Raw genomic sequence first — 144,179 nt, 5'->3', positions numbered from 1 at the left:
AGATCACTTTTTGAACAAACTCAGACAAGAAATAAACAGAAGGGTGATTTCAAAGTACACAACTCCTAATGCTTAGTGTGTCATTGCTTCACCTAACACACTGACAAACTTATGATGGGAAAATCCTACTAAGTGGCTCCCATCTACATTTCCACAGTATCAGCAAAGCACAGAAAGCATCCATTCCCTCGAGAAAGCATGGGAAAGCTCTATTTATAAGGAAACATGAAAAAACACCTTGAGTAAAGAAAACCAAAATAGTAACACTGAAGTAGAGCAACTTAGTAGTCTGCTTCTGTCTTATAACTAAACAACCTCAGCATGAAATGGTGGGATTCAGATGAACATGGTCTTTTCTGAATTAAAAATGGTATTTTCATAACTCTCTTATGAAAGTATGCAAAAAAAGAAATTTAAAAAACCCATAAAAAGGCCAACAAACAAGATTTCCCTTAGTCTTTGTCTGTCAAGTGACTGACTTCTGAATTGTTATACTATATTTTCATTTTATTCCATGAAGATGTTTTGAATGCTATATTAAAACTTTGTTCAAGACTTTTTTCAAAGGTGCAAGTTAAAGTGTGGTACTCTATTTTCCATGAATATCCATTTTATTTTAATATCTACAGCTATTTGTTTATATGCTATGTAGTCTATTGACACTGAACATAATGGTCTGTAGGAGAGGGTGTTTTGCCTTATATTTCTTATGACAGATTTTTTTTACTACTTTTCATCATTTAATAATGTGCTATGTTCCTAATAGTCTTTCTTCTACCAAAAAAGTGTCCATAAGCAATGTGTTATTATTTGGCCTATTGCCCAGTGTTCAAAAGTGTTCTCACTTGTATTAAAAATGTAGAAATCTGAATTAATTTAATAGGAATTGATTATGAGTCACTATAAGATTTTGAAAATCCCTACCTACCTAGCTAGCAATTTAGGAGCCTAATTTTAGACTCTGCCTCCTCTGGGCAGGGAGGATATAAAATGCTTGTAAAAATAGATTGTGTGGCAAAGAATGATGAAGAAGGCTCAGGTTTGTTGGGTGCTGAGATATGTGCAGAACACAGCTGACACTTTGCTACCAGGAGGTTCTTGATGAAGTTAATAAGCAAGTGGGCAAACAAGAATTTCAAGCATTACATTAGTAGCATATTAACCAACTTCTGCATTTTAGAAAAACTCGGTCTTAACTGAAGATGAAGAACAGTTTCCTTTTTTCATCAAAGAGAACATTCTCCCCTATTTGGCCCTTCAAAGATGAGCAAGAAAAAGATACTTTTTTTTCAATCTGAGACAATATTTCAGATCATAACCGTGGAGATATAAATACACTCCCAATCCCAAAGACACCAGGGGATTTACAGCTACAACCATTGCTTATAATGTGAGAAATGGAGATTTAAGATTTTGATGCAAGGCCAGAGTGGACACTTAAATTTGAATTTCTTATATCCCCAGTAAACTGCAAATGTGAGTAATAGGGGATTCCATTGTACATGCATTTTTTATGTATTAAAATAATTTCAAACACTTGATCAACAGAGACAAAAGAGAACATAAGAGTAAATTATCTCTGATGAAGGAATAATGGGAAATTATAATACACTATTTTCTGTACATATACAAAAATGCTTGTGGGCTCCAAAACAATGCCTATTTACCCATCTGAATATGAAATTTGGAGTTAGACCTAATGAAAACTAAGCACAGATCCAAAATATGAACCTGCTGGGGCATGTGCATTGCATTGACAGAAATGTGAGTTGAATGTTATATTCAAACTTGTATTATATGTTTCACTTGGAACTATATTTTACACAGCTATATATCTATAAAAATAAGATGTTTTCAAATATTTTTATAAAGCTTTTATTGCTGTGATATAATTTTTGTAACCTGCACCATGTCTTTATTATCTTGAGCAGGGGAGCTATAAAAGTGCTGGGTTTAAAATCAATTTATTCTCAAGCCATCTTCCACTAGCAATTGCAACCTTGCTCACTGCTACCTTCAGTTTGGTGCTTGCATTTCTATAGGAGTTCCTGCAAAATGTACTTTTTCCCCCTATTCTCAATTACAGGTTACAGAAAGAAAACTGTGCTGACGAACTGACACTGGAGAGACCTTTCAGCAAGTTATCCAGAAGGGGTCAGCTTTGTCTCTGAAGTACTCTGAAGTAGAAATGTATTGTACATTCCTCTACTATGACAATAACTGAGAATACAGCTGCTGGGTATGAAATCCATGATCTTTCCTGATATTAGCCTTCACAGTGCTCAAAATGTGGTGTGTTGAAAGCCTTTTGTAATGAAGCGGCAGCCGGAAGTGGAAGAAACAGGAACAGCAGTGTGGAGGAGCTTATGAAACTTCCCAGAAAGGGAGCCTCACAGATGCTTAGATAAAATAGAATTTTACATGGTATTCTACCCAGATGGTATCTACAACACTTCAGTGATAACAGGCAGGAAGATCCCAGACATCCCTGCCATACACAGAGAAAATGCTTCATTTCACAGCAGCAATGTCATTCCCTGCGGAGGGCGGAGCTTTCCACCCACTGTGGTACTTGTGCAATTGGTTGAGGTGATATGTAAAGAAAAGTCTACATTTGGCAATTCATCCAGCTACAATTTCCCAATCACATTTTAAGAAACACAAGAAAGTTTGTGGCAGAAAAATAAAACAATATCTCAGTTTTAAAATTTAGCTTGCAAACGTGCTTTAGGCTAAAATTTGAAGCAGGATCCTCAATCCCAAGGGTCACTGACCTTTTCACTAGGATAATAAATATTCTGTAACAAACTCCTCTTTCTCGCTGCTCCCTCTCATTCCATTTCAAACCTGAGATAACTTCCTGACAATATTTTTGACAAAAGTTACAACTCTGTTCTTTCTCTCTTTTGTTTAGAATGCCTCCACATAATACTAGTTCTGCTTTGAGCCACAGAGTTGAGCTCACATGTAAGCATTTTGTTGACAGAGACATAATAAGCAGTTTAGAAGAATTTGTTTAAGGAGGAAGGTACACATTTAATTTTCATACTCAAATACTATGCTTCTTAAAAAGTCATCCCAAAGATTTCAGGTTGTCTCCAGAATAGCAAATAACCTTCCTAAACTAGTAAAAAGTATCAACTTTGTCTTTGTTGTGAAAGGCAAAGTGAGATATAAACAGAAAAGGCATGGCAGATGAAATTGGATCCATTTCCTATGGAGTTCTCTACCTTCCTGTTGGGGAGATTAGTTTATTTTTTAGGATTAACATTTTTCCAAATCCACTAAGATAATAACAGAATATTAAAATGCAGGACGTTACCCCATCAAAATGTTAAGCATCTTGCAAAAGGTTGTAAGAAATGGTGATGATAATTAATTCTTACCTGTAGAGTGTAGCACAAAGCTCTACTGATATTCAACAGTGTGAGTAAATTTCAAGTCATTGTTCCTGAGAATGAGTTCCCCACAGCCAGATGTTTACTTTGTTCTTTCAGATCTTAAGTGCCCTTGGGAAAAAAAATTCTGACACCAAAATATTCAAGACAGTTTTTGCAGCTCAGATTTGTTTCTGTTTTCTAGATATTCCAAATTCTATTACTATTATTATATACTTTTATAGCAAAAAACATAACAAAAAAACACAGACTAAGCCCCACAAATTAGAATGCTAATTGGCTTTAACATTATACAAATTAATTACTTTAAAAAATCACTGTGTTTAATGGACTTTACATGAAGAATTAAGTAAAACAGTTGTCTGATCCTTACATGTACTTGGCAGTGCTAACGGAACCTACACATTCTCACCTTCTTCCTCCCCTTAATAAATTTCTCTAGAAAGAGAAATGAACACAGAGAGGCCTGAAAAGAAATTCCATGAAAGCAATTAAAATTGAGGTTTTCTCAAAAACTCTTATTGTATTTTTATGTTTGGTGAAGAATGGTGGAAAGACAAGTAAGAATAAAATGTGGACTGTATCACTGTGGACACTGCCCAAAGAGACAGAAATATCAGTGACTACATAGAAAACAATGAGGAGAGGAAGCAAATTATGTCTCAAATGCGAAGTTTTTGTTTGACTTGTTCTCTTTCATTTATGAGGGGGGAAAAAAAGCAACTTATCAGATGTAAAATGACAAAACTCTAAACGTGATAACTTCCAAAGGACCCGGTGAATTCAGGAGTGCCCTTACAAAAGAGGACTCTGTAAGTACCATGAAGAAAGCACCAGGCATGAACTTCTGACCAGTTCCAACTTTTAAAATAATTAACTGCCTTCGCTTGCAATGCCCTAGCAACCTCACAGCCCATCACAATGCATCCTTTTAACTGCACTGCAGAAAACCATCTCTCTTCTATCTGAATGCAAAGATACAAAGGATAAAATCAACCTACATAATATGGGCAGAATCTTTAATTACACAAAGAGAGAAAAATATTCAGGGAAGGCTCATTGATCCTGAAAATGTAATACTGCCATTCAGAATTACCCCTTTCAGCTGACAAGTTTACCTCCCATAGTAAGTAACACAGAGAAATGTCACAACCAGTGTTCTTACAGGTCCCATTTGTGGGGATCATAAGGTCAGTATACAGAGTCTGGATTCTCTCATTATCTCTTAACCATCTAATGCCTAATATTTTCTGAATGCGTTCTTGCCCTGCAGGCCTTTTTCTTGTTCTTTCTAATGACTGATTTTATCATGGGGCAAGGGCAGGTGTTTCCAAAAAAATACATGTAGGGAACCTCCTTGACCAAACAGGGGAAACTACTGGAGTGTGTCATGCTTCTTCTCTGCCCAAGACCACTTCCTTTCTTCCAAAGCTCAAAAGACAGTCTCTGTGTATGCCCAGGACATACTGTAACTATACATATTCAACAGCATAAAAATAAGCAAAAATAGACTATGATGACTAATAGTTAAATATCTAAAGGTATTCTCACAATCACATTCTCTCTTCTTCAATTTTTTCAAGTTCTTCTATGTAGATAACTTCTTGAAATTCCACATCTTTGTGTATTTTAACACTTTTCTCCCCATCCAGGATCAGATACTCATCTGCCCTTGAGATTAAATATATCAAACTTTTTTTCAAAAATTGTTGAAATGGCAAAAGTTTACCAACATAATATTCCTGATTGAATTACAGTCTGTACAAAACTCATGGTGCAAGCTAATAGCCACAGAGGATCATGCAACTTAAATGTGTGTAAAACTTACCATTTTATTCTGTATTTCTAAATTATAAAGCTTAATCACAATAAAATAAGTGGCTGAGCAGGAAGACTAAAGTAATTTCTCAGTTCAGCTATTTTTGTTTAGATACGTAATTCAGTCATTTTTGACAGCTGGCTGGCAACCTCCACATCTTAAAGCAAGATCTGAGCTCTGAGATTATTCTAATGACTACAACCTCCCAGTCCCACCAAACACACTTCCAATATACTCATGAGTAGGTCCCCTCCAGTAGCAGTAAAAGCCTATATTCTCTAAAGTGAAATGCTGGTCATGCTTTTCATGTCCTACATCCTCACCAGTGCCCTTACCAGGACGGGGCTGAGTTAAGGAAACCAACTCAAGGTTTAGTGCCTCAAGAGGATGAAAACATGGATGACAGTACTTAAAGAAAATCTCATTAAAGTGGAAAACTTCTATATACAACCATAAACATAATAACAATTAGATACCTATACATGCTACGCCTGTTGCCATGAGCTAAGGTTTTAAAAATGTGGAGAAGTCTACAGAGACAGCAGCAATTTTAGTGAAGTCTGTGCAGAAAAAAAAAAAAGTGTTTTTTTGCTCTGGCGGAGATTTTTTTTGTTCCTATTTTGTTGTCCTGGTTCATTCCAAAAGAAAATTTCTTCTTGCTCTTTGAATGCAGAGAAACAAAACGGAACAGATTAACAAGGTGCTGTGCTGGTACTGATGCCTCTTGCTGGTATCTTTTGTCACAAAAGTATTTTCAGAAAGCAGAATCTGACAAGTCATCAACATTAGTCTCTTTCCCTCTAACAGTATTTCCACAGATTAATTAACTCAAATGTCATTCTCTTATAGCTGCGTGCACTCTACAGAAGAGTACTTGGTAGCTGCTGTGTGTTTTGGATCAAACAAAGCTCTGCAGGGATACAGTCATAACTCCTGTAAATTACTAATTGCACTGGAATGTTACAAAATGACTTTTCAGATATATTCTGGGAAAAGTCTTAGCCCAAATGCATTTTCAGAGGAAAAGATTCACCATGGCCCTTTCTTCACCATTAGAACCAATCTGTTGTTGCATTTCTACACGTATTTTGAGAACAAAAGATGTAACTTACCTTCTAGTAGACATGGGACCTTTACTTGGGCTGTTGCACCTCAGAGTTTATTCCAGAACATTCGTACCTAGTGTTCATAGCTTATTTAGCAGCATGGTGGTCCATTGCACCCTTGAGGGGAAAGAGCACTCAAGTGTCGTATATGCTCGTGGTCAAATGAAAACAGAAAAGTCATAGGGTCCCAAAAAAAAAAAAAGTATGGGATTTTATTAGTAAATTATACACTTGGCATGGCAATCGGTATGGTAGTCCCTTATCTCCTAGTGTAAGCCCAAGCAGCAGTTTTTGGATAAAGGGGTAGGGTGAGAGGCAGAGGAGGGGAGAGAGAGAGCTGGATTAAAGAGAGAGACAGAGAAAGAAAGGGAAATTATCAGTCTTGTCTCTAGCATCAATCAAGCTGGCAGGGTGCCCAGAATCCTGGAGAGCATTCATGAGGGTACCTTTGCATAGATAAGTTTTCCCTGCCCTGGAGATAATTCTCTCACTTTCTATGCAAATTAATTATCATGCGCAGTCTGTTCTTCTATGGCTCAGAGAGCTTTGGGAGTCTTTGGTGGCCTTGAACCCACCCCTACAGCCTGTATTTGCTTCTCAGCCTCATTCCTACACCTGTGCTATACTGTGCTGTGCTCATCTCCAGGAGCCAGAACAAGTGTGTGTCCCCCAGACAAGTGCTACCCGACCTTCAGGAGTCCTCCCTTCTCCAGCCACACCCTCTTCTTTCTCACAGCCTGTTCTGACCAGCAATCCTTGGCTGGCTCCAAGGCTACCTGGCTGTAGGTGTTTGAGACATACACATCAGCCGCTTTATCTTCTAGGCTTCCACACATGGGGAGTTGTTATGAATAACTCCTGCTTGTCTGTTGACGTGCTTCATGCAAGCAGCATATGCACACACGTCCCATTGGGCAGTCTTGCAGGTTCAGTTCTGACACCAACTCTCAAAAATCAGACCCAAAAATTATTCTCTACATTCAAAATATCTGAAAGACATTCAGTAACTTATACAGAATTTGCTTTTTACTCTGTTCGGGCAAATCCTCCTGTACTTTCAAAAACATAAATATGTCTTCATGATCAGGCAATAAAGCCAAGCAGAAATAACGTGGCCATGCTGGCCAGGATGAACCTAAAGTGCCAGAGAAAGGTTCACCAGGCTCAAGTGCTGCAAGTGTCTTCATGCAAACTTTTGTTGCCCTTTCCTGACTTTGGTAAATGTGAGTCTTTCTTTGCCCTCATCAATGGATCTGTGCTCCTTAATGTCCATCCTCAGTGACAAAAGATCACAGCCATTCTTTCAAAGGCTTTCCCTTTTTTTCCTGTTTTCCTTTCCATTCCTAAAGTCCAGGAAAAGTGTGTATTCTAATTGTCTCCTTCTAAACAATATAACGATTCCTCCTTTGCAACTTTTCGTGCTAGGGTTAGAATGAAAATCAATTATCTGTGAGCATTTAAGGCTGAATGACACCTAGTACAAAACCTACATAGCTAAATTGGTAAATATACAAACAGGAAGCAAAAACACATTGAAAAAAAGTATTTCCTTTTTGAACCTCACACAAAGCAACTCTGAATAATAGATTTATTTTTACAAAAAAAAAAAAAAAAAAAAAAAAAGCCCTACCCCATATGATACAATTACCGTAGAAGCCAGAAGGATAAAAAGTCCTCTGAATTATCATCATTTTCTGAGCAACTACTAAACTAACAGTTAAAAGGGTCTGAATACTTTCTAGGCTAGTATAGGGAGGCGTTATGACAATCCTGAATCCTGCTCCTAAGCCTCTCTGAGCTTAAATCAGCATGGGTGTATTAGAATAATGTCACATAATTTTCTACATGAAATTATCATTTTGCTGTTACCTGAAGGGACACTGTTAGATACACTGTAGTACTATAAATGTAAATATTCTGTACACCAAGTGTTCCATGAGAATGGAAACTTAATGATGTATATATTACAACATCACTGCTGGAGTTAGGGTTGTATTAGCATTTTTGTGATAACCCACCCCACTATTTCCCAGAGGTTTATAACTCAACTGTAAAAATTTACTACAAGTTAAAATGTAACATATCAAGTCCATCCCAGGAGCACTTTTTTTAAGAAGACAGCCATCTACATGTTTTTAGATTGAAAATGTATATATAAACGTTAAACATACTTGTTAGTGTTCAATTTAATGGGAAAAAAATTAATAAAATGGTTTTAAGAAAACAAATCGTAACAGTCTAACCTGAAAGTGTCAAGTTAAAATAATTCATGAACAACTAAGATAAATTTTCAAAAACAATTTACAAAGTGTCAAAGTAACTGCTAGGAATAAAACCTGACGAAGAATTACAAGATCCTGAATTTCTTCAATGTTTGCTTATTTTTCTGCGTTTTAAAGAAAGACCTAATTTTCAACCTGTTCTGTTTGAGGACACAGCACTGATTTTTGCTAGTACAGCTACAGATTCACTTCCTGAGTTATTGATATGCTTTTAAAATACAGGATACACTCTAAGTAAGCTGAGCCGAGCCATGAAGGAGTTTCTTCTCCTCAAGCATACTTTCTCCCCAGAGATCAGCATTTCCATTCTGCAGATGTAGCTCGCCCTGGTAGCCACCATGTCCAGCTCAAATCTCAAGTAACTGTGTAAGAATCAAAGCTTTCACTTCCGTGATCCAGTACCTATAGTTGTTGAGGTTAGTTCTCAAGGGACCTTTGTTTGCTCAGATCATGCCTAATGTGACTAAGGGAGACAGTTTTTCCTATGTTTGCACCTGTATCGTAAAGCTTTGATATTCACTTATGTTTCCATTGATTTTTTTCTCTGTTATTGCTGCTGTATACATTTTGCCTTCTTGAATATAAATAAGGTCTATTGCTAAGATCTAGGTTATTGCCATAAGCTATTCTAAAAAAATATAAACTATTCCTTCTTCTGTAAGAGGCTGGGAATGATCTGAGCCCAAACTCAATATACATTTTTCCTCAGATCAACATTGGAATTATGTAACGTAGCCCAAAACTGGGAAACTGGGGGTGGGATGATTTGAAACTAGGACTTCAGAATCACCTAACATTTTGTTTTCAGAAAATCAAGTTACCTCTCTGTAGCTTCATTTTTTTTTATATTTTTTTTTTCTTCATAAAAGGTTAAAAGGAATCTTAATATTCTCCCATCAGCTAAAAGTATTGGTGTAACTGTACTTAGGGCAGGGAGGGTGGAGCAAGATGATTTCTAAGGTGCCTTCCAACTCAAACCACTATGTGCTAACACCTCTGCAATGTACAATGGCAGATAGCCCATGGACTGAAGAGTGTATACTGAAAATACATGACATACACAAGAGAGTACTGAAGAACACAGAAATTTCTAAATTAAGTTTTGCATTCTTTAACATTTTCTATTTATGTTGAAGAAAGATGACTGAGAAGCCAAAGAAGTGCAACACTTAAAAACAGGAGTCTTCTGGGTGGATCCAAGTGAAAAAAAATCCAATGGCAAAAATTAATTGTGATAGCAACAGTATGCATTGACGTGCATGAAAACAAATCACAAGTTCTTGTGCAGAAATATGAAAATCAGGGCAAGAAGTAGTTACATACTTGAAGCTGACTAAATCAAGCAAAAACCAGATATTCAATGAAGTAACCATGAAGGTGGGAGCAGCAAAAGAACAACAACTTTGAGGATTATGATCAGACTATCAAAGACTGATGTCTACTTACTTTAAAAGTTTGTTTGCACTTTGCAATCAGCCATATGTTTTTTTCTCTCCTTAATAATTTCCTGTCCTAGCACTCAAAACTCATGGCAGTTTAGCTGAAACTTCTGCCTGTAAGCCGTGTTAAAGTGTCAAGAAGTGCTTGCCATAGAATCTTTCAATAAGTAGCCAGAACAGACCTTGAGAGGGCAGGACATGTGCATAAGCATTATAGACGAAGAGTTCCAAAAGCATTCTTAAGACCCTTCTCCAGCAGCCCCTCCCTGCCTACCAAGTGGCACTGGGCCTTAGACGTGTGACTAGCCTGTCTGTAGGAGAGAGAAGACCAGAGCTCCAAGTGAAGCTTAAATTCAAATTCTGACCTTCCCACCGGACAGGTTATTTTTCCAGATAACCTGCATATTGTTTCTCCAGTCTGAAGTCTTGCCAGCTTTGATAAAATTGCTATTTCCATGTTTTCAGATGATCTTTTTTCTAACATTTCTCATTTTCTCTCCTCCAGCTCCCTTTGTAGATGCACTGAATGATAGTGTTGTACAAGCCTGGAGAATTCTCGTGGGAATCAATTTGACTAATACATACACAGCATAAAAGGAGGTATTTAACCATCAAAAGGATGTTTTTTCCCCTGAACTGGAGAACAAGAGCAATCATTTCAGCTAGAGTTTCTCTATGGCAGTTGGAGAGAAGTGATGGCTTCCCCATGGATTAACATTTCCTGACTTTGCTCTTCACACAAAGGTTACAACTACTTATGTTATACACAAGTTATGCATAATAATTAGAAACAGGGCACACTGTCTAAATCATCATACTTGTTAGCATTTCAATGCAGATATCATTTTAATCCTTGCATTTCTAATGTCAACAGTAGCTGCTTAGAGTTGTCATTGAAATCTTTAATTTCTCTCCTCTTCATATTGCATCTCTATACACACATTGTTCATTGATTATGATTTGGCATTTTTTCTAGGTTTTCATAACCTTGCAGTAGGTTTATGCACACAAGAACTTAAACTGGCAACCGAGTACATGTTATACAAGAGAGGTTATATTTGAATGAAAAGTATTGAAGTTACTATCCTATTCAGCAGGATTATATAGATAATAAAGGTCAGCTGTGATACATACTATTATGTTAACATGCAAAAGAATGTGTAGTAGAAGTAGTAGTAGTATATGATAGGAAGGGTTTATTTATAATAAAAGCAGGTCATGCTTTAGGAATAACTTTAGGATAGCTGTAGACAGTGATAGTGGATTATTGTACGCTCATAGGAAAACCATTTTCATGTCAGATAAAACAATCAATTTAAACTGGAGTCAGATTCTCAAATCCTAACAAAGCAAATAAAAATACCTGAGGAGGCTTAGAAAGAAGCTTTCATAAGAGCTTTGAGCTGGTGTGGTTGTTTCCATCAGCAGGCTTCTTAACAGTGGACCTACCTACTCATATTAAACTCATACTGAAAGTCCTGACTGTGGCAGTGACTTTGGCACATCAAAAATACAAGTATTTTCTGCGATGTCTTACAGTCTGTAGCAACTAACTAAATCAGGACATTCCCTGTTAATTAAAAATAAACATTTTTAGTTTTCATGACCAATAGTTGCCTCCCTCATAATTCTTCCAGATTTCCTGTAGTTTGGAAAAGAAAGGGGGAAAGAATTTCTCTTCTCTGTAGTTTCCCTATGGAAGGTGATGAGTGTTACAAGGTACTTAAGGCCCTGTACTAGTCAGTTCTGAAACACAGTTCATGCATTACTTATGAGTTTTCACTGAAATGTAAATCTGAGTGATTTTCATTTGTTCCCTTAGTCTTAAATGAAACATTTACTGAGTCCAAGGAATCCTTCTCAGAGCTCAAATTCTAGAGAGAAGTGTGTGGTATGGTAAAAATTATTAATAAAAAATACATACATGTCCAGGCAAATAAAGCTTCTGCGCTAAAAAACTTCACATTTGTCTGTATTAATGTTTAATGCATTTGTAAAAAGCAGTCCTGCTTTGTAGGAAATGGCCACAAAAGTGTCCTGCAATCTACTAGCACTTACGATCACAGCATGGGTCCAAAGAGGATTGTCAGAAATGCATGATCCATGTTTGATAGATCAGAGGAACCATACAGAGTATATTAAAGCCATATTATAGCTGCTGAAAGGAATGCAAAAATATTTCTGGATTAGCTCTAAAATTAGAGGTTAACTTATCATTTGATTGGCTTAAGCACACAGCATATTAGCAGTAGGTATTTGAGTTTGCTATGAAAACTCAGTTATGGCCTACAGAAACCAGTTACATAAGAGGGATGTAAAAGAAAATGTAAATTATGCAATCATAATGTTTTATAAGTGACATGTTTTTCTAATATAATAAAATAAAAAAATCGAAATACTATAGTGTGTTCTACCATAACCAGTTTACATCCATGGTATTGAGAACAAAGCATAGTCATAGTTTCCTAGGCAGGTTTAAAAAATGCCAAGTAATTTGTCTGGACAGTTTTCTTGCATCTCTGACTTAATAAGATATGTAGCATTTTTAAAACAATATAACCTTAGCATCCAGGCAAAATATACTTGCTCTAGCATTTTTTCAGATTATTTTACAAAGGGTTATTTCAGTGATATTGCTGTTGTTCCTACATTTATGACCAGGTAGGAGCATCATGATCTGCAAGTGCAATGGAAAATATTTCCAATTATCCTCACGAAATATTTAAATTTCAACTGAAAAAGACATTTAAAATGGGTTTTTGTATCTAAAGACTGTAGATATCAGTAAAAGTTTAAGCACTGAATTGAGTAATTGCACAGAATTTTAAAGAAGTGCTAATATTTGAAGTAAATGTGACCCCAAATAAACACATTAGATGCAGACACCTTGTGAAAATGCAAGCTCAAGCTATTCTCCCTTGAAAGATAAAAAAGGGCAGGGGATCTCAGCATAGTCTCAAGCTTGTTATACATATACACACATGACTAGTTATAATCTGAACTTGAGACTTGAATTCTTTCTTATTGAACAAAAGCTTAATCCTTCAAACTCCTTAGGGAAATAGTCTTAAACAGGTGAAAATAAAATACAATTAACAAAGAAGTGAAAGGAGATGAGGAGCCCTTTGAGACCGTAGTGAAAAAAAAAAGGCAAAACAAATTAAATTTTTCAACCTGAATAAATCATTGTAGGAAATATTAAAACAAAAAAAAGGATAAGAGGAAGAAATTAAATAGATCCAAAATTATGAGTGCACTAGAAAACACAGCACAATAAACTTGAAATCAGTCTCTTGGGAAAAGATTAAAAATAAGAATTGTAAACTATATGAGAAGTATTTTGTAGAAACTGCATCTTGTTCAAAAATAAAGCAATCTAACCTATCTTTCCAGATGCAATTTTCTACAGTTTAATTTAGTAGGCTAAGTACTGGTTTTGAACTTTTAGCTGATTTCTGTCTAACTAGCTTTAATTGTTATGTTTACTTCTAATTGACATTCAGCAATTCCATGAGTTATTCACTATGTAAAGAGGCTCAAAAATATCTTGAAGCTAGAGCAACCAACTCAAATGCTATTCAAAATTTCTCAAAATGTTAAAGAAGAGGTTCCACAATGGCTGCAAACTTTTACTATCAAAGGAGGAGTCCAGAATTACTTACAATCCACTCTTGTAGTTAATGGTTCCCAAACAAGAGAAGCAAAGCATGCCACCATGTTCCAAAATTGTCTCTGATTGAACTGTAGTTTTTAAGATAAGAGTATTTCCAAATATATATCATGATTAGGAATGTGCTTTTGTGCAATGTGCAAAATTCACTTGTGTGTGTACAGCAATTGGTTTTAAAGAGCCAAGGGACAAATGAGATACTGAGCATTTCCAAAAAAAAAAAAAAAAAAGGTGAAGTCTGTCAGACCAAGATTCATTCCTATCTATCCCCTAGGATTACAGTCTCCATAAGGGCAAATTTCTACTTATAGGACAGAACTGGCAGAGTGTTGAAGCACTGGACTGTCAAATCCTTTATCATTAATTTGGCAGCTAGAAATTAAGCCAAGGTCTCCAGTTTATACTTGAAATCAGAGAAAGAAATGTCCATGGGTGTCTTTGTTCCAGCTTCAGAGTGCACAGCAATGCAGCAATGGAGATGCAGTCACAGACTGGCAGCCGTGTACTTCAGCCCCCAGTTTGAATTTTAGTCATTAGTCCCTGTGTTGTTGTATATGTAGATACAGAGATACAAGTATATTCATTTTATTCTTAGTGTGCTGCAATCACACCTACATTTTACTTTGTAGTTGTACCTTCAGGGAATAGCTTTCAGGAATATTATGCTGGGAAACTTCCCAGGAAAATGTCATTAAATGTCTGCATCTTCTCTCCTATCCCTCTCTTCCTCCTGAAATTTTCTCCTTCACATCAAAAGTTTACTGTTACTTTGAAGTAATAGGAATCAAAGAAAAGGGGAAAAGCTGGCTCTATCAGAGCCAGTGTTGAAAAGTTCCTGAGGATGTGGGAGAGATGAAAGAAACTGGAATTGTTTCAATCAAAGACAAGAAGTTGGAGGTGGGAATGCAGGGATTTTGGACAAGCCTGTGGAAAGATGGGGGGAGGCATACATATATTTACACACATATTTGAGGGGTGAAAGGAAGTAAGATAGCATAAAGTTTCTGAAATCTACTTCAATATGTTATTCATTAAATCCTTGTTTTGCCTCCTTTCAGTCAACTTCTTGGTACTATTTCAAAAATGAATCCAAGCTTAAATAAAAGAGTCATAGAGAATCTCTGCAAAGCCCTTCAGAGTGAGTACAATAAATGACAACTTTCTGGAGTGACAGAAAGACGATGTTGATGTGTTTAAGCATCTCATCCGTTTCAAACCTTTCTTCAATTTCAATCTTTATCAGTTTCTAGAGCTAGAAAGAGTAGACAAATAAATATAACACTTTAGATTGCAACACTTTTAAGTTTAAGTATAAATGTAATTTAAAATATTCTTTTGTTGCATATCAGATTTTAGTTAGTGGAAGTCAAAGTCAGCAAACTCTGAAAGAAGATAACCAGTTTGTCTCTGAGAAGTTCAGGGCAACTGAGAAGGGCCTCTCAAAGATACTACATACAGATGTCCTGGAACTCACCTGAAAGAAATACTGTCCAATGTAAAATGGATTTCTGCAGGTATAAATCCACTTTCTCTGCTTGCTGTTTGCAAAACCCACTCATTAAAATTTTATAAATATTCTTCTAAATTAAAAGGAGATGTAGTTACTAATATCCAAGATGTTCCATCTTCGAAGAATCTCAGAAGAGAGAAAACTTTATTTCTTTTCTCTTCTTCACTACAGGAATAATTAACAAAGATGAGAAAGGACAACAATAACAATAAAGCCTCAGTTGTGTCTCCAAACATATGCAGATGACTCCACACTCCAAATTCACTACCCCAGGCTTCATCCAGCTATTAAAGCAGCAAGACAGAGATTACCTTTCATTGACAGGAACAGACAGAACTACAGATCTGCCATTCAGCTCACCATCTGGGCTTGTATGAAGCAGGGAAATACAGCCTGGAGCACAAAGTATCTCCCCTAGCCACAAAAGCAACATCTTCTCTTGGACCCTGCACACTGGTAAATACTAGGTACCTTTTAAACAAAACAAATGTATGCATCATAGCAAAGGAGAAGAAGTGGAACTTGTACCTTTATGTTAATCCTTCTCCCCCAAAAAACAGCATCTCCGGTTTCTCTGAATCACTTAGTCCAGAAATGGATTAAAAATGAAGAAGGCAAGCTGAAGATCAGCTGCTGAATTACATCAATTGAAAGTGATTCCACCAGCTTCTCGGTAGACCAAGTATTGAATGTGCATATCTGTAAGTCAATATCAACAACAACAGCACGAAACTTCAGTGATTCTTTGAGGTATAACAAGAGGAATAGGTGTTGAGCAGTGGGAGTAAGGAAAGCTGAGGGAGAATTCAAATCATGCATATCATGCATGGATCCTACACATTTTTGCACCTTTATTCTGATTCTATAGAATTTCATCTTTAGGGGGGTTGAGGAGGGGAAGGCAAAAAAAGCACAGGACTACCCATCACAGTCACAAAGAAATCCTATGAGTCTGAATTATGTTCAAAATCATAGAAGCAGGAATATCAGAGATATAAATTTATGCTACTACCTACTCCTTCCATGAGCAACACCAACTTGAAAGTGAGAGTGGCACTCTCTTTCCCTCATCACAGCCTGACACAGAATATCCAGTTAGAAACTAAACTGAGAAACCATACCATCAAAAGATGAGATGTCTATTCTGTTTGGGGCCAAAAGGGGTAACAATCATTGACTCCCTTGAATTCTTCAACTCCAAACTTTCCTTCCATTGGATTCTCTTCACAAACTTCTGCTGACACCACTACATAGATTATAGGGTCTCCTCTCATAACCTGGAGGAGAAAAAACATCATGCCAAATGATTCAAGCCTAATCAAACTCACTCATATTGCTACCATTTGATATTTCATAAGAGGAATTATAATCATCTTCTGAACAAATATAGAAGCTGTTATGTGAGGATTGCAGGGTAATTCAGCTTGGAAGGGATCTCAGGACATTTCTAGTCCAACCTCCTGCTCAAAGCACAGCCAACTCTGAGTACTGATTCCTGGAACCCGACTCTATCTCTTTCATGACCTCTCTGGCACTGGAAGCTGATATTAAGTGTCCCCATAGCTACTGTGCCATCTCTTCTCCAAGTTGAAGAAGCCGAGTTCCCCCAATCGCTCCTGACAGGACAAGTGCTACAGCCTACCCACCATCTTCAAAGTAATTGAATATTAACTTCTAGATGGAAATAGGACACATCAAAAATTTCATCATTCATCCAGTATGAAGAAACTTATGAAACTTATGGAACAAATACTTATGGAAGAAACTTATGGAAAAACTTATGGAAGAAATACTACAGAAAGGTTAGAAATTAGGCAAGATGTGGCACTGTGATCTATGCTGGTGCAGTTAAATCCCAAACTACTATATTGAAAAAATTGCTATAGAATCTCTTATAATTCATAAAATCATAGAAAATGTCAGATCTAGCCAACTTCTGCCCAAAATCAAGGTCAGCTGTAAAGTCAAGGTTTTAATTCTTCAGTCATCTATTATCACAGGCAGCAGATGAAGAATTCAACCTTATTTTCGAAAATTCCATTTCTTGCTAACTCATGTTTCATTATAGGATTCTAAGGAATGAAAATATTTCATTATGAACATGGAAATTGTAAGGCAAGAGGGAGGGGAAGCCATCTGTAGCAGAATACACTGCTCCTGTTTACATTCTCCCATCAGTTTGTTTACAGTGAACCCTCCTGAACCTCTCCTTGTTAGATAGGATGCCTTTCCTTTGTGTTAAGCAGGCTTATGCTTAAAGTCAGAATGAGCAGATGGAAAGAAAACTTTTAACAACAAGAGTGCTCCTCTATTGTACTTATGATAACAAAACAGTACAAAGTGTCAGCAGCAGGCAGAGTCGCCTGCCATCTACAATATTAGGTATATTTCTGGTTTTCTTCAATCCAGAATAGGCTGTTTCTGAGCAACTTGAAACATGCAGAAAATTATTTTAAAAAAAACCTAGTCAACTGAGGACAAAATTCAAAGGAAGTCTTTCATTCCTTGCCCTATCCTTTTGTGTATAATAAATACAAAAGAAGCAGTCAACCTACAGCCTTGGTTCAGAAGTAGTGCACAAGTACAATTCATTTATGTCCCCACTTGCTGTTTTGCAGTCAGGGCATCTTAGGCACAGGCAGGAAAAGAAACAAATGCCTCAAACAGGCAATTAGAACCTGCTTCTAGCCAGCCCCTTCAGTGCTGAATTGAGTCACAGCAGCTTGCACAGCAGTTCCTGGACCCTGCTTCTAGGTCTTCCCGAACCCCTGGGATTGCTGAGGACTGCTGGGTACTTTGAGGGGCACCAAGGTTGCTGCCACTACTGGGTAAGGACAGCTACAGGAGACTGAAGTCTCTAGCAAGCTCTAGCAGCTTCTAACAAGATCCCATAGTTGCTCTTAGTCAAAGGTTGTTCTAGTCCTAATCAGAGTATTAGGAAGGGTCAAGCACCCTTTCAGCAGGAGCTACAGAGAGGCCTGGAGTACATTAGCTTGTGGAAAAGGGATTAAAAAATTTTATATGTGCCTAGCCAGCAGTAATGACATGGCATAGGGCACAGTGACCGAAGCAAATAGTCCTGCTATCCTCTGGTTACTGAGGACTGCTTGGAAGAAGCAGGATCCACTCAACAAGTGGAGCAAAAGTATCTTTACCAACAGGCTGGCCAGCCTGGTAAGGAAACCCTCAAACCAGGAACAAAGGGGCCAGGAAGCTGGCAACTGCCAATGCAAAAAGGAAACGATAGGTGCAGTTGGCAGGTATGCTATGTTATGTGGACAGGAAACATCTCAATCTAATCTGAAGAGGATGCTTCAAATCTATGCAAACAAATGAAGTGCCAAAAGGACAGCAGATTGCATATATTTTCTCTGAAATCAGTAAACTGGTGCTTCTCTGAACTGCCTGTACACCAGTCTGCAGCATGGGGAACAGGCAGGAGTAATTAGATGTCTGTTACAGGGCTACAGCCTCCTTTGGTTAGAGATGTGGGGTAGCTCACTCAAGTGCTGCAATGGGTGAACACAGGCTTTTTAGGAAACCTTATTAGGAATGGTGGATCCAGATGCATCCTCCATTTGGATGGTCAGGATGGTGAGGAGGGAGAATTGCCCTTGATGTGAAAACAGCAGATGGGTGATGAGCCAGCTGACAGCTTGTAAGTCAGAAACGTTGGGCAAACCAAAATCAGTAATATCATGAGGAAATGCTGGATTTTGTGGCCTTCTTTAGACAGCTGTAATAAGCTTCACATGCACAGGCCCTTGTGCTCATGCAGACTTCAACCGTTTTTCAAGGATCATTTCTCTCCAAACTCAAGAATGGTTTGCCCCAATGTGCAGAAAGTCAAACAAAGCAGAGAGCTCCTGAAAATCTCAACTATAAAAAAAATAAGAGGTGGCAGAAGGGACACTTGACCCCAGGAAGAATACAGAGATATGGTCCAAGTGGAGAATGATAGTGTTAGGTACAAAAAAAAAAAAAGAAAGAAGAAAGAAGAAACCCCATGTTTTCAGTGTGAGGGAGATTAAACATTGTAACAGGTTTCCCAGAGAGGTTGTGGAGTCTTGGCCCTTGGAGATATTCAAGATCAGATTTAATGCAGCCCTGAGCAACCTGCTCCAGCTGACCCCTTTTTGGAGATAGAGGGGTGGACGATCTCCAGATATCCCTTTCTACCTCAGACTCTTCTACCAGACTCTGTGATTTTGGGATCAGTTTGGTCACCTTCTCAAACACACAACCAAAGTGCAGGGACCTTTCACTGTGTTACATGTAGACTTGTGTTCACTCAATGGGAACCCTCATCTGTTTTAGCTACATTACAAGAATGCATTCACATCCATAACAGAAAAGGATCATGACCTACAAGCCCTGGAGTGCTGTAGGAACACGTGTATGCCGCACTGCGCCGGAATCACTGGGAACTGCTGATGGAGTAGATTCTTCTAGTTAAAAAGCCTAAGCAGAGACATTATAATTAGCTATGGACTCAAAGCTATCTTTGCTGACAGTAGAACTCCCAAGAAGAATTACTCTGATTTACAGTAATTTTCCACTGAGGATTTCAAACTTCACCAAAAAAAAAAAAAAAAAAAAAAACCAAAAAACAAAAAAAAAGTTATGAGTTTATAATATAACAGCACAGATGAGAAAACTCCCCAGGAAAGTTTTCTGTGCTGGAATATTTTTGCAATATTTTTGCATCCTTTCTCCACTCTGATGACATACAAGACTGTATTTGCTAATGAAAGGATTAGAAAAACTGAGAAAATATTGTTATACTCTCTAGAACCAGTGATGAAAAGAAATGGCTGTCTAGTTTGCTAGATATTTCTATTTGTCTGATTTTTTTTTAGTTTGAAGTTTTGAAACAGAAAAGGGGGGGAGGGGGCAAAAAAAAAAAAGAAAAAGAAAAAGAAAATACCACCAGAGTCTATCCTGTTGACTCTGACACCTGCAAAGGAAAGTAGAGCTAGAGGTTCACTCTCCTGCTCTGAATTAAACAAAGAAGGGACTTGTATTTAAGTCTCCAGTTAATGCCCCATGGGTTTACTTAATGGACTATGTTAGACAAAAAAACAAAAGTCTATGGGGCTAATATGACTTTACTATGCCTTTACAATATCAAGCACTAAAATAAATCAAAACCTGGCACACTTCAGCTTCTTAGCAGAAAATAACTGTTACATTTTTTAACATTTTACAGAAAAGAGAAAAACAAGCAAAAAAGAAACTGAAACCTGAAAGGAGGTGTTTCTAGATGGGAGATTTTTTGTTCTACCATGTAATCTTTTCTATCACCAAGCACATTGTACAGGATGATAACAGAACTAACAGAAGTCCCTTATAGTCCGATTCTATGGGATCAACTAGGTTAATTTCAAAAACAAAAGAGAAGAAGACAAAATAAGAAGTACCAACAACATCAAAAAGGTAGAACATATAATACCTGTTCATGAATCTTACACTACATGGTGTATATATATATACATACCTGCACCTATGCACAGCCATGTCCTGCATCACTCCTGTTCACACAGACACATCAAAACTAGCTTTAAGCTAACTACATAATTTTTGCTGTCAGCATAATCACAGCATCTCAGTGCAGACTGGAACACCTACTGGGGAAATTTACTCAAGACCCATTGGTAATCTCTGCCAAGACCAACACTTCCAGAGCTATACTAATAACTATATTTGAAATAGAACATTTAGCTTCATATATTGGCACAAGACATACTTATTCAATACTACTGGAAGATATTCTCTAACACATAATTTATCATGGACAAAGAAAAGGAGCAGATTATAAAGCTGACAAAGAGGCACCAACCTTGTAAATTTATACTACTTTTACCATCACCTATGAAACATCTATCTGTACCTTTGTTCAAAGATTCCCAGAACAATATTACAGAAGAGCAGTCTCACCTGGCTAGGTAGCAGTCACAGCAGAGGTCAGGGAGCCTGTAAGAGTGAGACATTAATTTCAGACAACCAGACATCCTCCAGGATCCCTTCTTACTCAAACTGTCTGATCAGTCTCTGTCTCTCTCCCAAGTCCAAGATATTGAAAGCCCCAAAAGCCATGAGGGATCTCAGGACATAGCAAGGGCCATGAAATTCAAGCTCTTCAACCTAGCTTTACCCCCAGAAAAGAGAGAAGTAAATGGATCGACATCTAATTGTTTCAAACACTGTGTTGTTTAATCACCAATTAGACCTCATTTCTCATCTGCTAAGTTCAACCTATTGATTTCCAGTCACACACTCTTCTTGTTTACTGTAAAGACAAAGGTATGCCTGCTGTCTGCTCAGAGGAAGCAGGAGCTGTGGCCCCACGTGTACCCCAGCAGCCCCATCAGCGCACATCCCTGCCTGTGCTGTGCCCAGATGCCCATGTCAGGAGCAGGGCATTTTATTGCAGGCATAGCTGCACAATAACAAGTCTGAAAGCTCCAGGCTGAAGCTGGCTGGGAGCAAACATCTGACTAGGCAGATACTACAGTCGAAAGCTGCCCTGGGGTTGTGCCTGCAGAGCTCTCTGTTCGCATTAGTTTTCTGACTTTCTCTGACTTTTCTTAGAATAATTTTACATAACAGATTGGGCTGGCACTTGGAGTAGGTGCAGCTACATAACCCTTTATGTAGAGGTTGTGTAGAGGCCTCTGCACAGCATAAGTACCAAACTAAAAGCAACTCATCTTCAGTGCCTAGCTGTCAGCTGTTCTTGGATGAACATATTTTTAGCACTTTTTCAGTATTCCTGATGCTCAGGCACCTTCCTCAGAAAGTTTTTAAATCATTGTTTCAACAAAGTGTTTCAGTTTCCACAAAAGAGTAATTCCTGAGAAAAAAAGAAGAAAAAAATTGTGCATTTATTAATGCTGAGCAGTTCTACCAGTTTCTTAAAATAAGCAAAAGTAACAGTATCAGAAGCAATGAACTGCAGTTACATGCATACTAGAGGCAGGAAAGAAGGCAAAAAGTGACAATGTAGCCGACAAACTCTAAAAAAGGTTTGCATTTATTGCCTGGCTGTTTTATATGCCGACCAGTATGAACCTACTGTTTTTGCAAGATATTAATTCATCTCAGCTTCATACTGTACATTTTCTTGTTGCTGTGATCTGAATGGGTCATTCTTATCTACCACTTCACAGTTTATACATCTTATTGATACTACAAAATCAAATTCTTAGCAAAAGGATGGCCTGTTATTTTGTGGAAAATAATCTAAACAAATCTGTGCTTCCGTTAGCTTATCTGTACCCATCAAATTAATCTGATTACTTCTAAGCTTCCCTAAACTATTCAGAAGGAGAAAATTCTGTTAGAATTAGGAGTTATGATTTTTATGTCATTCTAATGTGCTTAAAAAGATAAATCATTACAGAATTCAAACACTTTGGCAACACATATCCCTGGCAGGCAAATGGACGTTAAAATGGCCGCAAAACCAGTTTCTCATGCTCAGGAGACACCCTAGAGGGCTGTCCTGGAACAGAACTTTGGTTCTGCATGGGCTTAAGTCAGATAAAACCAGTTGAAGGAAATAAAATAGAATGTTGGAGAACAGACATTTCAGCAGTCCCTATGAAGAAATTTAAAAATTACAAACCTACCATCACAGATAGCTGTAGAGACACAGGCTGATTAACAAAAAAATATACTACCTGATCCTGTGTTTGGCTAGATGCTGAAAAGCGAAGTCCATTTATTTAGAAGAACAAGACGACAAAGATACAATCTGTTTAGAACAAGAATGTAATTTTCAGTTGCATGTCCACTTTCAGCAAGTGCAGTTGCTGCGGGAAAAACAGAAATCGAATCACACTTGCTGCTAAATACATATTTAATTGCTTATGTTTTTTTATATTTTGTTTTGCACCAGACTGTTTACTCTGCTCATGATGATGTGGAATTAGTGTTGCTAAGTTTTCTGCTTCCTTTAACCAGTCTTAAAGTGCCACCTAGTGCACATTTAAGGCAACATCCTCACCTAACACAGCAGTGCCAGGGCTGAGCAGAATATTCTGGCAGATTTTATGTAAAAACATTTCACTATCTCCCTCCAGCCAATTTCATCAAATTTTAGGGGCTGAAGTGGATTCTGCATCTCTGGGAATGTGTATAAGTAGAAGTTAATCCAGTAAGACCCTGGATTGATGTAACATAAGAAGTTGTGCTAGTGCTGTCTAGCCTTCCAACCTGCACAGCTGTGACAGAGGAGGGAGAGCTTGCAGGGAGGCTGGAGCACTCTGGGACCAGCTCCCACCAGGATGCTTGCAGTAACATCAACCTAAGCCAGCAGGCTGGACACTGCCCAGGGGCCATCAGCCCCACAGAGAACATCCAGGCCCCAGACTTTCTGTCCTCTACTCAGGAAGAAAGGGTGAGTCCAATAGCTCTGTCTGGACTTTGGGAAACAAACGTTAAGGAGTCGATTGATCCCTTCTGAGGCTTTGGAAGAAAGTGCCAGGGCCTGGTACCCTCCCTGGAGTTACATCTGGCTGCATGAAACTAAGTAGTTACAGCCACAGATATTGCTGAAAACTGCAGTTGTTTAACCACACACAGACGTAGCATTGTACATCAACCTAACTGCTCGTGTTTTCCTTGGGAGTGAAAAAATTGCCAGTGCTCTGTGGCACACTGAAGGAAAAGAGGGATTGTTCCTTTTATTTTTAATCGCAAAGATAAAGAGCTGGGAGTTACTTAGAATCCTGTCAAGAATTACATGAAAAAATCTGAAATTACCTGAGCTTTTAGCTACCTGACATTTGCTTGAACCAGAGATTTCTTTCTCCCTTACAAAATCATGTACACTCAAAATGAGCTCTGCTTTTCCTTCACTAATTAGCTTAACTGCAGTGGTATGAAAGAGCTTGTTTCTCAAATGCTTAAATATTACTCTTGATGTATAGGGATCTACCTGTCTTTTGTGATATGTTGTGATAAGCTAATTTCTTCTGCAGAGCTTTCCTGCCAATAAATTGTAGTGCAGGAAATCACAGAATAAGCTGAGTTGGAAGGAACCCTAAGGAAGGATCCTTAGGTCCAGCACCCGACCCTTCACAGCACCATCCCCAAGAGTCACACCATGTGCCTGAGAGCATCATCCAAACTCTTCTTGAGCTCTGTCAGGCTTGGTGCTGTGACCACTGCCCGGGGGAGCCTGTTCCAGTGCCCAACCATTTTCTGAGTGAAGAACCTTTTCCTAGTATCTGCCCTAAATCTCTCCTGACGCATCTTCAGGCAATTTGGGTCGTGTCACTGGGACCACAGAGAAGAGATCGGTGCCTGCCTCTCCTCTTCTCCTCACGAGGAAGCTGTAACTGCAATGAGATCTCCCTTCAATCTCCTCTTCCCCAGGCTCAGCAAGCCAAGTGACCTCAGCTGCTTCTCATACAGCTTCCCCTCAAGGCTCTTCACCATCTTTGTTGCCCTCCTTTGGACACTCTCTAACAGCTTCCTATCTTTCTGGTTTTGCAGTGTCCAAAACTGCACACAGGACTCGAGCTGAGGCCACCCCAGCTCAGAGCAGAGCAGGACAATCCCCTCCCTTGCCCTGCTGGCCATGCTTTGCCTGATGCCCCCCAGGACAGGATTGGCCCTCCTGGCTGCCAGGGCACTGCTGGCTCACATTCAGCTTGCCATTGATCAGGACCCCCAGGTCTCTTTTTGTGGCACTGCTGTCCAGCATCTCATTCCCCAGTCTGAACCTACATCCAGCATTGTCCCAGCCCAGGTTTAGAATCCAGCACTTCTTTGTTGATCTTCACATTTGTTGAGGTTTCTCTGCAGGGCCTCCCTCCTTTGAGGGAGTCAACAGCTCTTCCCAGCTTTGCATCATCTGCAAACTTGTTCACTCCTGTGTCCAAGGCATTTATGATGTTCAAGAGCACAGAGCCAAGGATGGAGCCCTGTGGAACCCCACTAGTGACAGGCCACCAGCCTGATGTCACCCCATTCACTGTAACTCTTTGTGCCTGACCTGTGAGCCAGTTGCTCACACATGATGTGTTTATCCAGCTGTGTGCTGGAAATTTGGTAAACTGTTACAACATTTTCAGATGGATAATCATAAAAATATTAAAATAGTCCTTTGATCATCACTATCACAAAAAAAAACCCAAAACCAACTGAGGATCAATAAATACATTCAGCTGGCAAATCTCAGTGACAAGATGACCTTATAATTAGAACTCCAGCATCTGCTTTCTCCATCCTGCCTCACAGAAATCACTTCGATCTTGCCTCTTTAAATATTTAGCATTTACACTAATGAGATGAATCTAAATTCCCAGGCAGAACTCACTGCACGTATACATCAAGAATATTTTAACTCTTCTTAGTTTTCTCTTTTCTTTGGGATTAAATCAGAGTTCATAGTATGCCTCTGCCTTTTGTGGTTTTATTAATTTGTGCCTAATTACTTATAGAGCTATTTTGGTTTGACATTATTCCTACTTGGGCTCTGTTAAAAGATCTTCAACAGCTGTTCCAGATCAGTGTAAGCATTATTTCACATACATTTTATCATCAGAATTAATGAAGAGAAAGAAGCACCTGACTTACTGCATAGTCCAGGGCAAGTGGTTTTTCTCTCTGCTTAGTTTCTACATCAGTACCACCTTTACAAAGACTTATCAAGAATCACTTTTTTTTTTCATTCACACAGCACTAATCATGCTCCAAAAAAGCCAAGAAAATAAACAGCACTCTTATGTGTGTGTGTTTTAATGGTGTATTTAAAATTGGTGTAGTGCAGAATCCAAATATTTTAAAGTGTCATTAGATTACAGACAACAGGACCCAAAAGATCATTAGTCCATCTGGTCAAACCAAGACAATAAGACTTCATACTACAAGATTTGAAAACACCCAATAATGTCACAGCAAGAACTGCTATGCAGTAATGAATTAATTTATTTATACTTGCCACAAGCAGCTTGTTCTCTCATTCTCTTCCCTGTAACCAAATTACATATGCAAAGTAGGATCTGGTAAGATTGCTTTTCCCTGCATAAATATATACATGCTGCTGTGTGCCCATTTTAGAGAAGTCAAGGTCAAAAAAGTATACTTTCCATTTGAAGCAGCAACTCCCACTGTGGTCCCTATAGAAGATGATTTAAAAATCTTTGCTGAAATAGATCTTAATTGTGTGAAGAGCCAAAGTGCCAGTGTCTGAAGACTTTCTTCTGAAACTTGTGCTTGGTGGAATGCTGAATGGACCCAGCCTTTAAATACCTTCAACCTCTTAGGGGGTCAAATTTAGTCAAGAAAACTGAGAACAATATCACTGAAAGGTTGCTTGCAAGAAACCACTGAAGCTGTCCAGTCCAGTCTCACCCTCCAGGCAGGATTATCAGCAGAACTGAATCAGGTCATCAATAGAAAACACCCCAAAGATAGTCACCTGGCTGGGTGCCTCACTTCACTCCTGGGAAGATGGGCTGGCTAAGTTGACCCTCCCCATGCAGAAATCATGGTCATTGCCTCCTGATATATCCTCTGTACCTTCTGAGGAATTTTGGTTCTCTCATTTTCATAACTCCCCATATTGAAGTAGTTATAAATATCTACTAGATCACTCCTTAGTCTCTATGTGACCATGTACATGCCCAGCTCCCTCAAAGAGCACATATCCTGCAGTCCATCTTGGTGGCCCACTGACAGACTATCAATAAATAATTTATGTATTTACTTAATTGAAACATGGCTCTGTTCTGTATAAAACTTCCTAAGTCACTGGGATTTATGTTTAAACATGCTGTAATGTTGTAGACTCCAAAGCTGCAGGACAGATCAGAGAATGACAGAGGGTCTTTCAGATGCTATTATGCAAGAACACACACAGAGAATTCATCCTCTCCACGGAGAATACTGTACTGCAGCTGAAATGACTTCAACATACACCTCAGGTCTAAACTTGTTGCCTTTCTGATTGCAAAGGCGTGCGACCTGGTTCCGATGAATCAGCACGGCGACCTACTCCTCACGGTCGCTCGGGCCATTAACAAGACGCTAACACCAATGTGGTGGACGGTTAAAGGCATTTATTGCTTCATCTCGTGGGGTTATATACTCTAGGGTACTTCACTACGTCAGGAGGGGGTCTTGCAACACTTCCTGGGTTAGTAGAGTGGAAAGTTACTAGCCATGTTAGTGGGGGCTACACATTCCAAGGGTGATGGCTTATTTTAGGGGATTAGGGAAGAGACATTCCTGTAACTTTCCATAACAGCCCGAAATCTTCCGAGCGCCTTTCCCTACCTACTACATAAACTAAAACTCTTGCATGTATCTTGTTAGCATTCCATATGGCTGTGGTTTGGCCCCCATCCCTGGATCATTTTGATTGGAGTCATATCACCTTACACAACTGAACAATGCACTATATCATGCGTTAAATTGCTCATATCTTAGCTCAGCTCTTTCTAGGTATTGTCAGGTTGCATAATGTCACAGTCAACTACACCATGGCAATGGATCTTTGTAATGACTCCTGGTAAATTTCAGTAGGTCTGGAAGAGGATTGACCCTCTTGAGAGGATGGAGCCATATGAAAGGTCAGTTAGCAGAAGCATGTTTCTCTTGATACTATTGTTTGTCTTTGACCAAATATTTAAAATTTCAGGATTTATAACTAAAATCTAAAGTAAACACATCAGCAGAATAACCAGACACAGTTTCATTAACAAACTGAACAGCTAGAAACTAGAATGTGGAATTTATTTTTAATATGCAATCTAGGGTTTAGCTCAGAGCAAGAGCAGCAGAGTCTGGCCTGCAAAGTACCCCTCGAATACCACCTAATGCTTAGGCCAACACAGGATCTACTTTTTACAGCTCTTGTGTCAGTCACTTTCTTTCCAGTCACTGGTCTAAAAATTGCCTTTTTATCCCTGAACATTTTGACTTCAGAAAACCACTTAAGTAGCTTTAGTTCAAGACTGTGTCAGCTCCACTCTAGCCTGAGCTACATCATATTTTCCTCAGTCAGACCTTTTTGATCCAATGCATCCAGTTCACTGGTTGTTTTGACATCTGCATTCTGAGAGCCATGCTATTCCAAAATGGCAACAAACAAAACAAACTAAAAAAAAAAAAAAAAAAAAAAAACCAAAAAAAAAACCAAAAAAAAAAAAACCAAAACAGAACAAAACAAAACAAAAAAGCCAAAAAAACCCCATCACCCAACATAGACTCTGACAAATTAACATGCTGCTAGAAACAGAGAGAATCTGCAACAAGATTTAGGATAGATGACACATCTTAAAATTTCATGTTAAGCATTGAAAGATGGAATTCTGTTCATAGGCTGTATGGTCCAATTTCTAGTTGCTGTCCTGTAATTTTGCACATGTGTGTAAACAAGTTAGAAAACAGTATTTTACTTTTCTCTCCCAAAAGAAAAACATTTTAATCCTGGATCTAAAAGCACCCATGTAAAAAGGCTGCTTAAAGGCAGTGATAAAAACTTAACACCCATCCTACCTGCCAATATCTGTGCGCAGATAATTCAGCTAGAATCACTAAGGGTTTGGCTTAGTTTTAATCTAGCAACTGTTTCAGAGAATTTCCATTACTTTTACACAACTGCAAATGTTTTCCATGCATCATTGCATACCAGCAACATTTTCCAATGTCTTTCTTCAATAAATTTTACAGAAGACCACAGCAGGAAATTCTGCATGCCCCATTGGGCTAGCAATCATTAAATATACAACATCCTAATGAAAGGCAGTTTAGAGTACCAGCAAAGAACTTTTCACACATTGACAACCAGTTTCTCAGCTTTTGAAAGCCTCATAAAAAGGCTTCCAGCTGCCATACAGTATTTGCAACCAAACAAAAACTAATCCTTGGCAAATGTCTTTGCAAAAAATAACTACAGAGGATAATAAAGTGGTTAAAAATGGAGTCACATCAAGAGTAAAAACAAACACTAAACCAATCCTTTTTAGCCTTCATTCCTATTTTAAATTGATATGACTCACTCTTCCACATCATTCTCCCACCTGTGCAAACTTGGAGGCAATATACCAATTTTCAGTCCTTCAGCACAGACAAATATCATAACAACTGTCCTGTCCTCAGCCAAATTTCACACATCTCAGCATTCAATAGTACAGAACCCAAATTTAGTTCAGCTGAAGCCTAGTACAGACTGACACAGTAGTATTTTGACATTCAACTGTGTTTTTCATAAATTTATGATCAGTTCTTGAGTAAATCTCATTTCATAAACAAGACAAGGGAGTGCAGTTTCTCAAGGCTCTTGCCTTCCCTTTCCCCTTGGCTGCACAGGGACCTGTGGCAGTCCCCAGGGCAGCAGGACCATGATTATGGTCTGGACATCAGTGATAGAGAGCAGAAGCCTTTTACAGGGGCTTGCATTTCACTGTTTTTGGACTGCAGGAGCCAGTCACCAAGGCACACAGCAGTGTTAACCCCTTCCAGCACAGAAAGAGGAGGGGATGAGACCTGCACCCAGAGGAGGAATGCCAAGGGGCAAGCGGGGCCAGGGAAGGTGGATGGAGAGCATTTGGGGTTGTTATGGGCTGGGCATCAGCAGGGCAGCTGGGGCCATGCTTGGCAATGCACCAGTGTACAAATCCAGCCTGGCAGGAGTAACAAAGAGTCTGATGATTTGGATCAACATCAAAGGCTTTATCACAATGCCCTATCCAAATCCTACCCAAAAAGTATCTTGGCATTTGGGAAGGAAACTTCAGATGACACTTGTGGAAGAAGGCCTTGTGGCAGCTGGACTACCATGCCGCACCCTCTGTCCTTTCCCCAGCCCCAGCCTGTATTTCAAGACAGCAAGCTGCAACTTTCTCAGAGAAGACCGTGGGTTTGTAGCTATGTGATATGACTCAATACACAGCCAAAGGCAATGGCACATATCTGACCTATTTTGAACCACAAAATGTGGAAACAACTCTCAGCAAGAAAATATGTGCTTTACTTTCAAGAGCAGGGAGGCCCAAGTAGTCCAATCATTTACCACCCAAGATGCTAAGGAGAAAATAAAGTCTCTCACTTCCAGTGTTGTTACAGAATCTCAGAAATATTCATGTCTCTAATTACTTGATGATGTTCCTCATCTTCACTAATGCTCCTCTCTCTTTTTTTTTCCTGGTCACCAGCAAGCTCAAACTACAAGAATCTTGATCTGAGCCCGTTTACATAGGAAATGGTTTTTTTCTAGATTGTGCAACATTATTTTCTTATTTACTTTGGAAGTAATATATTATTTAAACATAAATTAGTTTGGATCAGAAAAATGCAATGTTAGAAATATTAGAAAGATAAATGTATGTTTAACTTTCAACTGATTTTTAATTTTGTAGCTCCACAAGATAAAAACAGGCTTTTCCTGCTCCCTGTAAAAGCAAAAAAAAATATCACTAATGTGGAAACAATATATTCAAAATGTATAGAAATTGTTTCTCTAATCCTTTTAGCCTATCCCCAAGAACTCCAAACAAACAAACAAACAAAACAAAAGGAAAAACCCACAACTAGAGCCGTGTTTAAAGCATTTGTTACTTAAATCTTTTCCATTTTGCATTTTTAAGTATAGGGAAAATTTTATGTGGTGCATTTGTAACTTGCACTTTAAAAAAACCAACGGCTATGTATTTTTTCTTGTCTTTCTCCCTTTCTCTAAGGAACTCGTGTAAGAATCACGTTTTTAGCATATCTGCTGAGCTTATTGGCCTGGTCATGAAAAAAAAAGCGAAATAAAAGCACAGATGTCTGCCACTAGAACTACCTAAGTTAGCAAGAGTCAGCCAGGAGCCTGCCTCCAGTGACATCTATGAAGATGTCCTTTCAAAAAAAGGAAATGTTTTCTCCCTCTCATCACTGATTTTAATAAGATTCATTGGCTGAGACAGCTATTCATGCACAGCAGTTATGATCCCCTCAGACTTTCACTGACCTTCAGGGAATTATCTAAAAGAAGGAACCAATTTCCATTCGTGGAAAGGAGGAGGGAGAAAGGCAAGTCTCCTCTCACTGTGTAAAGGTAAATACTTCAACAGAAAGAGCTCTGATGTTATAAAAGAATTCCTAACAGCAGGAAAGAAGGTATCAAATCAACTGCTGTCATTTTAAATATTTCCTACAAAGGAGGAAATACGCTTTAGTGCAATGAGATATCCAGCAGTGGATTTTTATGTAGCATGCTCAAGAATTAATCTCCATGTTCAACCCTGCACTACTACAGCTGAGTCAGCACCATTCTTTTAAATGACCTGATTCTGCAATCGCATTATTAATATCATGAAAATTACTTTCCTCTTTGCTGTTTTGTGCTATCAATGGAAAGCCACAGAAGCAAAATGCATTAGCTCTCCCAGGTCTCCTCTAGGATTATTTGCATCAATACAAACTGAATTAATCATGGAGACATTTGAATAATCACCAGTCGCATGATAGTGCCAGAGCTGTGTCAGGAGCTGTGGTTCACTTCTGTAAAATGTTGCATTTTATTTGTGTTATTGTCATCTGAACCATGCATATTTTATCATTCTCCATCAGGGTGATATCTTGCAATCTGCGCTGCTATTCCTTTTTATTTCTAGGCATATTTTATATACACTGTCTGCTTTGTGTTTCCTAATGTTCAATCCTAAATTTTTAAGAGGTACATATTTAAATGTATGAATCTGAAGAGGGGAATTCATTACATGAAATATCAGCATAACAGAGACCCCTTTTGTTCTGAAAGACATTGACACAACCTTTGATTTGTAGTATTTTGTATAACTCTAGGCTTTAACTGCAAAGAGGAGAACAACTGGAGAACCAGACAATTGCTCTGATGGTCAGTAAAGTTTAGCTCTAATTTCTGAGCACTTCTATAATTCAAGCAGACTGCAAATGTTAAGAGTGAAGTACTTTGGAAAAAAACACTCATGATAAAACAGACCAGTTCTAATCCTACTGGACTGGTAACCAGTGGGTTCAAGGAAATTTGTGGAGCCTTCTTAGCAACCTAAATTCTAAAACTTCAGCATTTCTAGCAATATATTAGTAAACATTTTAAATTCAAAAGAGGTTTAGATAGCTAAAGTCAGAATTCTGATAAAAGTGCTATAGGGTTTGTCAACATATTTAATCTGCAAAACGAATTTTAAAAGATACTTTTGTTACTCACTTTTGTTCATGAAACAAAAGCAACCAGACTTCTCATAAGACCATACTAGGAACTTATCAAACACTGTGATATACTGCTGAAAAAAAATGCATCTCCCTCAAAAATAGTACATAAATACATATGAAAAAGATCCAACAGGCATGAGAGTGGCAAGCAGAATTACACACATACAAAAGCAGGAGTCAAACAAATTACTTGTACTGAAAATTATCATAGAAACATACATTTACATCCCTGCTAAACATGGTTCAAGCGAGTTCTAAACTATGAAAGAAAAATATCTTTATCAAAGGGAATTCAGAATAACCAGTTTCACATGGTTGCCACAGGCTTTGGAAGAAGGACAGCCACAATCCCATCCATCTTGCCCACCACTTTTCTGAGTCCTTCTAGCTTTCAGGCCCCTGTTGCAGCAGTATGGCAACATAAATGTGATTTCCCAGAGACACAAAATTTCATGAAGCAAACACCCTCTAAGCAAAACTATGGAAATGGTATCACCATACCAACAATAATAAAACTGGAACAGCAAAAAGCAGCAATGTACTAAAGAACATCCAATCAAAGCAAACATTGACTTTCAGTGGAGTAAATATATTCATCTCTGCCCGAAAGGAGACAAGACCTGTCATTTGGGAGGGTAAAGGCATTTCATGAAAGTACCACAGCCAATTTATCCAAACATTCAACTGAGCTATTTTTCATTAATTTTTCTCTGAAATGCTTTTTTCATTCTTGTGGAAAACAATGCTTCACAGAAGTCCACTTGGGGAAAAAAAATCAAGTATTTAATCCTACCCTGTTACTGTACAGCTCCAGTTACCATAACAACTTGCTGTAGCTCTTCTCATAATAGGCTTAGAGTAGCTTGCCTATAAAACCATTTTGTGACTGGAACTACAGCTAGTACACTGTTCTGCATCCTTGCAGTCCCTCTATTGCCAAGAGTGAAATTTATTTCATTTTAAGGGCAAATATTGTTCACAGTATTTGAGATTTTATGGCTAGGAAAGCCAGACTATAGTAAAGATAGCAATCACATCACTTATCAATGTGGCACTGCATTAATCATTAAAAAAAACCCAAAACACAGCCTACTGCTGTTCATCAAATACTTCAATATTTTACTATGCTTATAACAGGAATAAAGTATTTTAAATACATGTGAATTTGTAGCTCTATTTTCAGTTATGTCACCAGTTCAATTACAAAAAATCTGTAGCTCTTTCATTTCTAGATTTGAAAATTAAATGTTATTTAAGCCTGCACTATATATCAACTCTTTTTCAGGTATCTTTTATCTCTGTTCTTTGATAAAGTACTACAGCTATGGAAAATGACTGTGAAATCTGCCAAAATTCTGTGGGTAAAGTTGGAAATCTGGTGGTAATTTTTTTCCTCCATTTCACAACACCAATACCCTTTCATAACATTTATTGTTTAATATCAGCTTTCCTTTAGCATAATTTAGGTAGGAAGTGTTTGTACAAAGGCTAAGATGGAACTTGATGTCAAAGTACTAGATTGAAAAATCCTCAAAATATCTTTTAACTGTTTTGAGCACTAATAATTCTTTAGTGAAATTACCCTATCTTTTTAAGATAGTTATTCACAGTGCTTCAATGCAAGGGAAAATATGTACATGCAGGCTGGTCTGCTATTTGGTGTTCCCAGTTGAGTACCTTGGAGTAAAGGTGCCAGGCAAGTGCAACTTTCAAATGTTAGGAGCCTTCTAGACACTCTCTACTGTCAGGCAGGGTTAAAGACTAAATTTAAAGCTCCACAGTTTTTTCTCTTGAAGGAGAGAATAAACATTTTTTTCTCCAGATGACAATTTTAAATACAGACAGCTCAACATTTTTTCTCTGCAGAAAGCCTTAAAACCTCCATTTAAGCAGGTCATAAATGGGAACTCATAGGTTTGCCCCTATAGCTGATGATCAAGAGCCATCCATAAACCCAACAAAGTTTTACTCCTCTGGCTCAGGCCCTTGGAGCAGGCTGTACTCTAATCCTGTATCTGGTTTTAGTGCAACAAGTCTAGCAAATTCTTACCAGCACCAGGAACCTGCCCATTAGATCCAAGACCCAGTGGCAAAGAAGACAAGGAGTGGTGCCCTGTCTAATTCTACAGGATAACTTCCACAAGGACTGAGTGAAAGTCTCTGCTCTGGCTGCTGCCTACTCCCTGTGCGAGGGGACTCCCTCAAATTCGTGTGCAGGTGGGAGCCAGGATGAAGGTGGGTAAAAGCCTTACTTACAGGTATGAAAAATCCTCACAGTTTCATTGGTTTTCCATGCAATTTTCTGTACTCTTCATAAGATATTTTCTGTACCTTGTCAACTGTTACAACAGCATTAGAGTCCATTTGCTGTTATTTTTAATTTCTTTGTTTCCTTTTTAAACATATTTCCTATTTTAAATCCTCCCCATAAAAAGTTTATTTATATTCAAATCATTTGTATCTGCAAAGTTCTCTGAGTTATTCAGATTTGAGGTGTGCTATTTTATGAAGTTTGAACTTTAAATGATTCCTAAATCAAAGCCAACAATGTGGCATATTTGGACTTAATTTGATGTGCAAAGACCATTGTTATCTACTTAGCAATCTCCTCTCAATTTTAAATATTTTTAAAAGATCAGTAAGGGAAAAATTCTGCAGTGTTTCAGTCAATGCATACAAGTCATTAGCTAGCAGAATGTCTGACCTTAACTATGGATAGAATTTTGTCTGTTTAATTAAGAAGTGATGAAGAACAGCCATAATTTTTGCGTGTAAGCAACCTAAGTGGCTCTAGTCCAATTGATTAGTATTTCCTGAGCAGAAGTGGCAGGCTAGCAAACACCACTTTGCAGATGTCAGCTCAGCTCTGGCATCAGTAAAGTCTCTACAAAAAACTTACAAAGGACATCTAAGTACAATAAGCAGATCTTTATTTCGGACCCATTAAAATGCTGAAAATTGCATTGTCAGTAAAACCAGCAAAATGGATATAAAAAGAATTATTTCTACCCTTAAATAAAACTGTACTTGAATCTTCCTTGGAAAAATAGCAGTATCAAATTATTGGAAAATCACTAATCTGTTCAACATGGTCCAACTTAATACTGCAAATTCCTCAATATGCATAGCTAAACAGCCTTGTGTGGAGGGAAATTGAAAGACCAAGAAGAGGAGATGAAATGACACAGCACAACCTAAAGGTTACCAGCTGCTTTATAATTGTAGTTAACTCTGTGGTCAATTTAACAGGTTTTTACTGTATACAAATGAATGCCCTGTTTCTCTTAAAAAAGATCCGTGTCAATCACTAGCCAGTCCACTTAGATGAGGCAACAAATAAACATTCCTTTAGGAACACATTGCAAAATCCAAAGCTGTTGTCGAAGACACTGCTTTGTAAAACACAGTCTGAGCACAACTTGCAGGCGGGGTGAGAATAAACTTCCAGAGAATTCTATGCAAATGCAGGATTTGGAAAAATACATGGGAGCTGCGAGGTTCTGGCACAAGAAATGGTGGAAGCCCAAAAGAATCTGAGTCAACAGTAGCCTTAGAAGGCCTGGAATACATAAACACAAAAACTGCTTCCTGCCCAGTAAAGCTAGACTTTCATACATCTTCATACACTTGTCATACACATGTACAGGACAGTCCCAGAGAAATGCTTGCCTCATCTCAACCCTCCTCTGAAGAAGCCTTAGGGGGAGCGATCACTAAAAAACAAGAATGCCAGAGGCATTCATATCCTGAGACGCTGTAACAGCTGTATATCTACAAAAAAAACCATTGAGAATGGGGTGTAGAGCCACGTCCAAGTGTACATGCAAAGACTGCTGTGTTGTCATAGCAGGAACAGTGAGTTTGGCCAAGTGAGCTTATCCTTTATGCTCTTCTAAACACAGGCTTTTTGCTGTATCTCTTACCCAGCAGTTGAATGTTGTACCAATTCATAATACCCTGAGTATTACCACTTGCAAATTACTTCCAAGGGAATGAGTACTCAGGAGTTTGTCTGAGACCTGATTAGATGGTGAAATGAATCAGTGTTAGAACCGCAGTAGACTTTGATCAGTTTAAAAATGGCTTGTTTGAACATCTGAAATCATTAGTGAGGTGCAAATGGGAGTGATTTAATATAGTGTTGAGAGCAATTAGATTTGAGTTCATTTTGTAGTGTCTATTGAGAACATTATTTTTATCTGGTTTAGAAACATTATAATACTTGCATAATAGATGCGACACCCATTCTCCTTGAGCATTATTATAAATGTCTTTCCAGTAATATTCATACATGTGAAAGCAGCAGTAAAAACAGTATCTGCTCTTGATCTTTTTCTGGGAGAAGGCTGAAGATTTCGGTGGATCAAACACTTATTCTACCTTCCAAGCTCTTTAGACATTTATCCAAAGATCTACTAAAGCAGTCAATGCAGATGGAAATGAAACTTTAAGACCTAGCTCTATAAGGTATTTATATTGAATTGCTTTAGAAAAATCCAACTACACATATTAAAAAAATGCACCTTCCTTACAAAATGCTATTAATCTGGAAGCTATGCCTCCCATTTCTCCCAAAATTTATGGCATTACTTTTAAATAAAACCTGGTAAAATGAACAACCTCCAGAAAGATCCAGTTCAGAAAATATAGTGCTCAAAGTCCCAGACTTTTCCATTATTTATCAAATTGATTTCTATGTGAAATTCTGTGGTTGCCTCCTCTCCTCTTCCCAGCAGTTCTGCCTTTGTCTCCAATAACAGAAATTTAAAGCTCTTTCTTATATCATTTTTCAGTAAAAAACTGTTGGGGAATATAGCTGGTTTAATGGTAGCCTGTAGAAAAAATATATATTTTTATATAAATACATATTGACTGTAGTGGTCTGAAAATCAAAAAATATAGCTCAAGAAGTGACCTACTGACAAACAACAGGGTTTTCAAAGTATCATCGTTCCAGATAGGTTTATACCTACTGGCATGAAAGTAGATCACATTAAAGGGCCTGAGCCAAACCAGTTCAAACTCAAGAAGTTATTGCTAAGCTTGGCAGTCTATGCACATGGAATAAAAAGTGCCATTTAGAAACATTAGTAGCAGGTCTGCCTTCATGTGATTTATGTGCAAAAGCAAAATTGTGCAGAAATAGACTAGTAAATGGAGGGCTTTAGTTTTTTCCTAGTGACTATGTTCACCATTTCTAACACAAAACACTTACACGAAAGACTTACTAATAAATTGATCACTTTAGGCTTTGAAGTTGTTTTCCTCATAGTACCTGCATGTGATGTATAGAATTAATTTTATCTTCATTTATAGACAAAAATCTGAGGCTTAAAATATGCTTAGAAACAGAAATTCTATGACAGTAAAGGAAGCTACTATGCCAAAATATGAAGTTCATATAACCAGCTTTTTCATTCCCATCTATTAAGTCTCTTGTTTACTCAGGCATTGCTGAGATATCTGTCTCTGTGCCATTCCTAAACAAAAAGCTACAGCTTCCTTCAGGGAAGCATCAGTAGTTCATATCAGTGGCATAAGCATGTTCTACACTGGTTCTGGATGGGGATTCATCCCAAATGAAAGGATAATTTCCTGTTTCTCAAAGTCCTATTCCAGGTTCCACAAGGAAGTTTTGGGTTTTCTAGGACAGCATTGACATGGGAATCAGCTTTGGCACATTAATCTTCACTATTTAATATTGTAAACACTCCTCATCTGCCAAATAATTTATGCCTTTTACTGATGCTAAATCCTTAGAATAAATATATTAACGATATACAGAATCAGTTTCAAATAAAATGATGATTTCTGCCCCAATGCCAAGTTTTCACTCAGGAGCTTAAATTTTTTTTGCCAGGCAAAGCAAAAACTGTCGTTCCCATCATTAGTACTCCACAGATATTGAATGATTATGTCTCCTCCAAATACTTCCTAAAAACTCACCTTGCTGAAACATGTGAATATGGGGGACTATGCTCATGATCTTTCACGAAGCTTCATTCATCCTGCGTTTTCAGTCAGGTATTTTACTGGAGCCACATAACATAATCTTTGTCATATGTTTTATCAAGCACAGAGTACACTAATATTCAATAAAAGGTTAAGAAACAGAGTAAAACTAATGAGGACAAAAAAGAGTTTGTTCCAGTATCATAGGAATTTCCAATATTAATTATTGTTGGTTTTCTCTCCTATAGGCCATGATGACATGGAAGACAGAGTAAAGCAAGGCAATTGAGCTCATGAGTTACATCTAGTTCCCATGAGGAAGCTGGTAAGAACACGATTAAGTGGAATCATCCAAAAACATTTGAACTATGACTTATTTTTCTGAAACAAAATGTTCAACTGTGCCTGTGAAAAACACAGTATTTTTTAAAATTCTGAAGAAAACTGACCTTGTTCAAAAAGTAGCAAGAATTATATTCTTCTCCTGCAAATGGCCGGATGGAAAACAAACAAACAAAGTCTCAATGCAACTTGTCCCCACTAAAGAGTTTCATTTTTTTGAGGAAGGAAAGGGTTGTGATATTATTTCATTTTAAACAATCAGTCCTTCAAGAACATCAAGTCACTTAAAGAAGAACCATTAAAATAATTTAAAAATAAACCAAACTAATTTCTGCCCTTGTTATAAGATGGGTAATTACACAAAACCCAACAACAGTGAAAGCAAGATCATTACAGAGAGAGTTAAATAGAGAAAAACTCCCAGAGGAGCACATAACAGATGTGGATGGCATATTACACCATTGTTATCAGGCAAAACTATTCTCTTTGCTTGTAAATTAAGTTAATGTGTTAGTATTAATACTTAGGGATTTGAAAAATAAACCGGATTTCAATTACCATCACATTTCTATACGTGGTGAGGATCGAGTCCCTTGTGTCAGGATGCATCCTGCAGAGTATTACCTACTTAGAAGCGATTTCTCTGGATTTTTACCTCCACTGTTTGCAGGATAACAGAGCAAGAGCATGGGAGGGAAGGAAGGCTGACACGGGGGGCAGCAACAAAAATTCTGATTGGTCCCTCACAGAGACCGCATGTAGGCTCCCAACACTACCCATCCACCAACCCAACAGGGCTAAAGAAAAGCAGAATTAGGGCAAGCCTTAGAGCAGTCCATTCAAAATATCCCTAGGACTGATCTGAACAGACAGTGCAGAGCTAAGGGCTTTGGCATGTGCACGAGTAAGGAGAAGCAACACCCAAGGGCCCCAAGTCTGACCCGGTCAAGAGAGAGGGAATAAAAACATTTCCTCACCTCCCCTGCTGCAGCCTCACAGCTCATTTGTGTTCTCCAGTTTGACCCCCCCCATGGGCCTTGCCAGGGGAATCTCTTTGCATTTGGGCAAGGACCTTGAGCCTTCATCTCTGCCTGCACAACTTCAGAGAACCTCCCTGTGCCAGATCCAAGTGATACAAACCAAGGCAGAGGGTTCCTCAGTTGTACTAGGAGCCCCCCTCCCACCTCTGGAGCAAGAAACAGGAAACTTGCATAATTAGTTAATTTAGACCCTGTAATGAGCATTGTTTTATGTTCTGACATTAAAGAATGTAGGAATCATTTAAAACCTGGAAGGCAAATTCACTCTTGGTGCAAACAGCTGACTCCAGTGACATTCAGCTTGTTTATGCAAGCAGCGAATTTGGCCTGCGTGTACTTTTTGCTCAATGCTTCTGTCAGACAATGCAGAACAAACAATATTTGGCTTCATCTCACTCTGGGCAGATCAACTATTTGCACCCAGGACTTTTTTCTTTGCCTGCCAGTTTGAATTTTCCCCCAGCCCAGGCTTTGATGTACCTTTATAACAGCTGCAAAACACATTTCATGCCAAGGAGCAATTTGCAGGCACAGCACTAGACATTTCAGAGCATTGCTAGTTATTCATACAGTATTTTTTTGGCAGCTTTTCGAAATATAATACCATAGAACTGTCGTCTCTCACAGTAACAAGCATTTTCATGCATTAGTCTTTTCTGTGAAAATAATTTATAATTTCTTACCACAACAGAGAACTCATCCTAGCAACATAGAAATTTTAAATCCAATAGTTTATTTTAGTAGTGCTAATTCTAAAGCAGTCTTAACAAAAGCTATCTTGACATATGTGTACAAAATATCTCAAGTAACAGAAAGGAGGAAAAAAAAAGGCAACCCCATAACAAAGCACCTTGCATCCCCACTGCACGCTTTAGCTGACCTACCTTTCCCCAGGAAAAGAATGCAATACCTGATAAATCATATACATGCTGTGAAAGCAAAGGCTCATTTCTCTGCTCCTGCTTTTTCTTTACAAAATGTACATAGAAATACTTTTAATTTGGATAATAATTCCCATAAGAAAAGATTTCTGTTAAGCAAACATAAGTCTTATGTACCTCATTTACCTGAAACTCCTAAAACTAGGCTAGGAAGGCCTTGCACTGTCTGAATTTATGAGTGATTACATAGAAAAGATATGGTAAATAATATTTGTTAAAAAGAAAACCCAAATGTATCTTGTCCTCATAGTTTACTATCAGCAAAAAATAAAGTTGCTCATACCAGCTTTGCTCAATGAAAAGAGTTTCCATCACATGAAAGATTGTGGAATATGAGAGGATGACTTTTTCTTAGTTTAGTTGCCTTTTAAGACCCAAATGTATCTCCTACAAAGTTTTCCAAGGACAGTTTCATCACAGAATTTAAATTCCATTGATATTCAGCTACTAGTAATCCACTCCTACAGGCCAACAGCCCCAGGGCACCATTTCTAGCCTTCTATCTTTCTCAGTTCAGCAGGCACATCACTGTTTTCTTACTTTGTGTTTCACATCACAGGCAGACTGAGCCATCACCCTGAGCTACATTTTCAATGTAGAAATCAGACATTCAAATCTCATATTCTGGAAGACATCCATCCCTGCTCACCAAACCCTCCCGTCTCATTCACCTTGTCAAGAAGTCGTCTCATCAGACTTAAAGGCATCCTGATATTCTTTTAGGAAAGTACTAATTCATCCCCAGGATCTGGGCTTCAGGCATTTCAAGGAAAGCCTCCAGAGAAGAGCCACCTGCAGCAAGTTTCAGCTCACCAGCACAGGTCCCCTCTGTCCTGGAAGGCAGGTCAGCCCTGCTTCTGCGGGAGGAAGTGTCTTTCCCACTTGCTCCAGGCCCAGAAGCTCTTTGTGAAAGAGAAAAGGATAACTCCTGCCAATTCACCCCTCTGCTCCTGCTCCCTCACGCCCCATCCCCACCTGCCAGGCAATTGGATGTTTAGCTGGCAGCAAGAATCTTGTCCTCTCAAAGTGAACTGATGGCCTTCATTATTATTGCTGTTTCTCATCCCTTTTCTGCTTTCTGCCACTTGGCTCTTTTGATTATTCTTCTTAAATATACACAGACTTCAATCCATTTAGATTTATCAGTGTTGTATTCTGCAGATTATTACTCTCTCAGAAAGCAAGTTTTCTCATAGTGTGATAGCATTTGGATAAGTAAGGAGTCAGTGTCTCCCTTTTCTCCCTTTGCACCTTATTTACTTTTCCCCTCTCTCCACATGTCAGTTAATAAAAAAATATGGATGTAAAGTATAAGAAAATCTTATGAGATAAGAGCTCCTGCACAAATATACAGAGAAGTTAAACATAATCACCTAGGAAATCAATAGCAAAGCCAGAAGAAGATCCAATCTCTTGATCCAAATCCTACAGTCTGAGAAAAGTACTTTATGTCTATCATCATGTTGGTTTCATTTATGACATATTTCTCATTGCTGTTGCTTGAAATACTTTCAAAAGGAAAGAAAAAATAAATTATGAGCTCTCCTTTATTTTCCTGGTTTAGTTTTAAATTAAAAAGAACCTCACATCATCCCTAAATCCTATATTTCAAAATTTAAGTTTGCTTAAAGAAGAAAAGATCAAATGAACAGCAGAAATTGTGGATGTTTTTTGTTTTAAAAGAGGACATTTTTATTTAAAAAGGAAGGAAATTATCTACAAGTATTTCACAACTGTAACTTGCTAGACATAGATACAAAATACAAGTACTTTAGTCCAATTTAGTTGACAGAATATTAAGTACATAAGAAAAATAATCTAACCCTAAAGACTGATTTTCTAATATTTAAAACTTCACTTAGAAGCATTTTTGGCTGTTTGGTAGGTGAAAGAGATACACATATCCAAAATGATCAAAGCACATAGTGCAGCAACCAGGTTGCTTTCAAGTTGTCATTTAAGAGACCCAGACAGCAAGGCAGCTGGATGCACAATTTATTTCTAGTCCCTTTTCTCATAATAAAGACTACTTTTCTGTCATAGCAGCAACATTCATTATATCCAAAGCAGTGAAACAATGAAAACATCATCACACTGTAATTGGCCTGAGGGATGCTGGCATGTCAGTTCTTTCAGCCAGAGGAACATTGTGGCTCATTCCTCCAGTGATCCCCAACCAGAAGCAGCTCTGCAGCTGAGAGCTCCTGCCCCTTTGTTATAGCTATCGTGCTGTCCCGTCAGGGTTAGATGTTCTAAAATGGAGTAAGCAAACTCAAAACTAACAATCAGTCATCCCATAGGATTCCACTCTGTCTTGTCACAAATTGTGGGGTTTACGAGCAATTAAAATTAAATCATTCTGTGATGAAACTGTTATTAAGAGACACAACAGAAACAAAAACAGCAGCATAATTCAATTTGTTTTCTCACAAAAGATACATTGTTGATCAGCATTTTTCAAATCGAGGCCTTCTACTCCTGTGTCTTGTAAAAGACAGAGGACATTTCTCTAACCTCATTAAGTTCTCAACAAAGACCAGAAGGAATACTGTCTTCAGTTTTCAAAAGATGACATATGGTGTGTTCCACAGGATTGTCAGAACTAATCTCTGAAATCTTCACCTTAAATTGGCTGACAACTGTGCTAAGCTAAAGTTATTTTTGTATTAACCCTTAGGAATACAGATTGCCAGCAAATAGTAAAACTAGTAACCTTTGCAATTCCTTTTTGCTGTGGATCTGAAGGGCTCGAGGCATTATACATGTGCCAACCTTCAAAACATCCAGTAGGAGAGATACTAAAGCCACTTTAAGGTAGGAGAATCGAGTAACAAATAAAATAGATGGCAAGAGAAGTTTGCAACTCAAGGACAGAGATAATTTTTCAGTGCTAGCTCACAGCTGCAGACTGTCATTAAAAGAAGTTATTTCTGAAATGTTTTCCAGACCCACTACAATATCAGCACCAGCCAGTGTGAAAGCTTCTGAAATCTAACATTTTTACATTCACAGACAAGCACACAGAAGGCACTCACTCCAATTTTGTTGACATTATGAAAGCTTTTCTGGTTGGGACTCAGAAAAATACTGATTCCAACACTTCCATTGAAGGAAATCAAGAATTTGATGAAACCTGGGAGGCCTCTGCCTAAATAGAGAATTACATTACTATTGTCCTGAGCAAGTACCCAAAGTGAGATGCTCAAAAATATTGAGTAACTTCCCCCCACCCCCCAAATCTTTAAAACATCATTTTGCTCTTCACAGGTCCCATGGAGACAGCTGATTAAACACGAAAACAGTCAGCTATTACAGCCAGCAACCATGTAGGACAGGACTTTCTTAAAAGGAATGTTTTTTCCATAAAGTACAGAGTTACCAGGTACAACTTCTCCTTCCATCACTTCAGATGGTCTCTTCTAGCTTTTGCTGAAGTCTGTTTCTAGCATTACTCTGTACAGCATGTGAGGCTATCTAAAAAGATCAATAAGATCAGTGAACATTAGCAAAATCTGTTTTAACAACACATCCAGACTAATTTTTCTCAGAAACTAGACAATATAGGCATTCTTTATCTTAGTAGCAGAGAAAAGGAAAGCTCACATCTCTAGAAATCATTTCCCTTTGCTGATTTCTTGATCAGACACAAGATCTTCCCTCAATTCCATCTAGAGAAGTTGCCTTAACCCTTCCTAGATTTTCTTCCACTAAGGCATTTTGCAACATACGACAGCTCTGAGGTGAGGGATTTTTCTCATAAAACATTTGACTATAAGAAAAGAAAAGCCTTTTTGGAAGCAAGGAATATCTATTGTCCCCAAGACATTTTTGTGTTAGATTCCTACATATTTTTATCTCTAAACCTTGCTCCTCACAGCTTCTTCCTTGCTGTATTTCCATAAACAGCTACAAGCCATGCTTATTTTTGATCTGCATGTTCATTGTGCTTGACTGTAGTGTTAGAAATCATAGCCCATCTGGGCATGTCTTTTCTCTTTATCTGACTCCTGTTTACAAGAATTTGCCTCTGCATATTCCCCAAGCTGTGAACATGGTTATTCGATCATGATACATAAAGATCATTTCAGAGAAAATCTCAGATTCAACAAAAAGTATAGGCAGAAAGATAGATCTTCTTTTCATGAACAACAAGGGAAAAAATCTTCAGCTGGTTTTGTTCAGGCAACAATATCAACTTACACACAGTCTTCAGGAGACATCACTCAGATTCTTGTGAAGAGTCATCAGAGCCAGAGACTCTCTGGCATGCACCAAACATCAAGCTTGCAACCTCCTCTAGGCAGAGAGAAGGAAACAAAGAAAGCATTCAAGTCCCTTTTATACCACATACACATAATACACAAGTGAAGGAGCAAAAATAACACCAGTATAAACTCTTCATCTAGCAGCTCATCACCTCCATGGGAACTGCTATAGCAAAGATTTCAGGTCAGCTTCATATTGATCAGACGAAAATCAGTTAACCATTTTCTCCTCACAAAGATTCTTTTCATGAAACTGCAAGCATCTTAGTGATATAGAAGTTTCTTGCTTGATAACAGAAGAGAAGCTTTAACTTCAACAGTCCTGAATATTAGGCCAGCAACTGCATTGTTCTGCAGACTACTTTCAAAACTCACTGCATTCAAAAGAATTATGAATGTCTAGCTATTGCTCAAAATTTTACCTGTTGATTTTATGAGGGGTTTTTTGCAGCTGTACAGTCATAATAGCGTAGGTATGCCTAGATTTTTGCAAACTTTATTTCAATTATTCCCTAAAAATTAATGATGATCTTTTGCAGTAGGCCAGTATAAGTTCAGAATCTGTAGACTCTCTTACAGAGCCACAAGAAGCATTCTCAAAAGAAATACAGACATTACTGCAATTCACATCATCAGAACACATGAAGTGTTATACCTGAGAATACCATAAGATTGTCAGATCAGTCACAGTTGGCCTATAATTAATAGCATTGCACTGACAAGCATATGCATGTGCATATATATTGAAATTTTTATATGCATAATACAGCTTTATCTTGCATAATATTCATAAAGTATAAATTAATATGTAATATAAATAATTCTCTCCTGCAATGCTAATGATAGTGGTTTCCAGTTAGACCTCATATACAGTAAAAGTTTATGCCTTTGCCAAACCATGTATCAGAACATGCAACACTATCTGTGAAGCACTGGCAGCCAGCAGGCCCTAGGTTTGCAAACATCTAGAAATCCAAGCCTGTTTTATACCAGCCACATTGGCAAAAATGTTTTGCTTTTACACTGAAATCTTGGCCTTCCCAGGGCAACAACACTTTCTACTCTGCATTGCCATTTCCAAATATAGGAAGAAATAGTCCTTTCTGTAGTAAGTTTACAGGAAGGCATTCAGTGCATTTTCAAGTGAAATACAAATCTCTTTTTCCCAAGCAAAGCAGTGAAATTCCAGGGTTGGGGGAAATGGTTACTGCTGGACTTCAGTAAGATGATGTCTGTTATGTGAAGATACATGGCTGGCTGGGATCTAAGTGCCCCAAGACATGTTTGTGAGAGCCTCCAAAAACCATGAAGAGTGATAAGTACAGTTCCAACAGCATCTGTAGGTCCTAGCTCACACCACCTTTGCTACTGGTTTCAGTGGTCTGATAGGTTTTACGGTGCCAGATTTGTGGCCCAACTCTGGTAGGTTCAGACTCCCCAGGTGTGTCCAGCCCTGTCTCTTTTGGTGGGGAAGCAGCTCTGTAAAACAACAGTGCACTCCTGTATGAACACATAACTGCCATAAACACAGAGAGCCCAGCACCAGGGGACACCCTCGTTCCCGCATTTCTACCCTTCAGTGTTTTCTCCAAATGCTCATCTTCATGACCCCAGCGTGTTTAGAATTCTCCTAGCTGGCTGCAGAAGAGCAGGACCTGACACACATTTGCTGCCTTCTCTCGACTTTTGATTCAGCAAAACTTTAATAAGTCCTATCATTTGAATAATCATATTAACATGAGCAGTTGCCACCACTATGTTGCTTCCTCTCCTTGTACCTCCATCAGGTCTTTTTAACACATAGGATCTCTGAGAGGACGACTAATTATTGCTTTGTGTTTGCACTCCAACATGATTGAGCCCTACTTACAAGCATTTAAAATAATAATTGCATACTTTTATAAATTGCCACACAGACAATTTAGGCAGAACTATTTTTCTTCAGCACATGTAAAAAAAAAAATCTCACTTTACAGTTATTTGGAAAACAAGATACAGCAGTGAGAACAATACAAATTGGCAATTTTATAATGATAGAGATATGGAGATAGATATAAATTTAAATCCCTGTCTAAAACTTCAGGACCTAGGATGAACTTTTCATGCCTAAGGTTGTTCCTATCTCAACTGACTCTCTAGTGAATAGAGAAAACAATTAAAAAAAGCTCTTGGAGGCATCCCTGAAATCTGGCTATAGGACTAAATAATAAAAATTGCATGGAATTTCTTTTACATTATTTGGGGTTTAATTAGCTTAACGTTTGCAAAATGTAATAACATTTAGTATAAACCAGACACTACATCTGATCTGGCTTCAAGTACCATAGACACAACCAATTCCACAACGTTTTTCCAGGGAAGCAGATTTTTGCCTGTGAAACAAGTTAAAGTGTTAGTAGCTCCAGGTTTACCCAATACATCATATAAATGATGGCATACATTAATGTGACATGAGCTTTCCAATGAGTTCATGAGAGAAACATTTTTGTGATCATGCATCAGAGTGTCAAATTCCTTTCTAGTTGTAGCAACAACATTCATTGTTCTTTCCATCAGACTATGAAGAGTTGTGCTGGGTTGTTTGGGTTTCTCATAAAGCAAAGAACCTGATAGAAAGTGGATATTTTGATCTATGTAAATATTAAACTAAAGAAAATGATGATGAGACTGTTAAGGTGATACAGGTTATTACATAAACCTGCCTCAGCTACTCATGAGGAATGAAAGCTGAGCCATGAAACTCAGCTGTAATTGTGTAATGTTGGATGAAAACCAACAACTTAGAACTGATCACATAACTCACAGTTAGTGTGCAGTGTTAATGTGCAACACCTATACGAGACAAAAAAGGCAAAAAAATCTATTTTTTGAACTAGCAATTTTTTAGAGACATGGAATTTAAATCAGAATTTAGCATCTTAAAAATGCCAATTCAGAATTTGAAAGGATTATGTTATTGTACTTAATACCCCAGTATTTTCAGGGAACAGGAGTATGTTTGCCTAATTTCCTGGGATGTTATTAAACATTATAACTGCATGGGAAAGCATGGTCATGCCCACTTGTACACATTAGTAACATCATCATATGAAGATCTTGCGCATGCCACATACTTCTCTGCCAGCTCAATTTTCAGTTTATGAAACGTTTCATGGAATTTAGCTAACTCTAGGAATAAGTCCATAATGAGTAGCACAAAGGTGAGAGACCAGAGGCAGCACAGGGAGCTGCACCGTGGGCCAGCCCTGAGTCCCTGGCGTTGTGTGCCCCTGATCTCCCGACAGCGCTCACAGGCGGAGGAAAAGAAAAACCTGAATTTCAGCTGAAGGGAAGCACCAATATGCCTGCAGCACATGACTCATTCAATATCACTACCCCAGGCCAGCAGTGTTGGGGAGCATTGCTATAGGCAGATTTTAATGCCATCTTTAATATGCTTTGCATAAGCCGTTGTTTTTTTTAATTGGCTATACTGAGTGAATATTTTTTTAATTAACAATAATGAAACATAGTCTCCAGAAGAGACTCCAAAGAGTTTTCCCAAATAAAAAGTAGCTCTAATGACAGTCTCTGAGCTTTTTTAACATGGTGAAATAAGGTAACTCCAGTGTCATTTGGAAGTGACACTGGCTGCAGAATACTGCTCTGTCTACCCCTCAGAAAGAAGCTATGGAAAACCTTCAGGAACATTTGTTCCCCATTCAGAGTCACATGACTAAATGCCACTGAAATTAAGTCAAAAGCAAAAGTTATTGATTCTCTCTGATTTTCAACAAGCTAATTTTGAAGCGTCACATGGATAAATAGAGTACACAAGAGTATGGTTGGGTACAGTACTGGAGTTGATTCCCTTCCTTCTCACAAGTACTTAAAAATATAGAATTTTCAATTTAGCCAATACAGTTTAATTTCACAAAAGTGTATGTCCAATAATAAGCCAAAGGGAAAAAAGAATCCAAAACAGCACATCAACAAATTTTAGGAAGATTTCAATGTATAGATCAGGAAATAGATTTTTTGCTCCCTTCCTGTACCCACCACAGTATTAATGCTCTTTACACAATGTGACAGAGTAGTACTTTAATAAGTAGGATAAAATTGCTTTAAAATATAATTCAATACTGAATAGGTATGACTAGGATACAAACTCACCACAAGTGGTGGTATCCAAATTCTCCACAGGAGAAGGGAGTCTTCACAGATGGTTGCTTGACTTTCATAGGATGTTAAAGATTATGTTAAATCCCTTTCCTACTCATATATTCTGTTCTCCCTATTATACTTTGTTTGGTTATCGTAACTGATAAAAACAAAGAACTTCAGGTTAAGCAGCACTCCCAGTTAAGAAGTAACATTGCTCATATTGGGATCAAGGCAATGAATACAGGCTTGTAGTCCCCAAAATTTTCAAAGATAGTACCTAGAAATCATGAGAATGGGTGTAAGCAGATTCTCATATAGAGAGATATGCACACAAGACAGTGAAGGTGATACCTAAAACACCACATGACTTTCAGAATTAATAGGATTTGACCCTTGAAAGAAAGAAAAAAAAATCTAGGAAAAAAAAAGTGTGACAATGAAAATCCAATACTAAGCTACAACCAAGAAGCTGCTCTTGATAACTGTTATAGTCTCTTCTCTGTGCATATGACCTGCAGAATCTCTCCAGAGACACTCACCCCTCTGAGGAGGTGTTAGCTGTTCTCCTGACTGAGCAGACACCCCTGGTCTGTGTGACCAGCCACGTGTGCTGCTTCAGGAGCTCTGAAACACACAGATCCAGAGAAAGCAGAGGTGGCTGAGCCAGCTAAGCTGCTTTTGGGGCTCACACTAGGCTACTCTCAATCTCCCCTGCTTTTACCTTCCCCATTCCAGCAACCATCACACAGGAAAGAATGTAAAAAGATAAAATCCCTGAAGCCTACAAAAGAAAAATTAACAAAATAGCAAATCTATATCTGCAGTAAAGCAGGGAGACCCTTATTGCCAGAAAGGGAGGAGCCTGGAACAGGTTCAGCCATCCTCAACATTCAGAAGGATGGGTTTCTTTACTGTCTAAAGTCCTTCCACTGCAAGTACTATGAATAAATGTTGTATTTTAAGAATCTATTCAGATGAAGTGCATAGAACTTATTTTTGTAATCAGATTCTGAAATGTTTGGGGTATTTTTTCCACATTGATTCAAGAACTAATATAGGTCTCTTCAAGCAAAACTTCAGGCGTCCATATGTATTACTCAGCAGACATTGGAAAAGCAAGAAAACTACCAAAATACAAGCAAATTTTTATTGAGGTACATCAAGAGACCCTTAGAAACCTATTTCAGCATGAGATGAAGAGAGTTTTAGCATTTTGAACAAACTTTAAAATCCTATTCTTGTGCTGGTTGCAGAAAAAACCCCGCAAACTCTTCCCTGCAGCCAGAGAGTCTGCTCTGATAAGAGTTTTATGAGACTAAGCATAATTTTAAATTGAATAGTCTTTTTTCCTCCATATAATTTGCTGTTTCTCCCTGTTCTCTGTCTATCCCATAATTTCATTTTTAGAAGTAGTTTTCCTTTGAATTGGATTTTAAATACGCATCATTACAATTCTGTTAAGTAAGACTGCAAACACAAGTGTTCCTGTCAGTCAGGAAAAATATCTTGTGACAAGTAAAATTTTGGAGTTGCTTAGTTTTCAGGTAGCATCTTTGCCTAGGTTTTTAAAAAAATACCAAAAAAGTCCCCACTAAACAAAAATTCCATCACTCCTGAAAATCCAGCCTGTAAATGGATTCATTTTGTTCAAGGATCTCCAATTCACTGTTGGCACAATAATCCTTCATCTTCCTTCAGTTTCCACATGTGCCACCTAGCCAATCTCAACTTTGCCATTTTTAATCGTTAAAAATGTTCTAGTATTAAGCATTCTCTGACAATAGGTGAATGATGCATCTGCATGGATTTTGAAGAAGGTTGAATCTTTATTAGCTTCAAGATTATTCCTCCTCTTCCAAAACCCTGTCACCTTGCTGTGCCTAGGCTGAGTTAGATGACCTCTTTCAACAGGTAAGGAATCAGAGCTAGCACTACTAAAGCAAATCCCTTGGCATCTCTCCCTCTTAGGAGGATGAGAATAAATCAGCTGTCCCCTAAGACGCCATTCACTGTTTGCCCCTGGAAGCTCATTTTCTCAGCATACCTTCCTTACAAAAGTTATAAATTGATAAGGTATGAAACCCTGAAATATGACAAATCCTATTTGCACTTCCCTTTGAAACAAAACTGTCCATTAAAACACATGTAATGACATAAGCTGTTCCCTTTTTTTCCAGACAGTGAAAAACACTTGAGGCCAAAAATACACAGGCCAATCAGGCATTAGAGTCCAGGCAATATCTTCACTGTTTAGGAGAAGGACAGGCAATGCTAGCAGAACAACCATCTGATTCTCAGGAGTGCTCAAACACAAAAGAGACTTGTCAGATTGCCAGTGGCTGCAGGAAAAAGACCAGGATCCCACCTTCTTCAAAGCGTAAGGAGAGTTATGCCTCATAAGCAGCATATTTTAAGGGCGAGGATATAGGGCAGCTTCAGGTAGGGACACATTTTAGGTACTGCAAAGGTGATGAAATATTACCATTAATACCTAAGCAATGTTCCAGCATGCATCAAACTCCATTGAAACTCCATTTAATTCCAAAATATTTCTTTATTCTCATCAACCCCTATTAATGCAGGGGGTGGTCAGCACTTACTTCATTTTCAGCATTTACTGTATTGTATTATTCCCTTTCAATAAGAGGATTTGAGATGCAGCACAGACTATACAACTTCAGATAATATTTTGAAAACTACTCAACTTCAAATTATTTTTTCTGCCTGTCAGGGCTCTTTGTAGGTTTAAAATCATCAGACCGATAAATCATTATATTGCTTTGTTATGTAATCACAGATTTCTCGCACCTCTCTTTTCTCTGCAGGTCATACACATGCAGCGTTACAACCATTCCCTAAAATGGCTTGCTCTTCTGTTAAAATGTGTTTTCTACAGAGAAAAGCTCCAAATTGAGAATAATAAAAAACCCCTCTGAAAACTGACTTCTGTCTTTTGATTAAAAGGCAAAATATTTGAGCAAATATTTACTCTTCAGTTGTCTCCAGGTTTTCTCAGTGAAACCACAGCAGCCCCACCAGGCAGCCAGCTTATCTTCTGGCAACACCCCTGCACAGGTTTTTCCCTGATGGGCTCTGCAGCAGCACAGCAGCTCACCGAGGTGGGCAGTCACCAGCACAGAACATTGGTTTCAAGAGGGCAGGCAGATCTTTTCAATCACTGTTTGAGTAGTAAAATACTGAAATTATATTGCTGGAGGAAAATGAGGGGAACATTGATATAAAGGTCAAAGCACACAAACTGACATCTCAGAGAGAAGCTAAGACACTTTTACCTAATGCTATGTTAATAAGGGTGGAATAGATCCCAATACTGTTTGCAGCTCACATAAATAAAATTGTGCATAGTACTTGGTAAAGTGGTGGGTGTTGAGGTTTCACTTGTGCTTTCACCGGGAGAAAATGCAAAGTCAAAAACCTTTTGTACGATAGCTTCATAAAACACAGTCAAAACCCCTTTGTACAACAGCTTCATAAAACACTGCAAAAATCCTTTTGTAAGATAGCTTCATTAACATTAAAAACATGTAAGAGTATGACATTCCTCTTGTACAGGGAACAGTTACAAAGGTAGTAACCCTCACCTCCTGAACATCACTTTATGTTACTTGATAGCAAACCCCTGTGGAAAGCACATTAAACAATATTAGCATAGAGCTTCCTGCTTCACAGAGAACAGAATCTCCTCACAGTGACTAGAGCAAGTAGAAGAAAAATGATGTCACAAAAGGTGACCTCTGAACAGTTTTATAGAGAGGTGATAATATAAAGCTATTCTCCCAAAATAGAACAGCACAAGAATTGCAGTTACTAAGGAGGATTTGTTGAATTCTCCTACAGCGAGGAGAAAGAATTTTGTTTAAATTTAAGAAACTAAAAATTAAGAAATATGATTAGACTAGGAAAAATCCTTTCCCATTGACAACAAGGTATGAGTAATCTATAGAAACACCAGTCTTGTCATATCAAGCAGCACATAGCAGCATTAATGCTGAAGACCTTTAAGACTCCCTAGTGACAAATGGTTGCATTGCAGTAGCACTAGTTAGCATGCTGAGTGCCAAAATTCCTCAAGAGTCAAAATACTCTCAAAAATATATATCACAAATTTTGGAAAGTTTTGAAAAGTAAACACAACAGATTTCCCACAAACAAATTGAGCAATTGAAGACAGTCTTCAATTTTATTTAGTAATGCAGTTGATTTATTATTTTAGAAGCAGTAAGAGAGCAAATTCATACAAGTTTTAGTCAATAAAATGCTGCTTTTGTAGAATAGAAATGCTAAACTTATAAGCTTTGCGGATTTATACATAAATAAAGATGAAGCTCAGAAATAGGTACAGCATTCTTTCATTCCTGTTTAAAAATATTTAGGAGCTTTTGAGCCAAGCTGAATGACAGATTTTTCATAAATTCAAGTATTGATATTTTCCTGAAACATTCACATTAAAATTTTCTGTTATTTATACGTCCTTTTGATTGTCACAGTTAAAAAAAAAAAAAATCAAGAAACCACTCACCAGGATGGTTCTCCTAATTTTCCCTTTACCAAAAAAGCTTTGTTAAGGGGTGTTGGGAGCAACAGCCACCTCCAGCATCTCCAGGCCAGGACTCCATCCTGGTCCCTGGGGCCCAGCTCAGTGCATGGGAGCTCCTGTTCATGCTCAGCCCAAGGGATGTGACTGCTTCTTTTCCAGTTGCTGGCTCAGCCACTGGCAAAGCTGCACACACATCCCTAGAGCTGACAGGGCTGGTCACACAGGCTGCCACAGACAAGGTGCTGCCTTCAACACCTTCCCAAAACACAAACCAGGCAGCCAAGCGCCCTCCTCCACTTAGCTGGCAGAGACTGGAGGTCACTGGAGAGAGCACACACACACCTTCCTGCATCCCCCAAGTTCCAGCAGAGCCCCTCTGTCCACCCAGCATCCCTGCCCGCATCCCGGGCCCTCCAGCCCTCCTCCAGGTCCCCTCCTGGGCGGCTGGCTGCGCTGCCTGGGGTTGGCAATGAGTACACCCAGGCACACTGCTCTGGGGACACTCAGGCTCCGAGCCCACTCCTGCCACTCTGCTGGGGACGAGGCCTCCCCGCACACTCCCGAGGGGGCACAAAGATGCCACTGGCTCCAGTGGGTGATGTCACGGGCCAGTGGAGCCCACACTCCCACTCTGGTTCCAGCTGCTCCAAATCCATTCACACGGCACCGCAGCAGCTGGCACCTGGTCTCTGCAGCACTCCCACGCAGGGATTCTACAGCAAATCTTTAAGACATGATCTGATCAGCAGATCAGATAGTGATCAGCGTAGGGTTCAGTGAATACTGACCAGCTTTGTTTACAAGTGAGCAACACCTTTGTAATCTTTCTGTCCATATCCACGTTTCCCCTTTGACTCTCTTCCCCTGCACATTCCCCCACCAGTGTGGGCAGAACCAACAACCCTTTGCAACATCCTGGACCCTCAGGTTTACAAACTTTATCAGTTTTAAAGTGCCCATTTGTTAGCAGGTAATTCATTCATTTTTGTTTGCTTCTTGTCTTTGTCCCATTATATTTGTCTGCCAGGTCTGTCTCTGTGTTTCAGTTATTGCTTCCCTCATCTCCTTTTTATCACATTTGACAAGGTCCTTGACCAGATAATCTTATAGAAAAAAGTGTTCCCATGTTCCCCCCACCATCAGTTTGACATACCTCTACATACACCCGCATAGTCTTACAAACTGCTGATTAAAGTGAAATCAAGTGAAAAAATACACTTCAGCCATGGTAGCCTTCCACCTTCTACTCTTGCTTCTGGCGTGCTCAGGTAAGGACTGCATTCATACTCTTGTAAAGGACTTATATTCCCTGTTTTTACAAAGCAGTGCCATTTTATTTCAATGAATCCTCCAAGAAGGAAAGTTATACTCAGCATGAGTAAAAAGTGCTTTCAACTCAAAACACAAAGCAGATTATACTGCAGCAAGCCAATAAGAGAAAAGAAAAAAGTCTAGGTGGTTCACAAACCAAAGACAAGCATGTAGTCAACAATTCTATTTTCTATGAGAAGGAGGGAAAAAAAATTCACTTTCTCCAACTTCAAGGAGAAGCTTGCAAGCCAGTGCTGCAATTGCTTTACTCTCTTTTTAAACCACTAAAAATATACAAAGCTTTTGGTAAAATGCAACATAACTTTGAAAAAAAGGATACTTTTTCTTTCCCTCATATTTCAATATTTACATTTATGTGTCCAGCTAACACTCCCCACTTTGCAAAGATGGGCAACATCGGTCTTGGGAGTAGCACTACAAAATAGTGTTTTAACTCCCACAAGACCAACCCTGCTACAAAATCCAGAACAAATGGTAAGTATTGAGAAGATTTTTTTCTAAATATTTTTCATTTAGGAGTAGCAATAACATACTCACCATGGGTGGAGAGGGAGCCTAACCACGTGGGCAATAAAAAATGTACTAAACAGAAAAGTAGCATTACTAAAGCTGGGAGAGGAAGAACATGAACATCCTTGGAATTCTCTACCCCCCTCCACAGCCCCAGAAAGACTTTCTAGATTTAGAATGTCTGACCTCCTAAAGACTCTAATTTAAACCTCCCTCCTCCTGAAAGCTTTCACTGCCTCCTTTTACCTCCTAGAAGCTAAAGTTCAGAAACAATGTCAGAAGGACCCAAGAAATTATGCTTAAATGTATTACTCCAGCCAACAAGGAAATTATGTTTCAAAATAATGTTTCAAAATTCTTGGAATTAGAGGATGTAGGGTGGAGCTTCTGCCGAAGTGTTTATCTAGGTAACCATTAGAGGAGCTCGATCTTCTAGGCTCTTACAGTGCACAGAGCAGCTTACACAAATGTATTCAGCCTGAGAGAACAGCTTCCTTACAAAGGTGTTTAAAGTTTCCCATCTCCCTGTTTAACATGCGTTTTGTGTTACAATTTAATCCCTTCATATGCAAAGAATTTGACATAGCACTGTTGGAAAGATTAGCTCTTCCCCCAGCCTCAGCCCCTCCTAGGAAACTCTAGATGTGCAGCAGTTCATATACATTGCCTCAAAGTCGCTGCAAGTATCAGCATTTCATAGCAATTATACTTTACAAAAAAATCTGCAGCTTCTAATTGAGCCAGGCACTTTTTATATAGGAAAACACTTTATTATTTTTTCTCCTCTAAAAAACACAGCTTATGAATTCTACCTGCTTACTGATACATTTGACACTATTGGAAAAATAAGGCAGCTGATTTAGGAAACAAGAATTATTCACACTAGGGAGATCTATACTGTTAACCATTTTTTGTTTTAATCTGTTCTTTGTGTGCTGTAGATAGTGCAATTCTGCCACCTAGAGTAAAACTCAGGTCCAAGATAAAAAGATTTTGGTGAACATATACTGTCTGCTTGACTAATTTGAAATGGAAGAGATACTTTCTCTGGCAGATAATTAAATGCAAATATTATGGGTTTATTCATTTTTTTTAAGGCATGCTACAAAATATTTAGTCAGCTGCTTGCTATCAAAATCAACAGCATTGCCAGAGAACCAGGTGAAATATATAATAAATACAGCTGAGATAATTTACATTTTTATTGGTCCTTTTATTACACATTTCTCCAATTATTTCCACAACTTCTATGTGAAGTTATATGTTTTCCCATATAAATGGAAGAGAATTCCCTTAGCAAGGTTTTTAAATCCAGAATTAGTCTATTTAAGCAAATCAGAAAATTAAGAAAATTATAATCCAACTGAACATAGAAATGGTTCCAGTTCATTCATACATATATATATGTGTATATATATATATATATATATACACACATGTGTGTGTGTGTGTGTGTATGTTATATTTCCAAATGTTTTTATTTTAGAGGCCAAAAACTGTTGCCAGTTGATACATAAAACACTGTCTGTTAGCTGGGAGGGGAAAAGTGAGGCAATGGCAAGACAAAGTAATTCCTTACATAAAGCTGATGAGCTTTAATTTATATAAAAGACAGGTTTTTAACATCTCATTAGTATGAACTAATGCCTCTACATCCAGTTGTCTTACTCACAAGAATGAAGAATTTATGTCTCCTCAGATAGGAATCCGTGGTTTTAAAGATTCTGATAAATTCAAAGCAATAACTCATCCTTTTCTGGGGGCTGAAAGGACATATGCTGAGCTCTTCCATGAGCAGTCAAAGTACCAAATAACACATAATTTTTACTCTAGTGACTCAAATACATTTGTCATTGTGGTGGATGGAGATTTGCTTGCAACTAAAAAGACTAAATATATTATTTTCTTCCTCTATTCTCTCTCTTTCAGTCAGGGGAGAACACCCTATTAGAGGTTATGCAAGGTTAAACCCTTGGCTCACCAAGCATTGGCTGAAAAGGTAGAGACAAGAATTCCCTTCAGGGGCTAGTATTGGATGTAACCTTCAGATCACAAAGTCTTTAAAAATTTGTTTCTAGAAGCCAGGAGAGTTTGCCAGATAAAGCCTCTGTCTTTTGTGCAGATCTGTTCCTTAAACACCTGCTACTCCTGAAGATGAGATAGTGAGATAACTAAACCTTGGCATGACCCCTCCTGGCCATCCTCATGTGGTTGCTCTTATGATAAAAAAAGCACCAAAAATCAGTTGCCAGAATTAAAAATAGCCTCTGCTTATTGGCAATAATATGTTGCACCGAATGCACATAGCACACTTCATCTGAGGATCTAAATGTTTTGCAAACATTAATTAAGCTCTGCACTGCTATTATGATTCACAGAATGCCATTATCACACCCAAGGGATGCAGGAAAGAAAGCCATTGAAGCAAAGTATAGGGAAGCAAGCCCTTGAAAGCAAAATTATTCTGATTCCATTTCAGATCACATCGACCTACACACATCCTAGGACAGAGAAAATAAAGTCAAGGAATAATCAGAACAGAGCAGTTGATTTTTATGTGATTTATGAAGCATAGATACTTTTAAAAACTACTGGTTTCTTCTGACCTTTCTTCCTTTTCTTGTCATTTGCAGGATTATGTATTATTAGCATTTCCCAGTCCTACTATTATTTCTGTATATTCTGTTATCTTCCTAACCTTGAATACATTCACCTTTCTTTTCAAATCTGCTAGTCTCAACCTACTTCCAATCATTTGACCTTTGAGTATCACATTTCCTCCAAACACCCTATGCCTCAAGTTCTTTCACTTGACATTTCCCTCCAGAAGTCAGAGAACATTTTTTCCTCTCTCAACCTTTAGCACATTTTTCAATACTGCACCAATCATTGCTGACTCCCTGGGGAGCAAATCATTTTCTATTCTAGGAACCAGGAGTAAACAGGCAGAATGGATCTTGGAAGCCGAGAGCAGTAAGCATTCATCGTCCACCGCTATGTCCTTTCAGCTCATCTCCATTACAGCAGAAACACATTGAAGGACATGTTCTGAGGTTCAATAACTGGTGTGTTCTGTGTTGTGACAGGTCTTGGTAGCATCATTCATGTTATCAACAAGCAGCCAGGATGACTGAGTGCCTCTCTGAAGTGCCTGGGCACCAATGCTCAGTGGGCAGACACAAGGACTTGGAGGCCTGCACACAGTTGGCAGGGCTATGATCTGACTGGGACCATGAAACATGGTGGGGTAACTTACACAGCTTCTGCAAGGGGTGGATATGTATTGGATTTTTGTGGACTTCTTCAGGCCATTGTAGAAGTCCCCCATGCACTGGCCCTGCTGCTTATGCAGGCTTTGACCACCCCAGTATCTGCCAGAGGGATTATACAGCAGAGCACAAGTAACTGAAGTAACTGAGGATGTTTCAGGAGTGCATTAATGACAACTTTCTGACAGAAGTGATCACCCAAAAGCCAGCCAAAAAGGGCAGATGCTCTGCTTGGCTTCATCCTTGCAAAGAAAGAACAACTAGCTGGGGTGGTGTGATTTAAACCCCACAAGCATCTCAGCCCCATACAGCTGCTCACTCAGTACCTTCTGCAGAGTGCTGAGGGAAAGAATTAAAAGAGGAGCAAAAGTGAGAAAAATTGTAGGTTGAGGTAAGAGGGGGAAAGGAAAGGGAGAACAACAAAAAGAAAAAGTTTGCAAAAGCAACAGTTTAGTAAGCACCAGCCAACTAATGCCCAACTAAATCCCTGAGCAACAGCAGCCCTGGAAAACTCATTCCCAGTTTTAGGGCTGAGAATATTGTTACGGAGTCTCCTTTTGGTCAGCCAAAGTCAGCTTCATGTCCACCTCCAACCTCCTCACTGCAGCAGAGTAAGAAACAGAGAAGGCCTTAATAGTTAGCACTCAGCGCTGCTCAGCAGTAGTGAAAATATTGGTGTGTAATGACTCTCACTTCAGTCACCAGTCCAAAACACAGCACTTAACAGGTATTTTCTGCACAGGTACAGAAATTAACTCCATCCCAGCCAGACTTAGTACAGGAAGTGTGAAGGCTGGGGGCAATCATGAGTTTTGGAGTTCAAGATCCAGAAACGTGGGGACAAGGCAAATAGCAAGACCCTGCACTCCAGGAAAGAGTACTTTTGGTTTCCTCAGGGACCTGCTTTCAGGAGCCATGTGGAGTACAGTTCTGGAGAAAAGAGGGGGGCAGCTGTTGGATTTTTGTTCAAGAATCACCTCCTCCAATCTCAAGACTTGTGTTTCCCAATGTGCAGAAAGGAGTCCTGCACAGATGAACAGGAAGTTCCTGACAAAACAGATCCATCAAAAGGAAAAAACAAGAGATAACAGCAGGGACAAGTGACCCAGGAAGAACACAGACACTGTCCAAGTGTATAGTAATGGAGTTAGATACCTCTAAGCCCATCTGAAGCTGAATCCAGTGAGAGACACAAAAGGCAATATGAAAGGCTTCTACAGGCATATCAGCAACATAAGGAAGATTAGGGGCAGTGTGCTGCTGAATGGGCTCTATAGTAGCAGTCAGTATGGATAAGGCTGAGGTACTCAGTGCCTCCCACACTGTGGTCCTTCCTTGCAAGATCTGGCTTTCAGAAATCTCAGGTTCTTGAAATGAGTGAAAATACCTGGAGCAGGGGAAGTGCTGTCAGTAGAGAAGGGATGTACCCACAAGTGCTGAGCGAGCCAGCCAATGTCATTGTGAGACCACGATCAATGACTTTGAAAGGTCATAGTGATTGACGAAGGCTCCTGACGACTGGAAGACAGTAAATATCTTCCAGAAGGACAAGGAGGTAGATATGAGAAACTACAGGCCAACTGGCCTCATTTCAAGCCCTGGCAAGGTGGTGCACCAAATAATCCTGGAAGCTATTTCCAAGTGCACTCAAAAGGGGATGAGTTAGCATAAACTTACAGAGCAGGACTCATACCTGCACAGCCTGACAGCCTTCCACAACAAATTGATGAGCTCAGCAGGTGAGAAGAGAGTCGTGGATGTGGCTTACCTTTGCTTCATCAAGGCTTTTGACAGTCTCACATAACTTTCTTATAGATACACTGACAAAATGCAAACTAGATAAGTGGACAATAAAGTAGATTGAAAACTGGTTGAACTGCCAGGCTCAGATGGTTGCTGTGATCAGCAGTTCAAAGCCTGGCTGAAGGACAATCACTAATGTATCCCTGAGGTTGATACTGGGGCCAGTACTGTTTAACATCTTCATTAATGAACTGAAAGATGGAACGGAGCGTGCCAACAGCAAGATTTCAGAGGATAAATTTTGGGGAGGAGTGGCTGATACACCAGATGGCTATGTTGCTTTGCTGCCATTTCAAGGGACCACAGCAGCTGGGAGAAATAAGCAAACAGAAACCTCATGAAGTTCAGCAAAATTAAATTTAAAGTCATGTATTTGGGGAGAAATAACACTATGCACCAGCACAGGCTGTTTGGGGCAAATGGAAAGAAAGTAGCTCTGGAGAGAAGGGCTGGGGAATCCTGGTGAACTTGAGTCACCCTGCATCCTTGAAACAATCCAGAAGCACTAGGCAGAGCCAAGACAGCAGGCAGAGGGAGATCAGAGAAGCACAGAATCACAATGTTGGAAAAGACCTTCAACATCATCAAGTCCAACCCAAGCCCTAACACCTCAACTAAACCATGGCACCAAGTGCCACATCCAGTCTTTTTTTAAACACATCCAGGGATGGTGACTCCACCACCTCCCTGGCCAAACTATTCCAACACTTTATCACTCTTTCCATGAAAAACTTTTTCCTAATATCCAACCTATATTTCCCTTGGCGCAGCTTGAGACTGTGACCTCTGGTTCTGTCAGTTGCTGCCTGGAGAAAGAGACCAACCCCACCTGACTACAGCCACCTTTCAGGAAGTTGTAGAGAGTGATAAGGTCACATCTGAGTCTCCTTTTCTCCAGGCTAAACACCCCCAGCTCCCTCAGTCGTTCCTCACAGGGTTTGTGTTTCCAGCCCCTCTCCAGCCTCCTTGCCTCCTCTGGATGTGCCCGAGCATCTCAACGTCCTTCCCAAACTGAGGGGCCAGAACTGGACACAGCGCTCAAGGTGTGGCCTCACCTGTGCTGAGTACTGAGGGAGAATGACCTCCCTGCTCCTGCTGGCCACACTATTCCTGATACAGGCCAGGATGCCCTTGGCCTTCTTGGCCATCAGGGCACACTGCTGCTCACGTTCAGCTGGCTGTTGACCAGCACCCCCAGGTCCCTTTCTGCCTGGGCACTGTCCAGCCACACCGTCCCCAGCCTAGAGTGCTGCAGAGGGTTATTGAGGCCAAAATGCAGGACTCGGCACTTGGACTTATTAAACTTCATCTTACCGGACTCTGCCCATCCATCCAATCATTCCAAGTCTTTCTGCAGAGCCCTCCTACCTTCCAACAGGTCGACACACACTCCCAGCTTAGTGTCATCTGCAAATTGACAATGAAAGACTCAACACCCTCATCTGTGTTGTCAGTAAAGATATTGAATAGATGATACTTCCAATGGTGATACACAACATAAGTGCTGGGACCAGCCCTGCACTCCCCAGTACAGACATACAGCAGAAATGAACTGGAGCAATTCCAGCACAAAAAATACAGTGGAATCTCCATCTGTGGAGATATACAAAACCAAACTGAATATAGTCCTGAACAACATGCTGTAGGTAACCCTGCATTCAGCAGGGGTGTTGGATTAGACAGTCTCCAGTGGTTCCTTCTGATCCTAAAGGTTCTGTGACTCTGTGATCCATGTTCTGGTGACTGAATAAGAGCTAATTTATTTTTATTTTTATTTTTTTTTTAAAGAAACTGTCTTTTCCCCAACATGTTTAAAATTCAACATACAGAAAGAAATCAGAGACTGTCAGACATTCGCATATCCTAACTGCAATCCACCAGCAGGCTAAACCTGCAGACATCTCACCCACAGTAAGACCTCAGAACACTTTTGAAAAACTAGGGCGGCTCACTGAGTGCATTGGATTCCAATTAAGACAAGCTGCAAGATTTTTTCAAGAATGGAAGCACAAACTACAGAAACAGGGACTGTGCTCTAGCAGAATACTTATGTTAATGTTGTCAGCTAATGAGCAGAAATGAGAGGATAAGCTTGAACATTCCTCTCTCCTATTTGTGTGGACTCCATTAACATATACAGGGTTTTTTGATAGACAGAATACAGATATTAAATACATTGAGAGCACTACTGAAAAGTCTTTTTGTTGTTTTCATACCATTTTTGTTTTACATTCTCAATACTTTTGTATCTTTTCCATTCTCCTCTCATGTCACTTTATGAAAGTCCCTGTTTATAAAGAGGGAAGGTGAAACCTACCTTTTATAATATACTCTTTCATGGATTTTTATTTTACTTTCCATTCACTCCTCCCCACACCCCCCACCCTCTAAAATATGAATAGGTCAGAGTATCTTGAACGACAGAGGAGAGTTTATTGCAGCTTTGGAAAGTCACCACTTTGCAAGAAAAAAATGCTTAGCTCTCAGAAGTTCTATCCCTTAATCTGGTATAGTACTTTTAATTAACAGAAGCTTAACATTCATTCAACCCCTTGCAAGAAGCCAGTCACTATTGCCTTTATTTTACAAAACAATTGAACTGTCTAATTAAAAATCACAAAACAAATAAGTGACAGTGAGAACTAGATTTCAGCTTCTGAAGCTTAGCTAAATGTATTATGTTATCTATTTATATTCATTAGAGCAAAGATCTAATGGCATACTTTACCAATACTCACCTTTGAAGGGCCAGAAGACAAAAGAAATCTCTCACTTCAAAGTAACAATAGACAAAACAACAGATTTTTTCCACTTGAAAGATTCATTGTTCTAAGGTATTAGTGGGAATTTATATACTTAGCCATCTATTTATTTCTACATACACACACATATATATATATATATATATATATATATATATATATATATATATACACACACATATATATAAATCACACACACACTAGCTGATGTTGAGCTTGTAGAAGACAATGTCAATTTTCTTTTAAGGAAGCTTTTGGGGTTTGGGTTGTTTTTTCCCCTGTCACACTAGTGTGAATATTGCCATGCTAGGCAGTAGCTATTTCATCTAGATAGAACCTGGTTGAGCTGCTCAGGGTTGAGTCTTATCAGGTACAGCCCTCAAATCACACAAAGCACAGCCAGCAGCAGCCTAGGCAGATCAAATACTAAGCTGGGGTGCAGTGGGAAACTACAGCAGGTACTGCTTTATCTGTCTCCCAAAATAGAAAGAACAAAGTCCTACCAGTTCATTAAAAGCAGCTTTGAAAGTCCTGTAGTTTTCTCCGGTACTTCCAGAGCCACTTAAGATGAAGAGGGCTGTAAAAAGTCGTGTAAGGTTCATGAAGCAAACTTCTTCCCAGTTCAGAGCAAGACATTACTGTTGTGTTATCAATAAAACAATGGAGAAAAACACCACATCACTTCATTTTCACTAAACACAGGTAAATGGCCTCCAATAGTGCAGAATATAAGTAACAATAAATTATATTCTTCCACAGTGAGACTGCACCTTGTGTTTTCATACACAACAAACATTTTCTGTGTATTTCTACAACCCAGATCTACAGTGTTGTGGAAAGAAAGAGCAACTAAAGATTCAGTGCTTAAAGTTTTAGTTGCACTTCTAGTAGGACTTAGTATGATATGGTCAGCTTCTTGCTAACAGAGATGGGGGAAGAAGTGCAATAGAAACATTAGTTACGACCTAATTGGAAAACGTTATTTGGAAGAAGCTCCCTAGCTAACTTGCATGAGCTATAATATCAAGCTGGCAAGTTGATGGAACACTATTTAAGCGTTTCCAGATGACAGGATAATATTTTAAACCAACCTAAAATCCACAGGTGTTGATAAATCTTTCTGGTGTTCATACCAGTAAGCTATAAAATTCAAGGAGCAAGGAGACTTCCAGCTATAGATCCACAATCCAACAGTATTTTCCTGAAAAGTAATACCAATGTGATCTTTGAATTCCAGCTGTTTCTGTTATTCTCTGTCTCCCAAATTCTCCATTGCTTCAGTCACACCCTACAGTCCAGATCAAAACAGGTGTCCTTTAATGGTGCAATCCCCTCTTTTCTTATATACAAAAAAGCATCCCAGGAGGACACTCAGATTTCCTCTAAGTCTTCAGTAGGAAAATTGTGAATGTGCTATTTCATGAGCACAGCACTAAAACAGCCATTCACCACTGCAAGACCCCGAAGAAAAAAGAGGAAACAGCCAATGTTTCAGCAGAGCTCAGGCTGCACCTAAAGTGAGAGAACTATTTGTTTAATTTCCAAGCCTTTCTGTTTAAATGAATGTTTGACTTCCCCCAGACAGGGAATACAGTAAAAAGTAAAAGGCTTTTTTTTTCACAAAAAGCTAAGAAATGGAGCTGCCTGCCTAGTTTATGTAATTCTTTGCAGAGAAGTCATCCTCTAATGTGAATACTAATTTCCCTTGTGAAAAGGAGCAGCAATAATAACCAACAAGTTGAATGTTAGCATATTTGCGACCTAACTGTCAAATCAAAATGTGTGAATTACAGTGCTGCTTTCTCCACTGATGTTTGAAATATAACATATGCTAGTTTACACAGTGCTTGGAGATGGAGAGCATCTTTTAAAGATGTGGATAACATACACGCCCTTCTCCCTCTGGAACAAAAGAAGAAAATTAATGTTTGGTTGTAATGCAACAAAAAAATCAATCACAGCTCTTTGATAAAGGTTTGTCTGAGATCCCCTGGAACAGAGGACACTTGAGAATTCTTAACTACAGTAGATACAAATCCAAAACAGTTACAGCAAATTAGTGCTGAGGAAGGCTGAATTATTTCCATACCAATCTCAGAATAGTTTGGTTCCAGGGGAATGCTGAAAGATCTGGCAGAAGCCAAAGATGATCACCTGAACCAAGGGGCACCACCTTTACACCTACAGCTGTTAGTAAGTAGCATGGGGCAAATATTCTTCACAATTTTGGTTAAGGGCATATTTAAGATAATCCAGAGAAAGGAGTGAATATATGTTACTGGGGATCTTACACTTGATTTCAATAGCTCTAGATAAAATGGTGAGCATGAGCAGCAGAACTGTATTCTCTGCTACACGTTCAGGAACAAGGCATGGGGAAGGCTATAGTCTTTAACTGAAAATGCCAGCTGGCATTTCTGCTTTTGTAGAGCTCCCTTTCACAGTACTCCTGCAGGAGCTTTATTTCTAAAATACAGAATCTCCAAATAATTCTGAAATTATTACCATAAAATGTTACTAATGAGGGTCTGAACAGCAGGAGTCTGGTCAGAAATGTGGAGGAGCCCCATTTGTGTTTTTCTTTAGCTTGCTTTAATGCTGAAGAGTATGTTACATCTCTCAATATGATGATTCAAAAAGAGCAAAGTTAGCTTTTACAAGGGAAATTATTACCACAGCAGCTGATGATTATCTTGCACAACTGGCCACACTAAAAAATATCCTTATCAGTAGTACACATCCAATCCCAATCCCGATGTGCAAATTAGCACATTAGTTGTTGATTAGCAGTTCAATACCAAACCCTACATGAGGCTGCCAAGTCTCTTTCCTCACATCTAAACTACATCTAGAGCATTCTATGGGATAAATTAGTTGATATTAATAAAACTAATCATCTAATGGCTCTTGTAAACTTTTAAATGCACATTCAATTGTTAATGAAAATAAAGACCGAGAAATCTAACAAGGTGCCTTCACTGTTCCTATCAAGTAAACAAACATATTATTCCTTTTAGCTTCTTAATTCCTGGCTGCTATGTCATGAGCACCGTCACAAAGGGTTTGCAGAAGTCTTAAGAAGAACTACCATGTTTCCTTTCATTCACACTACTTTGGGATATTGAAGAATAAAATATTACTAATTTTTTTCTTTTCAAGAAAATTACCTGATTCAAGACTGCAGTAACTAGAGCTCCTTGAAGGCTTTTCCTTAATTTATATTGGCATGATTTAGGTAGAAATTAGAGAATTTTCTCCACTACCTGCAGAGCCTCAACTGGTATATTTGTCTCTGGCTAATACTACCAGTGGTACTGAGTAGGTAGAGCAGTTCTCTCAGACAAACCATTGATCACTAGCAATGCACAGTAGCTCTGGCCAGACCTGCCTGGACTGCAGTAGTCCAGGCAGAAAACTCCAATAAATAATAACAATAACAAAGAAAAACTCCAATAAAAAACCCTGGAAAAAAAAATCAAAGCCCAAGATTTGCCTATAGGATGAAGAGATACATTGCTAACAAGAAAGCAGCAGAGGTGTCCCAGACCTGCCTTAGCCACTGGAGGCTGCACAAGTCCATTGAAGAGCAAAGATTGCACTGCAGAAACTTTTCATTTTTCATTGCATTACAAAGACAAAAGTCAGATTCACTACAAAACATAACTTCATGTTGAAGGCTATGCTGCCACTGATGGGTTGAGCAGATGACTGAAAGAAATTAAGATCACCAGTACACAATTAATTGTTATACTTACTTAGCCTACACTAGAAAACTTGTCTTTAAAGGATGTATTCTTTTCTGTGAGAAGTTTCTAAATTGAGGTTTTTTTAATTGATTTTTTTTAACTGTTACATATTAATTTTGGAATTTTTACTGTTTACAAATCAGAAGTCATACATCAAAGCAGAAACTAGACTTAAAAGCACACCTGTGGCCAAGCAATGTCTAGATGCATGAATGCAAGAACTCTTCAAAGTGACAGGAACCTTGTCAGAAAAAGTTCACATTCAGAAGCCCTTTGCTTGTTAAGTACCGGAGATACATTAACTTGGCCAAATTTATCAAAACCCTGTGTTTCTTCTGTCTCTTCTGAAATTAATAAAAATCTCTGACAATGTAAACTGCAGTTATCCAGGCTGATATATGCTCCAACTACGGAACAGCAATCTGAAAAAAAATACTTTAACCATTACAGGATTGGGGTTTGGGGGAATTTGGAAGATGGGGGCTGTTGGTTGGTTGGTTGGTTTGTTTTTGTTGTTGCAGATATTTAGGGTAGTTACCTATCTTGCAGTCTTCCTGGCAGATGATATGCTATCTCCAGAGGTATATCAGATGTTATTTCTCATGTTTTATTTCTCATGTTTTATTTATCTTTTTAAAAGTATTTTATCTAAAATTGCTACCAAAAATTATACAAACTATAGATTGAGCAGAAAGCAGAACTGACCTTTTTTTTTAACACAAAGCAGTATTTCCATTGACAATCATCCTTAGGATCTTATATCTACACCTTTAAAAAGGGTGTATTTAAGAGAAGAAGTAAGGAAGGGGAAAAAAACCCCAAATATCAAATACATAGTCTGTGTTTGAGCTTCCCTCATACATAACATGTACCTTCAAACATTATTTCAGACTCCTGCATTCCAGAGTACAAACAATTCATGGTATATCCCATCTTCTCCTGTGCCCCTGCCCCCTGTCTCTTTCTCCATCCATACAATTATTCATGTGCCTGCACCCCCAGGCTGTAATTGTGACAATTTCTGGACTATTTCTCTATTGCTAAGCATCTTCTGCATGGAACTGATGAGAAAAACTGGAGAGTGGACAGTTTAGTAGTAAAGAGAACAACAGGAAATCCAGCATGAGGTTCAGGAATTACTTCCATGATGTGATTAGCCATAGGCTGAAAGAGAAGACCTCTTGGAATACAGACAAAACCTGGCCTTTAGAACTTAAATACTTAACTTCCTCTTTGAAACACAGAAGTAGAAGAGGAAGGATTGAAACAGACAAGTACTGCAGCATTAAGCAGACAGAAAATTCAGTTAAACTTCTCTTTGAATACAAATAAATTCATTGAATAAATAAATATTTCCCAGTGTATTGATTTATTTGTAGATACTTAGCACATCCTTACAAGGCACTCAAAGTAACAGGGAGTATATGGTAGACCTTTCTGAAACTGTTCCAGAATCAAAATAACCAGGAACACTCAAAGCCCTAGGAACAGCTAAATGCCCAAAAGACCTCACAAGAGATTACCTGTCCCATTTCAACCCTATTTCACATCCTCCACCTCACTTAGGGCAAGTAGGATACTATAGAATTTCAGAAGTGATTCCATCACCAGTGAAACTGGAAAAAATATCAGTTTAAAAGCTGAGTTTTGGTAGTGTAAGGCAATGGACTTTGATTCAATAGTAGTCAAATGCAGTTCATCATTAAAAAAAAAAATCAAACCCTGACTTCACTGACTGCATTCCAGCTTGCTGAAGCTGTTAATTAACCACAACTCAGTAATGTCCTTTGGGATTAGATGCTGTGTGTTCCACTTGCTTGGGTGCCAAGTCTTGCAGTAAAATAAGCCATTTCTTATAAGCTATGCTTAATAGCTCAATCAACACTTGCAGGAGAAATTAACAGCAGGTTCCCAATTATTTAGCTCTCTGAAGATGCTGATTGAGGCTTTGCCAGCCTGTATGATTTCCCCATTGATAAACTGTTAACACTGTTTAATCAAGAACACCAAGGACAAATTGAAGTGAAGCCAGTGACCAACCCTCACACACACACACTAAATTACAGCTTCTGAAGTGGGCTGTAATAGATATCTGCAGTTGAACATAATTTATATAGAGACTCAAGTATCAATATCCATTTTTATTTGGAAAAACTTAATTAAATTCTCTAAATATGATTCATATTGAACCTGTGTTTCACCTGTGTTGTCACTCACTGATTTACCCCACCACGATCTTGTCACCTCCACATAAGTGGGATTTTTGGTTGCAAGAGAAGCTGCTTTGGAAAAGCTCTTCTTGAACTTCTTCCTTCTCCAAGCTACAAGTTAAAAGGAATGTTAAACAACAAGGGTTTCTTTGGTTGTTTTTTTTTTCTGGTAGAGAGCCACAGGCTCTCAAACCAATCCTCATGCTCAAAATCACAAGGCTACATATTATTCCAGCAGTCACTTGGAAAGGCTTTTCAGCTTGTTCAGAAGGGAAAAGAAAAGGAGTGAAAAGAAAACAAAGCAGCACAAGCCCAAAATCCCAAATCTTCAAAATGTTAAACAACTTAAACTCAGAAAGGATCTTTCAAGAAAAAGCAGTAAGACTCAGGATTTACAAACCTGACTGTAGCACCCTAGTTGCCAAACAAAATGGTCTCCCACCTTTCCTTTTCCAGTAATATTGCTGTCAAGCTTTAATAACAGCATGAAAATAGAAATGCTGGCCAGAACCCTAAGCAGAAAAAAGAAATACTGACCAGAATCCTAACCAGAACCAAGAAAACTTATCTCAAGAGAAAATAATTTTTTAAAAAATAAAAATTATATAGTCAGGAAACAGGCTAAGATAAATTAAAATTACATAACATTTTCACTAACACAGTTTTCACTTTTCAAAATGAAAGTCAGATTTATTCAACATTAAGTGCAACAACACATCAGAAATCAATAAAATCAATTTTCACTTATAAAGTAAAGCAAAGTAACATGAATAAACACAGGAAATACTGTCTGAGACTCTCCAAGCAGGACATTTCTCATAAGACTCACAGAAAAGGAAAAAAAATTTATATGCAAACAGACTAAATTCCCCCAAATTCAGGTTTTTTTTCCAGTTGTAAAGCAATATATAGCTAATGGGAGGTAAACTAGAAAAGGGGATGAAATGCATCATGCTGTACAACACCAAAGAAATACTCCAAATGCATTTGTGTACAGCATTAACAACATGCAATAGGTGAGGTTAAAAGCAAGTACAGTGTATATATTAGAGACAGAAACTAGTCAGTCTGAGGGCTTTCTTTCTTGTTTTAGTTCAACTAATGAAAACAAACAGAAGCCAAGAGCAAACAGAGGAAGAGCAGAATCTGCATGGAGAACATCTCTTCCCAGAACAGTAAACATCTTAAGATTCAAATTTTGCACACATTTACTTGTCTTGGTCCTCTTCTTGCTATGTCATTAAAACATATCCAGATCCAGTGGGCTTTACGCAAGTATCTACATTTTTATAAAGCAGTAATTAAACAAAACAATGCAAGTCATTCAAATTCTGCTAATCTTTTAAGTCAGGCATTAATATGCTGAACACTCGCTACAACTCAATGTTATTTAAATTAAAAATAAAAACAGGGCAAGACATCTCCCAAACAGCCTTGCTGAAGTCTAGGGTATTCTAATTGTATTTGTTGCTTGGAGGAGAGCAATGTGAAAACAGACAATGTGCTACCCAATTCATTTCATTAATTATTTAAACAATACTTTTAGACAACAGCTGATCTCTTTGCTCATTCTATTCAGTTCACAGTCTGACAGATTTCTCTCGCCAGTCCTTTTTTTTTTAACAGCAATTTTTTTAAGACAAACTCCCAAGATCTCCTATAGATTTTGTCAGCTATTGAAAAGCAAGCAAGCATAGCACACATGCAAGTTATTAGAATCAGAGAGCCAAATATAATTAACTACAAAGTTCCAAGCAGTAAGTACATCTACATTCCCCTGGGGAGACTCCATCTTACTGGGAGATGGATTTGAAAGCTGATAAAGAGCACAGGTTACCTAGTTCATTTCAGAACTGCCTTCCACCTGAAGACTTACCAGAATCCATTCTACCACCCAACAAGCTAACAAGCTAGTACAAATATTCAAGATTGTCATTAATTTCTGTAAGAATGGAGTGATAGCTGACAACTGAAAACTGACTTTTGTAACGTTGGACATACTGACCTTAATTTTAAATTAATTCATGTCTGAAAATAATTGTGCAGCATTAACTTAAGACACAAATAAACAATTAAAGGATAATTACAGGATAACTTTACCACTCATACACAAATCACCCCAGCCAATGCTCTACTTCCTTCACCTGAAGTACAGCAGCGTTTTTACAATATCCAACTGTGACAAAGTCTTTAAAAGGCAACTATTTATCATTAGTAATTCCCAACTGAAAAAAAGCCTATAATACACTAAACAACTACCAGTACCTGTTTATTTTTTTAACAGAAGAGGGATCACAAAGAACCGGGTTGAATTAAAATAAAAGGAATGTGAAGGACAAAACTTTGATTCAGATGTCTTTAGCACATATTAAACCAAAACTGACATTAAGACATGCTACTAAAGGTTCTCTGAAACTGCTCTCAAGTCTGGCAATCACCCCAGTTAGTAATGTAACTACTAAATTTAATGCTGGTGAAAAACAGAATAGAAATTATAAATAAGAAGGTAAAACCCTGGAGAGTACAGGTAAAGAAGAAAATGGGGTTTTTTGTTGGATAAAAAGTTACTGATCTGAAAGCCTTGAGACTGAATGTACCTCTTATCTCCAGCAATCTAAATTGTGAGTGTTCCTTAGGAGATTAAATACCACCAAACATTTTTCATCCTCTCCAACGAGAAAGAGGCATTTCTTTTTACCTTGTGCAATCCTTAACACTAAGCAGAAATCGACCTTCCCACTTTCATTTCAGTGAAGCATTAAATACACAGAACACACATACAAAATTTGGTAAACTTGAGATTTGAAGTTGTAAAGAAAAACAAAAGATAACACAAATCTACTTTATTTCTGAATGCCTGCAGTAGATTGGTAAGTACGGCCATCTGCTTATGCAATGTCATGTGCAAGAGCACCCAGGAATAATAGTTTAAAGTTTGATATTGTTATTACTTACATGAATTGGTGCATTCTGTTTATGTAGCAGAGGACTAAGTGGAGAGTCAGAAAAACATCATCTGTGCTGGGCTGGAGGCAAAAACTATCTGTTGAATACCTGAATGACATTTGAACTGCTAATGAAGCCTCAAAGAATGGTCACCTAAACATCTACACACTGTCAGGCAGCCAAACTCAGCAGGCAATTTTTGGTTATTAGTTATCCCAACATCTGTGTCACTAGCAGAAAATGTTAGCAGCACTCGACTCAACCAGGCATAGAGGGCTTCACCATGTTGCATGAAGATGCAACATCCAGGATTAAAATGCCTACAAGCAATTTGGAGCAGTGTTTCAAGCATAGATAGTAACACACCCCTATACTAAGAGCAACTGGAACAGATTAGAAAAATGTGTTCATTCAACTTAACATATTGCACAAGGAGATAAGCAAATAGACAAGAGGTCCAAGAATTAGTAATTCCTGTAATTTGCTTTAAAAAAAATATTTATTTACATTCTCCACTGCTCATAAATATGCTTGTAATTGAATGGGAAAAAAAATTCATTGCATACTTATGAAAGTATGGTAGCAATCCCTCTCCAGCAATGTATCGTGGAAACAGAATGAAACTATCCTGAAACCCTAAAAGCTGGTGATACAAGAAATACTAATCAGCTCATCTCCCTCCTGTGCAAGCCATGTTCCCATATTTTGGGAAGCAAAAGGGCAAAATTTCGAAAGTTTAATTTCTAATTAGCTTTATCTTTTTAGGCTTTTAATCAATTGTAAATTACTGCCTAACTCCAGCTGGCATCCATAAATATTGTAAGAAAACTGAAATCAAGTATTCTTGGCTTCATTATCTTCTAGGCTTCCAAACAAGGAACTATAGTCTTACTGTAACATTACTACTTAGACGACGATTGAGAATTTCTCCTCTTACAGCAAACTGCCCTTCAGGAAGCAGAGAGTAATCCACTACCTAGGTACCAGTGGGGGAAGAAAAGTTGACATATGCCTGGAACTGCCAATGAACAATTTTAAGTTCCATCACTGAGCTGTGGGGATGAGGGACGGAGGGGAACCAACCAAAATGAAAAACCAAAAACCACAAAACGCAGTAAGCTGTTTTAATCTCTAAGTCCACTATAAAATGGTAAAAAGCATTCCCTATGGTCACCAAAATGCCTTTTCCGAAACTTTTATGCTAATCAAGTGTCATGTAGCTTTAGTAAGAATTGTGGAAAGGTTTGCATTTGTTTAGTTTTGGAAGAACTGGGATTTTTTTTCTTCTTTATGTAGAACCTTACATTTGGTACTTCTTCATTTTACAAGTGACTTAAACAGCAACCTTTAACAGGGAGAAGTCTTTTAGGCAATTTCCACAAAGGAGCTGCTGTCCTGACAAAGTACTCTAACAAAATATTTAAATAGCAAAGAGCCTCATCTTCTGAAATATCAGATAATTAAAAACAGGACATGGATTTTAGCTAAAAAAGCGAAAAAAACACCCAAAACAAAACCCCCCAAACCAATTTCTAAGGACACTACCTGACTGTCTCAAGTGACTGATATGCCCTATGAATCCTAGTGGTTGGAATGCTGGCTGGACTCACTGACTGCCAGCAAGTTCAAGTTAGACTGGTAGCAAATGGAACAGAGAACCTTTTGAGGCACATTGTCTCACTTCTCAAATGTGGACGTGTGCCAGGTACTTCAATGCTAAGACTGGATTTGATGACTGCCAGTGAAGATCTACCTCAGAGCAGTGCTCTCAACATCCCTCAATAACATGACTCCAACCATTTAAAGATGGGAATTTCTGCAGTAGGAGCAATGAAAGCCACTTTCATTGTGGACAAATTTAAATGGCAAGAAATGCAAGTGGCTATTAAAATAATAAAAAATGAACTCAATTAAAGTAGAATTAGTTTGTCCTCCAACATATAATACTCACCACGTCTGACTGTATTAATTAAAGCTATTCGTTCTCTAACACTTATTAAGAAGCAGCTATAAAGTACAGGACAGCTGGTGATACACTGAGTGTTGAGAGTTGTCTGTGCTCCAAAGGTTTGCCATTTTGAAGCCAAAATCTATCACTATGATAATCTTATCTGATTTGTTTGCACAGCATAAAGAAGTATTTTTTCCAGAAAATAGTTAATTGTTTTTTTAAAAAATATACTTAGCACTTGAACTCTCAGCCAATAAAGAGTTCAATGCCTCCTCTATTTCACTTTTAGTTATACTTATTACAGAAAACTGAATTTGTCTGTTTTGGCTTCTCAATATTTGAGTTTGCCCAATTTTGATATCAGAATTAAGAAGTGCTGCCCTTCCACTACTCAGCACCTGCTTTTTCTCCATGTGTAAATGTTTACTCTCCAGTACCAAAATGCCACTTTATGTTTTCTGGTAATGATAGAGACAGAGTTACTCAAACATCACACCAAGATCTACTATCCAGCCCCAGATCTTATTTTAAACTCAATTCTCAAGTGCACCAAGATTTTTCTGATAGTAATCTTCCCCATGTTGTTTGGGAGGCACAGGAAGTTCCCTACTTGCATAAAAGTAATTGTTCCCTTTGTAGATGTTCAAGAATTCATCAGGCTTTAAACTACAGCTGTTGAAGGCTCAGCATTGAGGTGGTTCTTCAGCACAAGTCTTTTCTCATCGCTGCTTTTTGTTGTCTACCATGTACAGAGTGTACAATCTTTGTTCAAAGAGACCATTGCTACCTTGCAGTTACTTTATTTTGAAGCTACAGCTGGTCAATCTGATGATTCAGAGAATAATGGAACAATATTATGTTCTCATTATTTTCCATTCCACTAATTTTTTCTTCTCCAAACTTTATCAAATAGTTGATTTGTCCCATGATTTTCTGCATAGATGGCCTACAATCAGTGTCCATTAGACAACAAAACTCTGAATTATTTCTGTTCTCTTAAGGAATTAACCAATGTACCAGGACATTTAAAGTACTTGCACATGCAAGGTCTCCACCCCATTTTATAACCCTTCTTTTTCAACCATGTCACTAATCACAGTAAATCTGTTAAAATCACCACCATTCTTGAGGAGAGAACTAACACATTGGGTATGTACAGTGGAACCTAAATAGAAAATGATAGAAAGACACATATCACTTGATTTCAATTAGCTACAGGCTTTGAAGGCTCCTTACTAGAAAAAAATGTAGGCAGTCTGTGAAATAATTCTTTCATACAGTACATCACACACATATTGGCAAGAAGTGAGCCCCTAATGTCAAGTCCCTGGCAGTGGCACTTGCTACTGAGGCAACTAGAACACCCCTATGGAAGATCTGAGACTGTTTAGTCATCACTGGGTAAATTGCTTCTGTTGACTAGAGCAAGAGAATTTCTTTGGAATGTACCTCAGAAGAAATTCCTGCTCACTGTTAATATTTTCAAACTGAATAAAAGGCACTGTTACTTAAGCCATACATTTCTCATCTCCAACTGTTTAAAAAAAACAAAAATATGGTTTTGAACACCTAGCTACTGCAACCCTAAGAAGGCTTCCTTGTTACCTCACAGTAATTTCACCTCTCCCTAAAAGAGCTTTATAAACATTGCTTTTATCTGAAGCACGTCATCTCACCTTTATATCTATCTTTATATCTAAAATTACAAGTTAGTATAACAGTATGCATTATAAAATTATACCATTTACTTCAGACATCTCTGAACAGCTAAATCTTCAAACTATACAAAAATAAAGTGTATGAAATCTTACAAAAGGAGGACATTAAGACAATAATAGCTAATTCAAAAAATATAATAACTTATACACAGCAGTAAGCATAAGCAATGTAGCCTACGACAGCTTCCAATTAACAGGACCTCTGAAACATGTCTGAAACAAGCATCAGCTAGAATTGGAACATTCCCAAGCACAATAATGTTTCCAATTTATTATCTTTACCACAGTACAAACTTTCACAACCCAAATGTCCATTGTCTGTCAATCTGTAAACAAAAGCTACTATTCCCCCTCCTCATTTTGAGAGGTGAATTTTTTCAGTCTTCAGTCAAGTTTCACAACCATCTTGCATAAGGAATCAAGAGCCTGTTCTCTTGGTAATTTACTTTTTTTTTTTTCTTTTCTTTTTTTTTTTTTGTTTGTTTCTCATACAGCCTGCAGTGAATTAAAATCACAGTGAAAGTCCTGGGAAAAAAATGATCTTTACAGCAGGACTTGAACCATTCTAATAATAAATTCATCTAACAAAGCTTCCCATAATAAAAGCATGACATTTCCATTTCCAGAAATTCAGTCAATTAGAAATGCTAAATTCTACTTAAAAACTCCAAAAGATCTAAAAGTGAAAAGATTCATCTTCTCAGTCAAATACAAGGCTTTCAGTTTCACTTGCAGAGACTGTTCCAGTCTGTAAAACAGTAGTGCAATTCATTAGTTCTACTTCTTTTATTTTTGTTAAAGTCCAGTAGATAAATGTCCTATTTCTATGGAAAGATAGGAAGATGCTCCAGTAAACAAGAAACTTTGGCAAGCCCAGGAAGGCTTACTAGTCCATTAAAGCTTAGAAGTCCAAAGTGGCTTAAAAATGGTTTATGAATAAACTTAAAAAAGCCCAACAAATCTCTTTTTTTAAAAAAAAAGCTGAAAAAGATAACCTAAAAAAATAAAGAAATAAATAGGCAGAAATTAATGTAAACTGTCTGAACGTTTTAATGATTTCTCATTGACAGCTGGCACAACCATTGACAGTACAGTCATTAAATATAGGTGACCTACAGAGTATTCCATTAGGGCATCCACTCTGGAATGCTCAAATGGAATTACATTCCTAAAGATTTAAAAAATAGAGTTCTTATAATTTTACTATAGGTTTTCTTCTGCCCACCTCACTTACACTTCTTCTTAAAGAGGTTTTTTATTTTTGATGGCTTTTTATTTTTTTCACCATTCTGGTAGAGGTCCTGTGGGATGCTGCTTATCCTGGGGACAGAAGCAGCTTCATGGCTGGGTTTACTATCACTGCCGGTCGAAGAACATGAGGTGTGACGAGGCTTTGGGACTGGGATCCCAGTTGAAAGCTGGTTCATGCTGCAAGACTTCTCCAGGATTCCATTATAAACTTTGCTTGCAGGACTAAAGATCATGCTCTTAGTTTCTGCCATGCCTACACAGTCAGGAGAGCCCCTAGAAACATCTGCAGTTAGAGAAGAGGAGTCTCCCGTAGATGATTCCTCAAGTGAGAATTCTTCTGGTGATACTTTCTGAGGAGAAATTGTCTGGTACATCTCAAGACTTGCTGGAGGCGACTGTTTTCTTCCAATGGATGAATTTAAGGAGTCACATTCCGAACCTGTTTCCTGTACTTCCCTGAGTCAGAGCAGAGAGAAAAGAAAATATAATCAAACTGCATTTTCCTTCATACAGTTAAAAAGGAAATTAATTTAGAATCAATAACATTAGTCTAAAAGTACCACCCACACTTTTCCTTAATAGTTAATTAAACAAACAAAAAAAAAAGTTAAACATTTTCAGTTACAACTTGCATTACATCATTTTATTATCTAAACTTAAGGGAATTAGTTTGTGCAATCTTGCTTTTGTGGGCAGCAGCATCTGCCCAGAATCAGTCATTTGTATCTCACTTCAAAGAACAAAGTCTATCTTTCTGGCACGTGAAGTCAGAAAAGTTATGAAATGAAAGAAGGAGATTTAAGCCTATCATATACAAAAAGTTTCTTCAGGACAAGTGTCCCTACCTTTCAACAAGCTCATTTGCTCCTTCCAAAAGGAATTTAACCTTTTCCTATGAGGCCATGTAACAAGAGTAGGTACACGCTCAACATGCTGTAAGAATTGTGTTACCATCCATCTCCTCTTCGCCCAGTAGCTGACATTGCTTTTGATCCTAGTTTCAGATGTAAAAGCCAGTAACATATTGTAATGGAGAATCAGGGTTAGTTCAGTGCACCCTGGATTGTTACATTACTTAACTGTACATGACATGCTAGCTATTTACATACACATACCAGACAAGAACTCTCTGCTCCATGTAGACTATATTAATTTATACTATCCTACAGATTATTTTAACTTTTGGCTTGGTTTAACCTCTAATTCTAAGCTGTTAGTCTCAATAATCCTATCAAGGGTTCTAAGTACTGTTTGCTAATCTCCGTACCATTGTTTATCAGCAGAGAAGTAAATGGCTTCCTCCTCCTCTTCAGTTCGATAGAGAGCTGGGCAGCTCGACACAGAAAGGATGTCAGGGTCAGGGGAGTGCAAAGCGTGCTGAGACTGTGGAGATGATGGCACAACACTGCGTCTTGATCTACACAAGCTACTGCTTCTTGCCAGTGTGCTGGGAGCTTTTACAATGGACCCTGAGGCAGAGAAAAAGCAAACCAAAACCCTCCAAGTGACATTGATGTTAACAGTATCTACTCTGAAGACTAAGTAGCAGATATCTGCTTCAGTGACAGCGACTTTTAACCAACTTTGACATTGCTTGACAGTTTCAGAGGAAGAAAGACTGACACACCTCATACATTCTCGGATCGATGAAGAAGCTAATCAAGATGCAACTGCAGAGATTTTGTGCCTGCCAAATACTACCCTGACCAAGTACACCAAAGCTCTGGCTCACTGTGCTCTCTTGAGAACAAAAAGAAAGATACTACTGAAACTCCCAACCTTTCATAAACTAAAAATAGCAGTGCTGAAATTAGTATGTTACACAATGTCTTGTATTTTGTGTGGTGATTTGGAGGTTAGAAGAAAATGTAAAAGTTTTGCAATTGTAGGTATGACTAACCAAACTACCAACTGATATACACTACACTAGCTGAAAAATAGGCTAGATAGAGAAGACCGATTTCATTTACATAACATGACAGAAAATACATAATTCAACTTCATTTTAAGATCAAGAACTTTCTTTTAGATAAGACTGTCTCTCTTGCCAAGCCAACTATGAATTTCTGGAAGTAAAAATACTAAGAATGGGTGGAGACAGCCACACAAGACTTCATCAGCAAAGTACCCAACAGGAAGTGATAAACTCAAATGTTCCTAATCCAATTTCTCCTTTAAAAGATTATTAGGCAGCAATACTTGTACAGAAAAAAATCTACAGACCTCTTTTCAGGCTAGGTGTTACAAGTCTCAGGATGTTTCACACCCCTCCTCAAACTGTCCCATGGAATGCATCACTGATTATCTAAGATACACCAGACCCTTACTGGTGCTCAAAACTGTTTAACAACCACAACACGCTAAAAACTCCTTCAATTATTTTTGTAGACAAGGATGTCTAGCCTGACAAAATACATTTTATTTTCTGCAATGACAGTTTATCATCATATATGTTACAGTTTCCCTTCCTGGAATCTCAGAAAAGGACAAGTTGTCCAGTCTCTTTTAGTACAGGAAATCACAACTTCACTAAACATAAGTAATTGCACCTTCGCCAACACATAGATTTATTTCCACTCCTGAGCAGGAAAGAAAGGTTTGCAATTCTCAACATGAGAGTTGACATGTAACCCAAACTTCTAATATTACTTTTGAAGAATTCCCTACTGACCTTAAAAGCGTGTTGGGAGCTCAAAAATCATCTCGTGTCATTACAAAAAAAAATTCCTCAAAGAGCAAATGTGAACTGAGATAAGAGAATAAGAATCTCTTTAGGAAATTTGTGCTACAGGTCCAGGTAAATCAGATACCATCCTTCTTACTGGTATTAAAACAAAAAAAAAAAACCCAAAAAAACCACCAAGATTGCACCATCGGTGGATTTTCAGAGAAGTAACATACAATTTGATCCTTTTTAGGTGTATATACATAGGAATATGAAGAATTCAGCTATGACAATTGAACATGTAGAATCTTCCAGTGCAAATGAAGCTCACTAAATCAAGGAACCAGCTGAGTTCTAATGAGTCAATGGAAAAATAGAATTTTCATTGTCACCTTCCAGCTGTAAGGACTTTTTTCCAGGGTCAGACACTATTTCTTAATCCATTTTGCTCTTCAACTTGAGATTGATCAAACAGCTCTACTGCTTGGCACCATATAAGCCTATCAAGGCAATTGCTCTGGCACAAAGAAGCCTGTCCAACAGACTTCAAATTTTGTCAATCTTATGAGTCCAAAGGATGCTGGGGCAAGGCAATAGCCCACTCCACTTTAGATCCAGCGACGGAAATAGCCCTTCCTGACCTCCTGCACAACGCATTTTGCCTGAAGCCTCATGACCAAGACAAGCCATTATGCTTCTGTCCTTCCTCGTGTACATTTGTTGTTTTTGTCTAAAGGATGGGAATAATTCAGTATTTACTGAACTAACCTACAATAATTTGACTCCTCAACACTAGTTTCAACAACAGATCATTTAGCATATTTTCCTCATGCAGTAAAGTTTCAGCTAAGTATGCTCTTACAAACAGGACAGTCCTTTCTAATTGTAGTTCCTTTGAATCAACTGCACTTTCTTCTCTGGCTTCACTTCTAAGCAAGAGCTAAATGAGAAGAGTGACTAAAAAATCCCACAAGTCTGAAGTTTTTTACACATATCCAAGTGTTGTCATTGTAGACCATCTGGAAAATCGTGATAATAAATGGAGCTCTTAATTTTGAAATCAGACCACAGGCTTCTCTACATAGAATTGGAAGCTTAATTCTAGGCATCCATATTTTATTGGGTCTCCAATAAATTTGTTGCTAGGGTTTAAATCAAAGTATTTGCACTGAAGGCAACTAGAGAAACAGCATTCCTTAGAAGTGATCAGAACTTGCAGTAAGTTGCAAGAGGATTAATGAACTTTTCAATGTGGTCTGCAGAAAAAAATCTGGTACATTAAGAAGAAAAACAAGTGCCCAAGGCACACTAAGCGAAGCTAGCAAAGTGGCAACCTTATGCTATTTTAAAATACAGTTTGAATTGCTTCTGAGAATTCCAGCCCTGGAAGAAAAATGTACCCACATGACAGTTTTCCTTCCTACTCATTCCTCAGCTTAAAACAGCTTGTTTGAATAACTGCATGGGAGCTCATCTTTTCGATTTGCCTCTAGAGTCCAGTTAATCACAAGCTCCCTGAAGCAGGCTCTTGTTCTGACACAATGACTCATGATACAAGGGTGGTCTGAATCCCCAGCGTATATCTTCTGATCATAGTGTAACCAAAGCTGGATTTCTCTCCCTCCAGAACTCGGCCTCTCCGACAGACATTTAAACAACCAACCCACTATATCCAAACACAAACATTCTGCCTGAAAGCTTCCCTTGAACAACAGGATTTTGTTCCAACCACTAAAGAATGTGCACAAGGCTATGTAGCATGCAGCCTCCCAAAGGATGTGATCTTTCTCATAGCTCAAGGAACCCTGGATTAACCTCATCCCTTCCATCTGAAAGAATAAACGAGCTAACAGAAACTCAGCATTATTTATTACAAACCTTTATTTAAGCAGCAATCCAAAGTTGCCAACTACTTTCAAAACCTTAGCTGAATTTGCCCCACTCTCCCACTGCAACAAAACAAGAGGCTTTTTCCTTATGCTATCTTCACTGCAAAACCCACTTTTCCATTTAAGTCCCACTGGAGCTAGTATCTGAAGTCCTACATAGAATTTTGGTCTTTTTGGACTGTGATCTAATCCTGTTTGATTTCAGTACTCTTCTCCCACCTGACTTGAAAATCCCATGTCCCACAACTTTTCCCCTTTCTTTTTACTGAGCTCATCACTTACCATGAAACTGTGAAACTATTGGAGGAGTGTCTTCATCTAGGTCATCAACTCCCCCAGCAATTGGGTAGGGAGGAATGGAAACTCGAGGCATAACTACCCAGCTGTGATCAGAGTAGAGAGAGGAGGTCAAGCTTGGTAGCCCAGAATTGTGTGCGATTTGAAACCCGCAAATCTTCTCAATCTGTTGCCATCGATAAAGACGCTCCCGCAAACACGTCGTCAACTCAGAGAGTGCTTTCCTGAAGAAAGGCACATATTAAAATTATATACACTGTACTTATTGATAAAGCAAAGCAACACATTCATTCCAGCATACCAGAAGATCCATTACAGCTGCTGAAATATTCACATTTTAGTATTATTTAAATTGCTTTTGTAAAGTGCAAAACCACCAAGACACAATTCCATAACTCTCCGGGAGTTCTGTTCCAGGAGCAAATAATCACAAAAAATACGCATCCTGTCCCAGTAACACTCTTACTTTGCTTCAAGAATCTTATGGTCCACTTCATCCAGGGAGGAGCTGTGTGCAACATGTAATGTTCCAAATACAGTGCTTCTCTTCTTTTTTATCTTTTCTGCCTAAAAAGCAAAGTAAAAGTGAAATGCATAAAACTAGTAACATACTTAACAGATGACAAAACATCAGCAATATTGACAGGTAGCAAACAACAATTCAGAGAAGAAAAAAGCACAAATGCTTATCTGCTTTGTGTTTACTATTTCATATCTCTAGCAACGGATCAGAAAAATCTTTGAGTAGCTGAAGAATAATTTATTACCTCATCTTTAGCAATTGCTAATTGCATTTCTGCATGCTGTCTTTTGATATTGTAATATTGTACTTCAACTTCATGTGTTAACTGAAGCCACTTCTGCAAAGCTTCAGGAACAGACCAATTACTTCTCAACTCAAACTCCTTCTCAGCCTTTTTTAAAGCCATACGGACCTAGTAATCAAGAAGAAATGAAAGTGTCACCAAAAGTATCATTAGAACTGACAGATGAATTATAACACCTTTATAGCCCACAGCAACATAGCAAAGCTTGACAGAGTTTTGGTGTGTGCTGATTGTTTTCAGGTATGCAGATCTGGCAGCTCTGAAATCTAGCATATGACCTTCCATAATTTTTCCAATGCTATATAGTTCCTAACTCAAAGTTTAAATATTTTTGTAAGATGGTAATTTTTTTGTACAATAAATTTATTGCTTCTCAGATGAAACAAAGCTACTGTCTCTCTTCTAATAACAAGATTAAAAAAGCTTTTGTATATATTTTTCTTTCAGTGAATCCCAAAATATTATGATAAGCTAATATACAAAGTTTTCATCTTCTAATAGTTTCAGGATTATTTTACCAGATAATGGCATGACTGACAGACAATCATTAAGCACTCTTAGAATTTTTCCATTCAGATCCAGCATTTAGGGAATGATGTTTTAAGCACTACTGAGGATCTAATAAAACTAGGATCAATTTAAAGTCAACACTAAATTTATAAACAGCTGGCAGATACCTGTACTAACTCTTCCTCTGCATATTTGAGCCTGCTGAGCTCACATTCAGCTCCCTCTCTCAATTCCCTGAGGCGATGAGCTTCACGTTTTGCATCATTGATCTCATCCATCATTTTGCGCTCCAGATTTTGCTTTTCAACAGCAACGTTTCTATTCTCTTCTTGTGCCTTCTCAAGCCTTCACAATTGAAGAAAAAATATGAGAAAACACACAGCATATTTTTTAAAAGTTGTAGTCCTCAGCATAAGAAAATGCATCCAGCAACAGGGGCACAAACCAAAGCACATGAGGTTCCGTCTGAACATCAGGAAATACTTTCACCATGAGAGTGACTGAACACTGGCACAGGCTGCCCAGAGAGGTGGTAGAGTCTCCATCCTTGGACATATTCAGAAGCCACCTGCACACGGTCCTAGGCAACCTGTTCTAGATGATCCTGCTTGAGCAGGAGGGGCTGGACAAGATGAACTCCAGAAGTCTCTTCCAACCTCAACCACTCTGTGATAATAAAGACTCTGCAAGCTTCATGAATCAGCAGCAATTACATCACACAACGTGACATCCACGCCAGGCAAAATACCCAAACTTTTAAGTGAACTATCATTAGAAATGTGGTATCAAAATACAAGTCTCTAAGACAACTGTGTTACAGGTGCACCACAGACTATGAACTTTCACATTGCTATATATGCAATAGAAACTTATCAGCTCAGATCTGTTTCAAACATTTTAATCTTAAAAGCTTAAAAAGAGAAAAAATGTTCTCATTCCCATGTATGTAACTAATTAAAAACTGTAATTATATGAAAACAACAACACATACATGTAAATCTGTAGGAAAAAAGACTGAGCCTCTATTCTCTACCTTCATCCACAAGTTTGCATTGCCTGTTAAAATATCCGGGAGCAATCTCTACCCAAGAAATCAGTACCACTGAAATCACAATTTCCATGCAAAGTAAAGATGAACAAAATCCAAAGGCAGTTAATGCAAAAAAACTTAAGACTGTAAAAGATCTGCATTTGTGTTTAACCTCAAAACAAAAGGACAACTTTTTTTTTTCTTTTAGGTTTTATACCTTTCCTGCAAGTCAAGAAGACTTTGCTCTGCTGTTTGGAGACTTTCTAAGTCCTTCATCATTTTTGTGATATGTTCTCTTGAGGTTCTGTTCTGTGTATATGCAAACCAGCAGCCTCCAAAACCAATAACTATAGAAACTGTTAATATAAAATCCTTCATCCAGTTGTGAGGGGGACCTGTGCAGAGAACAACACCATCATTAACTAGTTCATTGATACAGACAACAGACTAAGGCCTTCCCCCCCTCTCCCCAACCTAAAAGGTGAGAGAACCTAATGCTAAACAGAATTCTAGCTCATTTACCTCAAACCACCTCCAACAACTACCTTTCAAATGTATTCCACAGCATTTTCCATACAACATAAGCAGTTCTGCTCCAATACAATTTACTTCATCTGTACTAGAACATTCATTAGACTGAGAAAAGCTTACTAAACCCCTTGACAGTACATACTCTGTACCTTTGTTTAGAGTTAAAATAGAGTTCCACAATTGCACTGCATCAGGTCAGTAGGAGGTGTAATTAGATTTAAGCAAGTTCTCCCCAGTCTGCACCCTCTTAAATACCCTATGCTGAGGTAAAAATGCACTCAGGAAAAATCAAGTACATTTTAAAATGGTAACAGCAGCACTTTTTAGAAGTAAAATTTGGATTGTTAAATTATCATATCCAAGATTCACATAACACATCTTTGTTAGTACAACTTTTATAGTCACTTGCACCTCTATAACGACAGTTTCTGCAAGCATTAAAGGTCTAATACAAAGTGCTTTTTTTTTCCCCCCCTAAAATCCCCAGCACAGATCTGGCCTGACTAGTTCAGGTGCCCTGACATGCACAGTGCCAGAGCAGAGCTGTAACGGCGTACAAGCAAGCATGCAGAGACTGCTGATGTGCTATGGACATGGCTGCATATGGTAAAATGGGTCAGATGTGGAACTCCTGCATCAAATTTAACTGCACTTAAACTCAAGTTTGCACAAAAGACACAGGTGTTGGATTTGCATCACCATCTCATTTCTTCTTCTTGGGAAAGAAGAATTTCAGCATCCCATTTCAGCATCCCAGCTGCACTGTCCAAGCTAATTGAGAAGTGAATGTAACCTTAGCTATAAATGTAATTTAAACAGTCAAAAATATTTAGAGGACACTTCTTGTGACACAAAAGCCAACATCCATCTGTCAAGTAGGGTTATACTAAAATTTCTACGTGATCTTACACACAGAAGTGAACCTTTGTTCTGCTCACAGCACCTAAATAACCTTTTTTAATTCATTGCAGAGTTCCACAACACATGCCAAGCAACCCATCAGCACATCCACAAAATAGATAAGCTGTCCTATCTACAGTATCAAGTGTCATGGAAAGTATGCTCTGTTGAATTCCTACAATCAAGAGATAAGAAAAAAACTCCAAAAAGTTACTAACGAGTGAGAGGTCCAAATAAAACAACATCCAAGGCTTTAAGCTGAAGCTTCTGTCTATGACTCCGGTCAATTATTTTCAAGTGAGAGATCATGAAAGCATGTTCATTTACTGCTATCCTGTTAATGACAAGACAAAATGTTACCTATTCCATAAGCTATATTCAAAATCAATCTATGAAAAAAAAAAAAAAGACATCAACAGCATTTCCCACAGTTATATAGATTACAGCTATGCAATTAAGAATGAGAAATACAATACAGCAGTAATGCTATATAAATGCATATCAGCATGTAGCCAAATAAGAAAATAAAATAATTTAACTATTATTTCTGGAAAAAAATCATTAAATAAATCCATTTAGCACAGTTAAAGATATATTTACAGACTTGTGACACCAACTCCTAAATACACGCAATACTCAGGTGTGGTATTTATGCTCCAGGAAGGTATTTTACAGTTATATTGTTGTATCTACCCATACAATAAATCAGAAGATATTCAAAAGGAAGTTTCCTACCACACAGCATTATGTCACCTTTGATAAGGCCTACAGAAAGAAATAAAACTTTTAGGAAAGTTGTATTTTGAAATATTCTGGCAGAAAAAAAAAAGCAGCCACCTCTTCAAAACTGCAAGGACACTTCTCTTTTCTTGCATTTGACTGTATCTTGTTAGATTTTAAGTTCACATAGTTGTTCCTACCATTTAAACTAATGTAGCAACTTATGGGGAATTATTTGAAACTAATCCAGAAGATATATTCACCTGGGAAGTGTTGTTCCATTGACATTGCTGTCTCTAAAATTCTTTTCATATTGGGGCAATTCAACAAAATCTGAGAGCCACTGAAGAGTGTCCTCTTGAGTCCAGTTATGAACTGAAAGAAAAATTAAATTACCTTAGGTTTTTAGTAAAAATCAACAGCTTAGAAGACAAGTAGTAGAAAAGCAGGTTACAATAACCAAGAGAGTTTAGCCAAATATAATTCCACAAAAAATTAGCATTACCAAGGTGTTTCTGGCATTTTGCCTTTTTCATTACCTGCTCCCTGTGAAAGGCTAGGCAAACTATAAATAAACAAGCATGGAACCAATAGAAGTATTTCTTTACTAAAACTTTCACAGAACAATTGAGTCTTCTGCTTTAGTTTAAATTAGGAAATCATCTTGTGACTTTCAACTACTTCAACCAATTCCAGCCTCAATCCCTTTGTCCTCACTACCCTTGCAGAACTAAACACATCAGCTGGTGCTGTAACCATTTGAGGCAATGTACCAAGATATTCCCCAGGATGATGCCTTAAGAACATGTCTTGACAAGAATTTTCTTAGAGGTTTATGCCTTCTAACCACAAAAGGGGAGCTGACAAGAGAAGGAGAGAGGAGACTGAAAGAAAACACCAAGAGAAAAAAGAAATTTAACAGGAAAACCATTAAATCTCTCTCAAACATGCCCAAGAAAAGTGGAATAACATGTAAATAGAATTAATAAAAATGTAGAGAATAATTACCAATTTTCCTTAATAACAGCAACACTCCACATAAATATTCATAGCTACAGATGTGCTAAGAAAATACTACCAAGCGCTATTACAAAAAAACCCCATCATATTTCTGTCCCTTACAGAGCAGGTGATGCAGTTTACAGCTTTACACTGACAAAATTGAAGGGAAATTTTTTGCTCAATTTATGAGTCTGCAAAGTGTGTCTGCATGTGAAAGAAACAGGGCCAGCCCCCTTCTGGACAGACATGTATTCACATGAAAAGCTGGGGGTTTTTTTGAACATTTCTCTACCTAGATCTACTTGCATGTGATAGTGCTGGGCAGAGATCATCACTAGGACACATTCCAGTGGTGACTTTTGACAATAATCTTTAGAAAGCGCTGCTGAAAGCTTGACAGGTAAAGCTGCAGGCAATGGAAATTTTTACGAGTTCAAATTCATATTTCAGTTCACAATAACTGAAATAAGAACTTCAAAGTCTCTTGCCTATACTAGCACAGCTGCAAAATAAGCTTAAACATTTTAAGATCATTATCATTCCCGATAGGTAGAGACAGAACACATTTCATAGACTCACAGCTTCAAGAAACAAACTCAGTACAAACCTCTTGTTATCTATCCATATGAATGGCTACACAACCTCCCCAGTATGCTGTTCAATTTCCTTCTCTCCTTGTAAGCTACAGTCAGGTATTGATTTGACACAGACTCGGTTTTGTCATATTACAATATTACAATTTACCATATTACTCTAACATTTTATGCAAAATATCTGGGCTCTATTTATAAACAGGTAGTTTTCCCATTGCAAAGATTCTTAACTGTTTTGTGACTAATAAGCAATAAGATTTACAAATCATTCCAAGTCATCTGACTAGTCACGACAAGTCTCAAAAGAATGGTAAAATCATCCAGAAAGATATCACCTTAACTGCATTCTAGAAATATGTTCATAGACTGAACCAAAGTAAAAACATTGTTTTGTTGTGACATAAGGAAAAAATCACCTAAAAGAGCCACTGCACACTACAGACTATCACTGACAGTACAGAACACTCAATTTCCTCTTGTTATCTCAAATTGTATACTCAATTTCAGAAGCCACAATTCACTGAGTTTAAAAGCTGGGGGGAAGGGTTAAAAATACCATTGAGACTTTTCACTTCTACTGATGAAAGAATTTTGTAGACACTCTGCCAAACTTTACAAAAATTTATACATTTCTATAATCCAGTGGTAATACTAAACATATTATCCTGAAAGAAATGAGCTACACATTTAAGTGGTTTACCATAGAGCAAATCACATCTGTTGCACTCCTTAAACTGTTGTGATGTTTTCTTCATAGACTATCAATGAAATTTTCCCAAACAAATCAGTTACAGTCTGGAAAAAGCACTTTATTATTCATTATCTATCACTGTATCAGATACCTTCAAATAGTACAGAAACCGCAAAAAGAAGCAACCACAGTCTATCCTAAATTGGAACTGAAACTTATACTTTCTGTACTCTTATACTGATACTCATTTATTAAAAAATAATATCAATTACTTCTTTATTTATGCTGTGTCCCCTTAACTGACCACCACCCACTTCAACCATTTAAGCTACGAATATACACTGTCATCTCTTATTCTGGGATGCCAAGATCTGAATCTCTTTTCACACACACATTTTGCAAGAAATTTAGATTTATTATGTAAACTAATTCTTCATTTACAGAAGTCCAGTGCCAGTGCCCCCAAACCCCCTAGTTTTGGAGGTGGACTCAGACTCTAAACCACACTGTTCTTCCTTTCCTATCCTATCAATCAGTGAAAACATCCAGACTGCTTCTTTTTGCTGTTAACTTGCATACACCATATGCTGGTAAGGAGCATTACTTGACTTGTTTCCAATAAGACTTCATGACATACATACATGTTTGTTCTACAACAGCATAAAGTACTGAAAAGCAAACTGGCCTTTCTCCACAAGAAGCACTTATAGTCCACTGAAACATGACACAAGGCAAGTGTGATATACACCAGGACCAGATGTACTGAAGGGCAAGCAGGACAGCTGAAATTCATCTTGATCAGCACTGCCAATCAGAATGTGCCAACTCACACTAATTAGCTGAGGTCATAATTTTTCCTTCATTTAATCACCAAAAAAGAAAGCAGTACTTCAGACAACAGAATAGCAAGCCACAATTACTGTAAGTTAAATGCATATAGCATTACAGAGTAATTATAACATCCTTATCTCTCACAACTCTTTTTACAAAGAGATATCTTCAAAGAGAAGATGTCAGCAACATGCTTTGGGCAAGGCAGGTATAGGAGGCAATGTTCACACCCCAGAGCAGTACTCAGTCTCTAGACCTCCATCAGCTATTTTATTCAGACCACGAGTTTTGAGTTTTGGGGGTTTTTTCCTACTTCTTTTCAACTCTTCTACCAACATACCTGAAGGTGAAGACAGCAAAAGTAGCTTCAAACTGGCCCTGTATGAAAGTTTCTCATTGTTAACCCACAGTAATTAGAAGATCAGGCTATTTACCAGGTTTTTTTGTGTCACATTTATCATCATGTTAAATTTATCATATCACACAAAAGGATTCAAAAGTTAGTTTTTACGACCTTCAGCAGTAACATCAGCAGTATGCAGCATTATGTACCTCACCCTTAGCCAAGCCCTGCTTGTATTTATTTCCAACCTCAAGATCTTTAAAACCTGAGACAGCAAATGATTAGAAAGCAAGGCAACCACAACATGTTTGTGGTTTGCAGTTTAGTCCCAGTTGCTGCAAGAACACTTGTGCAGTAGTACATCAGAATACAACAGGTGATCACACATGCAAATATAGGGCCTTTTTTGTAGCTTTTTACCCTAATAAATAATGTACCAGACTTTAGTTCACCTCCTATTTTCCACAAAGAGGGAAAGAGAATTAAAGGGAAAAAAAGGTACACATAGAAGGCAAGAAGTTTTTTTTGTATTATGGGGCAGTCTATAGGAGATACTATACATTAAAGCTCAAATATGCCATAATGGAAAAAAACCCCCTTTTTTTTTTTTAAAGGCTATTTGTAACAACTAGGTTTTGATAGGATTCAAATTAGTCTGACAATAGCCAAGCATTCAGAACTCCAGGTTTGACTTCAACAGTTTTTACTTGGCTACAAAATCAAGTCCCAAGAGACAATGCTCCATCACTAAGAATGCATCCAGCCCTACTCACTGAGACAGGTCAGAGAACCACCCAGCTGAAGGCTCTGGACTGATTTTACAGCCCCCTTGCTACTGAGACTAAATACCTATACCCTGCTCTTCAGACAGCAAATTCACACGACCACAACTGATTACTGGGGCAAAGAGAGACAGCAGGTGCCATTGAGTGAGAGAACTTCCAAAGATAATTGTACAAAGACTGGCATTCAGACATCAAACCAAATGTTCATCTGTCCCCTTTTCCACACTCAAAACTACTACCTCTTCAAGGCCCTCGCAGAAAAAACTGAAAGATACAGATCTGATATTAACCTAACTGTAGCTACTAAGTTTGTCACTTGTGAATAGCTGAAAGACTCTGTAGTACATGTATAAAAACAGCTTAGTTAGGAGACAGTCAAAGAATACCATACAACAAGCATATACTGGCATTTACATTTAAAGAGCAGTAACACACAGTAACAGAAGTCAGAAGACTCTCAGAGAGAAATGTTTTCTACATTTAAAACAACTAGGATAGTTCATAGTCACTCCTCTAAATAGAACAGCCTGTAGAATTTAGATTTAAAAAAATTCAAAGGTCATAAAAAGCACATTCTAACTAAACTAAATTAAATTACAGTCTTGTTTTGTACCAAAGGAGTCCTTTAAACTGAGTGGCAAAAGAGCAACAACAGACTAGATGCTGATTCAAGCTATGATATGACTCCTGCCATGTGGGTAGAACCTGTAACAGTCTTGAACTTCCTTTAATTTGCACCAACCTAGACTATGCCCTAAGGATTCTGCACCAGGCAGGGACATCAAAAACCTGCCCAGTGCCAGAAACACTAAAAACCAGTATTCTGAAGCCCCCTTTTTTATTATGCAATTTTTAGAGCTTTGAACACAGCCAATCCTCAGTGTTACATTCAGTGTATAAAATCCTTCCTAATCAATTATTTAAAAGCAACCTGTACTTTCCCTAATCCTAAAAGGAGACATCAAACAGCAATGGCATTTTTTTGCTTTCTTCCCTCACACCTTATCTGTCTTGCACCACCAATATGTTAAACAAAGAACATCTTTAAGCTATTTGATAAATATTTAAGACAAATATTCAAATAACGCAAGCTTTATGGCAAATGGGCAAATTCTACTCAGCATAAACTATGCAGCAGTAGATCCTGAAGATGTTTCTGTATATACTCTCAGGAGCACTAGAGTTTGCAATTCTCACACAGATACCTCAACAGATTGCTTAAAAGTCTCAAATTACTGATACTATCATTTATACTACCTTCCATCCTCTTCTTTAATGTTGCCAAATTGCTATAAACTAGTGGCACATAAAAACAAATAAATCAAAAATTCCTGAAACATATAGAAAGGAATGGCAACATTTTCCAAGTTACCTAACATAAAATTAAAGTAGTTCATTTTCTGAAGGGCTTCATGCTTTCTAACAGTCAGCAGATCACTGTTAAGACTGCTCAGGAGTCTCATTCTAAAGGTCTCCCTTTGGTGCAATTTTAGTTCTCTCAGCAGGATACACAAATAAAGCCACTATAAGCAGACACGAGATGAGACATTCCTCTCCAAGTCTTTTGAGTCTTATTCACTCACTACATTCAAGAAAACTGGAATAAAGATATACACAACACACAAACTATACTTCTAGAATCACTGTAGCCTAAAGTTTTGAACAGGTATTCATGACTTAGACCTACATTTTGAGGAGATATTTTTTTCTGATAATTTAGTTGTAATACTTTCAGGGAACAGGATCTTCAGTGAGTAAGTATTAAGGGAATATTTGAAAAGATAAGGCCAAAAGTTACTGGTTAAAACAGATATTTACTACATTCCAAACACTTTATGTATTACCTCAGAGTGCAATTAAGTGACTTCCTGCATTAGCAGAATGAACCAATGCCATATTCCTGGTTTCATTCCCCTCCTGTTCTTACTTGCAGTTGTTTGACCCATACCAAGTTTTAGATCTCTCTAAACTCACCATTAGAACATGTCGTGGTTTAGGAATGGTATTCTCAAATTTAGCAGTCCTTCTACAAATACATGTGCAGTTTCCCCTCCCCCTCCAATTGGAGGCACAAAGGGTAAAGATCACAATTGAGATAAGAACAATTTAATGGAAACAGCAATGAGATAACAAAATGAACAATAACAGCAACCATACGATAACAAAAGGTATAAGAAAAATAAACTACTCACATGGAAATCCCCTGACAATAAACAAATACCAGATGGGTCCGTTCCCTATGGTTCTCAACCAGAATGAACCTCTTCTCCCCAGCAGAGAGAGACACTCCCATTCCTGTTCCAGGCTCTCAGCAATGACGTGGGGGGTGCAGGTGTAGGATAACACCCTGGCTGTAGCCATGGCCCCTCCTGACTGCTGCTGAAAATTAATCCTGGCCTGGCCCCAGCCAGGACAGCACAACACCTTCGGAATGAGGGCTGGGGTGCGGAGGGGGCTGAGGAAGTTAGGTATTTTTCTCCTAACAATTCTAATGTTTCAGATCACTTTTTTAATCACTATATCCTGGGATATATTTGGCAATGAACACAGTACTGATTAAATACTGTCCTTTCATACTTGGAATAGTTGGCTCAACTTACTTATTTCATTTAAATCAAAGTAAGGGAGGGCTGGTGGTGTTGGGTTGTCAGTACATTTTACTGTATCCCAAGTTAAAGAAGATTTTTCAAAAATTCTTTGGACTAAGAATTCTAGAACTTTGTAGCTCAAATAAAATTTAAATCAAAGTGAAAGTGCATTGAATTTTTCACTTAGTATTATATTTTTTAAAAATTTAAATAGCTATAGAGAAACCCTTAGGGTTTATTAAATTAAAAACATGCTAATCTGGAATTCAGCACTTGCACCAGTCACCTTGATAAATTAGAACCTCATGTAAACTACATTCGTTTACTTAGTTTACAATACACAAAGCACATGAAGAGGAAATTACCTCTAGCTGGACTAAATGTGTTCTTAGTCAGATTTGTGTGTGCCTATAAATAACAGTGTCAAAACAGATTGATGAAGATGCTTCAAGAGGTCATTCATTCACTACTCTATACTTGGCAGAAAAATTGTTGAATTATAACTATGTCAATTTCAGCTATACTTCTTTACCTACCTTCAGACGTTTTCCAGCGTCTCCACAGATCCTCAATGGTGATATGCTTGTCTTCTCTGTGCAGGTGACTATGTTTATTTGAGGCATCCTTGTATTGCATATCTTCCCTTAGAAACTGAAGGAAAGGGAAAAACATCATCTTAAATGCCTAAATGACAATTTCTGAAGAGAAACTACACAGAAATCAGGCAGAGTCTTTCCCATCTCTTCCCCATGCAAGCAGCAGAGAATTGATATGAGTCTTCTACATCAAAGACTCAGAAGGTAAGTTAAACACTCTTACAAGATTTGTTTTTCACAATTATTAAATCCTAGAAAAACTGACGATGCAGTTGCCACTGTACTGAGTTTAACATTATTAGTATGCCTCAGATTCACAGTGATTACAGGAACACACCACACAGTCACATTGTATACTTCCTATTCTGATGACATTGAACCAACTTCCCCTCCTTGAAAACAAGGCCATGTAAGATTTGAAAGTGTGCCAGTCATTTTTGGATGAGTAATGCCTGAATCCTGCCATACCAGTTAAATGCAACTGCCTGAGGGATGAGAGTAAGCTGTTTACTAAGTAGTATTAAGGTCTTTTGATTAGACAACAAAAATTTGACTTCATCAAATTAAAAAACAGAAGTCATCTGAGGGCCAATTTTCTGCTTGCTAATCATTCCTCAGTGGTTACACTCCAAGCACAGAAGCATTACATAAAGCTGCTTCATTTTCAGTAATTAATAGGAAGCCTTTTAGCAAACATTATAAAAAGGAATATCATGCAATCATGTCATACAGAGTGGGTGGTGAGGCACTGGCACATGTTGCACAGAGAAGCTGTAAATGCCCTATCCCTGGCAGCATTCAAGGCCAGGTTGGATCGGGCTCTGAGCAATCTGATCTAGTGCAAGATGTCCCTGCCTACAACAGGGAAGTTGGAATCAAATTATCTTTAAGGTCTCTTCCAACCCAAACCATTCCATGATTCTGTGATACAATTTTATGATGGCAGTGTTGTATCAGTATTCCGCAAGTCGCTACAAACAGTTCTCCAAATAACATGGAAGTGCAAAATTCATTCAATTTTTTATTTCCTAAAGGCCTAGAAAAGTTGGAATACTGGTTGGTAAGTGACCTCCTGTTAATAGTGAAAATCCTTCATAAGTATCAGTCCCTGGAAGCATTGTATGAACAGTTTCTGTGGGTAAAGATGTTTAGGATTAGTATCAGAAAACTAGTATCTGGTACTAGCAGTACCAGAAAACCAAGTAATCTTCCACAGTAGATAGCTTTCTTTCTTCAGTTCGGATAGGAGGATAAAACTGCTCAAACAAAACCAGATACAGACAGTCATGACAGCTAAGTCAAAAAACAGCCTTTTATACAGCTGGTCATATGTCATCACCACTTCAAGAGAGGTGAGGAAGAAAGCCATGCTAGTGATGCACAGCAGAAGAACTCAAGCCTTAAAATTCAGTCCAGGGAGTAATTCAAGTGCAGAGCATCCTGCAAAGGCTCCATTTGTAAGACTTCATTTCCAACAAATCTAGAGATTATACCACTCAGAAACTGCAGGAGACACTCAAAAGTAGCCAATGCTAAATAGTAATATTAACTCTTAATAAAAAGAAACAGTATGCAATAGCAGAAATACGCAAGTAAAGAAATACAGAATTCTCCCTAACTAAAATATTTTTACTAGAATGTGAGGGAATCTCAAACTATGAATGGATTCAAATTTCTCCCATAACTGATGGATTTGGGACAACATACTGGTTTGCCCTCCTTAATCAAACCACAGAGCCATATTATCAAAACACTGATTGGACGTAAATCCTCTCGCATTTATCTATTACTTCAAAACTTTTTCTGATTGTCAGACATTAGTTTTGTAAAGCCTTTTGATTCCTAGAATAGCTCCATTTAGCCCATAACTACATAAGCATTTTTAACTCCTCTTACCCATGTGTACAAGAATGGCATAAATTGAGATATATATATAAATATATATATATATACACACATATATATACACACATATATATATATGCACACACATGCATATACATGAGAAATGTATGAGAAACATATGAAATATGTGAGTACTGAAAATAGCAACCTGTTGGGGCAAAGGCAATTACAGAACTTCTGAAAAAACATGGATCAGCAACAGTAAAAAGGTTTAATAAGTACAAGACTGTATGCTATAACTGTATGCAAATGTAGAAATATCTGTTGCATATTCCATCATCCAAGTGGGAACTCTGAATACTTCCCATATTGGCAATGCTACCATGAAGCTTCCAAATTCTACATTTGTTATGCAACATGCAATGAAAGATGGATTGTCTTGTTCATTCCCATTCCATGTTTATTAAAGGCTAAACTGAAGAGCAGGAGCTAAACAATAAAAAAACAAACAAAATAATTTTCTTATCCACTAATGTCCCTAAGCCTTTCCAGATTATAGTACAGTCTAGAGATGGAACAGCAGGAAAGAACTGATGCTTTCCCACCCACAAGTATCTGCTGTCAATTGACATCCCCAGAATATCTTTCAGGAACTTGCAAAAAACATACTAAAAATACAGCAAAAGCATGCATTATATGTCCCTCTCTGTAAAGATTATCTCTTTTCCCATGGGGGTCACGGTAAATGCTGGCACTCACTCTTCAGCTTTCTAGAGACTGACGATGCACTGTCCTTGGAGACTCCAGATGTCAGGCACGGACATTTTTTTTTAAAACAAGTGTTGTAAGGTGATCAACAAGAGGGACAGAACATGTTGTATATCCAGGCTTGGCCCAATTTTGAGTCTTCTCAGCTAAAACTCAGATCACTTTTGTTTGTACAAACTTGCTACCTTTACTGATAGTTGTCAGTAAAATATCAAAGGATGAGAACTTTTGTTCCGATACAGGTGCTGTGAATGAAAATCTGAATTGCTGTTAACAGTACTACTCAATTGTTAGAAGTAGAGAAGAGAAGGAAGATGCCAAGTGAAAACAAAAAGCTCCAAGGTGTTACAGCTCTGCCCATCCCGCCCGGGCCCGGGAACGCTTCCCGAGCCAGCGCCGGGACCAGCGCGGGGCCTCGGCCAGCGGCTCCGCCTGCAATTCCGCCGCGCCGCCCGCAGAGGGCGCCGCCAGCAGCGCACGGGAAGCGGATCCGAGCCCGCCGCCCGGGATCTCCCGCAGGGACGGGCCGAGCGCGCCCGGCTCCCGCCGGGACGCTCATGGAGCGTTTGACTGCGTCCCTCTGTTAAAAGGGAGCGTCAACACAAATCGGAAAGCAGCTTGCAGGGAGTAACCAGTAGAGTTACTGCTCAGGAGCAGAGATAGTACAGCTGAGAGAACTTCTTCCAAGTGCAAAGCGCCTCTTTTGCTCTTACACATGCTGCTCCCAGATCTCCCTGACGCCACAAGGTCACAACACTACATTTACAGTGCACGTATCTGGAAAGAGGTCACCGTGTTTCAAAGAGTAAGTGCATTCACTAACGAACAGGTATGTAACAACATCAAACATCTTTATTTTGTATAAAAGATCTTTGTTTCAAAAGTGGCCTAATATGGAAGTGCTTCTTTAAGAAAAAGAACTGGGACCTAACTTGAAGAAAGACAAAAACAGAACAACTCTAGCCTAAAAAGAGGATTTTTTTTGTTCCTTGTCATGGCAGCTAATCTCTCTTCTGTTGTCCTGGTCATTAAGTATACAAAGAAAAGGTTAGAAAAATAACTCTAAATAGGGGAGGGTTAAAAGAATAAGCTCTAAGAAAAACACATCTAAGTATTATCTTAGCCAACATAATTACTCAGGAAGGAGAAGTCCTTTTAAGACTACAAAGCTGAAACCAAGAAAGCAGAAGATAAGTTGCCTAAAAACTGCGTATGAAACAAAAATAATCATTTGTCAAAGCAGTTACTTGAAAAACAAGTACAGAATTAAAAAAAAAAAACACCACACCTAGACTTAAAACTAGAGTTTTGATCCCAGAAGTACTATAACAGCCAAAATAAAAAAAAAGAAAAAAAAGAAAATAAAAGAAAGAAAGAAAGAAAAAAAGTAAAAATATTGATGCTGCAAGACATGATTACAGGGCAAACAAGCAATTGCAAACTTTCAAAAATGCCACTGGAAAAGTAAAATTAACCACACTCACTAACAGCAGCAGGAACCACTCTCATGATGTTTATATTTTGTTCTGGGTGAAGGCTCAAAGCTTATGATTTTCAGTTTCATCAACTTAAAATAGACCCTCTAACTGACAAGTTTACTTTAACAGCAATTACTAACATCTCCTGGCCAGGTATGACTCTCACCCTTGAGCATCTATTCCTCAAACAGTGTTATTTCCTTCAGGTTTACCCCTTCAAAGGAAAAACCAGCAAAAGTTACCACTTCAGCCTTTTAGTGCATTTCCTCACATCTATTTGCTACATGATTTGTTGCAGCAATTGCAATGTCACACGTACTGACTAAATTATGATGGCAGATGTGCTTTTAAAAGGCAACATACTATGATTCAGGTATGACTGCCTATCCTACAGAAATGGCTTCTAAAGATGCTATAAAGTAAAATAAGAAAACATATTTAATAATATTAATAATAAAACATGACAAGAACAATGTAGGACACAGCCAGGAAAGTATTATCAAGTATATCTTAAATAACCTACATATTTTATCAAAAAAAAGTTGCTGCAATTCAAAACAAAACTGTAGCTATCTACTGCAAAGCAAACTCTGCAAAGCCAAAATAGAATTTCCAAGGGATCGCTTCATTGTAGCAGGACTAAATAAAGAGGTGCAGACAGCTTCATATTAGCTTAAGCACGTCCAAGGAGGCAAGGCGTGAGGTAGGTCTAGTCCAAGCCACGTTGGAACAGGTTTTGGTGCAACTGTACCCATGATAACACATGCTGCCTCTCTATAGGGCTTCTTTGCACAGGCACAGCTGTCAACTAACACCATCAATGTTTTCACACAAGACCTGGCTCCTTATCCTGCTCTGCAAAAACAAATTGTCTAGACACGTTCAGAGCTGCTTACAAAACTTCAGGAGACTAAAACACATTCTGCCTGGGGACAAATACATTAGCAGTTGAATGAAAAAAAATTAATTCAAAAGAGACCTCTATTAAGAGAGCACAACAAATTAAGGAATTCAAAGTAACCAGTAGCTTTGGGGGGCAAGGATTTACTGCACTGGTTAGGAAGCTCAAAATCCTTGTTCGAAAGACCAGTGTTTGTAACAGAATGTCTTGCACAGTGAGACATAAAATGCACTCAGGAGCTATCCCAGTGTCATGAAAAAACAGTTATAATGTCTTCAGTTTCTGAAACACTGCAGCATATATTTTTCCACATGCAGAATTTTGTCTAAACAGCTGACACCAAAATATGAAGTTGTTTACAGAAATATTAACTCCAGTTTAAGGACTTTTATTACATAAATGACAATGACAAAACCAAAATACTAAGGGAATTTGAAAAGACATTTAACATCTTGCTGAGAGTATATTTCCAGAGAACAAAATGAAGCCTCCCTGTCAAACTTACTGCAGCCAAAGTGCTATGATAGTATTATCATTCCAGACCATGCTAGCTACTTCTCCTGCTTTAATCACTGTACAGAAGAGAATCATCTTCCCTGATTTAGGCCACAAAAGTTAGATTCTATTTGATTCTTGGCTCTAGACAACATTTTTAAGTCAGTCCCTTCGGCATATAGTTTCTGAGGTTCCAACTTTTTTGACCATCCTGATAAAAGCTGTTCTCTGATGCTTTCAGTGCTGCAGTCTCTTCTCCTTACTGTGTCTTTTACCTTTGTGTCGTTTTTTATTATTATTTTTTGGGGGGAAGGGCATGGGGCAGGGTGTTGGTGATTTTCTATGGGATTTGTTCAGTCTGCAGTTTTTTTATGAAGTGGCAATTCCAGTTACCTCCTTAAAAAAACTTAAGCAAAATTATGAAGTGATCTATCCACAGATCCCACGCAAAACTGTACATTTATGCCTTTAGCTTGGTGAGACATTAGGCACACACTAAGATACTAATACTTCAAAAACATCAGCTTATTCTAACATTGCAGAGAGATTCCTTGAGGAAATTACTTTATGTAGGACCTGCTTAGGGAAGTTAAGGAAACAGGAAGAACCTATGTAAATAGTGAACATATGATAAGTCTGTTTTATTGCTTGTGTCTCATCATTAAAACAAAACAGGTTCCCATGGTGCAACAGATGCTTCCTGAGGCAGATAGCCTCCCACAACACATGACTAAAACCTCAGTTACTAATACCACATTCTCTTTTTCAGTTACCTGTTTACAGCCTCCCTCTTGAAACGAGCTTAAACAATCACAATCCTTGATATATAAAGTAATAATATCAGCAGTTAAGTCTGATAGGAAAATTCATATTAGTCTGCCCTTATAATAAGTATAGAGGGCTTTTTTTCTTCCTTTTTTTTCCTCTGCTGTACCATACCAAATAATAAGGAAAAAGTAACTGATAAGTAACTACTCCATGCTCAGACTAGAGCCCCACTAACTTCCTAAGAAGACTTCAACAAAATCCCTCGTGTTTTGCTGACTATTAAATCCCATGCTAAAAATTTAGATCAGGTTTCCCCACATCAACTTTATCAAAGTCAAATACAAGTTTCTTTCCATCCGTACAAAGTACGTCCAAAGGTCTTCCAGTATCAGACAGTTTTTGAGGAAATAAGAAATATCTTCATTCAAATTTTCTAATATCCTAAAAAAATTCCTTCTTTACAGAATGGTTTCATGTGGTCCTTCATTTTACAGAAGAAAAACAAGCTACAACCTAAAACAGGGCATGAAAACATTAGGAAAAATAAACTGCGTGCAGATGAAATGTCTGGAATCACTGTTGGGAATGAACTGGACTAGCAAATTAAAACAGTTAAAATAAATAGTTCAACATCTTTAGCTCTTTTTACCTTCCTGTCTCAAAATAACTTATTTACAAGAACTTCCTTCCTTGGTGTAAATATACCCTTGCAACACTGTTGTAGCGCTGGTAAAACAGCAGAAAGTTATTCCACTTTGTCACATTCTTCCTGCCAAGTAAAAAGTGAATGAACACCTAATCCACATACTCAATATGCTGCTCTTCAGGAGTCTTGCAAGTAAAAACCATGCAGCACAAAACAGAAAATCCATTCCCTGCTGTTAAGCAAAATCCCTCTATTTCATGTAAGCTTTACTTCTAATAAAGTGGGTCTTTTAATTATCAGTCCTCATTCTTAATCAGAATAAGCAGCATTACCCACTGTGACAGAACAAAAAAGAATCTGGTTCTGAAATATAAATAGGACATATTTAGTACATATTCAGACCTACTGTAATCAGGTAACTATGTAACTATGTTGTGTAAATGTAGACCTTTTAAGATAATGGTAAAGATTTAGTAAAAGCACTACAAGAAAAACAGAGGTTACTAGCTGAACTTGCAATTAAACTGCATTTCTCATTAATTTCAGGTTTGCATTCAATGTCTTAGAAGAAAGCACTCTATGCAAATACATATTCATCACCGATTTGCGTGGAAATTATATGTAGAAAAGTGCTACTTTGCAGGGAGTGGGTTATTAAATATTTCTTCAATAATTAAAAATGAACTAGCAGAAACAAGGGCTACAATTAAGTCATCTTATTTTATGCACAATGTGTAGTTTGAAAATATAGTTTCACCCATCTCTAATTACCCCAGCTGAACAGCATGCCTCATCAACTATTATAATTTCAGCCATTTAAACAGGTCTTTAGCATAGTTTCTATTGCTTCCTCTGGAACAGGTCAGATATAAAGATGGTCCACTGGAAACCAGGGCAAATCTTCTGAATACTAATAAAATTTTATTTTTTATTAAAAAATAAAATACTAATAAAAATTATACAATGTATAAATGTTTCAGTATTTTTTTAACTTCCTCAACTTTGGTGTATAAAAAATGCAGTACAAATCAAGAGATACAAAGTACTGGGAAGTTCCTCAGGAAGCTCAGACTCCATCACTAATGTTTCAGTTTGCAGACTGAACTGTGCCTGTCCCAAACATTCTGCAGTAACAAAGGCAGACTATATGCATTATTTTTGAAAAGTCATGGCAGTCAGGTGTGAAATCCCTGGTGATCAGAAAAAAAGGAAACATCACTCCTATTGAAAAAGAGGAGAAATCCAGACCTGAGAAAATAGAGACCATTGAGCCCTCACACCTCTGTGTTTTGGAAGATCATGGAGCAGATCTTCATGGAAGCAATGCAACAGCACATACAATGAAGTAATCTGAGACAATCCAGCCTGGCTTTACTAAGGGCAAACAGTGTCTGACTGATCTTGTGGCCTTCTATGATGGGGTGACTGCAGTGGTTGATGGGGGAAGACCAAACAAATTTCATCTGCCTAGACCACTGAAAGACCTTTGACACAGGGGCACATAACATCCTCATCCCCAGATTGAAGAGAAACGGGTAAGAAGGATGGATCATTTGATGGATAAGGAACTGCCTGAATGAACACAGCTGTCAATCATTCTCTGTCCAGGTAGAGGCCAGTGATGGGTCGTGCCCTTCCGGGCTCTCTCTTGGGACAGGGGCTCTTTGATACCTTCATCAACAACACAGACAGGGCACCTCAGCACATTTGCAGATGACATGAAACTGAACAGCACAGTTGAACTAGAAGAAGAAAAGATGTCATCCAGAGGGATCTGGATAAACCTAAGAAGTGGGCCCATGAGAATCTCATGAAGTCCAAGGGCCAGGTGTTGCACCTGCATTGGAGCAATGCAAGACATGAGCAATGCAAGACATTGGAACAATGCAAGACATGAGTCTCCACAGACTCATGGGAGAAGTCACTGAGAGCAGCCCTACCAAGAAGGACTTGGGGGTGCTGTGGATGAAAAGCTGAGCATGAGCCAACAGTGTGCACTCACAGGCCAAAAAGTCAGCTGCATCCTGGGCTACATTGAAAGAGGAGTGGCCAGCAGGTGGAGGGAGGTGATTCTGCCCCTCTGCTCTTGTGAGATCCTACCTAGAGTGCTGCCTCAGCACAAGAAAGACATTAACCTGTTGGAACAAGTCTGGCCAACGAAGATGATCAGAGCACTGGAGCACCTATCTTAAGACAGGCTGAGAGAGCTGGACTGTTCAGCCTGGAGAATGTTCCAGGAAGATCTTATTGCAACCTTCAGTACATATAGAAGGGGTATAAAATAGAGGGAGAGCAACATTTTACCCAGGCAGATAGCAACAGAACAAGGTTGAATGGTTTTAAACTAAAATAGGAGAGATTTAGACTACATGTTAGGAACAAATTCTTTACTCAGAGGGTAGAGAGGCACTGGAACAGGCTGCACAAAGATGTTCCCATCCCTGGAAGAGTTCAGGGTCATGTTGGATGGGGCCTGTTGACGCTGTTTGCACATAGGCACACAGAAAAGTAAATAGCATCAGATTAAATTTGACAATAATTCATAACTTAACTCATTCAGAGAGAACAACCTTCCCTAGATGTTATAAAAAATGATGACAAAACAGGGCTAGATTCTTCTCCCATCCATCTACAGTAAGAATGGGTGTTAGAACCACATATACCCTCCTTTTTAGGGGACATCTTCACTCCCCTTGGTTGTCCAGCGTGTGCCTAACAATGGCCAGAAAGCAAAATAAGCAAGCACAATGAACTACACAGATATTTCCATTCCTACCCAGTAATTCTGAGAATCCCAATGGTAAAGTTTTGCAAATGCAAGGCCAAGTCCTTTGCCAGGACCAGCAGAAGCCTGCCTACCAAACTCATTCAAGCAGTCACAAAAAACTTACTAGGTTATAGGACTTAATTTACCATTAGTAGGCACGATGCTTTTAATACTTGTCTGTAAAATGTAAACCAAACCAGAAATCTTTATTCTAGATTGCTCTCTATAACAGGTATTATTTTACACCACGAAGTGCCTGCAACAGATCTAAGGTAACTAAGATAATCCAGCAATGCCTCAACCGAGAAAATTTTGAATGAAGAAACCACAACACCAAGCAATGGATCACATCACTGTCTTACTGCAAGGTAAACCTTTCAGCTTTGCCCGCCTCTTACCCCAATCACAAAAGTAGCACTTTTTATACATAGTCATGCAAAACTTTCCTTTAGGCTAGAACAATGGACAGTAATATCCCATTTTAGACAAATACAGAAATTAGACTTTCCTTCCATATGTGTCTGAGGAAAGGGCTGAATTAAGAAGAATGGCAATAAAAAAGACTTCATGCATGCACAAGTAAAGTTTTTTTTACTCCTACCTCATCACTTTCATCTACTTCGATGCCACCATCTTTGTCATCATCCATCTGCTTATGGATCATGCGGAGAGCTTCTAGGCTGAATCGGTCCTCCTCAGTAAAGCATGGTGGGCTGAGTGAACTGCAGGGATCTACAGTGAGGAGGACAAAAAAATATCAAAACAACATAACAGAAATGTTATTTACTTTCACTTCAGAATATAAAGTTCCCAAGCAAAAGAAAGGGTTTAAAATTCTGCACTGTGTGCATGTACTTCACTGCACATAATCACCAGGTCACAGATATCAAATTTAACTGTAAAATAGTAATTGTACCAAAAAAAAGTGAAAGGCTTGTGTGTGCAAATCAACTCTTTTTTTATTCAAGAATGAGTCACAAAAAAAAAGCTGGAATAGTTTTGACTTCCATTTATTTCTTCCATCCCACTAACTTACTATCTCCACTTTTTCTTTTATCATCCACATTTAGTTAATGTCACTGCAGTGTCAAATAAAGCTACCACATTTCCCAACCACCTTCCTGAAAGTCTGAACCAAACAAAGAACAGTGGAGGAAAAGAAAAAGAATTGTCATATCATACAATCACAGTCTCATAAACAGGTAACAAAGGGATGGTAACCACATTGCAGATCAAATTCTAAATAGGTGGTACTACTGAACACAAGATACCCAAGGACTGCAAGAGCAGAAAGCATACTGCAAAGAAAATTCAGCTGATAGTAGTACACAATGTATTAGTCCTGTACACTCTGATCATAAACTGCAGTCACTGTAGAGCAGGATTCCAAGTCAAAAATAGAACACTTTCATTTGCATTCATTACTGAAGGCTCATGATTTGCACACATCTGATGGCTCAGCTTGCACCACACCAAATTGCTAAATCTGTGTTCTTTCCCTTCTACAAAGTACATGACAAATGCTCCAAAATTCTAGAATGCATGATTATCAACCATCACCACAGTGTCCTTACGCAGACCTTGGCATTAACTAATAGCAGCTATTACAATAATTCTGATGTACTGAACACCAGCAAAGAACAGAAGGCGGAGAAGGATACAGAAATCATTTTTTCAAAATTGAACTTAAGTAAGGTAGCAAATTCCCACTGTACTAGCCACTATAAAACTGCACTGACTAGTTCCATAAACTGTTGCACTACACTTAAATCATATCAATGCAAGTAAACATTGAGGGAGCATATGAGTAATTTTACTTTTCTAATCTATCAAAGAATTAAGCTTTCATGTTGCTACAGGAGCCTTATTAAAAGGCTCACTTATATAAGTAAAGGAAGCACTTCTAGAAAAAGAGAGGAAAAAATGTTTTCAGAGAAAAATAAATTCTTTAGTTTATGATTTCATACAAGCTGGATTAGCATGATTCTAATTTTTCTGTCTAATACAAATTTCAAAATAATTAAAAATCAAAATAAAGGAATGCATAAGGTTACAAAGCAGGAAGTGCAAAGATAACAACCATGACATAGCTGGAATCTCAGACACATAATTAACAGGACTAGTTTCCACAGCTAGACACGAGCCAACACATTCCTACTTCATACTTCAGTTTTATTATACAGGACTTAATGGAAATCTGTTATCTGTTCCCATGCATCAGTAAAAAAACAAACAAACAAAACAAAGCAGAAAAAACCCAAACACTTCACTGACACTGTCCAAGAACTGAGAGGTGTTGCTTTTAGAACTACTTCATGTAGTCCTAAAAGCAAAACCTAATACAAAGATATTTCTGTATTTATTAGTTACTTAATTATTAAGTATTAATGAATATTTAATTAATAAAAAGGCTTATTATTGTTGTTATTGTTGTTATTATTGTTTACTAAATATTAAACCAGACCAATCACAAGCAATATAATTTTCAGCTTTGGAATGCAACTGATATTTTATGAAGGAGAAGGGATTAATTTTTTAAAATATATTTTATTTGTCCATTTTTTTGTTTATTACAAAAGGTTTAATTTGCACAATACTTTAGATTTTTGCCTTGCGATTAAAAAATTATTATCATTTGAGGAGTTAAAGGACCTATCCCTGCAATTACACGGTGCTCCATGTAGAAAGGCTTCCCTTCCAATAACAATGAATCACCTCAAAGTTCTAATAATTAAATTCTCATGGCCATGAACAAAAAATATCATTTTACTAAAATGTAATCATATCAGAAGAATAATCTCTGTATTACAAGTTATGATCTATACTGTATCTTAAGTTAGAAGAAAGTATAGTTGTCAAAACATAAACAGAGCCCTCAAACAAACCCAACTTGTTTAATTTGTACTTAAATCTGTTCTAACATGGAATCAAATTTCAGATTCATGTGTTCACAGTTTGCAAGCACCCATTCAAATGTTTTTTTCATTTTATTCAGCTGAAAGCCCAGTTTTTCAAATGAAAAGTATTTTCTCAGAATACATTTTCTCACAACCAAGGCTGATCAGTCCCTTAATCAGGGTACTTATCTTAAATATGCCTTTTTAGGATATTTAAGCATGAAGGCACTTTAAAGAGCTATGGCTTTTCTTGAGAGAAGTAAACAGACTGCTTGTGCTTCAAATGTCCCATGTGCTGGCTCCAAGAACACTTGATCTCTCTCTTAAGAGCCGATAGAGTGCCAATTGCTCTTTTTGGGACTGAGAAACAGAGCAGGACCACATGTCAACTGTAATAAAAATTAACCCACTCTGAAGAGAATCCAGATTTATTTTCAAGCTTATTTTCATCTGGTAAAATTAAACATTTAGACTGACAGACTGACAACACTGGTCATCCCCTTCCTCAGAGAACAATCTCAAAACAAACTACAAAGCCACAACCTAAAGAATAAGTAAAAAGCATTTCACAAGCATACCTAGGGAGCCCTACCAAATCCAAAAAACAGCTGATGGAAATTTAATCATCTGCAGTTCTGCAGAATAGTCTACCATGCAGTAGTTTGCCTCAATTGCATGGCAAAACCAATGCAAATTAATACTATATGGAGTATGGTTATTAACTGGATGTCTGGGAAGTTTTTAAGACAAAAGCCAAGGGAAAAAGTCTCAAGACACAGAAAACAACATAAATATAGCCCTGAAGCCCCACAACAAATAATAAGCCTAGCTGATAATTTTTCCACTTTGAATTGACACTATTGAAGATGTTCTGGGATTCCAATCCTTCTCTTGTACTTTAAAGACAAGCCTGATTTAACGTCTAGACCGATTGCTCCATCCTAGTCTGGTGTGTTGTCATAAATACACTTAGTCCAAAATCATCACCACAGGAAAGAACAGATGATAAATTCACTCAGGGAGTGAACCAACAATTTGGAATTTGAGCTTTCCTTTAATGAAAAGCACGGAAGAATTAGCAAAGAAAACAAAAGAGACAAGGTGGGCAAGAGGCATAAAAGCACAGCAGATACCACTCCAGGCACAAGTTATCTTATACCTCAATTTTTCATGTTGCTCAGAAGCAAGGAAGTTTCAGAAATACTGGTCATAATAAGGAAGGAATTTGTTCCTGAACTACTAAATGTAGTCAGACTTGTGGCTCAAAAAACTTGGCAGAGGATTTTGAAGCAAACCTTCCTCCCGCCTTGAAGCAGTAAATGCCTCCCAGCTCTAAGGCAAGAGGGGAGATCCTCACCAGTCCACAGGAGACTGCTATAGGAGACAGTCTGATAATGAACCAAGCAGTTATCCAACCCAAGATAAAGAAAACTTTATATGTAAAGGGAAAATAACACTTCATACCCTTTCACCCCACCCCTCCTCCCCCCCACTTTAATCTTCTTCAGTGAGACTAAAATAAGGTGAGACTACAAAAAGAATTTCAGTTTGAAATTCCCCTCAGCTTTATATTCACAGTTCTCTCTTCCATTTCCTAAACAAAAAAGAGCTTAAAGTTGAAATGTGACACTGTCAATACAAGCCAGTAAGGAAAATTAATTACCCCCTTATCTTCAAGCACTCATCTAAGCAAAGCCCCTGAAATTTATTTAGGACTACATCATTAGAAAGGTTTCCAAAGCAGAAAGGTATATGCACCTCATAGCCTTTCATCCACCTTGCATTTGCTTCTCCCTAAACAGCTGCAAATGTTATAGACTTCAGAATAAAAAGGACTGACAGACCAACAAACAGGGAATAAGCCTGCAGTTCTCTCACACACCTACTTTTGCATACAGACACTGGAGCACAACAGCTATGGCTGTGCCAAGCCTGACAGAATGACTCCAACCAAGTGCTCACAGTTCCAGTCTGGAACTTTTCAATGTCTGAAAAAGCCTTCTTAAGAATACAGGGACACGCAGAAGTTTCATGATTTTTCACAGGTACCTGGAATCAGGTAGACACTTCCAAATCTAAAATTGTAACGCCTTTAAATCTTCCCACTAGTTCTCTGAGAGCAACGTAACAGCTAGGAGTTATTTCAAGAGACTGACTACCACACATCATTTTTGTTCTGTGAGGATGTTCAGCATTCACCATGAAAGAAAAGCATGTTTTTTATAATAACATATGGCAGTCCTACTGAAGCACACAGGGATCCCATGCCTGTCTTTTACTGATGAATTCAGAAGTATACCATGCTGTTCTAGGTTTATGATTCCTCATTCCTAAAAAGCCATATGGGATAAAGGGAAGCCTCACAGAAAAGGCAAGCACTATAAAGCATCAGCTTCCTAAGTACGTACTCTCATCTTAAAATAACTATGCTTCAGTATGCCACGATGACAGACGTGGATTTCTTTGCACTTTCCACAAACAAAGGAAGTGTCCACAATATGTTCAACCCCCTGCCAAATGAATATTCACCTAACTGGGATTCCTATTTCTTGACATTTCTGTTTTACATGTACGTTAATATACTGCAGTTTCTTAATCAATTCAGTGATACCTTTCAAGGCAAAAAACCTTTACAAGAACAACGATTTTTGAAGACCTGAGTACAAATTGGAGTGTCAGATAGAACAGGGATTAATGAAAATACTGAAAAGCAAGTGTTTTCAAGAATTTTACCTAATGTTCAAAATAAAATTTATTCACAGTAAAGGCAAACATGTTTTTATGTTAAATCCTTACATAATACATCCTGTCACTAAAATCTTCAAATGCTTGAGACAGCCTCAGAGTGAGCTTCTTTTAATCTTTCAATTAAAAGCTCCCAAAGCAAATCACTCCTACTCTTAATAATTAAACTCCTCCATATGGCAAGTAGGCTGAGCAGCATCTAACAGTTAACCTGACAAAGTAATTTGTGACATTATTTTTCCCTCTAATTATTTAAATAAAAGTTCATCATTGCAGCACATCTTTCCACTAAAAACATTTAAAAAATAAAAAAACAGATAAAATTTTGACAAAAAGTGTAGAATACCTTATCTTCTAACCACAACAGTGATGTTATTTAAATGAGCTTCCTGAAGAGGAAAAATGCAATAATACTAATGACAGCAGGGCAAGGGGAAGAGGTGCAACAGGAAAGGAAATCTGGAACATTGTTGTCCCCAAAGATTTTGAAAATGTTTCACATTAGGCTTTTCCATTGCTCTGTGACTTCTATGCAAACTCATGCAATAATAGTAATTAAATTAGTAGATTAAACACCTGACTGCTAAGTATCTGGAGCACTCGTTTCTGAATACACATGTAATGTTTAGTGACTGGTAACACTGCAGTTTGACTGAAAAAAAAATTAACAAAAGTCCCAAACTACTTGCAGATAGGCTGCAAGAAAACTGCCACGATTGTTTCAAAATCCACTAAACACATTCAGTAAAAAAAATGACATTTCAAACAGCCTTAAAATAAATTATTACAGCTTCAACACATAACAAGCGATTTTCGTATGAGAGTTTCAAATCTGATTTTGTCACTATTGAAAAGTGTCCATTTATTCTGCTATTTCAGTATCTTTTCATACATACAGATCAATTAGATTCTTTCCCCCGCATAGAAACTTGATGAGGTAAGCAAGGCTTTGATTTTATTCTTAAATCATCACTAGCTCATCTCTGCTTTCTCCACACCCACAAAAAAGCTGTCTAATTCTGAACTTCATTCCCTATACACTGGAAAAAAAAAAAAAAAAAAAAAAGAATTTCAGTGAGATCAGTTTATTTAAAGTAGAAATTCAGTCAAATAATGTTATTAACAAAATCAAGTGTTAAGGCAGGTTTATTAAAGCTTTTCTAACTTTCCAAGGTAAAATCTTCAAAAGAAGCAGCAGGCACTTAATTTTCTGATCACTTGTTAAGACATCAAAACATCACACACTATCTCAGAAAAATATTTAAGAACTTTGTATCCAGATAAACAGAAACTCAAAGGAAAATACATGACAGGAATTCCCTAGTGAATGAGATTTGATGGCAAAATTAATTTTGCTTTAATATAACTGCATTAAAAGCAACTATTCCAACCAAATCAGCAATGCTTGGTTAAAAAGGAAGTTGTGAAAAGAGGTTGAATATGTTAATCATGACAAGGATCATTCTGTCAAGATGAAAATATCAGTATAAATATTTCATTTAGACTGATACAAAATTAATTATTAAAATTACAATGCTGCTCTTTCTGACTAAATAAAAATCAAAAAGATGAGTTCATGGCTTTTCCATCTCCTTCCCACACCCTCCCTGAGCAATTACAGTTTCCAGGGAAGAGGAAGTTCGACAATTATTGTATACAATGGTCAAAGCAGACTGATTTAGAAGAGGAACTCCTGCCAACCCTAACAAAGCAGGACGAGAGGAAACTGGGAGATGCATCTTACGCAAGCCCCTAAAATCCTGTTTTTTCCTCCTTCTACCCTTACTTGTACTTCTATGATACCTACTGTACAAACCTACAAACACATATGGATGGATATTCAGAGTAAAAAAAGATGCTGAATGTCTGATACTTGCTCTCAGCAACAGAAAAGTCTCTTTCACTTTACTTATATTTATTAGTTAAAGACCAAGAAGGGAAATACTTAAAGTAGTTTAAATCTAAGTTTTCATGCTTTGGTAGTAAAGACTGTTTGCTTCTTCAGAAATGCATCTTCAGGAATGTATTAAGAACTCTGCATATTAGAGTGATTATCAACACTATAAAATTATAATAGTTCCAAATAAATTACAGACTTTTGAATATGATGAGAATTCACCTGGAATAAACACATCCTTCACTCAAATAAAATTTAAAAGAACAGTCTTATTTTCCTTATGTGTTTAGAAGAAATGTGTTTACAGAAAAAGGATTTAGTGAATTTTGAGTTCATCTGTCAATAGAACATTCATTAATCTGATGAAAAAAGTTACAGATCTGTAGTCATATGTACTTGGTGACAAGGCATAACACATCTAAGCACATATAACAACACGCTTCTAAGTTTTTGTGTATTTTAGGTCTGACTGGTTCTTTACTGCCCTTCTAACAACTTTCTCCCTTTTCTAATAGCAGGGAGCTGGAAAAGATTAAGTATATTCCTGACTATACACTTTAATCTGCTCAAGAATTTGTCAGCTCCTAAGAAGGAGCAGCAGCATAGCATTTAAGCCGCTTCCTTAATTTGGTCAGGAAATGAGAAAAGTGATATATACAGGTGACCTTCAAATGTCTGATAACATGCCCATGTGATTTCGAAAGCAAACATGCTGGTAAACCATCTTCTTACTAAAACTTCATTTCTTGCTCAGAATTCCATCCTTATTAAACACATTAACCTGGAAGCCTGATCTCCAGATGCCTGGTGAAAGCCTATAATCAATATTGAGTGTACTAATTTCTATTCAAGTATAGCTCAAGAGCTAGAAGGAGCATGAACCACTAATTTCCTTTTTGGAAGACGGTGTCTGCAAAATATAGCAACCATGATAATATAGCTGATATTAAAAATTCACAGATTTTTTCATACTGAAAAGGTAGTTCACAACTTCCAAGAGTGAAAAAGGGGAAGGTAGGGAAGCACTGGAGAAAAGGATTTTAGCACCTTATTTTTCTTTTTAAGTTTACTAAAAGGCTTAGAAAATTTTATAGATGTGGGTTGAAAATTTAAAAAACATCTGATACTTTCAGACAAACAATCTGAAATTGACTAAAATTAGAGGAGTTTATTAAAGTCAAATTAATTATTGTCATACAAAATTATATATATGTATATATATACATCTTTAAACTTAAAGTTTCAATCACGTCAGTGTTTCCTCTGATATATTTGTTTTCACATGTGATTCATAATCATATCCCATATCCATGAATCAGGCATGTAAGCATGACATTGCTGGCATTACTGAATTACTTCACTCTTCTACACCATTTGATCTAGTGCGCATATTATTAACTGTTCCAACCAAGGAATCAAATTTAATCCTCTGTGAGCACCATCTGTAGCATCATCAGTTCCCTCACAGTTCCTGTAACAACATGTTGTCAAGATGTATTTATACTTTAAGAGATCATATCAGAATTATAGAACTGAAACCTATATTGAAAAGATGTAACATAGTACTTCTATAAAGGAAGATTAAAATATAGCACCTGGGCAATTTTTTTTTAAATATATATAATCTGTTTTGATTCTAGCATTTGAGTATTACATTTGCCAGCCTATGTTCATTCTTTCAGAAATGCAAAGGCAGTGAATTAATAGATTCACTTTATTAAATAAACACCGTAATGGAACACGTCCTTTTAGCCCCATTCAACATACCAGTAATTTTAAGTATGCACAAATATAATTTCCTTTAAATAGTCCTATTAGCTTTTGTGAAAATTTAGTAGTACAGATTGTTGGCTGGTTAAGGACTATCCTACTTCCAGAAGCTTACGTGAACTGCTCTGCTGTTAGCACTCCAACTCCAGATTGCATAACTGGCAGTTTTGCTCCTACTAATATGCTGCTAAATATTTTTCTCATGATGAATTTCACCAAGTGATAAACCAGGCTGACAAATCTACTTATGGTGTCTCAGTTCACCTTGGCTTATTTGATGGAAATTAGATGTAAAGAGCCTTTTAAAAAACCAAATCTTATAAAGAAGAAAAAAAAATTAAAGAATTAAATAGTCACTCATCTTGGGAGATACCATATCATGATTATGCTCTTGCTCAAACTAAACACCGATAGTAAGATATACAATTATCAGGATGTCAGACTATACCAGAGCTGCACATATCTTAGATACATCTTGGCTGATACCATGCTGGCAAATGTATTTCTGGGCCCAAAATAAGAGTAGGAAATGCTGTACTTTTCCAGTATGTATTTCATAGCTGTTAGAGTGGTAAATAAAATATAATGCAGTTCGTAGACAATGAGTACACACTGAGCATATATTCTGTGCATAAAGCCATGCAATGGAATCACTCAGAGTAGAAAAAGAGAAAACTCAGTAACTAAACAAGAACTCCAAAACCTAGAATAAGTTCTATCATGTTAGATTTAGCTCAGACTGATTGTTTTACACAACGTCCATGCTACAAACACATGGCTCTTGCTATCAAAATTAGTTAGATGTAATTTGCACAAAAGTTTAAAGTAGTACCATTCCACCTCTAGTCATTGCATACAGAAGAAAACAAGGGAAACTCTACATGTGCTTGAACAGCACACCTTGTACAAACACTACTTGTACAGCTTCAAACACTGTCAGCTGCTCCCCAACAGCATGAGCATATTTGGGATGCAAGGAAGAGCCAAGACAATAATTCCACATATGCTCTAAGGCAGAAAAAGCCAAAGACTAATGCTAAAAGGATTTCTAATTGTTCCTGCCCCTGCTGTTCATTTCTGTCCCTGTACTATCTCCTTCTTGGTACCAACACAAGCACATTTGTACAATCCTGCTGCAGGAAGGATCGGGAAACTGATTCTGTCTGAATCTGATCTCTTCACACCTGCACAAACAGTTTTGACAGCAAAGGTGCAGGGGAGGAGGAGGAAAGCCACGCAGAAGTAGAGAGATGCTCTGTACAGCCCCAGCGCTGCTGCTCAGCCCTGGTGCTGACACACCGCATGCTTCAACTGCACCCCAGCAGCCCCCTGAAAACATGGAATGGAACAACATCCACGCTACCGGAGTGGAAAACTCCACCTCATTGCTTAGATCCTGGCTTTCACTACTAGGAGGTGCAGGACAAGGATGTGTTCTAGACAACTTGCTGCAATTAACCACCATCAAGTCTTTTTCGAGTGTATTTTGTAGCCTTACAAAACCTAAACCAGACCTTTGCAACACTATAGCAGGAGATGAAGTAATAGCAAACTCAAAAAAACTTCTCCACAACATCTCCCAGAACAGTTTCAAACACCACTGCCAGTAAGCTAACAATTTGTCCATTCTCCAAGGCTGCCCCCCATGAGCTTAGAGAAGTCACATCTGCAGGCACAGCCCACTTGGGCAGCAGTCAGTCCACATCATAAACAGCCCGCAGTGACAGACACCCCATCTCTACAAACATACACCAGCAAGCTTAAGGTGCCTGCTGAGTGCATGTCTGCCCCAAGCACTGCTCTGATTTATGCTGTGCCTTCATTTAAGCTCCAGTTTTTTTGACCCTCTTCCAAAACCTTGGCGCCAGAACATGCATTAACAACTAAATACACAAGGCTATGAAAGAAGCAGCATAACAGAATCTGTCCCAAAGCTGACAAACTACGACACTTGGCTACACAAAACCTAATGAGTTTGTGTTTGGGACTGTTTTGCTCTTTAGGGGCTTTTTAAAATTTTTATCATTGGCAGATGAGACGACAGCTTTCTGAAGAGAAGAAACAGACACACTTAAGGAAAACTTAAAGGAAAGAGCAAGGAAGTACAAAGATCTTTTATAATTTAAGACTCTGACAACTGAAGTTATAACCAATTGCAGAAGAATATTCATATAAGACCCTTAAAGGTAACCAATGACATTAGGTGATATATAATCTACTATTCAGTCCTCATTTAAACCCCACTCTATGTTCCTGACACACACTGGGAAGAGTCAAGAAGAAATGAAGGGCAGTGTGCTTTTCCCAGACGATGACACTGTTACTTCTGAGATTCATTACACATAATTTATGACATTTATACATACTATTTATTTAAACATAAAATTTAAGTGCATAGTTTTGTCACATAAGAATTCAAACACTAACACTGATTTGTGTCTATCATATTTGAAAATACTAATGCATGAAAAGTAATATTCTAGGTTTTTTGTCTCTCCTGGACATACTGCAAATGGAGCTGTATCTCTTGCACTGCATTACTGAAGATGCTATTTGCTCTCCACACCAGACAGCAGTAGGAAAACAGGCACTGAGTCAAACTGCAACAGACAAGTGTTTCCACTACATTACCTCTTCTTAATGTATCAAGTATCAACACATACAGGCAGTCCATCATTTTCAATATCAAAAAGGAAGCAACTTCCTAAAGTTAAAAAACGCATTTGCCCTTCATTAAACATAAACAAAAATAAACCAGAACCATGACAGATTAATTCTACTTCAATACATTCAATTAGACTCCATTTTCAAAAACCACAGGAAGTTAATTTCACAAGAAATGTGATTCTGCTTCCCACAGAAATACACTACAAATAGAATATATAGAAAAAAAAATCCAATTTTAATAAATCAGAATTGTTTTCAAATATGTTGGGGTTTCTGTCTTGTTTTGTTAGGTGTCCTGTTGCTGGACAGGACTTCAGGCCTTCATAGGCAATAAAATACATCTGAAGTTGTTCATTCACATTTCTGAGAAACACATTTGGTAATACTATTCTGCCTTTAATTTCACTTTGATTTTATCAAATATAAGGAATATACTCCAGGCTTTCTCTCTGTTCTCATGCCCTAAATGCAATACCCTAAAAGCTGACATCCAAAAAACAACTATTCCATGTCAATCACATCTATCAACAAGAACAAATGTTTTATTATTTTCTATACCAACACAGTGACTTGTAGGTTAAATCTTTGCCTTAAGTCTTTTTCAGTCTGTAACAATTTTAAAGTAATTTTTATGTCTGCTTGCTGGGGGGCAAGCAGACAGTGTTTTTCTATTCTGTATTTCTGAAAAATACTGAGTACAATTGACATACAGCTGATACCAGAAAATGGGAGCATATTTATGCCTTACTGCCCATAACAAAACGCTAAATTCTCTATTTGCTGTACTATACAACAAAGAAAATAGTTTTCTCCCTTCATTAATTTAACTTCTTTACTGAAATTTTAATTAACACATATAAGGTAACACTTAGAAAAGTTTCCAGTTACTATGAAAACAAACATAAAAAATCCTCTTCTGACATTTAATATTTTCTGAATTTCTCTTTATGCAAGTGAAATTTTACTGCCAATGTCAAACCAAAGCCAGATAAATTGCCTCTAAAATATTTTTAAACTTACTCAGTTAATACTACCAAAAAGAAAAAATCAACACGTTTCAAACTAGGAGAATATGCTCAGAAAAATTTCACTCCTATTCAAAAATTCTCTCTAGAGAAAACACCCTGGAGACAAAAGAACATATGTGACAAAGAGCATATGCAACAAAGGTGAGGCTATCATGAAAAGAGAACCCAACTTTGAAAACCAAGGCTTTTATAGTTTACTGCAAAGTGGTATCACTGTAAATTGAGAGCTTAGTACACTCACCATATTGTAAGCAGATGCAGGTTTTCTCACTTCTTTTACCTATGATAACATTACACACAGCCTACACCAGACTATGCTACTGACCCACTTTCCTACTAGCTTAGTAATAATCAATTAAGTTCTCAGTTTGTCCTTCTGTTCTTCTTTAAAATTTAAATTTGGTATTCTTAAAGTTTGTTTAAAGGAGAAGGTGCCAAGGCATTAAAGGAAAAGTCTTCCATCCAGGCATGCAGAAATTCAATTTGAAATCTTTCTTTTAAGCAAGTCTATAAATTTACTTCTCTTCAGCATTTGGGAGTTGGCCAAATTATGTGTTCTTGCAATGGTGACATTCCTGCCCAAAGCACAGGTTTGACATTCAGTGGTCCCTTTTCAATCAGCATCTATTATCTCTTTGCAAAGGCAGATCCCACAATAACACTGTGTCATCATCATCATTTCCTCCCCTACCCCCTGATACTGAGGGCTCCAATTCATAAACACAAATAAAAATGTCATCCTTATTTATGAAATCTTGTATCCTCACCCTGTTTTCTTAGAATGCTCCTAGGAAGCACTCTGTACTAAAAAAGTTGCTGACACTGCACATTTACATCCCAAAGCATAAAGTAAATTATAACAGAACAAGAAACAAGGTAGGACTGAAGAAACCCTTGGAAAGTCCTGATCAAATCCCAAAGAGGATTATCTGTGCACAAGTTCTACTTCCTTTCAATATGTATCTCGTCAATAGTAAAGAATGTCTGTATTAACTCATTCATGCATATAAATAAGCTTCTCCTAAGCAATGCTTTGGTAAAATGTGTATGTTTTTACCATCACATCAGTTAGAATCAATACATTGTATATAATCAAGAGAGACGAGTTTCAGTGGAAATTAAGGCATGTTAATAGAACAGGGTATCAAGAACTGGTATACCTGTAGAAGCCCAGAGCTTGAAAATAGGGCAATAACCATCCAGAAGAAGGAATTCATCTCAACAAGAACAGGCATGTTCATTCAAGAATGAGGATTTCTGTAAAGCCACACTACGTTGCATAAAACTGTTTTGTATCTTGCAGTTCCTAAAGAACTACTTTTTATACAAGGAGACATTTTGTATGCACAACCTTATAAAGGCAAAAAAAATAAAAATCTATCTGCATGGCCATGTCTAGCCCCGAATAAATGGCAACCCACACTTTTAAATGAGATCTATCACAAAAGTCTACACATTTGTCCCACAGGTAAAGAAAATCTCTGACACTGCTAGTTTTCTAAAGTAAAATTCCACATTGTTTTGGTAAGAAGTCTCACCTTTGCCTTCAGTGATTTAATAACTGACACATCTGAGATTCTCTGTGGACTAATGCATTTTAAAAATGTTTATATGGCTTTATGGCATTTACCAAGTTTTACAACATTTTGAGACGAATTAGCCATTTTCATGTGCAGAAGGAGAATGGAAGACAGGTTTTTTCCAAAATGTTTTTACAAGCCAAAAAAGTAATTAATGAAAAAGTGTTACATAAGTTACTGCACTACAACTGCAGTCATGATCAAAAATAAGATTCAAGATGCTGTTAGCTAAGTTGCAGTCAAAAGCAGGGGGAAGGGAAAGAGAAGAGTATGGAAATAGTAGAAAAAGAGACAAGATAGTAAACCATCAATTTCATTGATCTATTTAAGAGCAGTGTAACAAAAGCATCTTACAAAAACCATTCAGTGTATTGCAAAAATTATTTGCAACTCTAGATAACCTTCTACTTTATCCATATTTTGACTGAAAAGCTGCAGAAATTATTGCATACATGAAATGCACTAGTAAATAGAAGGAACAAAATCAGATATATTGAAGTGAAACTAAGATGCAGAATTAATGCAACCAACAACACCCCAAAAAACCCAAATCTTTCCCACAGAGTTCAGTTTTTACACTCAAAGTAAGTTCTACCTTAATATGAAAAATACTGAGTTCAGAGCTCATTTGTTTGTAGCTACCCATAGCAAGACCTTACAGAAGGTGCAAACCCTGAAGTAAATTCAGGACTTACACAGAACGCCCAAAAGAACTCTGATCTTTTCTGAACAGCATCAGCTGCTCCATGGGACTGCACACTGAGCTTGGGCATTGCCTAAAGGTAGGATTGAATGCAATCAATCACTCAAAACCTTGTCTCTCACACTTGCCAGGAGTAGCTTACCTAGTAAGCAGAGTAAAACTATTAACATTTTTAAGTAACAGTACTTAATCAGTCTCAAGCAACAAACTAACAGAGAGAAATCAATGCAACAAACATTGCTGAAGTTTACTAAATGTACTGTTGTAAACAATTGCAAGATTCATTGGGCTGCAGGTTTTGATAAGTCAGGAGACATTATAAATTATGGCAGTAAAATTTTATCTCTGCACTAACAGCTTCTTTATTCTTTTTTTTTTTCTAAGAAGTGTATTTCCACAGAAAAACTCAAACTTATTTACAATTGGGATACAACAAGTAAGTTACAACAAACAAACTGAAACATTTGTGTTCTTTAAATTCCCTTGTTTGATAAAAGACCACATGTTTAATGATTTACTGATCCCTTACAAGGTTTATGTGTTGTAATAAAACCTGATTAATAGAATTCCTTTAGCTTGGCAATTAAAATAAATATTACATGACTATTAAAAGCCAAAGACACAAGTGCAAGAGCACTAGACTGAGGCAAAAATTAAGTATACACTATGCCAAGTACAAATAACCAAAAATTTACAGAAACTGTCAAACTAGTGAAAACATAAAAACTCACAACTTAATAAAAAAAGTTGGGAGGCAAGTACAATTTTTCAAATTGCAATAAAATTTTGCAAATACATGCAGATACAATAAAAAAAATCTACTTTACTAAAAATGCAATCTATGATGCTATTAAAGCATCGGCTTTAAATTAGTCATTCCTTTTGCCACCATTTATGTGTGCCCTTCCAGGCCAAACAAGAATAGACAATTCCAAAAATGCAGACCAATGAGGTGACAAATTAAATAACTAGCTCCATAACACAAATTTCCACAGCTTTTTACTCTAAAAGCTAGTATTCTAAAAAAAAAGTAGCAACTATTTCCTAATTCTTGCCTACTCCCTAGCATATGCAACTTCATACACGCTTCTAAAAAATCTTCTTTAATAAACACAAGCACATGATTTTCTTACCTGAAAGGGCTTTCTACCTGCAGGCCTATTTGAAATTGCTCCAAAAAAGAGAGCAAGAGGGTAAGGACTTTCATAAAAGGAGATATCTTATATGCTTTAGTATCCACTTGCACTTTTCAAATTCGATCAGCATTTGTTAGAATTGTATACTTCTACATAGGCAACAAAAAAAGTACACATGTGAGCACAAAGAAGAGTCTACATAATTGCTAAACAAAAGATATTTGAGGAAACAAAACATAGGCAACTACAGAAAATTAAAATTAAGACAAGTAGGATTTTAGCCCTATTTTTCACACACACGTTGATACAAATGGGAATTGAAGATTTACATGTTCTCACAATATTTTTTTTATTCCCATATATATTGCTACATAATGAACCACATCAATACATGCCGAGTTCATATAACAATACCTGAGCACAAGCCCATTGACCTACATATGAAAAATACCTGCAGTAGCCCAGTAAAACACAGAAGGGAGGAAGAGTTTTTGAGAACAATTTTCTACCTTGCTGGAAATAAGCCAGATGGAAACCTAGAACAAACTTGGGCAACAGTTTCATGTTACATTTATCCTTCAAAAAATGCCAGTTAGAATTTGTTCAATGATCCCTACTGTTTTAATCCATACCTAAGAGTGCCACCTGCGTGCTGCTCTGCCTGCACAGTGTACGTGAGTCTGCTTAATCTGTTTCTGCAGTGTAGCTAATTACCCACCCACATGAAGATGTGGCTGATAGAAGCCACACCTCAGAGAGGCTTCAAGCAGAAACAAGGAAATCAGGTCAAACATACAGCCATGTCTGCTGCATTGTGTCTTCCTGTCACCTCTGAGACCCCAAACTAACTCAAAAACCTCTCTCTTCTCACGAGCATCGTCCCAGCTCCGATCAGAGCTCCCCTGCTCAGCCACCCCGGGCCCCTTGCACAAGCACAAAGCAGGAGAACAAACTGCAGCACAAGCTGAAGCTGCCGCCTTTGGTGCCTCATTAACTAATCAGGTAGATTACAGAAAGTTGATTTCATAAGTCAGTTTTGAGTTTTTCTGTATGGGTGCAAATATTTAACTCAGCTTCCACATGCCTCAGGCAGGACTTGCAAAGTGAACATAATCACCAGCCTGTGGTTTTGCACGCTCAGGTCACAGCCAGGAAAAACTTTCCCTTCTGTTAGGGGACAAGAGAGACAAGAAATGTGTTGAAACCAAAGGAAATAATATCTCCATAATTACATATTCAACTGGAGATACAGTAACTCACTAGAATCTAGGCAACATTACCAAAGAAGTTCTGTGCATAAATATGCATAATAAGTAAATACAATGTTTCTTCTTAATAGGAGTTACCCCCCCATAAAATGTGATAGCATTCATCATTTGATATGTGAAACGTTTTAGCAGAAATCAGGAAAATTTTGCCTTGTTTGGATCCACAGGAATGCTTGGTCACACAGAGCCAACAGATTCCTAACACAATGTCCTCCAGTTGTTTGCTATTTAACATCACACGTTTACCAAATATGGGGAAATTACCCCTGCCCCTAACAGGCATTTTTTAACTCAGCTACCAGAGCACATTGGGCTTTCTCCTCCCTCATCAATATAATAAATATTGCATAAATATGTTCTAGGAGAAAAACAGCTGCATTCAATTCGGTCTGAAAAATGTTCACTTTGTTTCTTGAAGGTCTTTGTTTCTTAAGCTAGTATTTTACCTGTAGACAAATTCAACAGCCAGTAGATCATACAAAATCCTTTTCATAAGCTGTTGTACTCAATAGAAGAGACAGTACAACGTGTAAAACCAAACAAAAGACAATCTTCAGAGCCAGGATAGAAATGCATCAGAGAAATATTGAACACAATGTATGAAGCACTTCTTTTGTACTCAGAGGCTTACAACCAGTTTATGCCTGAAACAAACACCGACTTCCTTTTTTCCTGCTGGAGAGCTACAAGTTCAGTTGCAGAAATGACACCAAGCATAACAATCTTCTTCCTTCCTACTGAATTTTGCTGTTGGCAAAGGAAAACACATTAGCAGAAAACAACATCTATGACAATTTGCAGAGAAATTCAAGTCTGAGCTGCACAGACAGAGATATGGAGGGGAAGAGGCAGAACAGCTGACCATTGCTGACTGGCACACTAAGTCACCTGAGGTAATTAAACATATTGGAATGTTTTTGAGAACTTCTTACCAGAAAGACTGCTAATTGGTGTTAACTCCATTAAATTGTTTGCTTAATAAGCAGCTATTAAAAGTTGCTAAACACAGAAAAGCAGAGGTAATTACACCTTCCTTGCTTGAGTACTGCATACTGCTCTGCTCATCTCTAAACAGAATCAGCATAATTTCAAAGAAAGAAAGGGGAAGTCTTCATAAGCAAAAAAAAGCATAGGAAACAAAGTGAAGAAAAACAAACCAAAAGTATACAACAGATAACAAAGTGAAAGGAAACAAACCAAAAGAATACAATAGAAAATAAAGAAAAGTTATTCTCCAATTGACATTATTTTGAAAAGCCACTAGCTAAAAAAAAAAAAAAAAAAAAGACACAAACTAGATGCAAACTGTCTTTACATAAATGCCTTAATACAGTTACAATAATGAGTTCTATTGATCATCATGTCCAAGACACCATTTTTTTTCCAAATGAGATCTACATGATGGAACATAAAGCCATGTTTATATTGGGTAAGATAAAAATCAAGCAGTCTGGAACACATCTTCACAGTTCAGGACACAAGGCAATTAGTAATTGTTTTTTGTTAGGAAGGATTATATTAAATCGCTGTGCACTAGACTTCTTGCAATACCCTTTCTCAAGCCCCAGGCAGATGGTTATTTCAAGATATTAGATAAGCTATTTATTTTCTGAGTTTGTAAGGTAATGATTAGGCTGCTAAACAAGATTTTAACCAGTTACTTGTTGACCAGTGCAGGAGGGAAGGCACACAATAATATGCCTAAAATCCTTTTTGTGAATTGCATCAGTTTTTGTCAGACAGAGCAGCCTCTGGAAAAAATACAACTCCCTAAAGAGCCTCTGTGGATTTCTACATTACACCAGCATGGATAAGAAGCATGGCTTTTTGCTTATAAAAGCAGACACCAATGTTTTAGGTAGAATATATCCCACAGGAATTTAATCCTCCGTCCTATCAGGAAGTGAAATTTTAGCAATATGCTTCTGAATAACAGACGATAGTGATAGATGCTCAGAAGAAATGCAAGTAAGTTAATTCTTTTAATGAAAGCAGTAAAAATAGTACCCAAGACCCCTCCGATCTGAATACAATATTTTGATAGTCACTGAGTATCTACAGTTACATCCAAAATTTGATTCCATTAATTAATTTCTTTAAAATGGGTTAGGGAAAAGAGTATGATACATGCATCCTCCTTGTCTGTTACCCAAGTCTTTGGAAGAAAACAAATAATTTTAAGTAAGGCTAAATTATGTACAGCAAAGTGAAAAACCTTTAGGGTTTGTTGTGGCGTATTTTCAGTACTACTGATTTTTGGATAAGCTGTTCTCATGCGTACACTAAAACAAATTCTGCTAAACCAAGTTTTTTAAAAACGTAAACCTACTCTAAACACAAAGGTGCTTTGTCAGTGAATTAGCTAAGAACTTCCAGGCACATAACAAAACTATGCAAGAATATGCCATGAGTGGACCAAAAAATACACAATGTAACCTGCCAGGCACCCTCAGAGTGGAAAATTTCAAAATCACCATATTTCTCCTATAAAAATAAACAACATAATTAAAGATGTCTCTTAATTTAGCATTTCTATTCTGCTTTATAATTGTTTCTTCTACAGTTATAAAATTTATACAGCTAAAAAATATTATTTGCTTACATGAACAAATACACCAAAAGAATGGGAGACAAGGAATAATCCAAAGCAACGTTTCACAGCTTCCTGACTTGTGTACTGCTGGGAACTGTGTATGCAACCCTTCAACCTTACACAAAACAAATCTGTCACCTCTACATCTTCAGGATAGTATGCCATTAACGGTCAGGGGTTTTTTTCCTAAACAAATGCAAAAATAACTCAACATTTTTTACAATGGAACGGCATGGAGAATCTTTGCTACCCTCCCATGACAGAGCTTTTCTCAACCCACGTCTTATTCCACTGGCAACTTTGACTTAGTTGCTCTACCTGTGTTCAGGAAGTCTCTATCTCCTGTTGAACATGAGGCCAGACTGGCTGCCTCTCCTTAGTTGCTCTCTTCTTTCTACAGTCTGGTTGGGCACCAGTGACAGCTGGTTGGGACACCAAATACTGCAGCAAGCAGGTGCATGGAGGGGATGGAAGAGTTAAAACTTTGACATACCTTTTGCTGAAAGTTGACTATGCTACTTTTAGTTATGGAATATTTCATATCCATGGAACATTCACTTATTTACTAGCATCACTATACAAAAGCAAAGTCCCAGTTCAGGTATATTAACACTGTCACACTGCATAAAAGTCTTTTTTGCATATATTCAATGATACAGGCATTCAGTAATTGGGCAGAAATCACAAAAAGTTAAAATAAATTCAGACAGTAATACAGCCTTAACTAATCTAAATGGCTATGCATCATATTTATTAAGAACAGATTTGTCAAGTACTCACCCTCACATCATTTATCCTCTATCTGAACCAAACTACTTTATAAACAATAGAAAAGAAAAATCTGTGCAGAAATCTACTTCTTGAATTTTTTAACCCATTGCTTAGCAAGATCCATTGGACATTCAACTGAGGAAAAGACCAAAAGTGAAGGTAATTTTAGATAGTCATCCAAAGCCAGAGTTTTCCCCAAACAAAAACAAAACAACATTTATTTTAAAAATTACATGACAAAGTAAGTAATTCTATACTAGAAAAATCATTACTTCTAAAAATACATAGTTATTAAAAGATTTGCATATAAAGAGCTGCCCAGAAGATTTCTAGAAGCCCTAATTACATGAAGCACATCTGCTGTGCTCAGAATCACGGTGCAGAACTTAGGAATAAATGTTCATCCATTACAACTTGCATTAATCAGAGATAACAGGCAAGAGTTCCTGCAGATTCCAACATTAGTCCAAAAAAGTGAACAGCCACTCAGGAGAATCCTGTCAGATATTCCCAAAAACTTCTAAAAGATCCTCAAACACAGGACCTTTAGCCTCCTAACAAACTGCAAATTATGTTACCAAAAATTCTTGAAGATTCTGAGTTTTCTCTGTCTCTCTGATATCTCTCAAAGACAAGTCTATGCCATCAGAAAAAAATGCACTACCCGCAACTCCCATCCTTCTGACTGCACCAAAAAAAAAAAAAAAAAAAAAAAAAAAAAAAAAAAAAAAAAGAAAAGAACACTAATAAGCCACCCAGAGCAACTCCAGGGCTGTGGTAGCTTCTAAGGCAGAGTAGGCAGCCCAAGCACTCTGCCTGTGACTAAACCAATCACAGCTGCACAATACTGAACAATTGTGGGCGAGCATATCACAATTTCTAATTTAGCACAACATTCTGCTGTGAAGTACAAAGTGTAACTTTAAGCTCCCTGATGCAATTAACGCAGAGGTGGAATTGTTCATCCTTTTTTCCATAACTCTTCTTCAGTCTTATCTACTAAGAGTTTTCAGAACCACGTTGGCTGATGGCAGTCTACTCTTTACTTCTGACACTCTTTATGAACACAGGCAGAAGGTTCTAAAACCAGCTGTGCATCCAATATGCTCCCCCAAAAAAGATCTAGTGAAGCAGTGAAATTCTTTCTGGAATCTGCGTGGCATTTTCAGTTACATACTCTTGCACCCAGCATTTTACAATTTTACAAGACCTACACAATTCCTGCATCAAAAGTTTAGCATTAGAGAAATGCTGTCTTTACCTTTTCAGTATTCCTGTTCCATTCTCAGCTTGGAGCAAAATATAAGTGATAAACCAAATTAGTTGAGAAGGCCTGTTAAGGGTGCTTGAGGTACAAAATCAGAACATATAAAATATATACAGGATTTGCTGGGGTGAAGAAGGCAAGGCAAGACACATGCAACAAATAAGACATTTTTTTTAAAATTTACCAAATATATTAGGAAACATTACATCCTAAAAAATTCCATTACACTGCAACTCAGATGAAGTTTGTAAAACAGTTCAAAAACTGAAGTGGAATCAAGCAATCCTTGTCTTCTAGGAAGTCTCAAACCTCCTGAAAGTAATAAATTACTGCTAACAAGGCTATCAAAGATGAGGAGGAGTTAACAGGACTTTCCTTTCCCTGAGTAACATATTAACTATAGCTTCCTAGGTAGTATTACTGATTGGCTGAAACCTTATCCTGCAACATTTTCAAACTAAATAACAGAGGAAACAAAACTTAAGTGCACTTAGGAAGCATTACAAACATAAATACCATATTAATTATTCGTTCTGTAGCATTCAAAAAACTTAGACATTAAAGAAATATGGCAAAAATCCCTGGCTCAAAAACATATAAATATATATCCTTAAACAGAATAAAGCACTGCTTTTAGAACAGTTCTCATATAAAGCCAGGTGTGCAATATTTTTCCCCTGTATCTGAACTAAGTGTCATCTTCACACTCAACAGAAATCTGATGCGAGAGCAGACTTAGTGGCAAGGTCCATATGTCCAAACAGCATTTCCTATATCATGACAAAACAAGTTTAGTCTATTACAGGAGGAGCCCAGATGATGACACCTCAAGAGACCTGAAATGAATCCTATCTCTAAAGATTCTGGTCAGTAACACCATGGGTATGCACTTCAACACCTCTGGGCCCTACAAACTCAACAATGTTAAACAACAAATTAAAATAGTATGACTAGGTGAAGCAGGAAACTGCATAGTAAATGCTACGCAAATATGCTTTTCCAACCACATCTTGAAGTTTGCATGGTATGAAACACCAACTCCCAAGTGATGCTGCATTCTCAAAGCCCAGGATAACAACAATAGCCTTGGCATCAGCAACAGCCATTCAGAAAAGCCAAGAAGGAAGCAGGCTCACTGCTGGATATTTCCAGTGTGAGAAGCAACAGCTGCTACTGGTCTGGCTGCTTTCCTCCGCTCTGCGCCCTGCACCCCACCAGTAACCAGTGCAAACGCTTCCCCCAGCAGTGCAAAAACAAAGCTTTCTGCCTGCCCTGCCAAATGCAAATCATTATTTCCCTATTTCCTCTAAAAGGAACAACAACTAAGAGAGAACTGGAGGAAGCCTGAAAACCATCCTTGGGATGGTGGCACCTTCACAAAAATAAAATATCATTTCTGATAGAAGTATTTAACCCATATGCAGATATTTAGGTTTATCTATTGTCTTTAAAATATTCTAGGTTTGGAATGAATTATTGAAGTTACTTTCCTTACAGTTAAACCTCATATCCATTTCAGTTGCTAACAGAAAAGTACAAACTGTAAAATCAAGGGATTTTGCCTATTTAACAAACAAACTAGCTTCAGCTTGTACTTTGAAGTATTCTCTGTTTAACAGCAGTTTGAGACAGGCCAAAGAAGTAGCAGGTTTCAAAATATCCAAGACTATTAGTTGAGGCTACTTCATAAAATAGGTGAACATGTCAAAGACAATGGCTCATTATTCATGCAAGTATTACAGGCTACTTAAAACTCTTGGGCAAGATGCACAGGACAAGACCAGCATTCACCTTGCCCTAGCACTGCAATACGTTGAGAACTTCATTATTGGTGCTGGCAGCCATACCTGAGCACGAACATCATAATTCACCCTTTACTACGTCTCTGACTTACACCTAGCTCACATACTAACACTATGAAAATACTCAGGAACTATCCTCTCCACTAGGTATCAAACAACCTGGGGTTAAGCAAAATACTTTAGGGAAATCCCTTATATGCTTTAGCTCCACACAAAACAGACTGTTCTGTAGTCAGGTGCTGAGGTCAAATTCACTACCTAGCCAAACAAAAGGAGCTTTGAAATACCCAAGCAGTAATACAAATGGCAGCCTCTGAGCTGATCCTAGGACATAAGATGTTGTTTTCCATAATGGTTTATCACTGATTTTTCCAATATTCATCTGTGTGCAGAAAGCAACAAAGAATTTCATATTTAAGTCAGTCTCCCTCAAAATTCTGAATGCAAAACTTGCCAAGGTCTGTCTTGATAGTTAAATAAATGCTCCTTTCCAGCTTCTAACCGGTCTCTTACTACATTCCCAATTAACTTTGGAGAATTAAGCTTGTCCTTTATGATCATTCAAACTGCAGCACAGACCTGGAAAAGCAAACACAATTTTCAGTCCTTTAAACACCATATTTCCCTTAATTTTTGTGTGCAACAAGTCCTCGTAACCAGCAGAGTGTTTCACTTCCACTTTCATTTTAATTGTGTACACCAACAAAATTCTGAAGATGGCAAACTGAATTAGACACATTCATGAAACATTTCTACAGTCAGCTTCCAGAGCACAACACAAGACCCGATAGTTTCACTTCAAGCATCCACAATCACACAAGAAGCAGTGAAACAATTCTTCTTGTTACAATAACCTTTATAAACCTTTGGGGTGGGGCAGGTGTTGGACCGAATAAAAAAAAATACAAGAGGCCACAAAGTCTGAGAAGTTAGTTATGTTCCCTCAACATCCTACAATAAGAGTGGCCTGGTAGTAACAACAGAGCAAATGCCCATTTTCCAAAGCAATTTGGATGAATGGTTTTCAAAAATTAGTTGATCAACCTGCAAAAGCATCACTATCACCTAAAACCTTACAGCTGCCTAAAATCTCCACTGACGGTCAGACCTGAAGGCAAAAGACCAAAGACAGATGGCAAGCCACAATATAGGGTCTTTAAGCAGTTACACTATCACTTTATTCTGAAAATGCTGTATATTCAGTTGGTAGGCTTATTCTCTTCCTAAAGTCTTCTCAAACACTTCACAGACCCTAAAAATACAGTAGCAAACAATAAATTATCAGAATTAAAGAAACACTTTTTAGGACATTTCTACTAAAGTGTGAAGAACATCTATTCAAATAAACAATCAACTATCACATTCATATTTAAAGAATAAAAACAATAATTTGGGCAACAAGGCAATGCTGTCCTGTTTTTTGGCTTTTATATGAATGTTAAAGTGCTGTTGACAGCCTTTTGGGAAAAGAAAACTTAAGTACAAACTAAGTAAGAAAAATCAAAACAAAAAAAGTCATTGTAATTTTGCTAACTTCTGGCAGGAAAGAAATGTCAGTGTTAGGAGACTGCAAACCAATACAAATCAAGAGCAGAAACACAGTTCAATAATATCAATTTTAAAAGTCAATGCCAGCAAAAATTTTCCTAGTCCTCAAACTAAAAACACCAAATTAGTTACACCTCCCAAAACCTAACCACCTAAATTATGATGTAGCTTACTGCAACATTATGACATTCTCCTTTAAGTACTCTACCCTTATTCTTTCTACTTTAGCAATCACTTTAAACATTTGCACAAAAAGAAAAATGAAATGCTAATGGAAATGGCAACGATACTGTCAAATTGTTTTGTCTCAAACAACACAATCATACTGTAGTTTCACAGAAGATTAACAAAAGCATATAAAATAGCCACCCTTACTCCAAGGTGTCCACCCAACTCAATCTTGCCAAGGACTATCTAGCAGCAAATGGTGCAGTACAGAGGGTGATAGCAACAACAATTTTTCCCTGAAACAGCACACTTTTCTTTTACAAAACAGTCCACTGTAATGAGAGTTCTAGCTCAACTGTACCTGTTCATGCAGACATGTTCTCCCACTTCACCCTGGAAACTGGGAAGCAGGGCAGAGATATATCTGTTTTCAAACATGCTGCTGATTTTACAATTAATGCCTCCAGATCTCACAGCACGAAAATAAGTACCAGTTTTCTTATAGTTGCCTGCTTTATAGTGCTCATTATTTCAAAAAAAGGCCTACCACACCCTTGCTACCTCCCTCCTAAGACTCAAAACCCATTTGGCCATCACAGCGCTTTTCCATCCCTCCCTCCACCTTCTTGGTCTTCCTTGCTTCCAGCCTGGTGTTCATTCAACCTTTGCTTAGCTAATTGCAGTATATTATTCCAGCAAAAAATGAACCCAACAATTAAACTGCTCAGCATGAGGAAGAAGACATGCTGAAGGCCTAAATTACAGGTGCCTTTAGCTTCTGAAGAACTACAGCCACAGGGCAGGTCTTTTAACACCAAGGAGTCCTACTAGCTTATCTGAAACAAAAATATGTACATAAAAGCACTGGCAAGCTTGATTCAAGTATCTTAGCTCAGTTGGTTACAGCATGGCTCTAATAATACCAAGGTTGTGGGTTCAGTCACAGTATTAGGGGCAGGACCTGATGATCCCTCAAGATCCCTTCTAACTCAGAATATTCTGTGTGTTTCTGTACATTTTCTAGTTTTACATATCCTTTCAAGAGACAATGATTAGTATTCTGTTTCTCTGTATTCATAATTCTTAGTATTTCTTCCTGACCAACACCCAGGCTTTTTCCAAAGAACAATCCACAATTACTCCCAAAAATCTCAAGTATAACAGCTAATCAGAGACCCATTTAATCAGTTAAATCAACTCTAAGAACAGACTTAATGGTACGAAAGCACTCATTAAAGTAAGCTCCTTCCTCTTTTCTCTCCCTGCACCCCTCTTTTGCATGCCAACACTACCATCTCATCACTCCCTCACACAGCGTCATGAAATACTTTCAGAGACCTGTGCAAGCAACAGCAGCTTAGATTGAGTCCCAGTTCATCACCCCACTACACACCTAACTTCCTGTAATTTCTGATGCTCCATTTGTAACCATCTAGTACTGTGAAGCTGCATCCTTTTTCTTTCCAGTAAGACAACACGGTACCTGTGATTGTTCACCACCGTTTTGTAAGAAAACAGTGATTTCTGCAAACCTGACCACAGAGCAGGCTGCACACAGAGCTTCCACTCTGTTGGAACAAGGAAGTCCTACCACTCGTCAACATCAAGAGAAATCAGAGCTTTGACTACTGTTCATGGGATACTATAAACAGACATGAGGCAACATAAAACAAGCTTCCCAGTGCATTGGAGACAAAAGAATAACACATCACAGATACATAGTTTCTTAGGATGTTTACTTAATAAACAAAACAAACTAGTTTTACTTGGATTCTTTTATACAAGTGTTTAAAGTAGTCAATTGGATGCATTTAGAGTTCAGATAGGTGGGGTTTTTTTAGCTTTCAAACATCTACAGCCAAATCAGAAAGGGACATGTTCTCATTATCCTGTATTAATAAAATCACATTTCATCAGTCTCACTTAATAGAAGTAAGTATTTGTGCCTGGCAAGCAATTTTAATTTTGAGATATAAACTCTCTTACAATAAATCAATAACCAAAAAACAAATTAACTCCCAAAACAGAAGTTTCATTCCAAACCATCCATTTTTCTGCAAGCAAAATTACTATCACCTACAATAACTAAGCTCTTTCAGAAGCCCTACTAAAATCATGGCTCTACTGCTAATCTAAAAGCCACCCCTAGTGTTACGGATAGCCAAAGTACTTCCTTCTCAATTTTGAATGTCATTTTTCAGATTCACAGTTGGTGGTAACTGGGTAAAACATTTCTTTTTGTAAGCTAAGTCTCCCTTACCCACCTTTCTCAATTGCTATTTACTTGGCATGTGTAAAATGTAAAATGGTAAATAATAATTTCCCCCAACACTTTCATCTCCTCACAAGATACTGTTGTGCAGCTGTGCAGTGAACTGAAGCCAAGACTTGATCCTGATGAAAAAAACCCCAGCTTGCAGTTCAATCAATTCCCCCAAGCAGACCACCTCCAGACACAATGAGTGAGCAGTCAGAACACACCACATAGGCAGGGAGGGAGAGAAAGCAACAAGCACAAAGGAGGAGCAGCCCTTTCTGCAGAAACAGTCCATTTCAAGGTCCAGTTAAAGCAGTCACAAGGCTGACATCCTCTAAAGCTGCAGAGCTCCAGGTCCCCAGCCCCTGCCTGCAACACTGGCACTGTAAAACCAGTTATCAGCAGTGGAGCTTCACAAGAGCAAAACCAAAACATTACTTTAAATGCAGTCTTGGAATGAAATCCCAGTGAATACAGACTCATAAACTGAAGTCAATGGAATCCTTGTCAGTGGCTCTTGTCTGTATTTTAGACTGACATATTAGTGTGCTGCTTCCAAGGTAACTAGAATACCTTCTACAGCACAGTTTCAGTAAATATATTCAGGGTACATGAATCAGGTATGAACACGAGACTGAGGTAGCTAGGTTCCATAAAAATACTGGCAAATTTAAGTTTTTCAAATAAAAATCACAAATATACTCTGGGAAAGACAGAACTGTCTCTATACATTTCATTTGCAACTAAAATCCACCTGTAGAAAAGGATATAAATATATTTTTCCTTCCTGACACTTAACAATATAAATTTTGGAACTATATGACATTATATAATCTAAATTTCATATTTAGCAAAACAGTAAGAAGTACGTGGCACTAAAAAAAGCAATTTCATTTTCACTTCAAAACAATTTTTAATACTTCAAGCAATGAAAACAACTGAAGCCAGCAGTATTTTCATAGACATACAATGTTACAGCAAGAAGTTACCTCACAACCCTCTATATATAGCAATCTAGAATTGAAACTATGGTAGAAGGGAGACTTTCATATTTGATTTGGTTCATATTTACCTTTCATATTTGTTTAAAAATCATCACAGAACATCTGATTTGCACATGCTTTTTATTTGTTAACAGTATAGTATTTCTTGTTTGCTGTTCTTCAAATGAAAATACTGTGTAACACTTCAAAATGAGGAAAAACTAATCAAGCTTGTAATTTCCAGACTATTAGAGAGAAACAACATTCTTTCTATATGCTTTAGATGTAGGCATAAAAACAGAAGACCCACCTACTTAATGCATCCAGTGAGGGCAGGAGGGAGGAATGCATTTCAAGTAAAGTCTATGGCTGGGACAAAAAAAAATTCAGACTGACAAAAGTTATGAGACAAAGCTTATCATTCCCCACCAAAGCTCACTGAACATAATTCTGTATGAAAACTGAGTATATCTTAAAAATAATCACTTATTGAGCCACTCACTCATTTGTCAAAGGCTACATATATTAAAAACAAACAAACAAAACAAAACAAAAATATATATAAAAAAACAACCACCCTTCAGGAGATATTCTTGGCAAATATCCAGGGGAGCCACAAGGAGTTATTTACTATTAAAAATAATTTTTAAAAAATTGTGAGAAAATTTTTTTTCTAGATAACACGTTTAAATTGCAGGAAAGTGAATTTAAGTAATTCAGTTCACAGTGCCACTAGATGGAACTGAGAATAACTGTTCATTTATCTCTGTAACACTTGTTTCATAATTGCACACAATTAACCCCTTCCTTTATTCTAAACTACAAAGTGAGAAGGAACATTCAGACCACACTTTCACAAAGTTTCCCCTTTTAAGGAGAAAGTACACAGAGCCTAGAAAACCAAAACACCTTAAGCAAATTTTTATTCAAGAAAACCTTGCTTAAATTAATACTCTATCACAAGGTTTGTTAGCTTTCAAACACAGCTTTAAATAGGCTAACGTAAACTACTGTTTTTAATAAACTATTCATCTCAGTTCTAGAAGCTGAGCATATGACAATTTCTTACAAATGAACATTAACTACAGAAACACAGTACACACAAAAAAAAAAAAAAAAAATCAGGTATTAAAATTTTAGCTGGAGACAGTACCAGAGGGCTGGGCTGCTGACAGTTTTTATATGAGTCATGATGCATAAGAAAAGGTAGAACAGAAACTGTTGCCTAGAGAAAAAAGGATCAAAGCTATCTTTACATTCCTATAAATTCTGAGCTACTGCAGAAGTTAAGCTTAACACAATCCAAGTAGCCTCAACAACAATTCCAATTTACACAAGCTTCTGTGGTGCTGCTTGTAGTTTGCAATACAAGCTGCAGCAACTCAATGATGGGTTCCCTTCCCATCTCAACATCCAGGAATCACTGAACAAAAATTCACCTGCAGTAGCATAACACTGCCTGCATAGAGAGAAAATCTCCTAATATACTTAAAAATCTTGGCTATACACCACAGGAATGAGATCAAAAAGGTCGGTGGCTCTTACCTCTTATTTTGAATTCTGTTGAAACAAATGAGTCAACAGTTCTGAGTGCTGTGAGCTCTTAATTCTTAATTGTACTGACAAGCACATTATCTTCGATTCCGAGATGAATTTTAGTTAAAATTCTACATCTCGTTACACAGATTTAAAGATGCCCACCTCTACCAGGTCTTTGAAAAATGCCACGGATTTTTAGGATTTGAAGGAAAATGAGCAAGATCCAGAAGAAAGGGGCAAGGGGAGTAAAGGTATAAATAAACTCTCTTCAGTTAAGTTTGAATTGCTCAGAGAACTCAAGTGAGCATGGGCAAATTTTCTGACAATCATCACATTCTGTCTGTGCTGATCCTAAATTTTAACAACACATTATAATTTTATTCACCCCTCCTCTTTCAGATATGCAGTTTCCATAGTAACTGGCAATACTTAGTAGTAACCAAAGGCAGAATAACACTAACTTATGTAATAACTTGAAACTCACCTTGGTTTCTAAAAATGTGTGTATGTTTATTTTAGGACAACAAACATTGTGGTTATTTATTTTTTACACATTCCCCATGTGGTCAAGATAAACATCTCAAGTTTCTGTATTTTAAGAAGCCAGTTTCACAGACAGAATGTAACAGACTAATCCAAATGAAGTCTTCTCATACATCAGGATTTCTGCAGTAAATTAGTCAACACGTATGTAAAATAATAAACTTTGGTCTTTTGAAGAGTCTTTGACCATACACTATTTTTTTTAATAAAAAAGAACACTAGTAATTGTCTTAGCTTTCTCACATCACAGCTCTTTGCTATGCGTGCCTCTTCCTAAATATTGACTGAGAATGAACACTAAACACAAAAAAGATGTGAAGATGTACAAGTTAGAGAACACAACCTAAAAATCAATTACAAGGCTATCAAACTGCTTACTTTGTACAAATGCTAAAAAATGTCAGCATTTTTAGGTGATTTTCATAGCAGCAGTATCATCATAGGAAATTTTATCAAGATCAACGGCTCCTGTCCCTGGGCACAATCCTCTTTTGACAAATATATGGCAGCCCAACCCAGTTACGACAGATCAGCATCCCTGGAGTTTGGTAGAAGAAAATGAGTCATGCCCAAGTTGCGTGGGCTCAGCTTTGCAGAATCGGGTAGGAGGCCCTCAGAAAAGCAGAGCTGTCTTCAGAAAGCTTATAGCTGAAAGGGCAACACAAAAACCTGCTGATGGAGAGAGACGAGAGAGCTCCAACATTTCAGGGAGCAACACTGGGGGTATTAAGAAAGGATCTGCAACATACTACTACTCTAACACAAGAAAAAAGTACCAGCTAAATAACCAGTCTAAATCAAAACACTGAGACTGAATCTTCAGAAGAGGTGAAGGAAAAACCTCACAGGACACCAAAAGGTGCAGAACACACTGGCAGAAGCACTAAAGAGTTACAATCAAAACACTGGAAGGCTGCAAGGCAAAAAAACTCAGCTAAGAGCAAAGGAAGTTACAAGTGCTTGCTGTCTTATCTCTGAGTGGGAGTACAATGCCACTAAGCTACATAAGGGCCAGAATTTTCCCTGGTTAATTGTTTTTTAATATTTGTTTCAAAACTGTCTACAAATCCAGCCACTCACAGCTTTTTTAACTGCATCTCATAGTTATGACAATGCAACTGCTGACTGAGCTATCAGAACACAGATCTCTCCTGAATTTCTTCTATTCTTCATCACTAAAAATAAAAAAATGCTAAGAAATTAGAAACTTAATTTAACTGAGAAACTCATTCTCTTTCAAAGACAGATGACTGCATTGAGATGCTATCAAAAAGTAAATGATAGCTTGAAGTCAACACCCTTTAGAGGAGACAGGACTTGAAATTTTTGTCCTCCCACCAGAAATAGTAAAACCAGATTACAAGGAGCTTTTCTAGAGACACACAGAATAAACGGAATTGCAAAAAAAACAAAAAACCCACAAACCTGTAATGCTGAGTCTCCATCACTAGAGAAATCTACTAGCAGTTTACTAAGAAAGCAATGGAAATCTCATAGCTCACAAACTTTTAAGACAAGTGCATGCCAAACTAGTCATGCAAAAGCATTTCGCTATGTGCCGAAATTCATCATCCTCTTTGTATTAGCTCACCATACAATGAAGTCTCACATACAACCACCAAATTCCAAATGCATTATTCAAGCCCTCAAAAGGTCACTGATGTAGTTTCACAGTCACCTTAGTGATAAAATTCTATGAACAGCTCTGTTCAGACTATCACTAGGTGCCATCACAGGAAGCAGACCATCCTTGTTCCCCTCTCCTGACACCGCAGTTGGTCCTCCCTCTTCTTTGCACTGGTGCTAGGCTTAAAGTAAGTCAGGGAAGATTTCTGATAAGAAATTTATAGTTTTACCTGTTGCCTTTTGTTCTTGTCACATTCCTGCAAGCCAAAGCAACAGAGAGTGCTCATCACAACAGTAGGGCAAGTCAGGCAGTACAGAGCAGAAAGGGATAAAGCTCCTTCTTCCCTGGTGGGTTTCCAGTAGTGGGATGAGCAAGCATGCCTACTCCTTCTAGCTCTCTTCTGGGAACTATTGCAGCATGACCAGCTGGGTCGATCCAGAGAAAAAAGCCCCACTTAAACAGCCACCCACATTAGAACAGCTTAAGCCACCTGTAGAGTTGCACCTAAAAACACATTTTCCAGAAACTTTCACTTCTCAAATGCCAAAGTCTGATTAATTTGAAGAGCTCAGAGTGTTAATATGATGGCTAAGTTCCAGAATAGAAATGTAATTAAAAGAAAAATCTTTGAATTACTAAAAAAAAAGTTACATTATGTTGGCTATTGTTTCTTCAATGCGGTGCTGTAGTTAAAACTGGTCTCAAATATTGTAAGATATAATTAGAAATGTATTAATTTATTACAAGTGCAGGATCTCTGTTGCACACAAAGGTAGCCAAGCTAATCAATGATCATGGATTAAATTTAAACATTAAAAGAATCCAGAATTACAAAGCAACTTAAAATTGGGTGAATATGAAAATGTGAAAACCCAGTGCTTCAAGCTTAGAACAGAAGGTTCCTTAAAACCTTCTACCAAATTAAGTAGTGAACAAGCAGAGCTGGAGTGAATAGCAAGCAGCCTCATGGTGTTCCTTTCAAGGGAGACACAGTTCTGTTGGTCCAATTTTCATAATCATGACTAAATACCTTCAAGCACAGTGTCACATTACATATTCAGCTGTCATTTAAAAATATTGTTAAAAAGGCACATACACACAGGAGAGACAACAGTAATGATAATCTATATACTCAATTAAGTAAATACCTGAATATCTGATAAAATATGGCAAAAACAGAATCATAGGCTCTCCCCTAGTCCTGAAACTCATCACACATCCCTTTTCTGTCAAACATCTAGATTATCTTTGCCAGCTTTTTCTCTAAGCCATAAAAACCTTGGATATTAGGAACCTGTTTAACAATCTATGCAATTTGACTGTTATAGGTGAAAACTTTCCAGCCTATATTTAATCTCAATCACACCCACTAAAATTTTCTTCTTTTTAACCTACATCTCAACCACAGGAAAAAAAAAAAAAAACCCAGAGGAAAAAAGCTTTAAAAAACTGCCAGTGCTTCCATGAACCATTTCTCACATACCCATCCCACAGCCTTTTCCACCACATCAAAATAATCCAATACTTTAATAAAATAAAAAAATTAATTCGTAGGTTCTAAACCTGTCAAGCCACACAATTTAACACTCAAAACTAGGCACAAAAGTGTAATCAAAATGAAAAAAAAAAAAAAAAGCCTTCTGTACTTTTAACTCAATCAACATATCCAAGGATGGTATCTACATGTCTACATGTTGCTCATTCAGACAAAGCTGTGACTAGAAGTCTGAATTATTTCCTACAGCTCTGTTTCCCAAACATCTCTATCTAAGCATTCCATAGCCTCTTCCTAGTGCAGCATTTTGTATTTAGCAGCTTTTTATCTTCTGGATTGTACTTCTCAAGCCAGTCAAAATTACTGAACTAAGAGTTTATTCTGTTGTTCTCCAGACGAGTGTTGGTATTCTCTCCTAAATCACGCAGCACATTTGCAACTTTCACCTTTTAGGAAAATTATAGATAATATTACTAAAATCACCCCCTGGAAAAGTCATCTCTTTTTTTCCAAACATTCAAGAGTTCTTCCAGCTTTGCAAAAAGTAACTTAAAGCTATTTAGGAGTTAGTTAGATAGGCAAACAACCTCCATGACAAACATGGAACATGTATTTATTGAAACATGTATTTATTAAGTGGATGAACACAGAACTATGCTGAAACCTCCTAAAATTTAAAACTGTTTGTAAGATGGCTTTTAAGTATATGTATTTTCCAGACCATATGACATTCCATGTCACGTAACACAATAAATCCACTTAGAGGATGTTAGATTTCTCAAATAATTGTATTTCTTCTTCACCAGAGTCACTACTAGAGTGGGAGAAAACACAGCTGATAGGCATCTAAGTATCTTTACAGCCCATAAAACATTAAAAAAATTGGTTTTTTCCATACAGACTGACACATCAAAATTGAACAAGCACAAAATGTAGACAGCATCAGCAGTATTCATAGTAAGAGCAGCTTAACACCAGCTACAACCAGATCAAATCACTCACAATCAAAAAACAAAAAGACAGAGAGCTGTTCTGCTCTTCCAGCACTTCCACAACACCCTTGGGAGGTACAACTGCAGCTCCACAGACTGCGGATGTTCCAACTTCCTTAGTTCATACAGCAAGCCAACAGACTGGACAATTCACATTGCAGAAATGTTGCGTCCCCTAAACAGGACCGCTAGATCACATAGCCTTGCATCTCTGCCTTAGAGTTATTTCATGACAACTGCTGAAGTTTCATTAATTCTAATTAAAATTAATGTCTTTAAGGTGTTGGGCTGAGAAGAAACCCAGGCATGTGTCATCAGCTGAAGTTCAACACTTTCAGCTCAAGATGTCAATACTACTCCAAACAACATCAGAAGTTTTTCTCTGAGAAACACACACTACTTTGATTCTGAAGGGATATGGGTTTTTCTTGTTTCGTCCACCTTCCATATTCTTGCTTTCAATTACGGAGCTTTTTGAAAAGCACATTATGAGACAGGACAAACTTCTAAATGCTTCTGACAATTTCCTAACACACAAATCCCATTTTCTTAAGTGAACTGTCTAACGGCAGTAAAGCTTCCTCCTGTTCATTGCAAGACAGATTCAGAACGCCTATAAGCAATTCAGAGCCATCAAAGCCTGCTGAAATTAGATTATTTTAAATGTTTCAGTAGAACCGCTGGTTCTAATTGCAGGCATTCCCAACAGCCCCAAGTACGGTAATGAGACTTTTCTTTAAAGAATTAAGTGAAGGCTAGAATGCCTTCCCCCTTCCCGGAGAAGTAAACCCCCCTGGGGGCAGGGACGGACACCTCTGCCTTCGCAGGAGCAGTGCAGCGATGGAGCGGGACTCGCGAGTTGCCGGTGCCGGGTTCCTCGCCGTGCCCGCCGCGCGGGTGCGGCGCCGGGGCGGGCGCGCTCGGCCGCTCTCGGCCGCGGCTGGCGGCGCCCCGGACACCCGCACGGGCGGCACCGCGGGAGCCGACGCGGAAGCGGAGGCTCCGGATCTCAACAATATCGCTATTCAACAGGATCCTGCACACATCCTGCGGCGGGCTCCTTCCCGGGAAGGGCCGCGCCGGGCAGTACCGCAGTGCCGCCGCCGCAGCCGGACCCCCTGCAGACCGGCCCGGCGCCCTCTGCAGAGCCGCATCGCGCCCGGCCCCGCGGCGGCGGGAGGCGGCTCGGAGGCGCCCGGGAGAGCAGCGTCCCACCCCTCCACCGACCGCCCGAAGCCGGCGGGACGCGCGGGGGCCGTTACCTGTCACCGGCTCCGCCGCAGAGCCGGCCGCGCCTCCCCGTCCTCCCCTCCGGCCGCCGCCGCCGCCGCCGCCGTCCGCAGCCTCCAGCTCGCACCCCGCGGCGGCGGCGGGCAGGAGCAGCCCCAGCAGCAGCAGGCAGGTCGGCATCGGCCGCACGCCGGGCGCTCGGAGCCCGCTCATCGGTACCGCCGCTGCCGCGGAGCGAAGGCAGGAACACACGGACGGAAGGAAGGAACGCAGGGCTGGAGCTCCGCGCTGCGCCGCTGCCGCTCCCGCGGCACCAACCCGCTCCGCGCCGGCCCCGCGCCGCCTCCCGCCGCTTCCGGCGGCCCCCGCGCCGCCGGGCGACACGTCACCGCGCGGTGACGTCACCGGGGAGGGGGCGGTAGCGGCGCGCGGCCCTGGTCCCGCTCCCCGGACGGCGCGGCCTGGCCGGGACGGGACCGGACCGCACCGGACCGGACCGGACTGGACTGGACTGGGCAGGACCGGACAGGACCGGACCGGACTGGACCGGACTGGACTGGACCGGATTGGGCAGGACCGGACAGGACCGGACCTGAACGGAACGAACTGAGCAGGACGGGACTGGGCAAGACAGGACCGGACCGCACCGACCAGGACAGGGCTGGGCAGGACCGGACCGCACCGGCGGCAGCCGCAGGTGCCGGTACCGTGCCCGGGCCGCCTGCATCGCCGGGGGCCGGGGCACTTGTGTCGGGGTGCGGGGAGCAGCCGTCCCGCGGCGGCCCTGAGGGCTCGCTCCGCTCCCTGGCAGCCCGTGCCGGGACCCGCGGAGCGCCGGCTCCCCCGGGCCGCCAGGCGTGTCCCGGAACCCCTCAGGAGCAGCCCGGCTGGGCCGCATCCAGGAAAGGCACAACGTGAAAATAAGATGTTTTAGCTACAGGGCAAAACCTTGGACTTAAAACTTGCCCCTATCGCTCCGCCAGTGCGTGCACCTGAGGAGAGCTTTGTGAAGTTTACGTTCACTGTGTACTACAGCACTCTCAAAACATCAACCAAACGAGAAAAGGAGGAGTTTCAAATCTGGTCTCACACAGCTGGAACCAGGAAAACTAAGTCTTCACTAAGATTAAACCGTGATTTCAATATGTTTAAAATCTTGACCAAAAAAAGAACCACTTTTTCATACGATGTTTCCATCAAGCCACTGAATGCCAGTAAACTCTGTGCTTTGTCCTGTCCAAACCTGTGGTACTTTATAGCATTCCATTTAGAGCCATTTAACGAGAATAACACAGCCTTTAAAGACCAAACTCAATCTAGTATCTTAGATACACAGTACGTGAGAAAATAATGCAACACAGATGCTAAAAGCTATATAAACATTACATTTTCTATTAGCTATTGCAATTACCTAAGAAATAATAAAAAAAAAAAGAGGGATTGAAAGAGCCTTGAGAAAAGACTTTGCCTGCTTTGTAGACCCTGCAGGAGACAGGAGCACAAAATGGACTTGTACAAGCTGCTTCTGTGGGTCAGCAAAATCTGGAAAACTAACTGGAATCATTACAGTACTATTAAATGCAGCAGGAAACAATTTCTCTACTAATATAGTTGGCATGCAAACTCCATCCCAGTTGAAACATATTTTTATGGGTAAAAAATACCAAAACTTTAAAGTAATCATATAGCATATAAAGATTTGGAAAATGTATCTAAACCTAATGAACTCTAATTGAATTTTGAAGTCTGTGCATAGCTGCTGGTGAATACAACAGCTCTTAAAGACCAACAGTATCTGACCAGATCTTGTGTGAAGAGAACAATGAAAAGCTTGTACCTTAAGAAAGCCTGTTCAGTGTTGTTTAACTTCAGGGAGGGGAGCTGGAACAGAGTAAATTTCCCAGATGGAAACAAAGAAACTGGCTGTTAATTCAATTAATTAGTTAAGGTTATATTACAAAGAGAGAGGAGTGCATAAAGGGCACATGAAAGAAGCCAGTTTCCTGGACAAGTGTGAACTGTTTTAACTGAGAGTGAAGTCAAAAGATCTAGACTGCACAAGTACTGTAAAGAAAAGCCTGTTCTGCATCAGAATAGCTGTGAGATGGAGACACTCCCAGAAAATGCTGTGGGCCTGTACTAACGAATGATCCTTACTAGAAGTCCTCTTCAGTATCGGTTCATTCTCACCTCCTGCTTCTGACTACAAGTCCCCAGATCATTAAGCGTGGAATGGATTGTTTTCAAGCAGTATCTGTGTTCTGGAGTTGGGGGGATGTCACTGCTGGTCAGGACACCATAGCAGATCTCGCAGTGAGAAGCTTCTTAGCTGGAAATGCCCTATGAGAAAAATGTATGACCTCTAGAGTTCCTCTAGTCTAACTCCCTTACTCAGCCCTGAGGAACATCACTCATAACCAGATGCCAGTTTCATTTCAGACTGGTCACCACTACTTTTTATGTAGAGTGGTTCAGACTGCCATCCCCCTCATCTACTTACTAAGTCCCTACTGGACTACAAAGCTGCGGATGTCACATCAGAAGACCCTTGCTAAAATCAGTATGTGCTGCTCTTATCACTTCAGTCATAGAGCCAACTCTCTCTTGACCGAAGGCAATTGTGTTGGTGGAACTGTGCTGGTTTTCTGAATTGACTCATCCTTTGTCACCCCAGAAATGCCTTCCAGAAACATTTCCTTCATTATCTCTTCTGAGATACTTGGTAAGGATGACTGCTCTGCAGTTTCCTGCACCTTGCTTTGGTGATGGATATGCATTTGCTTTTTTCCACTAACTGGAAATCCCATCTAATTGCCTCAGTCTTTAGATGGTGATAGGAAGCAGCACAATGAATTTAATCACCCTCCTCAGCACCTTTACGAACAGTTCCTGTTCACCTCTAAGGACATGCAAACATGTAATTTGCTAAATTTGCTGAAGTCTCCTTCTCCAAACCTTGCCAAATTAGGCATAGTACTCTGTGAACCCTAAGGGCTGCCTTTGCTAGTAAAGAACTAGAGAAAGAGGGCTTTGAGCATCTCAGGCTTTTCACAGTTCACCATCCCTAGTGACCCGCCCCATTCATCAGCAGAGCGGTGTCATTTTGGGTATGCTTGCTATTTCGAATGTTTCCTCTACCTCTGGATGTAGAGGGTTACCAAGGGGACCAAAATACTGCCACAACACGGCTTCCTCCACAGCTTTTTCCTTGGAACCAGCCTTAGCCCAAGGCTGCTTTTACTACCTGGGTTTAGGGTTAGGCTTACACCTCGGATTAGGGTTCCAAAACAACAAACCCAGAGCTCCAGGCATACTGCAGCTGCAAAAGGCAAGGAGAACACAAAAATGCCAAAAGGTGGCTTTATCCACAGCTTTTTCCTTGGAACCAGCCTTAGCCCTAGGCTGCTTTTACTGCCTAGGGTTAGCGGTGGGGTTACACCTAGGGGTTAGGGTTTTGAAAACCACAAAGCCCAAAGCTCCAGGCACACTGCAGCTGCAAAAGGCATGCCAAGGGGAACACAAAACTGCCACAACATTGCTTCCTCCACAGGTTTTTCCTTGGAACCAGCCTTAGCCCCAGGCTGCTTTTCCCACCTTGGCTTCGGGTTACGCCTAGGGGTAGGGTATTGAAACCAAAAAGCCCAGAGCTCCAGGCACACTGCAGCTGCAAAAGGCATGCCAAGGGGAACACAAAACTGCTAAAACGTGGCTTCCTCCACAGCTTTTTCCTTGGAACCAGCCTTAGACCAAGGCTGTTTTTACTGCCTAGGCTGTGTGTTAGTATTAGACTTAGGGTTAGGGTTTTGAAAACCACAAAACCTAACCCTAACCCTAGGTTAAAAGGGGTGGAATTTTTTGTGAATGGAGAAAGGATGGTTTTGTCTGGGTGTGGAGTCACTTGATGAAGCACACCGCAGCAAAAGAATTCTCACTTTGGACTTTGCTATTGGCATCCAAATTACCCAGCCCAGCACATCTGTGTGCATTTTTACAATACACTTTTTCTCCTGCTCTGGAGAAAAAAAGCCATGAAGAAATCCTGATCACTTAC

General features: G+C 38.2%; 1 protein-coding gene and 2 long non-coding RNA genes across 5 annotated transcripts; all 3 read right to left on the bottom strand.

Annotated features, from left to right (window-relative positions):
- Nucleotides 1–3,399: 3,399 nt before the first annotated feature.
- LOC119700868 lies at nucleotides 3,400–6,433 on the bottom strand. The gene is made up of 3 exons (XR_005256908.1): nucleotides 6,330–6,433; nucleotides 4,956–5,069; nucleotides 3,400–3,525 (listed from the first exon to the last, which is right to left on the bottom strand). It is a non-coding gene; the product is annotated as an uncharacterized LOC119700868 (long non-coding RNA).
- Nucleotides 6,434–15,194: 8,761 nt separating this feature from the next.
- LOC119700866 lies at nucleotides 15,195–21,197 on the bottom strand. Its single transcript, XR_005256905.1, has 4 exons — nucleotides 21,162–21,197; nucleotides 16,346–16,501; nucleotides 15,753–15,923; nucleotides 15,195–15,389 (listed from the first exon to the last, which is right to left on the bottom strand). It is a non-coding gene; the product is annotated as an uncharacterized LOC119700866 (long non-coding RNA).
- Nucleotides 21,198–69,952: 48,755 nt separating this feature from the next.
- Nucleotides 69,953–140,547, bottom strand: STIM2 (stromal interaction molecule 2). Of its 3 annotated transcripts, XM_038134623.1 has the most exons (13): nucleotides 140,161–140,547; nucleotides 104,224–104,354; nucleotides 93,895–94,009; nucleotides 86,789–86,900; nucleotides 86,024–86,139; nucleotides 84,592–84,769; nucleotides 83,512–83,689; nucleotides 82,775–82,942; nucleotides 82,474–82,574; nucleotides 81,993–82,231; nucleotides 78,424–78,625; nucleotides 78,002–78,150; nucleotides 69,953–77,612 (listed from the first exon to the last, which is right to left on the bottom strand). In XM_038134623.1, exons 1-13 carry the CDS (start codon nucleotides 140,339–140,341, stop codon nucleotides 77,575–77,577), a joined length of 1,908 nt encoding a protein of 635 aa, XP_037990551.1. In that variant the 5' UTR covers nucleotides 140,342–140,547; the 3' UTR covers nucleotides 69,953–77,574. The 3 variants fall into 3 exon arrangements, with proteins under 3 accessions (XP_037990551.1, XP_037990549.1, XP_037990550.1); XM_038134621.1 differs by lacking the exon at nucleotides 78,002–78,150 and having other exon boundaries at nucleotides 140,161–140,509; XM_038134622.1 differs by lacking the exons at nucleotides 78,002–78,150; nucleotides 93,895–94,009; nucleotides 104,224–104,354; nucleotides 140,161–140,547 and adding an exon at nucleotides 92,963–93,855.
- Nucleotides 140,548–144,179: the final 3,632 nt, after the last annotated feature.

This window comes from Motacilla alba, chromosome 4, assembly GCF_015832195.1.
Source record: "Motacilla alba alba isolate MOTALB_02 chromosome 4, Motacilla_alba_V1.0_pri, whole genome shotgun sequence".
NCBI lineage: Eukaryota > Metazoa > Chordata > Aves > Passeriformes > Motacillidae > Motacilla > Motacilla alba.
This window is presented reverse-complemented; position numbering and strand designations above follow the sequence as displayed.

Excerpts from the sequence above, each read along its gene's own strand:
- STIM2 (XM_038134621.1), bottom strand. The coding sequence starts at position 140,341 with ATGAGCGGGCTCCGAGCGCCCGGCGTGCGGCCGATGCCGACCTGCCTG. Across the intron at positions 86,140-86,788 it reads AATGGAACAACACTTCCCAG|GATAGCAGTAAATGAACATG; the intron begins GTGAATATATCT and ends TGTCATTAACAG. Across the intron at positions 83,690-84,591 it reads CTTCTTGACTTGCAGGAAAG|GCTTGAGAAGGCACAAGAAG; the intron begins GTATAAAACCTA and ends TCAATTGTGAAG.